The sequence below is a fragment of the Neolamprologus multifasciatus genome, chromosome 15, assembly GCF_963576455.1.
Source record: "Neolamprologus multifasciatus chromosome 15, fNeoMul1.2, whole genome shotgun sequence".
NCBI classification, from domain to species: Eukaryota; Metazoa; Chordata; class Actinopteri; order Cichliformes; family Cichlidae; genus Neolamprologus; species Neolamprologus multifasciatus.
Window position 1 is genome coordinate 27,273,622 of NC_140453.1, and position 141,819 is coordinate 27,415,440.

Genomic DNA, 141,819 nt, shown 5'->3' on the forward strand with positions numbered 1-141,819 from the left:
TGCCTTAAGCATCCACACAACTAGAAAAATTTGCATTTCCTGCGAAAATGCAGTGTGGATGCTTTAAAGCTGAAGCTGTCTGCAAAAACTAGCTGAAAAAGCTGAAAAGTTGCAGAAATTGTAAAAACTTTGCAGAAGCAAAGGAACTTTGCTAAAAAGTAATAACTTAGCAGAACTGCAATATCTTAGAGGAAACATAATACTTGGCAGAAATACAATAGCATAGCAGAACTTGGCAGAAATATTGTAACTTACCAGAAACATGATAACTTCTCAAATATACAAGAATTTAGGAGAAATAGTATAAGATAACAGAAAGAATATATTTAGCCAAAAATACTTAAACATTACAGAAACACTATGATTTAGAAAAATAGTACAACATAGCAGAAATACTGTGATTTACCAGAGACACTGTGATGAACTATGAATATTGTAATTTTAAATTAATACTATGTTTTAGCACAAATACTATAATTTGACAGAAATACTATCATTTGGCAGAAATACTATGTTTCAGCACAAATACTCTGGTTTAGCACAAATATTATAACATAGCAGAAATACAATTATATAGCAGAAATGCTATATTTAGAAAGAAAAATATAATATAGTAGAAATAATATGATTTAGCAGAAATACTGTAATCAGCACATATACTGTAACATGACAGAAATTCCTCCACTTAGTAGTAATACTATAACATAACACAAATGTTATGATTTGGCACAAAAACCATGATTTGGCAAAAATACTATGATTTAGCAGAAATACTATGATTGAGCAGAAGTACTAAGATGTAGTAAAAGTACTTTGATTTAACAGAAATACAATTATGGAGGAGTAATACTTTAAAATGGGAGAAATATTGATACACACACACATACACAGAGCCTAAAGGGAACAGTATTTGTGCCATGGAGTGTTAACAAGAATGTGAGGTCCATATTAGAAAAGCTGGTAAAATCATAAAAGTTTGCAGAATTGTAATAAATGATGAATATGAATTACTGGTCTGTGATAGTGTATTAATTTGTAGGGAAAAAAACATGTTGACCAATGTGGAATCGAACCAACGACCTTTGGCTTGCAGACCCGTGTCATTACCAACTGCGCCACTGGGAAAGAGAGCTGGCGCCTGGAAAACAGGGTGATGAGCAGTCAGAATTAGATCGCGGTGAGAGGCGAAAAACGCCGTTTTTTGGAGTTACAAAACGTCGTGTAACTCAAAAACTAGGTGGACTAGAAACATAATTCTTGTACTGGGTAAATCAGCGGACGTTGGTGTACTTTGACTGCGATTTTCATTGCTCTTTGTACATCCATCGCTGAGATATGACGAGAGGTGAAACGGCAGACCTCAGATATGATTGGCTGGCTTACAAGCCGTGAAGGCCCCAATATGCAAATTTGAATGCCTGAGCCCTCAGATATGATTGGCTGGCTTACAAGCCGTGAAGGCCCCAATATGCAAATTTGAATGCCTGAGCCCTCAGATATGATTGGCTGGCTGGGAAGCCGTGAAGGCTCTGATTTGTAAATTTGAATGTCTGTCCTCAGAGAGGATTTGCTGCCTTGGTACCTGGCAGTAATATATAGAAATAGTATGATTAAGCATAAATACTACATTTAGTAGAAATACTATGTTTTAGCACAAATACTATAAAAAGCAGAAATACTATAATTTAGCAGAAATACTATATTAAGCAGAAATACTATAATTTAGCAGAAATACTATAAAAAGCAGAAATACTATAATTAAGCAGAAATACTATATTAAACACAAATACTATATTAAGCATAAATACTATAAAAAGCAGAAATACTGTACTATGATTTGGTAGAAAAACTATAATTAATCAGAAATAGTATATTTTGCAGAAATACTATATTAAGCACAAATCTTATAAAAAGCAGAAAGCTCAAATATTATAAAAAGCAGAAATACTATAAAAAGCAGAAATGCTAGAATTGAGCACAAATCCTATAAAAAGCAGAAATACTATAAAAAGCAGAAATACTATATTAAGCACAAATCCTATAAAAAGCAGAAATACTATAATTTAGCAGAAATACTATAAAAAGCAGAAATACTATAATTTAGAAATACTATAACACAACACAGAAAGAGAGAGAAGCAAGTTTTTAGGTCAGTCAAGCAGCCTGGGTGCTGCTAAATTTGAATCCACCAATCAGAGAGGCTGTCTACTTTTTCCCGCCAAAACAGGTGCAGCCGTTTTTACACATGCAGCAGAGAGACAGGATTTTTGCAGGCCCCAATATGCAAATTTGAATGCCTGAGCCCTCAGATATGATTGGCTGGCTTACAAGCCGTGAAGGCCCCAATATGCAAATTTGAATGCCTGAGCCCTCAGATATGATTGGCTGGCTTACAAGCCGTGAAGGCCCCAATATGCAAATTTGAATGCCTGAGCCCTCAGATATGATTGGCTGGCTGGGAAGCCGTGAAGGCTCTGATTTGTAAATTTGAATGTCTGTCCTCAGAGAGGATTTGCTGCCTTGGTACCTGGCAGTAATATATAGAAATAGTATGATTAAGCATAAATACTACATTTAGTAGAAATACTATGTTTTAGCACAAATACTGTAAAAAGCAGAAATACTATAATTTAGCAGAAATACTATATTAAGCAGAAATACTATAATTTAGCAGAAATACTATAATTTAGCAGAAATACTATAAAAAGCAGAAATACTATAATTAAGCAGAAATACTATATTAAGCACAAATATTATATTAAGCACAAATCCTATAAAAAGCAGAAACACTATAATTTAGCAGAAATACTATATTAAGCACAAATACTATAAAAAGCAGAAGTACTATATTAAGCATAAATACTATAAAAAGCAGAAATACTGTACTATGATTTGGTAGAAAAACTATAATTAATCAGAAATAGTATATTTTGCAGAAATACTATATTAAGCACAAATCTTATAAAAAGCAGAAAGCTCAAATATTATAAAAAGCAGAAATACTATAAAAAGCAGAAATGCTAGAATTGAGCACAAATCCTATAAAAAGCAGAAATACTATAAAAAGCAGAAATACTATATTAAGCACAAATCCTATAAAAAGCAGAAATACTATAATTTAGCAGAAATACTATAATTTAGCAGAAATATTATAAAAAGCAGAAATACTATAATTTAGAAATACTATAACACAACACAGAAAGAGAGAGAAGCAAGTTTTTAGGTCAGTCAAGCAGCCTGGGAGCTGCTAAATTTGAATCCACCAATCAGAGAGGCTGTGTACTTTTCCCCGCCAAAACAGGTGCAGCCGTTTTTACACATGCAGCAGAGAGACAGGATTTTTGCAGGCCCCAATATGCAAATTTGAATGCCTGAGCCCTCAGATATGATTGGCTGGCTGGGAAGCCATGCAGGCTCTGATTTGTGAATTTGAATGTCTCAGTCCTCACAGAGGATTGGCTGCCTGGGGACCTGGCAGTAATATATAGAAATAGTATGATTAAGCATAAATACTACATTTAGTAGAAATACTATGTTTTAGCACAAATACTATATAAAGCAGAAATACTATATTTTAGCAGAAATACTATATTAAGCACAAATCCTATAAAAAGCAGAAATATTATAATTTAGCAGAAATATTATAAAAAGCAGAAATACTATAATTTAGAAATACTATAACACACACAGAAAGAGAGAGAAGCAAGTTTTTAGGCCAGTCAAGCAGCCTGGGAGCTGCTAAATTTGAATCCACCAATCAGAGAGGCTGTGTACTTTTCCCCGCCAAAACAGGTGCAGCCGTTTTTACACATGCAGCAGAGAGACAGGATTTTTGCAGGCCCCAATATGCAAATTTGAATGCCTGAGCCCTCAGATATGATTGGCTGGCTGGGAAGCCATGCAGGCTCTGATTTGTGAATTTGAATGTCTCAGTCCTCACAGAGGATTGGCTGCCTGGGGACCTGGCAGTAATATATAGAAATAGTATGATTAAGCATAAATACTACATTTAGTAGAAATACTATGTTTTAGCACAAATACTATATAAAGCAGAAATACTATATTTTAGCAGAAATACTATATTAAGCACAAATCCTATAAAAAGCAGAAATATTATAATTTAGCAGAAATATTATAAAAAGCAGAAATACTATAATTTAGAAATACTATAACACACACAGAAAGAGAGAGAAGCAAGTTTTTAGGCCAGTCAAGCAGCCTGGGAGCTGCTAAATTTGAATCCACCAATCAGAGAGGCTGTCTACTTTTTCCCGCCTAAACAGGTGCAGCCGTTTTTACACATGCAGCAGAGAGACAGGATTTTTGCAGTCTATTTCTCATAGTGAGGACTAAACTCAAACAAATGGCCATAATTTCCTAACCGTAGGGGCTAGAACGGTCATTCTTACACCGTTTTGTTCAGAAGAGATGGGGGAATCTTAAAGTGTTGACAATTTATCATTAAAAATATGAATTATTAAAGCTATTTGACTTGTAATGCACCATAACTGAGTAGAGGCGAAGCGAAAACTGCCTTGACTTGCCCTCAAACAACGCTTTGTAACTCTAAATCTATTTGGAGTATCGATATCATTCTTTCACCGTAAGAGACAGCAGGCTTTAGTGAACAGTCATGGAAATTTTCAGGTCTCTATGGAAATCCATCAAAAAGATATGACGAGAGAAAAAATTGCCTCATTTCCAGAGTTTGAAATCTGAAGAAATCTGAGCGAAGGACGAATTTCCTACCCTCAAACAAGTCTAACTCATCTCAGAACGGTAATAGGTGAGAAAATAATTCTTGAATTGTGAGTGTCAGGAGTATCTGAAGATATACTGGGACAAGCCTCATGTTTTAACTTCGCTTCGTTGGGGAGATATGACGATTCGAAAATGCCTCTCATTACAGAAATCAAGCGGTGATTTTGAAGAAACTCTCCATTGACTTTCTATGGAGAGTTTTGAGACTTTGTGTTGGTCTGAGGAGATTTGCCAAAATTCTATAAATCCCACAACAATGATAGTGACATTTTCTGAAAGCCAGCAAAAATACCTACGTTTTGATGTATAATTTGTGGAAGTTGAGTGAAAATTGAGCAAGTAGCAAGAAGTTGTTTGGACATGAAGAGAAGACTGCGAAACCTTCAGTGTCTCACTTAGAACCAAGTGCATAGCAACCATAACAACGCATGTATTTTGTGAAAAATCACAATTTTGCAACTCAAAACTTTAAGAGGGATAAAAATAAAAGGATAAAAGATTTGAAAAAGCTGATTTATACCTGAATAGCCCAATAATTTGAGAACATTTTAAAGTTTAAATGGTTGTTCTAAGTGAAAATATGAGGAAGTAGTTAAGTTTCAAAAACAAGCAAGTTTTAGCAGAATTGCGGAAGATTCCCATTCATTTCAATGGGACAAATTAAAGGAAAAAAGCTCAATATTTTAAAAAGTATAATAGTATAAAATACCAAAAGATATAGCCGGAAAGAGCAAAAATAGCAGAATAGTTGAAAATTTGAATGGTGAAAATAGCACAAAAATTGTGGAAGTAGTTAAGTGCCAAAAAGTGTACGGAAGCAACTAGAATAAAGTATAAAGAATAAAGAGAAACAGGAAAACAATAGTGTGGATGCCTTAAAGCATCCACACAATAAAGAGAAACAGGAAAACAATAGTGTGGATGCCTTAAAGCATCCACACAACTAGAAAAATTTGCATTTCCTGCGAAAATGCAGTGTGGATGCTTTAAAGCTGAAGCTGTCTGCAAAAAGTAGCTGAAAAAGCTGAAAAGTTGCAGAAATTGTAAAAACTTTGCAGAAGCAAAGGAACTTTGCTAAAAAGTAATAACTTAGCAGAACTGCAATATCTTAGAGGAAACATAATACTTGGCAGAAATACAATAGCATAGCAGAACTTGGCAGAAATATTGTAACTTACCAGAAACATGATAACTTCTCAAAAATACAAGAAATTAGGAGAAATAGTATAAGATAACAGAAAGAATATATTTAGCCAAAAATACTTAAACATTACAGAAACACTATGACTTAGAAAAATAGTACAACATAGCAGAAATACTGTGTTTTACCAGAGACACTGTGATGAACTATGAATATTGTAATTTTAAATGAATACTATGTTTTAGCACAAATACTATAATTTGACAGAAATACTATCATTTGGCAGAAATAGTATGTTTTAGCACAAATACTCTGGTTTAACACAAATATTATAACATAGCAGAAATACAATTATATAGCAGAAATGCTATATTTAGAAAGAGAAATATAATATAGTAGAAATAATATGATTTAGCAGAAATACTGTAATCAGCACATATACTGTAACATGACAGAAATTCCTCCACTTAGTAGTAATACTATAACATAACACAAATTATATGATTTGGCAAAAAAAACACGATTTGGCAAAAATACTATGATTTAGCAGAAATACTATGATTGAGCAGAAGTACTAAGATGTAGTAAAAGTACTTTGATTTAACAGAAATACAATTATGGAGGAGTAATACTTTAAAATGGGAGAAATATTGATACACACACACATACACAGAGCCTAAAGGGAACAGTATTTGTGCCATGGAGTGTTAACAAGAATGTGAGGTCCATATTAGAAAAGCTGGTAAAATGATAAAAGTTTGCAGAATTGTAATAAATGATGAATATAAATTACTGGTCTGTGATAGTGTATTAATTTGTAGGGAAAAAAAACATGTTGACCAAGGTAGGATTGAACCCACGACCTTTGGCTTGCAGACCCATGTCATTACCAACTGCGCCACTGGGAAAGAGAGCGGGCGCCTGGAAAACAGGATGATGAGCAGTCAGAATTAGATCGCAGTGCAAGGCGAAAAACGCCGCTTTTTGGAGTTACAAAACGTCTTGTAATTCAAAAACTAGGTGGACTAGAAGCATAATTCTTGTACTGGGTGAATCAGCGGACTTTGGTGTACTTTGACTGCGATTTTCATTGCTCTTTGTACATCCGTCGCTGAGATATGACGAGAGAAGAAACGGCACACCTCAGATCCCAGCCAACATTTATATGTGGGGCCCATATGGTTTGGAAATGGGCTGAAAAATGGGCCCCATATAGGATTGTCCGCGGTTTCCGTAATGGCCCCATGTTAAATGCCCATATAGGTGTTATATTGGTAAAATCTAGGAACTAAATGGGCCCCAACTGGGCAACATACACAGAAACCCACCCGGGCCCCATCTCTCAAGTTTTTTGTGGGTACCATGTGGGCACCACATGGGCTAAAAAGTGGGTTTTAAGTGGGATTGTCCGCGGGTTCCATAATGGCCCCATTTTATAAGCCCATCTTGGTGTTATATTGGTAAAATCTAGGACCTAAATGGGCCCCAACTGGGCGACATACACAAAAACCCACCCGGGCCCCACCTTTCAAGTTTTTTGTGGGTACCATGTGGGCACCACATGGGCTAAAAAGTGGGTTTTAAGTGGGATTGTCCGCGGGTTCCATAATGGCCCCATTTTATAAGCCCATCTTGGTGTTATATTGGCAAAACCTAGGAACTAAATGGCCCCCAACTGGGCAAAGTACACAAAAACCCACCCGGGCCCCACCTTTCAAGTTTTTTGTGGGTACCATGTGGGTTCCACATAGGCTAAAAAGTGGGTTTTAAGTGGGATTGTCCGCGGGTTCCATAATGGCCCCATTTTATAACCCCATCTTGGTGTTATATTGGTAAAATCTGGGAACTAAATGGACCCAAACTGGGCAAAGTACACAGAAACCCACCCAGGCCCCATTTTTCTAGTTCTTAGTGTGTACAACATGAGGAAAACATGAGCTAAAAAGTTGGAATGGCATTATCAGTGGGTTCTGTAGTTGCATCTTACTTCTTGTTTGAACTGGCTAATTTCTGGCACTGGGCGGGTCCCATGTAGAAAAACAGCCACAAAATCAATTTAACAGACGGCCAATACGGCTTCTGTGACACAAAGACACTAAAAATATTAAAGCTGACTGCAAACAGAAACATCAAGAGGGGACACAAAACACATTTTGTTCACATTTATTTTGTCCCACAACTGTGGGTTTAAGTAACTGTATTCCAAGGAGTGTGAACTTAAAAAACTAGAAATGTCAAACTACATTCAAATTGCTTAGAGTTGGAACTGTAGCAACATGGGAAAAAATAAGGGAAACCCAGAACCTTGTCTTGAATCAGCAGGGGTGTCTGTTATGTTTTTTTACAGAGCCGTTAGTCTATTTTGTCCCCTAGCAGCCCTCAGTCCTCCTCTGTCTCTAGCGCCAGTGAACCATTTAGAGAGAGCTTTCTCTGCTTCTTGCAGGTTGACTTTTGCAGTCAAAGAATTCTTCTTCAGTGCCTCTGCAAATGAAGAAGAAAAATGGGTAAGCCAAAGTAAAGGTAACCGTAGCTTACTTCCTTTGGTGATGATTTACAAAGAACAATGTTTATTTCACTTTCTTGCCTCAAATATATAAGATGGCACAATAACCAATCTCACTTACACTTTCAAACACTTTATTTAAAAAAAGTGTCTCAAGTGAAACTAACTTACCATACACAACATTAAAGAGGCGCAAATCTCGGAACTTTTTCTTCCCATGTCGGCCAAGCAAGTTGTACTCCACGGCAAGCTCGGGTGATATGAGGAATTTCATCATTCTCCTTGTAGCATCATCTACACTTGTTCCCCCTATATCTGCTACCATGGCAACCTGAGGGGAACATACAAAAAGGACAGATTAGATACTGGCATCTGGGTAGGATGCCTCCCTGGGGAGGTGTTTTGGGCACATCCAACCAGGAAGAGACCCAGAGGAACACCCAGGACATGCTAGAGGGACTATGTTTCTCAGCTGGCCTGGAAATGCCTTGGGATTCCGCTGGAGGAGTAGGGCCAAGTGACTGGAGAGAGCAAAGTCTGGGCCTCTCTACTTAGTACCGGATTGGGTCGCAGGGGGGAGCAGCCTAAGCTTAAGATAATGGACCAGGAATGGAGGATAAATGGACGCTTTACATATTACTTAATGTTAATTGTGTGGAGATAAAATATATATATATATAAAAAAATATGGTAGTAACACAAGCTAAACTGTTAAACATTTAATTGAAGTTCCTTAATAGGGCTGGGTTCTAGATTTCTAGAGTCGATTTGATTCAGATTCACAAGGTCCCAAATCGATTCGATTCGGAGAACTTTTGTCTCAGACAGTCATAAATACTATCACCTGATCACGTATCAGTACATTTCCATATTTTTATATCTATAAAAGAAAGCTGACATTTGTGAGACTTTATCAAAAGTGTAAGCATCACAGCAGATGCCTTTGTATCAAAGTAACTGAGGATAAAACACAGTAAAACATGAAGCCGATTTTCTGGCCTGGGATTTTATAGCAGATGACCTTACAAATATTCTGCAGTAGATCAAAAACGAAAGAAAATAATTAATCAACATCTGAACATTACCTGATGCTGCTGAAGTGAAGCAGAGCAAAGTTAAAGGTTTTATTAGAGACATTTTGCAATTTTGCATAATTTTAAAAAGTTTAAATTTGTTCAGCAGCCTATTTAAAGGCAGAAAGGCTCTCTCTTCGTAAGTGAAAGGGAAAAAAATAAGCGACAGCACTGTAAATGCAGAAAACAGATTTTTAGATGGGAAACGGTTCTTGAAGTACACTGAGAGAGAGTGAGAGAGAGACAGCGAGCTCTGCGTGAAGTGTGATTTTACCGTGGTGGAAAACCACCATGGTTGGAAACCAAAACCAAGCAAAAGTAAGAGGGAATTCATGACGATGTTTACGTGAAGCGGAATTTTCAGTGTAGTTTGGATCTTCTTTTGCTGTTGGTTCAGTCAATATTGTTTGGAGAAAGATAAAACCTGCAGCTTCAGAATCTAACACAAAAAACACAAAGTGCCGTCGGCTGAGAAAGGCCACATCTCACTGATTCTGATCCGTCGGCGGGTCCGCGCTTTGTGTTTACATCTTTGTGCAGAATGCGTGTGCCTGCTCTCATTTACTTTCTCCAAACTAAAATGGGTTTTATTTGATAAGTCTATAATCAAAACCCACCCCTATTCCTTACCCCTTTATCATTTATCCATAATGTTAAGCAGGACACCTGTGAATATTTTGTTGATTTAGCTGTAAAAGTGTCATAAAATCAGCTGTGAGAGTGTGTGCTTTTATCCCTTTTTTCAGGATTACTTCTACTTTCCACATCTGGTAGTTTTTTTTCTCTACAGTAAAATTCCGGCAAAAAACAAACTTGAAATTTTACAGTTTTTTTTAACTGAAAAAGGCACTCATAATGTACATGAATAAAAGATTTAGAATAGGCAATTTGAATTATTAATTGTAAAACAGAACGAAAACAATTTTGTGACCTTTGGCCCTGTGGTTTGTTTTTGGGCATCTCTTTTCTTCTAAATAAGTCCAGCCGTGTTGGGCCCCTGGTAGAGCTCTGGTTGGAAGAGACAGGTTGGAAAAACCTGTCATCGGCGACGGGTTGGGGGCTAAAGGGTTAAAATAAATAGGAACTGGCCAGAATTTGCATAAACTATCATAGCAGAACAAAAATAAGAAATCTATCCGTTATCAAAGTCAGAACCAAATGCTTCATTAGAATAAAAAAAATGTAACTTTCTGGAAGGTAAACATGTGGTATAAAAGTAACATCTCAGAAAAAAAAAAATCATAGCAACAGAAAGACATGGTAGCAGATGTGATGGTCTCTGGCCTGCTTTGCTGCCTCAGGACCAGTAAGACTTGCTGTGTTAAATGAAACCAATTGTGCTGTATACAAAAAAAATCATGAAGGAGAATGTGTTTCAGAAAATATATCAAAGAATGTTTTCTGACTACTGTATAAAGAACAGTGGCAAGCAGAATGGGGAGGAAAAAAAAAAACTTACTACAGCAGACATGAGACTGGAGTCCTCCAGTTTTCCATTAAGAGCCTCAACATCGTCTTGGGTTTTAAGAGGTAAAACAACCCCTTCAGGGACCTCCGTAACTGAACCATTTTTCTGCTTCAGCAAGGCATTTAACATCTTGCTATGAACCAGTTGAGTCTCCTTCACTTCCTCTAAAATGGCAAGTACTTTCGAGAACATGGCTTCACAAGTGGGGCTGGCGGCACTCCGGGCAGCGGGGCTGGCGGCACTCCGGGCAGCGGGGCTGGCGGCACTCCGGGTAGCGGGGCTGGCGGCACTCTGGGCAGCGGGGCTGGCGGCACTCCGGGCAGCGGGGCTGGAGACACTCCGGGCAGCGGGGCTGGAGACACTCCGGGCAGCGGGGCTGGCGACTATACTATTGTTTTTTCCAGAGGGTCGCTTAAGGAGTTGTTCTGGAGGCGTGGGTGGAAGTTCTTCATCTGAATCAGAAGGCTCACTTGATTCAGTGTGGCTGCTCAGTTGATTCTTCATCAGTTTAACACTTGGCCTAGAAAGGTTAAGCACAGAACATTTATGACACTGTTTCAGAAGGAAATAAACTTCATCTTGTTTGTATGCTAGTACCACTTACTTTCTTTTTCTTATGCCATTCTCATTGTCCGTCAAGTCTGATGAATACTCTGCTTGATGCAACTTTGCCCTGGCATTTGCATAAGTTGCTATAACATAAATTGTACAGAATACAACATGTAAGATAAAATGTAAAGAAGAAATAAATCTACAAAAACAATGACAATGAAAAAACGGTTTCCAGTAGAATAGAACAGAATAATCCTTTAATTGTCCCACAAGGGGAAATTTGGTTGTAACAGCAGCCAGAAAACACATATACAAACAAACAGTACACAGGACACAGAACAGAAACATACAATAATACAGGGCCTTACATTTTCAAAAGCCTCCAAGTAAAATAAAATGTTCATGTATAAACTTTTAAAGAAAAGGAAATACAGATGTAGTGTACAAATAAAGTCAAACTTACCTGCATTTCCCATGACACGGACATTGCAGAGTATCCAGTTGCTGGTTGGTGGTGTTCCTTCCTTTACAGCCTTTGTCACATTCACTAATGAGGCAGGAGGCCACCAGCATAATTTTCTCTCTGCGTCATGGAACCACTCTGATGGAATGATGTCTACCTTCTTGCAGCCATCAGAGTCAACTTCATCCACAAACTCGACCACACTGAATGAAGACATCCTGTAAACGCCATTAAGTTACATGCTGTGTAGCTGAGGCAAAGCTACAAATGCATTACGAAAAGGTAACAAAATAATTGGTTTTGTAAATTTAGTTACAGGAGCACTAGCAAGATGACCTGACAGTTTTGACAACAAATGTACACCCAGAGATGTTGAATCAATAGGGTAGTTAAAAAACGCTGTTCCAGTCTCAAACAGTTCATACAAAACATGTATTTCTCCGATGAACAGCACAATGTTCTGCACAACTGCAACTTTGCCTTCAAGATCAAAACAATTTGTTCCATTGGAGGTGGAGATTATTTGATTTCCATGTCTGTACATCTTGTACTGAAAAGAATGATGGACCAAAAATTCAGTCATCATAGGTCCAGATGTATGTGGTTGCGTGAGTACACCCTCTGGCATTTTGCAAGACCTGTGAGCATACAATTGCTTTTCACAAACTCGTCTGACAATTTGCTGTACAGGATCCTGTGGTCTTCTCACCATCTTTTTTAACTGTCCCAAATAATTCTCAAATGGAAAACATGAAACCAAATCCAGAGGGCCATACTTTTTAGCATCATCTGCTAGGTGCAAAAGACTGTGTGTATTGTTAACTAAGAATTTAGTCCCATAAATCTTAGCAAAGTTGGCAACAAAGCATCTTAATAAATTTTTTGCATAATAACAGTACTCTTTACACAAAGGAGACAAAAGTATCCTCATAGCAGATGACAAAACCAGGAAGTTCTTGTACTGTGGATTGCACAGTTTCTGGAAAAGCACAACTGGTCCAGTATACAACAAAAATTGTCTTAATTCTGTAGCTTTCCATTGTCTGTACTCCATTAGGGACCGTGGCTTTCTGGAAAACGTGCGTGGCAGACTTTGCCTACACTGTTTTAAGTGATCAGAAATGGCAGACAGAGTAGAAGAAGGAACCCGACACTGCAATGGTCCCTTAATCCACAGGGCAAGTAATTTACGTACAATACCCAAGCAAATTAAATGCATATAGTCTAAGGGAAAGGCTGAAACCATGCCAATGCCTAGCTCTTGAAGAGGTTTATTTGGAGTTGTGGTGATCTTCATCTAACATTTCTTCAAACTGAGAATCTGATCTGAGACTTGAATCCATATCTGGAAAAATAACTTTCCCATCAACATAAACACCATACTGTGTACAGCGCTCACAAGAACTGTAGCCACCATGACCTTTGATGCATTTTAAATAAGCTCTAGCTGGGGTGTCACAGATAAAAGCATCTGGAAGGGGTACATTGAAGTGTTTTCCATTAAAAACAATACCAGTTTTTGTGACCTTTTTTACATCTTCTATAAATTCATGCATGTAGTCGTTCACCGACTCAGGTTTGCAGGGACCAGCATATATACCTATCATGAAAACATTTGCTTGTGGCAGTTCAACTATCTTACCTAAAATAGGCCACAGTTGCATATTAGAGCTCTTATAGAGAGGCAAACCATCAACATTAACACGAATGGTTAATGTATCAGTTTTCAGTTCATGTTGATTTATCATTTTCAGTTCTGACAATACTGCACTTTCAAGACCAAAATGGTAGTAACTTCCCCTGCCAATCTGTTTCACTTCACAGTCTTTTAATGTACTGAGCAAAGTTCTGGGATCCTTTGGCAAATCTAGACCAAGCTCCAAAAGTATGGTTAAGAGCTCTGACAACACAGAATGAGACACATTTCGGTTTGCTGCCCATTCAGCAAGTTTCCTCTTAGCATCAGAGTTTGACTCCCCATCAGGAAAGTCACAGTTTTGTTCGTCATCCGCTTCACTATCCATGTAAAAGTCATTACTATTAAAATCCAGAGGTAAATCTTCATCCAAGCTGTTACTCGAATATTCCTCTACATTGTCCTCTGCCTTGTTTATAGTCTCATCTTTATTTTCTATATCTTCAATATTTTCCACTGCTTCATCCACAGTCGAATGTTTGTTCGCCACATCTTCAGTGTATTGCAAAGCCTGGTCCACGGCCTTCTCTGCAAGTTCCACAGCATCTAAAGCAAGGCTCTGTAAATGCTGCTGAACTCTAACTTTAATTCTCCTTCTCCTCGTCCGTGATTTGGCAAGAAGGTAATCCATTTCACTAAAATACACAGAAGATTGTGTGCAGAATAGAAGTGTGAGCCATTTTCACACATACGGCAATCCAAAAAATTGCAGAAGATATTCTGAAGAGGAATACAGTGGCTTGCAAAAGTATTCGCCCCCCTTGAACTTTTCCACATTTTGTCACATTACAGCCACAAGCAGGAATCAATTTTATTGGAATTCCATGTGAAAGACCAATACAAAGTGGTGTACACGTGAGAAGTGGAACAAAAATCATACATGATTCCAAACATTTTTTACAAATAGATAACTGCAAAGTGGGGTGTGCGTAATTATTAAGACCCCTTTGGTCTGAGTGCAGTCAGTTGCCCATAGACATTGCCTGATGAGTGCTAATGACTAAATAGAGTGCACCTGTGATCTAATGTCAGTACAGCTGCTCTGTGACGGCCTCAGAGATTGTCTAAGAGAATATTGGGAGCAACAACACCATGAAGTCCAAAGAACACACCAGACAGGTCAGGGATAAAGTTATTGAGAAATTCAAAGCAGGCTTAGGCTACAAAAAGATTTCCCAAGCCTTGAACATCCCACGGAGCACTGTTCAAGCCATCATTCAGAAATGGAAGGAGTATGGCACAACTGTAAACCTACCAAGACAAGGCCGTCCACCTAAACTCACAGGCCGAACAAGGAGGGCGCTGCAGAGAAAGAGAGAAATGCAGCCAAGAGGCCCATGGTGACTCTGGATGAGCTGCAGAGATCTATAGCTCAGGTGGGGGAATCTGTCCATAGGACAACTATTAGTCGTGCACTGCACAAAGTTGGCCTTCATGGAAGAGTGGCAAGAAGAAATCCATTGTTAACAGAAAACCATAAGAAGTCCCGTTTGCAGTTTGCCACAAGCCATGTGGGGGACACAGCAAACATGTGGAAGAAGATGCCCTGGTCAGATGAGACCAAAAATTGAACTTTTTGGCCAAAATGCAAAACGCTATGTGTGGCAGAAAACTAACACTGCACACACTCTGAACACACCATCCCCACTATTGGTCTTTCACGTGGGATTCCAATAAACTTGATTCATGTTTGTGGCTGTAATGTGACAAAATGTGGAAAAGTTCAAGGGGGCTGAATACTTTTGCAAGCCACTGTATGTGGAAACATTGTTTGTAAAAAACATTTCAGCCAGAGTGGAGATTTTCCATCAATCTACACTGTAAAATGTATAAATCAGCAAGTGATAAATTATCACTGTTGCTGGTATTTTCTCAAAGAGTTGTATGTGATAGAAATTGCTGTTTATAGTCCTCCTGTACATCTGCATGTTGCTTCCCAATTAAAATCTATAATTGTGGGGATTCATATTCATGTGATACTTATAACAGTTATCAAGTATACCAATTTAACTTTGCTGATGTGCTTGAAGGAAAATGGTTATTTCCATGTATTTCCCTATTCTGCCTTTAATTTTGAGGAGTTCCTTCTAGCTGTTACAGTGCTATGGGCTCAAAATGTGGTCATAAATATGTTGTACTTGTAAATCAGTTTTGTACTTGTAAATCAGGATTTGTATGTGTAAAAAAGATTTGTGTGTGTGCGTAAAAAAGATTTGTGTGTGGACTTAGCCAAAAAGAACCCTGCAAGTTACAAGTATGAATTTTGACCCTATTTTTCTTCCTTTCATCTGATTAGTCAATGTCATGTCAATCACAAATGTGACAATCCAATCAGAGAACAGATGGGTTTGGCTGTTGGAGGGGCGCTTTTTTGAACTGCAGGTCTTTGAAGGGAATAAATGCCCTTTTACATGCCAACCCAGCGTTTTCCTTCATCACCAGGAGGGAAAACAGTCTGTGGTCATCCGACTTTGGTGATTTTTGTGTCACAGGTCTACGTGCTTAATACAGGGACTTCCACAGCCTTTTCAACAGCGCTGTGGGGGGGAGGGGGGAAGGCAGAGTTTTGGAAATTACAGTCTTCATTACAAAGCTTTCTCCGTTATGAATTAGCATACATGTTTTTATTGAACATTTGAAGAACTAGCCAAAAAAAAAAAAAACTCTTGTAGAGAACATAAAGTCAGAGATAGAAACGACAAGGAGCAGGTGCATCTAGTGCAGGTAGAGCTGCTTCAAAAACCCACAGAGTTCAGCAGCCAGCGCAAGAAATTCTGGATCCTTAGCTTTTAGTTAGCATTAGCAGCACATCCTGCGTCCGATGTGAAAGGACTTTCATGCTGCGCACTGTGACTCACAGCAATGGTCCCAGGTCAGCCCTGACTTTGTGTTAAACTAATCCTAAAGTAATAATGGTATTTCTAACCACTGATATACCACAACTTTATCCTTTCAACAGCTGCTGAAAGTTAGGGGACCTAGCTTCTATCAGATATTTATATAGAGATCCTCCTGCTTCAAACTGTGTTACCCTTCAAGGACCTGCAGTTCAAAAAAGCTCCCCTCCGACAGCCAAACCCATCTGTTTTCTGATTGGATTGTTACATTTGTGATTGATATGACATTGAGCAATCAGATGAAAGGAAGAAAAATAGGGTCAAAATTCGTACTTGTAACGTGCAGGGGGTTTTTGGCCACACACAAATCTTTTTTACACTCATACAAATCTTTTTTACACACACACAAATTCTTTTTACACATACAAATCCTGATTTACAAGTACAAAATATTTATGACCACATTTTGAGCCCATACAGTGCACCTAAAACAAAAAATCTGCAGTGATTTACATTTGCTGAATGATCAATTTTGTAAAATAACAGTCTATTTGTGTGTGCACAGCTTACAAAACTGGCATGCTCTGATTGCATGCTAAAATGTTGTTGCTTAAAAATAAAATCTGTAATACATGATAATTAAGAACATCAACAGAAACACTTATTAAAAAGTAGATACACAATTTCTATAGAATGGAAAACAACTCAGTTAATTTTTTTCCTATGAATACCAGCATCTTAAACAACTCCAACAACTATGACGAAAAACGCTTTCCTGCTCCCCTCACCATCAGCTGATTAACACTGAGCTGCTGCTGTCAACACCATCAAACTTATTTAATGTTTAATGTTATGTTATTTTTAAATCTTTACCAAAACTTAACGACTGTGGATGCTCACACCTGCTGTTAAAAAAAACTGTTAGAGATTACAGGAGTAATTTCTTTCTCTTTTTTTTTTTAAATCGGCAAGCCTGCATTTTTGTTGGTTACCATGTTTATTACCACTTTTATCAGTAAAAACCTTCCTATAAAGTATAGATTTCAATTCAATTCACCTTAATGTGCTGCACTACTTACAGTCCTGTGAGCTCTGGTTACTGACAGCAGGTGTGAATGTTTGGAGTCCTAAACTCAGATAGAGATTAGAATAACAAGGGAATGTAAAATGTTTTGATGCACCTGACAGCAGCAGCTCAGAGAGAACTCCAATTGTGAGGGGAAGAGCAAAAGTTGTGGGACATGTGAAGAGAGCACTGTTGGCATTATGTTAGCACAAAACATTGAAATTTCAATAGATGTCTAATTATGAAATTGGTTATTGACTCCTGCAGCTAAATAAACATTTATACCGATTACCAGAAGAAGAAAAAAAATAGTAATGCAGTCCTTTCACAGATGTCCCATTAACCATCACTTTTCAAAATAATCCGTGCAAGCTATTGAATATGGCTAATAAGTAATACAAATAATATGAAAATGACTTACATGTCAAAGATAGTGTTTGAGATCCCAAAGAATCTAAATGTCATAAGGAAATAAAAGAAAGTACATGAGAAAGAAAAAGTTGCAAACATTTCCATTTTTTCCAGGATAATTTGATATAAGAGATTTACTTACTAATGCACAAAATGAACAGTGTAATTAGTAGTTTGAAATGCACTGCAAGTGTTTATATGGTAAACTGATCAACTCCAACAGCAAACACTGGCAGTGCAAAAATGTACCCAACTAGCTGACAGGCTTTAAAGTCACAGGAAGATATATATAAATGGTGACATATCCCAGAACAAATCTGAACATAAAAATATTATTAATTGTCTATCTTCAGCAACTGTGTGCTGTACAAGCACTATAAAATTTTAACATGTTTCATTTGCAGTTGAATGACACAAAATCACTTAGGGGGGCACATATGACCTGCAGGCTGCACTTTGGACATCCTGCAGTAGACTGCTACATAGACTACTTAACTATGCATAGGGGGATATTCAGTGAAAGACTTAATTTATTAAATAGTTAATTAAGCCATCAACGGGAGTTAGATTTAATACTAGTGTTTTACACAGCATTCAGCTATAGTAACATGTTCTGTATATTCCTACATCACCATCTGATCTGAACAGCTGCACTTACTTATTAAATTAATAACTGCCTTGGCCAAACATTTTTCAGTAACCAATAACTAGATGGAACAGCACAGTATCTAAGGCTACGTCCACACATACACGGGTATTTTTGAAAACGCAGATTTTTCTGTGCGTTTTCACCTTTCGTCCACACGTAAACGGCATTTTCGGTTACTGAAAGCTGATACTTTTTTTAAACTCATGCCAGGGTGGAGATTTTCGAAAACTCCGTTTTTGCCTTTAGGTGTGGATGTAGGGAAACTGAGGAAACTCTGCATCAAAGGTCTGTGCCTTTTTTGACGTCACACCTTGCGCCAGGTTATTGCTTCGGTGAAATGAATTTCTACAATGGCGGACTTAGACAAAAAACCATTACTGTTAATTTTACTCTATGCAGTGTTTCAATGCTTACATATACACAGTTACTGTCCCTCCACACATAGGACTCCATCTTTGTTTACTCTTTCCCACCGAGGCTTCATGACTTCTGATTGGCCAACATTTCCACACGTTAGGAATATATCGCCACCTGCTGTTTTGGCATGTTCCTAGCAGCGTTTTCCTTCGTTTTTGGCTTTTACACGTTTACACATTTTTTTAAACAAAAACAGAAAATGTCCGTTTTCAAAATTACTCATGTACGTGTGGACGTAGCCTAAGAGAGTGATCCAGGCTGTGTTTAAGCTGAAAAAGCTGTGTTTCTCTCCCCCCCCTTCTTTTTGCACACCATAAATGCATATCTGGTAACATTACCATAGACGTGACCGGTAGGTTCACGTTCAGATAATGAAACATTTAAGCTGCAGGCATCTACTGCAGTAATTTAAACAATCATCTCATATCATACACCCCTATAAAGTGAGCTTTATATTTTACTTTATATTTTATTTTTACATGAGCACATGTATGTCATGTGGTACTGTATGACTAACTGCCATTTTGTTTACTGAGTAGTGCATAATGGCCGCATTACCTGAGCGGGAATCCACTAAAGCACAGTACTAAAAAATAAAAAAATCATTACTTTTTGAATTAATTAAAAATACCTGGTTGCAGATGCACAAAGGGAGAAAAAAACCGCGGTGTACATTATATTATGTAAATTCACAAACTGTATAGATATTGGTGCTATGGAAACAGAATAAGATAAGATAAAATGTACTTTACTAAGTAGAATATAGGCAGTAGGAGTTTTGTGAGTAACTTTTAATTATGTTTGCCAAAGACAATGACAGTAAATTAACCCAGTTTCACCTGCTAGCTAAGGATGTTATATGCCTCTCACCCTTATACAGTTTAGGACAAGTATAGAAAGCAAATAAAATAACCATTGATGATAACTTATCAAACCTTCAGTATTTACCTTAGTGTTAGTTTTAAATTCCTTTAAATAATCGATGTCCTCCACGTACTCCAGGCACCAGCGAGTGAAAAATCTGCTCACAACAGACCACACTAGTCCAAAGGCGGCGCAATCTGCTCCTCCCTTATTTAAACAAAAAAGACCGCGAACACCGGTTGCAATAGGAACCGCTCACTTTAAAAAACAACTTTATTTAAAAAGTTGTTTTTTTCATAGGCGGCGCAATCCCCTCCTCCCTCATTTAAACAAAAAAGACCGCGAACACTGGTTGCAATAGGAACCGCTCGCTTTAAAAAACAACTTTATTTAAAAAGTTGTTTTTTTCATAGGCGGCGCAATCCGCTCCTCCCTCATTTAAACAAAAAAGACCGCGAACACTGGTTGCAATAGGAACCGCTCACTTTAAAAAATAACTTTATTTAAAAAGTCATTTTACGCCTGATACAAACATTTTAAAAGGCAAACCATGCACAAGCTAAAAAGATAAATTTTAGTTTTGCTTAGTTTTTTAAGTATAGGAATGGTTAATATGTTTTAAAAAATCATATGTAATTATTGTCAAATAACATAAAAATCAAACAACATAATAATAAAAGTATAATTGACAGAATATATCATAATGATAACAATAGCAACACCTCACTTAAAAGCTCTTCTAAATAAACAATAGAAAAGTTTTTGAAAAGTTATTTTGAAAAGTTTCAAGTGTCAATACACCATACACCATACAGTTGAGGCGTGACTGCTGGAAAGGCCGCATTCCCTTTGCATCAGTTCAAAGAAAATATAAATTATTTCTGGTTATATAATTTAGGGACTCAAGTTGAAGAGTAAGCTTTATACTGAGGAGCTTTTACCTGATCAACCAAAACTTTCAACTTCCACAGTCTTTTTTAGTTTTTCATGTGAGTTATGCTTCCACATATGTAATATAGCTAATGGTCTTTTCTCTAATGCAGTATAGTGTGTCTGATTTACTGGAAATCGTCAACTGCATGTTTGCTAATGTGAACAGTCCTAATTGAACAACTGGAAATCCTGAATTTGCACAAAATGCCAAATCTGTATTTTTCTCTGTATAATTCACTTATATCTTAGGTTTTTTATTTGTATTTATTTATTTATTTTTTTGCTTTTGTTGATATTGCATGCTATAATGTTTTTTTTCTATTCTTATGTCCGTTTTCATCACATTTTATTGCTGCTGTGACAAGTGAATATCCCCAAGAGGAATCAATTAAGTTCTTATTTTATCTTATCTGAGCCTGGCCATGCAGAGCACTGAAAGTTCAAATACTAAGGCTAAAAACTGAGAGGGTCAAAAATGAAAAGTAAAGAATATTTGACTGTGCCTAAGGATAGCAGAAGTGATAGACTGAGGTTGTGCCAAATATTTTAAAGTTAGGGTGATTTGTTAGAGAATGGTACCCATGGGTGCTGTCTGCAGGTTATAAAAGAGAGTTATGTTCTTACTTCCTTTTGAGATTCTTTTTAAAATTTGACTTTCACAACTCCCTGGATTGTGTGCAATCTGTGATGGGCTTCTTTGGAATAAGTCCTCCTTTATTCAAATAACACTTTCTCAGGTTCTTCACAGAAGAAGAATCGTAAATGAGAACGCTACGTGATAGAGCCTCCATAAAAGGCTCTATCAATTTTAAAAGTAACCTTTCCAACACTGACTAGGACCTACATTGGATGCCCACCCATATGGATTTAATGTTAGAAACCCAAGTGGGTCCCATATATACTAAACAATCTTGAGCCCATGCCCATATTAAATTAACATAACACATATGGGGCCCACATAGACATGTTTTCAGGGTCTGACTTGCATTTGCTCATGTGTGATCCATATAGTTTGACCAGGTAAGCCCCACCTGTGTCATCAGTGCTAAAGAAATATATTGATTACCTCACTTTGCCCCATATGGGGCCCACATAGGCATGTTTTTAGGTTCTGACTTGCATTTGCCCATGTGTAACCCATATCGTTTGACCAGGTGGGCCCCACCTGTGTCATCGATACTAAAACATATATTGATTACCTCACTTTGCCCCACCTGGGGCACACAACAACAGCCTATCCTTAAATGACTGTGTTAGCCCATGTCTATCTTAGGTGGAAAACCCAAGTGGGCCCTACGTGTGTTTCCCATTTTGGACCAAGTTAAGTCTTTCCCATGTTTGACCCAGCAAGGACCTGCTATATGTTTCCACTTGGTTTTGCCCATATGGTTTTGATGTGAGAAACCCAAGTGGGTCCCATATATACTAAACAATCCTGAACCCACATAAAATATAAGCCCATATTAACTTAACATAACCCATATTGGGCCCACATAGACATGTTTTCAGGGTCTGACTGGCATTTGCCCATGTGGGACCCATACAGTTTGACCAGGTGGGCCCAACCTGTGTCATCAGTGCTAAAAATATATATTGATTACCTCACTTTGCCCCATATGGGGCCCACATAGGCATGTTTTTAGGTTCTGACTTGCATTTGCCCATGTGTAACCCATATTGTTTGACCAGGTGGGCCCCACCTGTGTCATCGATACTAAAACATATATTGATTACCTCACTTTGCCCCACCTGGGGCACACAACAACAGCCTATCCTTAAATGTCTGTGTTAGCCCATGTCTATCCTAGGTGGAAAACCCAAGTGGGTCCTACGTGTGTTTCCCATTTTGGACCAAGTTAAGTGTTTCCCATGTTTGACCCAGCTAGGACCTACTAAAAGCGCCCACTTGGGATTCCCCATATGGGTTTAATGTGAAAAACCCAAGTAGGCCCCATACAAAAAGCCCAGTTTGAGCCCATGCCCACATGATACCCATCCAGCCCGCGCAAAAACCAGGTGGGGCCCATATATACATGTTGGCTGGGATATGATTGGCTGGCTTACAAGCCGTGAAGGCCCCAATATGCAAATTTGAATGCCTGAGCCCTCAGATATGATTGGCTGGCTGGGAAGCCGTGCAGGCTCTGATTTGTAAATTTGAATGAGTCAGTCCTCACAGAGGATTGGCTGCCTGGGGACCTGGCAGTAATATATAGAAATAGTATGATTAAGCATAAATACTACATTTAGTAGAAATACTATGTTTTAGCACAAATACTATAAAAAAAATAAATACTATAATTTAGCAGAAATACTATAAAAAGCAGAAATACTATAATTTAGCAGAAATACTATAATTTAGCAGAAATACTATAATTTAGCAGAAATACTATAAAAAGCAGAAATACTATAATTAAGCACAAATACTATATTAAGCACAAATACTATATTAAGAACAAATCCTATAAAAAGCAGAAATACTATAATTTAGCAGAAATACTATATTAAGCAGAAATACTATGATTTAGCAGAAATACTATGATTTAGCAGAAATACTATATTAAGCAGAAATACTATATTAAGCAAAAATACTATAAAAAGCAGAAATACTATAAAAAGCAGAAATACTATAATTTAGCAGAAATACTATATTAAGCAGAAATACTGTATTTAGCACAAGTACCGAAAAGTAGCAGAAATACTATGATTGAACAGAAGTGCTAAGATGTAGTAAAAGTACTTTGATTTAACAGAAATACAATTATGGAGGAGTAATACTTTAAAATGGGAGAAATATTGATACACACACACATACACAGAGCCTAAAGGGAACAGTATTTGTGCCATGGAGTGTTAACAAGAATGTGAGGTCCATATTAGAAAAGCTGGTAAAATGATAAAAGTTTGTAGAATTGTAATAAATGATGAATATGAATTACTGGTCTGTGATAGTGAATTAATTTGTAGGGAAAAAAACATGTTGATCAAGGTTGAATCGAACCAACGACCTTTGGGTTGCAGACCCGTGTCATTACCAACTGCGCCACTGGCAAAGAGAGTGGGTGCCTGGAAAACAGGGTGATGAGCAGTCAGAATTAGATCGGTGAGAGGCGAAAAACGCCGTCTTTTGGAGTTACAAAACGTCGTGTAACTCAAAAACTAGGTGGACTAGAAGCATAATTCTTGTACTGGGTGAATCAGCGGACTTTGGTGTACTTTGACTGCGATTTTCATTGCTCTTTGTACATCCGTCGCTGAGATATGACGAGAGAAGAAACAGCAGACCTCAGATATGATTGCTGGCTTACAAGCCGTGAAGGCCCCAATATGCAAATTTGAATGCCTGAGCCCTCAGATATGATTGGCTGGCTTACAAGCCGTGAAGGCCCCAATATGCAAATTTGAATGCCTGAGCCCTCAGATACGATTGGCTGGCTGGGAAGCCGTGAAGGCTCTGATTTGTAAATTTGAATGTCTGTCCTCAGAGAGGATTGGCTGCCTGGGGACCTGGCAGTAATATATAGAAATAGTATAATTAAGCATAAATACTACATTTAGTAGAAATACTATGTTTTAGCACAAATACTATAAAAAGCAGAAATACTATAATTTAGCAGAAATACTATATTAAGCAGAAATACTATAATTTAGCAGAAATACTATAATTTAGCAGAAATACTATAAAAAGCAGAAATACTATAATTAAGCAGAAATACTATATTAAGCACAAATACTATATTAAGCACAAATACTATAAAAAGCAGAAACACTATAATTTAGCAGAAATACTATATTAAGCACAAATACTGTAAAAAGCAGAAATACTATATTAAGCACAAATCATATAAAAAGCAGAAATCCTATAAAAAGCAGAAATACTATAATTTAGCAGAAATACTATAATTTAGCAGAAATACTATAAAAAGCAGAAATACTATAATTTAGAAATACTATAACACAACACAGAAAGAGAGAGAAGCAAGCTTTTAGGTCAGTCAAGCAGCCTGGGAGCTGCTAAATTTGAATCCACCAATCAGAGAGGCTGTGTACTTTTCCCCGCCAAAACAGGTGCAGCCGTTTTTACACATGCAGCAGAGAGACAGGATTTTTGCAGGCCCCAATATGCAAATTTGAATGCCTGAGCCCTCAGATATGATTGGCTGGCTGGGAAGCCATGCAGGCTCTGATTTGTGAATTTGAATGTCTCAGTCCTCACAGAGGATTGGCTGCCTGGGGACCTGGCAGTAATATATAGAAATAGTATGATTAAGAATAAATACTACATTTAGTAGAAATACTATGTTTTAGCACAAATACTATAAAAAGCAGAAATATTATATTAAGCAGAAATACTATATTTTAGCAGAAATACTATATTAAGCACAAATACTATAATTTAGCAGAAATACTATAATTTAGCAGAAATACTATAATTTAGCAGAAATACTATAAAAAAATCAGAAATACTATAATAAGCAGAAATACTATAATTTAGCAGAAATACTATATTAAGCACAAATCCTATTAAAAGCAGAAATACTATATTAAGCTCAAATACTATAAAAAGCAGAAATATTATAAAAAGCAGAAATACTATAATTTAGCAGAAATATTATAAAAAGCAGAAATACTATAATTTAGAAATACTATAACACACACAGAAAGAGAGAGAAGCAAGTTTTTAGGCCAGTCAAGCAGCCTGGGAGCTGCTAAATTTGAATCCACCAATCAGAGAGGCTGTCTACTTTTTCCCGCCAAAACAGGTGGAGCCGTTTTTACACATGCAGCAGAGAGACAGGATTTTTGCAGTCTATTTCTCATAGTGAGGACTAAACTCAAACAAATGGCCATAATTTCCTAACCGTAGGGGCTAGAACGGTCATTCTTACACCGTTTTGTTCAGAAGAGATGGGGGAATCTTAAAGTGTTGACAATTTATCATTAAAAATATGAATTATTAAAGCTATTTGACTTCTAATGCACCATAACTGAGTAGAGGCTAAGCGAAAACTGCCTTGACTTGCCCTCAAACAACGCTTTGTAACTCTAAATCTATTTGGAGTATCGATATCATTCTTTCACCGTAAGAGACAGCGGACTTTAGTGAACAGTCATGGAAATTTTTAGGTCTCTATGGAAATCCATCAAAAAGATATGACAAGAGAAAAAAGTGGTTCATTTCCAGAGTTTGAAATCTGAAGAAATCTGAGCGAAGATCGAATTTCCTACCCTCAAACAAACGTAATTCATGGCCAAATGGTAATAGGTGAGAAAAAACTTTTTAAATTGTGAGCGTCAGGAGTGTCTGAAGATATATTGGCACAAGCCTCATGTCTTGACTTCGCTTCGTTAAGGAGATATGGCGATTCGAATATGACTCTCATTACAGAAATCAAGCGGTGATTTTGAACAAACTCTCTATTGACTTTCTATGGAGAGTTTTCAGACTTTGTCTTGGTCTGAGGAGATTTGCCAAAATTCTATAAATCCCACAACAATGATAGTGACAATTTCTGAAAGCCAGCAAAAATACCTACGTTTTGATGTATAATTTGTGGAAGTTGAGTAAAAATTGAGCAAGTAGCAAGAAGTTGTTCGGACATGAAGAGAAGACTGCGAAACTTACAGTACCACACTGAAAGCCAAGTGCATAGCAACCATAACAACGCATGTATTTTGTGAAAAATCACAATTTTGCAACTCTAAACTTAAAGAGGGATAAGATGAAAACGGTAACAGATATGAAAAAGTTGAAATATACATGAATAGCCCAATGATTTGTGAACATTTTAAAATTTGAATGGTTGTTGTACGTGAAAGTATGAGGAAGTAGTTAAGTTTCAAAAACAAGCAAAATTTAGCAGAATTTTGGAAGTTTTACATTAATTTCAATGGGACAAAAAATTGCATAAAAAGCTTAATATTTTAAAAAGTATAATAGCAAAAAATACCAAAAGATATTGCGCAAATTAGCAGAAATAGCAGAATAGTTTAAAATTTGAATGGTGAAAATAGCATAAAAATTGTGGAAGTAGTTCTACGGCGAAAAAGAGAAACAGGAACTCAATAGTGTGGATGCCTTAAAGCATCCACACAATAATAATAAAGAATAAAGAGAAACAGGAACTCAATAGTGTGGATGCCTTAAAGCATCCACACAATAAAGAATAAAGAGAAACAGGAAAACAATAGTGTGGATGCCTTAAAGCATCCACACAATAAAGAATAAAGAGAAACAGGAAAACAATAGTGTGGATGCCTTAAAGCATCCACACAATAATAATAATAAAGAATAAAGAGAAACAGGAACTCTATAGTGTGAATGCCTACAGCATTCACACAATAAAGAGAAACAGGAACTCAATAGTGTGGATGCCTTTGAGGGCATCCACACAATAAAGAGAAACAGGAAAACAATAGTGTGGATGCCTTAAAGCATCCACACAATAAAGAGAAACAGGAAAACAATAGTGTGGATGCCTTAAAGCATCCACACAATAATAAAGAATAAAGAGAAACAGGAAAACAATAGTGTGGATGCCTTAAAGCATCCACACAACTAGAAAAATTTGCATTTCCTGCGAAAATGCAGTGTGGATGCTTTAAAGCTGAAGCTGTCTGCAAAAACTAGCTGAAAAAGCTGAAAAGTTGCAGAAATTGTAAAAACTTTGGAGAAGCAAAGGAACTTTGCTAAAAAGTAATAACTTAGCAGAACTGCAATATCTTAGAGGAAACATAATACTTGGCAGATATACAATAGCATAGCAGAACTTGGCAGAAATATTGTAACTTACCAGAAACATGATAACTTCTCAAATATACAAGAATTTAGGAGAAATAGTATAAGATAACAGAAAGAATATATTTAGCCAAAAATACTTAAACATTACAGAAACACTATGATTTAGAAAAATAGAACAACATAGCAGAAATACTGTGATTTACCAGAGACACTGTGATCAACTATGAATATTATAATTTTAAATTAATACTATGTTTTAGCACAAATACTATAATTTGACAGAAATACTATCATTTGGCAGAAATACTGTTTCAGCACAAATACTCTGGTTTAGCACAAATATTATAACATAGCAGAAATACAATTATATAGCAGAAATGCTATATTTAGAAAGAAAAATATAATATAGTAGAAATAGTATGATTTAGCAGAAATACTGTAATCAGCACATATACTGTAACATGACAGAGCAACTTGAAGAATAATAATAATAAAGAATAAAGAGAAACAGGAACTCTATAGTGTGAATGCCTACAGCATTCATACAATAAAGAATAAAGAGAAACAGGAAAACAATAGTGTGGATGCCAAGGCATCACAAGGCATCCACACAATAAAGAGAAACAGGAAAACAATAGTGTGGATGCCTTAAAGCATCCACACAATAAAGAGAAACAGGAACTTAGAGTGTGGATGCCATTTGAGGGCATCCACACAATAAATACTTTAACAATTCATTCTGTTTTGCAGTGTGAGTCAGTAAGTGACAGGTGACTGGCTGCTCCAGCCAATGATGCGATTCACATTCGTATATACGCAGCTAATCAACGTCGTTGACAGGCTACGTTGACAGCGTCCTTATGTGCTGACACCGGTATTTTAGCTAGTAAAGCGGCATGGCTGATGTGGAGTGAAGCCATGTTAATGACGTGTACAACCATTGGAGATGTGAGCAGGACAGACAGAACACTTGACGGAAAACATGTGGACTTTATACCAGTTTTTAAATTGTGTTGATAGGCCACGTAAAACCAGAGTTATGATAAAAAATATATGCAATGTTTGTTTTTTCCCCCAAATACTATCGTTGTTTATATTTACTGCAGGAAGAAACGGTAAAAATGTAGTTTTATAAGGAAAGCGCTCGAAAGCACTCTCCACCTGTGAGCACAAAAAAAACCCCTCCCTTTCCTATTGGTGGAAAAATGTGCCATGTTGACCAATCAAAAAATGATATGGCAACTTGGCATTTAGTTGTTTAGGAAGGGGGGAAGTTTTAGGAGTGATGGCGGTGTTTTGAGATGTGAGAGATTTGTGACGTTTAGCGTGTTTGGAGTCTAAAGTGAGTGTGCGTTCTTGTGTAGTTAGTGTGTAGTGTAGTCAATAGTTTTGTTGTGTGTGTCAGAACAATGAGGCGACTGCTGAATGTTACAGGTGTTAACAGGAGTGATAAATCTCCTGTTGTCAGGCCTCCAGGTATCATGCTTGTGATGTTCTCTTTTATCTCATAGTGGACAGAAAAATTTTTTTGGAGAGGCACAAATAATTTGTGTGGCATCAGATTTGATGTAGAACACTTGATTGTCCTATAAATAGTCTCCCGTGTTTATTTTAAAAAAATGCCTTGGCTGCATTTTTAGGTAAACAGCTGCAAAAAACTTTGTTTGCAAAACTCTACTTTTTTGAAGAAGTAACTATATTATTAATTACCCAACATTGGTCATTTTATACTGTATTTTGCAGACAGACAGTTACAGAACTCTCTCCCAGACCACAGACTCATAATACAAGTCAGAGCTTTATATAAAAAAAAGAAAGTTGTGTTTTCAAAATTGGAGTTCAAGTTATTTTTACTTCCAATAGTGTTAACATACTACACAGGTCATGAACAAGATTTTTTTTTTAAATTTTCATTGTAAGTGGGCTAAAGCACTTAATTAAAAGTGCTCTAACATTAATGTAAATGCTGTCATTTGATTATTTTAATAAACCATGTAACTTGGATGGATGTGATGCTGGCATGACCACAGTGCACATGACTGATGTTGCTCACAGTAAGGAAGTTTGTGTGTTTGCTCAGACACATGAAAAATTAGGGGGAACATTTCTGTGGAGTCTAAGGGGAAAATGGGCTTCTCCACTCCGTACGGTTTGTACCAATTTGTTACATCTTATAAAAAAAATTCCTCTACTACATGCTGGACGCTCCCGTAACGCATTTACTGTTTTGCTTTATACCAGTTTTTTGTGTTTTACCTGTGTCATAGAAAACAGATTATGTTGATCAGGACTGCGAGAGATGCTTAAAACAAACAGAGAGAACGCTGCTGGATGCAGCGATGGAGCTCCTACAAATGGTAGGATTTTTTCTCCAATATTGTGAGAATAGACACTACAGATTGACAGGGCAATGTAAAGCCCTAGGAGTGGAATTTAGGGTAACATATGTTCAGTTTCTGTGGTTATTAGTTCTAACTATGTTCAGAGCGTCGACATAAGTGGTTGGGAATACTGGTTTGAGTAACTGTGACTTTAGAGCAGCTACATGGAATATAAATGGACTTAACAACTCTGTTAAGAGGAATAGAGTCATGTCTAAGATAAAGCAGGAAAAAATACTGATTATATTTCTCCAAGAAACTAATTTATCTCAAGCAGAGCATGAGAAATTAAAGAAATTTGGATTCACAAATACATTTTACAGCTCTTTTAAAACAGGTAATAAAAGACGACTTGCAGTATTGATACACAACTCCCTACACTTTGAACCTACCAACAAGTAAAGGATAATGAAGGCAAATATGTGTTAATTCAAGGCAAAATGGTAACTCTTCTCTCAGTCTACTTACCACCAAATTATGATTTGAAATTTCTTAAAACAATCCTTGAATTAATCTCCTTGGACTCTCAGGGTATATTAATATGTGCAGGGGACTTTAATACAATCATGCATAAGGATGTTACATCTAATAATAACAGGATAGAATAGAATAGAACAGAATAGAATAGAATAGAATAGAATAGGGTTCACAGAGTAAACTGCTAAGAAAGAGCCTGGATGACTTGGGTTTATGGGATATTTGGCGAGAAATGCATCCAAAGCGTAGAGATGTTACTTACTTTTCATCCCCCATGGAGTATATTCAAGAATAGACCTTTTCTTTGGCTTTAAAAATGATAAACATAGGGTAAAAAGTTATGACATAGGCACTAGGAATATGTCAGACCATTGACCAATTTACCTAACAATTAACCTAGAGACCAGACCGAAAAACTTTATGGAGATTTGTCAGGTCTCTTGACAGACAGGTCTATTTAACAATAAGACTATTATAAAATAGATAAAAGCCGAAATAAAACATTTTCGAGAAATAAATGATATTGGACAGATAAATCCATGGGACATTATGGGACACCTTAAAGGCAGTTGTTAGGGGCAAATTCATATCACTAAGTGCAGCTATGAAGAAAGCTAAAGAGAATCAGCTAAATGGACTTGAAAACACACTAAAAGACTTAGAAAGTAGACACAAAAAGACTCAATCTGACCAGACCTTGAAATAAATTTTTGATATATATCAGGAAGAAGAAGAGAAAAAATACAAATTTTTGAGACAATCATACTATAAAACAGGGCCAAGGGCAACAAAATTACTTGCTAGGAAAATTTGTAAAAGAAAAGGATGCAATCTCAGCTCAGCTCTTGATCCCCAAACTGGGAAATTACAAAGTTACCTGGGGGGAATTGACTTTGCATTCCAAACCTATTACAAAATGTTATACACTCAACCTGCACAAGCCTGCTGTGGCTCAGGTGGTAGAGCAGATCAGCTACTGGTTGGTGGTTCGATCCTAGGCTTCCCCAGTCTGCTTGTCAAGTGTCCTTGGGCAAGATACTAACCCCAAATTGCCCTCCAATGCGTTCATCGGAGTGTGACTGTGTGTGAATGTAGATTAGTTTGCACTTGCGTTTAGAAGTGCTTGCATGAGTGGGTGTGAATGGGTGAATGAGGCATGTTGTATACAGCGCTTTGAGTACTCTGGGAGAGTAGAAAAGCTATATAAGAATCAGACCATTTGCCAATATAGAAAATATAAAAATGTTTCTTAACTCATTTGATTTGCCATCAATTGGAAAGTGTCAGAATGAATGCATATCCAAACATATCCAGAAAAAAGAATTGGAAATGGCCTTAAAGAAACTAAAAAAATAAACTCCATTAACAGTATTAAGACATTATATTCAGTGCCTACTGCATAAGTCAAGATAAATGGATGAGTCACAGACCATAAGGTTGGAAAGATCTACTGGTCAAGGTTGCCCCCTGTTTCTGACTCTTTTTGCTCTTTACATTGAACATTTAGCACAGGCAATAAGAGAAAATAATAGTATTCATGGTCCAACGGATCAAAAATCTCACGGTTTGGACCGGATCACAGTTTTAAGTCAAGGATCGAATAAATTTTTGGATCAGCAAAAAAAGAAAAAAGACAAAAATTTAACATTTACTTATTTACTTATTGAAGTATTTTTTGCCTGTTAAAAACATTCACAGTTTTTAACACAGTCATGCAGTTATAAAAAATAAATAAATTATGGCAGTACAGGGCTTTGTGTCTACCATTCAATTCAATTCAATTTTATTTATAAAGCACCAAATCACAACAACAGTTGCCTCAAGGCGCTTTATATTGTAAGGTAGGCCCTACAATAATACATAACGCTCATTATATCGCACTCTGCTGTGATATAATGAGCTGTCACGGTCACGTAGCTTTCCGTTGCCCTGGAGGTCCACCCATTTGTAGTAGTTAGGGCAACAGAAGATGCCTGGGACAGTTCAGCCACAACTTAAATCTTTTTCTGCTCATACATGCTTGGAAGTTTTAACTAAAGACTGTTGAGTGAGATTAAAGGAAAAAATTCTGTTGATTGGTCTCAGAAAGCAATTAGACATTTAGGAGTATGGCTGACTAAATCTTTAGATGACTTGTATAAAAAAAAACCTTTGAGCCCGTGAACCAAAAGATTAAAGGGGACCTCATTCAATGTTCAACACTTATTCTTGATTTTAGTGCAAGAATGGAGGTCATTAAAATGCCAGTCCTGCCTAGACTACTCTATCTGTTTATGTCTTTTCCTATGAAAATTCCAAAATCTCAGTTCCATGACTGGGACAAACAAATATATCAATTTATTTGGAGGGGTGGAAACCTATAATTAAATATAGCACATTATTAATTCGTAAAGATAATGGCGGCTTCTCTCTCCCAAGTCTCCAAGATTACTAGTAGTCTACAAGATTACTACCTTGCTGCTCAACTAAAAATAGTTATACAATGGTGTGATGATACTTGTGAGGCCCGATGGAAAGAAATGGAGAATATGTGTGGGGTCATTGCAATACAACCCTTGATAGGAGATCAGAAACTGACAACATATGGGCTCAAAATGTGGTCATAAATATTTTGTACTTGTAAATCGGTTTTGTACTTGTAAATCAGGATTTGTATGTGTAAAAAAAATTTGTGTGTGCGTAAAAAAGATTTGTATGAGTAAAAAAAATTTGTGTGTGCGTAAAAAAGATTTGTATGTGTAAAAAAAATTTGTGTGTGCGTAAAAAAGATTTGTATGTGTAAAAAAGATTTGTGCGTGTGTAAAAAAGATTTGTGTGTGGACTTAGCCAAAAAAACCCTGCAAGTTACAAGTACAAATTTTGACCCTATTTTTCTTCCTTTCATCTGATTGGTCAATGTCATGTCAATCACAAATGTAACAATCCAACCAGAGAACAGATGGGTTTGGCTGTCGGAGGGGTGCTTTTTTGAACTGCAGGTCCTTGAAGGGTAATACAGGTTGAAGCTGGAGGATCTCTATATAAATATCCGATAGCAGCTAGGTCCCCTAACTTTCAGTTGCTGTTGAAAGGATAAAGTTGTGGTATATCAGTGGTTAGAAATACCATTATTACTTTAGGATTAGTTTAACACAAAGTCAGGGCTGACCCGGGACCATTGCTGTGAGTCACAGTGCGCAGCATAAAAGTCCTTTCACATCGGACGCAGGATGTGCTGCTAATGCTAACTGCTGACTAAAAGCAAAGGATCCAGAATTTGTTGCTGGCTGCTGAGCTCTGTGGGTTTTTGCAGCAGCTCTACCTGTACTAGATGCACCTGCTCCTTGTCTTTTCTCTCTCTGACTTTATGTCCTCTACAAGAGTTTCTGGTTTTTTTGCTAGTTCTTCAAATGTTCAATAAAAACATCTATGCTAATTCATAACGAAGAAAGCTTTGTAATGAAGACTGTCATTTCCAAAACACTGCCCGCCCCCACCCCGCGGTCCGCAGCGCTGTTGAAAAGGCTGTGGAAGTCCCTATATTAAACACGTAGACCTGTGACACAAAAATCACCAAACTCGGACGACCACAGACTGTTTTCCTTTGTGGTGATGAAGGAAAACGCTGGGTTGGCATGTAAAAGGGCATTTATTCCCTTCAAAGACCTGCAGTTCAAAAAAAGCGCCCCTCCGACAGCCAAACCCATCTGTTCTCTGATTGGATTGTTACATTTGTGATTGACATGACATTGACCAATCAGATGAAAGGAAGAAAAATAGGGTCAAAATTCGTACTTGTAACTTGCAGCGTTTTTTTTGGCTAAGTCCACACACAAATCTTTTTTACTCACGCACAAATCTTTTTTACGCACGCACAAATCTTTTTTTACACATACAAATTGAATTCAAAATCCTGCTCCTCACATACAAGGTCTTAAATAATCAGGCCCCATCTTATCTTAATGACCTTGTAGTACCATATCACCCTATTAGAGCACTTCGCTCTCGCTCTGCAGGCCTACTTGTTGTTCCTAGAGTATTTAAAAGTAGAATGGGAGGGAGAGCCTTCAGTTTTCAGGCCCCTCTTCTGTGGAACCAGCTTCCAGTTTGGATTCGGGAGACAGACACTATCTCTACTTTTAAGATTAGGCTTAAAACTTTCCTTTTTGCTAAAGCATATAGTTAGGGCTGGACCAGGTGACCCTGAATCCTCCCTTAGTTATGCTGCAATAGATGTAGGCTGCCGGGGGATTCCCATGATGCATTGAGTTTTTCCTTTCCAGTCACCTTTCTCACTCACTATGTGTTAACAGACCTCTCTGTATTGAATCGTATCTGTTATTAATCTCTGTCTCTCTTCCACAGCATGTCTTTTATCCTGTCTTCCTTCTCTCACCCCAACCGGTCGCAGCAGATGGCCGCCCCTCCCTGAGCCTGGTCCTGCCGGAAGTTTCTTCCTGTTAAAAGGGAGTTTTTCCTTCCCACTGTCGCCAAAGTGCTTGCTCATAGGGGGTCATATGATTGTTGGGCTTTTCTCTGTATCTATGAAGCGCCTTGAGGCGACATTTGTTGTGATTTGGCGCTATATAAATAAAATTGAATTGAATTGAATTGAAATCTTTTTTACACACACAAATCTTTTTTTACGCACACACAACTTTTTTTTACACATACAAATCTTTTTTACACACACACAAATTTTTTTTACACATACAAATCCTGATTTACAAGTACAAAACCGATTTACAAGTACAAAATATTTATGACCACATTTTGAGCCCATAACAACAGCTTGTCAGAAAGAACTGAACCCCTTGGCATCTTTTACATTGCTTATTTGGTTCAAGTTAGTAAAAGAACTAAACCTAAGTAAGTGGGTGGCTTATGATTCTGAGTTTAAACCATACCAAATGGATTTTAAATTTTTTTTTTAAATTTGTTTATCAAGAGATTATACAAACTTATATACATTGTATGCATCTTACATGACATATTTTCTCAAACATTTATTTCCCAAACATTTTAACTTTTCTTGTTAAACAAAAGACAAATTAAAATACAAAAAACATTATACCAACACAAGAACAAAACAAACAGAACAGAAAAAAAATTGAAAAAAAGTGAGTAAATTAGAAAAAAAATATTAAATAAATAAAATAAAATAAAGTAAAATAAAAATTTAAAAAAACCCAAAAATTTAAATTAAACAATAAATAAATAAAAAATAGAAGGGGAGGGGGGGTGCTTAAATCCCATGTTTTAAAAAAGAGTGAATTTCAATTTTTTTTTCAATCTAGTATAGGGTGGGTAAATTGCATTATTCTGCAGAAATTTTGCAGAACTACCTTTCACTGTGAGTCCGATCTTCTCCACCCTCAAGAATGTCCGGACAGTATTAAGCCATTGCGATGCAGATGGAGGCGTGGGAATATGGCAATTAGAGCATCTTCTCGGATCTGAATTCCAAAACCCCCTGAAAGAAATGAAATCACTCCATAATTTTTTCAAACTTGGACAGAAGAAAAACATATGGCTTAGATTGCAAGGGGAGGTGTGACATCTGTCACATTGGTCTATAATTAAAGGAAAATTTTTTAGATAAACGGGATTTTGAGAAATGGACTCTGTTTATTACTTTAAACTGTATAAGCTGTAACCTAGCACATGGTGTACTTGAACGTATGATGAGATTCACCTTATCCCACCATGATTCAAACAGTTCAACACTGAATGGATTTAAAATTTAAAAACTGGTCACATAAAGGGATTAATGTATATTGTTCAAAGTTCAAAGTTTTTAAATATTACAAAAAAAATATGATCTAGGAAAAAATGACTTTTTCAGATACCTACAATTACGGCAATATTTGTCCTCAAAAGTGACTAAAGAAATTAATACACAACCTAATGATATAATTAATCTGGTTTCACAAACATATTTTAAGTGATGTAAGTCAATTATCTCTAAACTCTATCAGGGTATATTAAAAAGTAGTGGAACTTCAACAGATTATATGAAAACAAGATGGGGGAGAGAGTTGTCCATTGTTATATCTTCTGAGCAATGGGACAATATGTGTGAGATTGCCACTTCAACCTCGTCTTCTGCCTACTGGCGAGAATTTAGTTGGAAAACCTAAGTAGATTTATTATAGCACAAAAACAACAAATATGGGGAAATTCTTCATGCTGGAGGAGCTGTGGGGAAATAGTCGCAAACCATACCCACATCTTCTGGTCTTACCAAGATCAAGAAATATTGAACAAAATACGCAAAACAAAACTAGAATTAAATGAAATTATTAATAAAAAGACTCAGTTCTTAATAAAAAGACTTTGCCTCCAAAATTTTGAACACGGTAACAAATCCGGACAATTTCTAGCAAACCAGTTAAAAAATCAATAAAGAAAAAACAACCATATGTACTGTTAAAGATTTATCTGGGAATACAATATATGACCTTAAAAAAATAAACAAAATCTTTAGGGATTTCTATGAAACTTTATATACACCACAAATAAACCCATCTAAAAACGAAATTGATCAATTTCTCGACAACGTAACTCTTCCAAAATTATTAGATACCCAAGCAATGGCACTGGATTCGCCACTGATGCCAGGTGAACTCCAGGAAGCCCTAATAAGTATGCCCAATAATAAGGCTCCAGGTCCAGATGGCTTTCCAGCAGAATTTTACAAAGAATTCTGGACAATTCTAGCACCAATTTTTCACAGAATGTTGCAGGAAATCAAAGAAAATGGGAGACTACCACCAAATATGAACTCTGCAAATATTAGTGTCATACTAAAACCAGGGAAAGACCCTGTATTTCCTTCAGGCTATCGTCCAATATCCCTTATTAATGTAGACCTTAAAATAATCTGCAAAACTCTCTCAAAGAGATTAGAGAAAATACCCCCCCCCCCCCCTTTTAATTCATCCTGACCAAACTGGTTTCATAAAAGGCAGGCACTCATCAACAAATACACGTAGACTACTTAATTTAATAGACTACTCATGCAGTAAAAATATTGAAACCATAATATTGTCTCTTGATGCAGAAAAGGCGTTTGACAGAGTTAACTGGAAATTTCTATTTGCAATTTACACAAATTTGGTTTTGGAAAGTCTTTCGTAAGTTGGTTGAAAATATTATATAACTCCCCAACAGCTTGTGTCAGAACAAATGACCAAACATCCTCCAGCTTCTGTCTCCTAAGGTGCACCAGGCAGGGATGCCCACTCTCCCCTTCACTGTTTGCAATTTTTATTGAGCCACTAGCAGAAGCAATTAGACAGGCTACAACAATTAAGGGCATAAAATATAAGAATGTAGAACTTAAAATCAGCCTTTATGCGGTTGATGTGTTACTTTTTCTCGAAAACTCACAAACCAATCTTTCTGGGGTAATTGCATTGATAAATTCTTTCTCAAGAGTCTCAGATTATTCAATTAACTGGTCAAAATCTACAGTTCTTCCGATTAATTGCTCCTTCCATAATTCTTCATCTACCCGACTGCAATCTGGAAATATTAAATATTTAGGTATCAATATCTCTCCTAAGCTTGGAGAATTAACAAAATTAAACCATGTCCCACTTTTAAAGACAGTAGAAGGCGATCTGGCTAGATGGAAATCTCTACCCATATCACTTATGGGAAGGGTCGCAGCTATAAAAATGATGGTCTTGCCAAAAATAAACTATTTATTTTCAATGATCCCAAGTAAGCCATCACAAGATTGGTTCAGATCTCTAGACTTGTATATTTCTAAATTCCTTTGGGAAGATAAACCCCCGCGTATCAGCTTAAAAACATTACAAAGGACTAGAGATGGACCGATCCGATATTACGTATCGGTATCGGTCCGATACTGACATAAATTACTGGATCGGATATCGGAGAGAAATAAAAAAATGTAAACCGATCCATTAAATATCAAAAAAGCACCTCACAAAACTTGCAACACGGCATAACTCGGCTCATAACTGTAGCACGTCGGAGCAGTGTGCGTCAAGTGATAGAGCAGCTGTGTGTATTTGTAGCCTCGCTACCAATCCAGCATTTCATCTCTGAGGAAGTTATCCCAGAGAGAAGTAAAGCAAGTGTGTAAGTTAATTTCTGAATGTATGTAAAGCATTCCCACGTTAAGCTTAACAACCGATATATGGAGCAACTGCCTCTTCTCTCCGTCCTTCTCCTGCTGCTAGACATTAAAAAGTCCATAGGAGAGATGGTAGCTGATTAAACAAGTGTCATGAGATAATAACAAAATGCAAAGATTGGTGACAGCGCTTGGAACCATAAGGCAACAAAAAACTGTGAGAAATAATTTAGGCTCTGCCTGTGAATCACTCTTTGCTTCTCTTCTTCCTTCCATCCCATCATTTCATATATCACTCTCCACTTGCTGTCTATCTGAGAACAAGGCACAACTTGCTATTGCAATAAACTATAATCTAATTATCCACACCTAACAACTCTTGCACTTAATCTATAATAAAATGATGACAGAAAAATGTTATAGCACTGCCTTTAGTAACCTCACACAGCTCTACTGTTTCCTCCTCATGTCCTTACCAGGCATGTCTGGACAATGTTATATCATGAGTATTTTTTAAAAAAAAATCCATCTAAATAAAACACACACATGCACGCACACAGTGACATTTTAGACCTTCTTCAGAATACTGTATATACAATGGGCATCACGGTGCTGATCCAGAATCCTTACATTATTATTTATTACTAGAGCTACAATAATAAAGCAATGAGGAGGGGGAAGTATTAAATATGAAATAATGTATTTATGATGATTCCATTTGTTTCACTATCCACTCTGTGCAGGCAGAAAGCTTATTACATTTTTAAACTGTAGAGATACAATCATTTTACTGCTGTAAAATCCAAATTTTGTCTTATTTAAAATATAAATCTAATATAATCTGCTTCTTAATGTATGTTCTTTAAAATACAGCGTGTTTTTTAAAATATTATAATAATGCATAATTATGTGGACATGCACATTAGATCGTTTTTTAGTGAAATATAATCCCTCCAGAAAGGCAGGAAAAGCCCGGAAACTTACTTTAAAACTAAATATGTTCCCTAAAACGGTGACAGAGCTACAGACCCATGACAGCCTTACACAGGTAGCCAGCAGCTATGACCAGCACTACTTGTGCAGTTAATAAAAGGACAGGTAATGTTTGTCGCACTGTTGCACACACAGCACGCTCGTTTGTTTCAACATACCAACGTGTACGTAATAAGCTAATACTCCTGTGTGCTATACACTACACTGTACGCTGTACACCTACTTACTGGTTTTGTCGCATCAGTCTGTGTCTCTGAGTTAATTTGTGTTTCTCCTACAGCTCCGGACCGCAAAAAATGCACATGCTCTTTGTGAGCTCGTTCCCGGCTCGATCCCAGCGCGTTCTGCCGTCAAGGGCGATCACTGGTTAAATGTGATCATGTGACTGATGCAAGCCAGATCCTTTTATGTAGCAAAACTGTGATTAATAGTTAAATATTATTGTTGAGGAGCACAGACAGGACTTAAAAAAAATAATTAATAATATTTTTTTAAAAAGTTGCCTCAACAAAAGGGCACTTTGGGCACTCATCAGGAAAGGGGCGGGTGCTCAAGCCCCCCTAGCCCCCCCCCCCGCACGTGCCTGAACAGCAGCACGTTTAAGCTTAATAAGCTGTTGTTAGAATTTATTTAATATTACTTTATACACCAGGATCCTTTTCTACTTAGCTGACGGCTGGTAACTGTGCAGGGACGGATCTAGCAAAGTTTTGCCAGGGGGGCAGATAGGGCATTAACAGAGAAAAGGGGGCACAAAAACATGCTTTTCTTTCTTATTCTCATTTAAAATGTTTAGCTTTCAATAAAAAATTATCCGAATCTTACACCCAAAGTTTTAATCTGATGTAAAATGTATAGAGTCCATTACTGTATATAGTAACTACTAAGTCTAATGTAAGCTATAGTACTTTGGGAAGATACCATCAGTGCAGTCTGCAATTCTGTTGAAGAAAGATGTTGAATCTATTTAATTATTCTTGAAAGATAATTGATTTCTGTGCATTTTTTTTCACACTGCATCAAATTAAAGTAAAACGTCGATTAAGCATCATGAGGTGGAGGGTGGGGGGTTACCTTTTTTTTTTTTTTTTGCTGGGAGTTTTATAACCCTATTGGTTAGGTTGCTTCTCTTTAAAATACAAGAATAGGGAGGATGGAGTAGGTTTAAGTTTTTTAGATTGATCAGTATTGCTGAACTATGAAATTGTCAGGGTTCTGGGTCTGAGCGACCCAGGATCCCTGGGCAGTCATGGACCGGTTATATTATATGTATTTTTGGTGTTTTGCTGGCCCCTTTTCTCCGTCCTTGTAGATATGAATGTGTGTGTGTATGGGTGCAGGTGTATCTGAACCCTTGTTTACAGGCGCCTTCAGGCCTGGTGGGTGTGGCCCCGCTAGGGGACTGGCCACACCCGAAGCCACGCACCTGCTGCTGATGAGGCCTCATCGGGGGAGCTACTTAAGAGAGTCTTGGAGCTCCCACCGACGCGGGATCATTCCATGAGACTCCACGTTAGTCATCCTGTTGAGCTGAGTTAGTGTGTGTATGCCCACGGTTATATGTGCCCTGACGGCTGCGTTTATTGTGTCCCCAGGAGAAGTGTGGAGCGCCAGACAGCAGGAGCGGAGAGCACTGAGACACGGACTGTTCACGGAGAGACACGACACGGGAGTCAGGGAAAGCACGGGGATTTATTGTTGTTTTGTACCATACACTGTAAATAAAGAGCACTGTTTGCATCGCAGAGTACCGCGACTGGGTCCTCCTTTCCCCACATCCCCATGGTCTGCCAACACAGACCGTGACAGAAATATTTTGGGTGCAGTGTATTTTTTGCATACAGGTATAACAGAATACCTTTAGTGTTTTGTTTTTTTTTAACATACAAAAAGCAGCAAGATATTTAAAAAAACAGTTTTATTGATTAAAAAACACACTATATCGGATTCATATCGGTATCGGAAGATATCCAAATTTATGATATCGGTATCGGACATAAACAAGTGGTATCGTGCCATCTCTACAAAGGACCAAGGATAAAGAAGGACTAGATCTGCCTAACTTTAATCACAACTTTTTAGCCAACAGGCTTCAGTTAATCTCTAGATGGTCAAAACACAACTTCTTAGATGAACCCTGGATAGATATAGAACAGGCACTATGTAATAATCTAGAAATTTCAGACCTACCATTTATCAGCTCAAACATCAAACGACATGAATGCTTTAAAAGCATCAACATCAGCTCTTCTCTAACAGCATGGTGGGAGTTTCTAAAAATAACAGAGTCTTCATTAATCCCATGCAAACGTACACCTATCTGGAATAGAACAATAGTTTGACAGACTAGTTATACAATATGGGATCTACAAGAAAAGATTTTTGGAATATCAACAAATTAAATCCATTGTAAAAAAGAAATGTAATCCCGGTGAAACTGAATTACAACACCACCAAGTGTGGTACAATTTTTTAATCTAAAACCCCCAAATTATTGTCTAAAATATACAGAACACTTTCTAAAATAGATGAATCAATATCCCTTCCTATTGCAAAATGGAAAGTGGATTTATCGATCATCTTAGATATGCTTAAAAACCTTTCAATGGATCAGAAATCCCAGTTTCCCATTAATACAATACAAAATATTACATAGAGTGCACTATACTGGTCATAGGATGTTCAAGATGGGCTATACGTCTTCTAACAACTGCTCACACTATCAAGCAAATACACAGGACAATTATATCCACGCTCTTTGGTTCTGTCCACCAGTTCAGAAGTTTTGGCGCGAGATATGTGAATGTCACGGTTTGGCATGGCAAACCGTGGGGGGTGTGGGGAAGGAGGACCCAGGCGCGGTGCTCTATGTACAAGCAGTGCGTTTATTTACAGTGATGGAACGGATACACAACAATAAGACATCCCCGTGTGCTCCCGACTTCCACTCCGTGTCTTCTCCCAGTGTTTGTGCTCATGTGTCTGCTCCCTCGTGCCAGTGCACTCCGTGTCTGCTGTCCAGAAATCCTTCCTGGGAAAATAGAGGCAGTAGTTAGCACCCATCAGTTCACTTGGTAAGCTCACACTCACAAACAGACCAGCTGGAGAACTGACAGGAAGTCTCACGAAATGATCCCACGCTGGTGGGAGCTCCAAGACTCCTATGTAGCTTCCCCGACGAGCCCTGATCAGCAGCAGGTGTATGTGGCAGGAGCTTCGGGTGTGGCCAGTCCCCTAGCAGGGCCACACCCACCAGGCCTGCAGGTGCTTGACATCCAAACACATATATATACACACACACACACACACACACACCTACAGAAATGTGGACACAGAACAGCAGCACAGTATCACCTATAACATATAATAATACAATACATAACTGCTCAGGGACCCTGGGTTGCTCCGACCCAGGACCCTGACAGTGAAGACTTATCAAAGTGTCTGAAATGTAACATTCTAGCCTCCCCTTTAGTGTGCTTGCTGGGCAACTTGGATGAGGTCACTACAGAAAGAAACAGCCCACGTTGTCTATGCATTACCAAGAAAACGGTCCTCATTAACTGGAAAAATAAAAATAATTTCAATTCTAAAAACCTTCTGATAGATCACATTAGTCTTGATACAACCTCTGCCATCACATTTGATCAATCCCTCTGGGCTCCTTTGATTAGCTTCATCACCTAGTGGGGGTGGGGGGTCATGGTTTGGTCCTGCGTTCACTATTGTGGTTGATATGGGGGTAGGGATTTAAGTTATAAAGTTATTTTGTTATTTACAAATGGCCTAATAATTATCCTTATTGCTGTTTTAGAGAGAAGCGGTGCTTCAAAGGATAGTTGCAGATTTCTGTCAGAATTGGCAGATAATACAGTACAAATAAAATGTTCATGTTTCTCCAACGTTGTCTTCCCAACAGTTTCACTAACATCTACACTGGATGGCCAGGAAGCGTTCGCGATGTCTTATCGGGCGCTTCTCTGGCGCTGATAATTGGCATCTGACTTGTGTCAGTGACGTAAAAGACGGATTTAATGCGGCATGACCACTCAAACAGCAGTCGCTTTCAGATATGTATCGGATTCAGTACCACAACGAAAGTGACCCAGGTCGGATTTGAAAATATCGGATTTGTGCTCACACTGTCATACCATGATCGGATATGGGTCGCATAGGGTCAAAAAAGTCGGATTTGATGCGCTTTCGCGTGCAGCGTGAACGTAGCCTTAGATGGTGTTTTTCTTGTGGCTGCGTACAGCGAAGATGGGGGAGGGTCTGTGCTGGCGGACGTTGGTTACTGGCCTGGTAGCCTGGCTGCCCCTGGGTGGGTCCGGGACGGGCTTGGAGGCTTGTGGTCCTGGTTTTTGTGTCGCCGGGGTGGTGGGCGGGTGCATCAGCCCAACTGCAGGGCTCTCTAACTGGTGGGGAGGCTGTTACATCTTTGCAGGAGGTCTCCTCTCTACAGGAGCTCACTCTGCAGGTGGGGGAGAGATATTGGAGACGTGGAGAATGACTCAACCTGGGTGTCTATTGTCTTGTGTAGTCTGGGAGAAGATTGGATGATGGGGTGGGTGCAGTTTTCTCTGCAGTGGGGTCGGGTGGGCTGCCCCGGACTCTGGGGGGCTGGGTGGTGATACTGCTCTGGGTCCCGGTCCGGATGGGCCTGGGCCCCCTTGCCCTGGTGGGCTCCAGAGTGTTGTGGTGCCTACTGGGATTAGTGGGGGAGCTGGCCCCAGCCCCTCCCTTTCTTCCCTCCCCATCCTCAGCTGCCTCCCTCTTCCCACTCCACCACACCCACACACACGCAGGACTTGGGGTGCAGGTGTGTCACCAGGGTGCAGGGGAGGCACTCCCCCTCTGTCCCCTTTTGGCCGCCTGTGCCTCAATTTTAATCCACAACCTAGACAAGCATATTACTCATACTCTCATAACACATACATATAGGGCATGTTATACAGCATCCAGAGGATGGTTTGTGTATTCAAACCCACCTCTGGTGCTGGTGCCCTACCCTCAATTTTAAATGCATATAGACACTGAGGGTTTTCGGGAGGAGCCGTGCTGCTCTCTGGCAGGAAGCACCAAGCCCTCCTGTGTCTTAAATGCACTTTAGAACAGCACGCAGCAACACTACATATGAGCGGGCGAGGGGAGGTTTGGGGTCTTCACTCACTCCCCGTTCTTTTAACGTCGGGGCTGGGGGGCTGGGAGGAGGTGCTGGCCGTCGGATTGGGGTCTGGGATGCGGGGCCTCCCTGCTACTGTAGATAAGGAGGTGGTCTGCCTTCCTCCAACACAGTGAGAAGGGTTACATCTCCTGGGTCCAGGTATGGTTTGCCCCTCTGGGGGCGGGGGTACCCGGACCTGGGATATAGAGTATGTTTGGGGAGTGTGAATGTGTGTACAGTGCCTATTTGTGTCTGTCTCCACGTCGGGTGAGTCCCGAGTATTTGTTTGTGTATATGGGGGTGGGAATGCATGTTTGTGTCTGCGTACGCCTCTTTGTCTGTGTCTATATGTCAGCTGGGACCTAGACTCCACCTCTCTGGGAACATCTCAGGCTCTCCGAGGTATGGAGGCCTATCTCCCCTCACCACACTCCCTGCTAGTGGCTGATGCCCTCAGACGTTGGTGTGTTGGTGGTTCTTGGTGTCTGGGGCTGGGCGCTCATGTATGTACCAACTCACTCCTGGTGGCTGATTGGCAGGACCTGGTGCCTGTGGCCCGGATGGGCCCCGTCCGGGGGGTGGGGTACCCTCAGGCCTCTGGGCCTGAGGCCCGGTCCTCTCTGGCACAGCTGGCTGCCTGCAGAGCCCGCGGACACGTCACTGCAACCCCCTCTGGCCTCTGCTCCGTGGCTGCTGGGTGACCTCTCGTTTGGGGCTCTCCTCAGCTCTTCCCAGGAGGGTGGCCAGTTGCCCACCTGGTGGTCCTCCTTGGGTCCTCGTATTCTGGGGTCTCTGGATGTCTGGGGCCTTGATCTTCTCCATATCTGCTTCATGCCCTGGGGGACGGGGCTATGGCTCCCCACACTCCCTAGCAGATCGTTACATGGAGAAACCTTTGGAATACAAGCATGCTGATCCACACAGGTGTACACACGGGTGTTCACAGACGTGGACTACACTTTTCTTGGCTGCTACCTCAAGGCACATTGTGCGCTGTCGGTCTTGCGTACTGCACAATAACATGTCAAATTTAGTATCTACTGTTATCTGCTGTTAGCTACTTTATTGTGATTGTGTTGTATTTATAATGTTGCTCTTTTTTGTTTTGTTTACTCTTTGTTTTTTCTTATCCCCATACAGGTGATCCAGGTGGGTTTTTTTCTTCCCCCCTTTCTCACCATCTCTTCTCCCCTCTATTTTTCTCTCTCCCTCTCTTTCTTTCATTCTTCCTCCCTGTCCTATCCCCCAGTCATGTCTGTCCTGTCTGTAACAACCGAAAATCAAATCAAATAAATCCATAAAACTGGACAGTCAGAACCAAGATCGTCTGGTTCTGAGACCAGAAAAACTCATCACCATTGTCAATTTCTTTATTGTGAAGGAATGTTTGTCTTATTGTTTGTTTGTTTGTATTGAAATACAGGATCAACAAACACACACAATTACATACACACACAGCTGGTTTTAACGTCAATACAAAAGCGTCTAAAAACCTCAGTAGGAGGATCAATAAAAATGATCACGGATCAATTAAAGCGCAAATAAAAACCGATCAGTAACTCATTCCCTTGACACTGGTTATTGATCTGTGAGATATGGATCAGCTGCCTTGGCTCTGGAGCCTGGATGGAGTTTCTTCAGTGGGGTCAAAGGTCAACAGGCGGAGTTAAAAGATCTCCTCCTCATCTGCATCACAACCGTAATCTGAATGACACAAATCAATAAATCAATGAAATCAATCAATGTTACTGTAATGATTCTGAGAATAAAAGTCTGGACTAACCTCCCACCAGCTGCAGAGCGCTAACACACTCCTCCTCTGCCTCCTCCTCCTCTTCCTCTTCCTCCTCCATGGGGGATGGAGCAGTTGGGAGGGTGGGGCTTGTTTCTGCTGCAGAGTCAGGGGGTGGGTTGGACTCAGTCTCTGCTGGTGTTTCTGTTTCTGTAACCACTGAGACTGTTCTCTCTACCTGAAAGATTAACATCAGGTAGACCAGGTAAGAGGGAGTAACAGGTACGAGGTGAGAAAGGACACACAGGTGAGACACGCAAGGAGGATGCGCACCTGATGAGCTGTTTTCTTCTTTGGTGTGGAGGAAATGAGGTGGCGGAACCTGAAACAGCAGGAGAGAGAACATCAGGATAACGTGGAGGACAGGTTGAAGAATATTCATTACTGATGACAGGTTATTGAGAGATTAGATCAGTTGAGATACCTCTTGCCCATAATACTAGTGTTGGCTGCAAGGTCTTGGTTACTGTCACTGGTCTTCCTGCGCCGGCGGCGGTTGAGTCGTTTTCGTGCTACGGTGGTATCGGGGGTGTGGTCGGGGGACCTGGTCGGACTTCCTGTTCCTCGGTTAAGATCTCTAAGGACGTCGTAGTTGATCTTACTGGAGATCTTCTTCTTCTCTAACATTCTCTCAATTGCCTCGCCCGCTGTCAATGCCTCAATCTGGTCTTGCTTCTTAGACTTCTTCTTCTTCTGACAAAATATTCACCACATGGGGTCACAGATTGGGTGGGTGGAGCTTCAGGTGAGGCTCTTGAGTGGATGCTGGTTTCACTCACCTTCTCCTTGTAGGTGCCCTCCTCCTTCTCTTTGTTTATCCGCTCCTGTTTCTCTGGAAACACAAAAACAAATCAATCAGAATCAGTAATCAATAACACCCATCAACGATTGCTGATGAGCACCTTTCTGCTCCTTCAGGTATTCGGCGTTCTGCTTCATCCACAGCTCCGTCTTCACCTGAACCTCCTTCTCATTTAGGATGTACTGTATCACACAGAACAGGCCAATCAGAAAAGAGCACGTGCAGTTGGGTCCTTTCACAGTATAAGTTGCTCAGGTATCTTTGTACCTGTAGAACTGTGAACTGACCTTATCGATCTCTTGATCATCAATACCTTCTAGGTCCAGCTCCTCGCTCTGTGGGTGGTCACCTGAAGGTAAACGCAGAGCTTGATTTCTAACTGCCCTATGATCTAATGGTGATGTCACCATTCTGTTACAGTTGTTATCCTCACCAAGATCTTTCTCGCCACTCTCTGATGTATCCAAGGTCTGGAAAGTCTGCTGGAGGCTCAGGCTGGCGGCGCTCGGCAGTTTTCCCAGAATGGAGGTCAGAGAGGCAGCCTGACGGTGTGGTCCCATCGACTCCTTCTCTGGCTCTGCCTCCCGATCTCCCTTCATGCCATGTCCCTCCTCCTCCTGGATCACCTGACACAGGAAGTCCTCAGTCAGGTGGTGGGTGGCCGCTTGTAATTCCACGTCTTCACTCTCAACCTCTTCGGGCTCGGATGGCATTGACAAAACCTCGCCGTTGTCCTCGGGGTCTGAAAACAGAAAAGGTGGGAGCAGCTGAGTGACTGTGTGGGCATGGTGAGACAGTCAGGTAACCCAAAGAACTGACCAACTTCTTTGGTGTAAGCGGCGTAGATTCCTCTGAGTTTGGGCCGACTCTTCTCCAGCTCGGTTTCAATCTCGTCTTTGTAGCAACTGATCTCTCCTGATGATGACAGGAAACGCACTGTGATTCAAAGATTCAATACGTCACCCCCTCTCACCTGATGCAGCCCACCCAGGTAAAAAGGACAAACTGACCTTCGACCTCATCCAGTTTCTTAGCCAGCTCCTGCTCTAACTGCAAGAAACCAGGAAGCACAGACTGGTTAGCTAATTGGACACCTAGCTGCTGCAGCCAATTAGAGACAAAGATGTACCTGCTGCATTTTGGCTTTGTGCTGTGCAGCAGTGAATGAGGGGGGGTCGCACTCCTGCTCCAGATCTACTCTCATGAACTCATCAATGGTCAGCTGACTGGTGGGCGTGTCCTCAAACTCAGTTAACCTGCAGGGAGGAAAAGGCGCTGAGATCTGCTTCCTGTTTTGGTGGGGGTCAGGTGTACTCAGGTGTTTGTGGGGCTCACCTCTTCCTCAGCGTGGTCTGGCAGACCTTCACCACGCCAATCACGTCCTTCACTGAACGCCGAAACTTATGCATCCGAGCTGCTACCAGGAGTGCTGAGGAGGAGGAAGAGAAGGAGTGTTAATGTCTGCTTCATGCACATTGCCACTGACGTTTGTTGCTATAGTGACAAATTCCAGGTTGCACCTGCTCCACAGAGTCCAGAGGGTCGGCGTCCTGTGTGCATCCAGTCCCTCTTCATCCTCTGTACAAGACGAAGAGCCGTCATGGAAACCTCATGAGTCTTCGCCCCAAACTCCAACATGTGCGCAAAGCGAGGAATGTACAGACAGGGGTCTGAGGAGGGGAAGGAGTGCTTCAATGTTAATAAACGTGGCCACACAGGGTCAAAGTTCATCAGCAGGCAAAAGATCCCTTTTTTGTTGTGGCATCAGCAGAGATCTATAAACACTAATCAATCAGTAATTCAAACACCTCTTCAACTTAAGTTAAAGGCCTTGTGTCCAGCTCCGCCCACTACATTTACTGTGGACTGTTAAGTCCAGAACTGAATCAGCTTTCTGGGATTTCTTTACCTGAATGATTGAATCCGCATCAGGGCTCTGTAAGTTAGCTATGAGTTACACTGATCACACATCATATCAGAGACTGCAGACACTATGTGGGAGATTCCCCTCATGACTGCAAACCCTCAATAATCACCAAGGTTACTGAAATTACACCGCACGTGAGTTGTGTTCACACTATCCCAGCGTTCAGCGTCCACTGAGCCGCTTCTGCACTCAGAAGCTGCATTTCCGTGTGTGTGTGTGTGTGAGTGAGAGAGACTGCTTGTTAACACGCATAGTATTTTTTTTTTCTTTATAACAGTGGCTTGGACACAGACATCACCATGGAAACAAACACACTGTACGTAGCAAACATAAACATACGGACACACTTCCGTGTTTGGTGTCCATGGAAACGTTTGCGGTTGCTCAATGGCTACGTTCTTTTCCCGCGCTCTGCTGCCCTCTTGCAGTGCGGAGCGGTGGTGAAGGCGGTACTACAGTCTAAGATGGCGGCCGGAGGCAGGCTGCAGCGATCTGCTCGTTTTTAACGTTTACGACGGAAGGACGCGGGGACGGCAGACGTCACACAGGTAACCCGCATACCAAAGCTCCATGACACGCGCCACAGGTCCAACGCTGAGAATCTGGGACGTGATCGGGACTCAGAGCTGTGATTAGTGATGATCGATTGTTACCGGACAGAGACCCGATCTCCTGTTCGCTCGCTATACTGAAGATAAACAGATGTGGTGGGCGTGGCCTTCTGGGCCACACTGATGTTAATAATAACAGCGGTCTGCTGTATCCAGACCTCTGCGGGTTAGATACTGTTTATTAGCTGGATCCATGTTAGTGATCAGAGCTCAATGACCGCAGCGCAGACAGGTGAAGCATTACAGACCGCCTAGGTAAACACACCTGGACACCCTCAGATAAATGATGTCAGTAATCAGATAATCCAGATTATGATGAGCCTGCAGCTGCTGTCAGGTGTCTGTGCTTTAGGACAAAGGAGACGCTCAACTGTCAGATAATCTGGATTATAATCTCTGTGGATCATAACATCCCGCTCTCTCTGACCCACAGCAGGCTGCGATGCTGTGACTGCTGACTCTGCCCGCTTTCTGAGGAGGACATGGCAGCCGAGCTGTTCTCCACCAGTCTCCCTCAAGGCGAGGAGGTGGAGGTTCTGGAGGTGAAGAAGAGCTTCATTCAGGTGAGCGACCTGCAGCTGACTGCCGAAGACATCTGTGGAGACAGCGGCATTGCCGCCTCACAGCCAAATAACCATGACGGGAACCCGGAGGAAACAGACAGATGGCAAGCTTCCCACCCCACCCTCAGAGAAAGGTAAAAAAAAAACCCCACCACCAACAACAACAAGCAGTAAGAGAGATAAACAGCAACAATAAGAGGACAACAAATTGACTATGCAGACATTGCTTCTTTTTCATCTAAAGGACATTAAAATGTTTGTTGCTAACACAGCCCCAACACAAAGCCCCATCCAATTCAATTCAATGTTAATTTTACAGCCCTAAATTACAACAACTGTTGCCTTAAGGTGCTTTATATTGTTTAAGTAAAGTGACTAGATGTTACAATCCCTGATATGGGATTGCAACACCTAGTTGCACAAAAAAGAAAGAGAAAACCCCATTAATCATATGACCCCCTATGAGTAAGTGCTTTGGTGACAGTGGGAAGAAAAAAATCCCTTTTAACAGGAACAAACCTCTAGCAAAACCAGGCTCACAGAGGGGTGACCATCTGCTGTGAACGGCTGGGGATGAGTGGAGGTCAATGTTATCCAGTTTCATGGATAGATAAAGCTGTGTCATCTGCATAGCAGTGAAAATGTATGCTATGTCTCTTGATGATAACAGAATCCTCATCAATTGTAACCTTCACTAAAGCTGTTTCTGTGGTGCAATGAGCTCTGAAAACTGACTGAAACTCTTCAAATAAGCCATTTCTCTGCAGTTGATGTGTTAGTTGTTTGACAACTACTCTTTCAAGAATTTTTAATATGAAAGGAAGATTGGGGATTGGCCTATAATTAGCTAACACCGGTGGGTCTAGAAATGGCATTTTAGGCAACGGTTTAACTACTACCAGCTTGAAGGCTTGTGGTACATAGCTGATTAATAGAGATAGGTTGACCATATTTAAGATTGAAGCATTAATTAATGGCAGGACTTCTGAGCAGTCCTGCCATTCCAGCATGTCCTCATGTGTTGAAGTTCAGGCTCTGGATGCTGGGCTGGGGTCTGCATACATTCAGCTTTATCATCATTCTGCATTTTTGGCTAAGTTAGCGCTAGCAACACAATTACTGTGCTACTAAGAAATGTGATGTGCTAACCCGAGTCTGTTGTTGTCCTTGTTCTTTGCTGTTGTCTGTTGATTATGTTGTGTGGCTGCAGGAACGCTCTGATGTTCAACAATGAGCAGATGGCTGATGTCCACTTCATTGTCGGTTCTTCAGGAGAGACTCAGACAGTGCCTGCTCATAAGGTACAGAACCTGTTCCCACTGACACTTTGATCCAGAGCATACGGTTTGATGCTGTGGTCCAGATTCTAATGGATTCCTTTGTGTTGCAGTACGTCCTGGCGGTGGGCAGCTCGGTCTTTGGAGCCATGTTTTATGGAGATCTGGCAGAGGGACAGTCTGTGATCCAGATCCCTGATGTTGAGCCGGCTGCTTTTCTCATCCTCTTAAAGTGAGTCAGAAGTCAAGACCAGGCCCACTGTTAGTGAATTAGCAGCAAGCAGAGTCCTGAAAGTAGTCTCCTTCACTCGGATGACCCCCAGCTTTGCATTCTGCCTCATGTGGAGCTACAGCTGCCTTTCTAGTGTGCCTCATTGGGCTAGGATAGAAGGATAAAGGCTAGGATAGCAATGGAATCAGGGAGGCACAGGCTTCACAGAACTACAATCTGAGAAAAAGTTGTCTGACAGAAAAATAATGATTACAAAACATAAAAAGTTTTATTTGTTAGTATCCTGAACACTTACAATAAAAACATGAAATAATGTAACAGAACATCAGGAAACCAGAGTTAATATGGTGACCATGAAATCTTTTTCAGTGCAGATCTGAGTACCGCCATTAGTGTTTCGACCAAATTGAAAAGTGCTCTGTGGCAGGATCTGAGGTAGGGTGGAAGTTTGTGGTGGGAGGTGCTTGAAGACTGTAGACACCGTGGGCTGGGCAGAAGAAGTTCAGCTCCAGTGATTTCGTTTCTTGAAGCAGGATTTGGTTGAAGGGACAGGAGAGTAAGGCAGGCGTTGTAGTTTATGGTGTAGCTCGAGAAAAGGGACCACAGACCAGATTTCACGATCCATCATGTTGATAACATTGAGGTAACTTCTGTTTCTGCTCCACTGTGGTGGTACACAAACCCACTACAGTCAGCTATGGATGCTGCGTGTTGTACAATTTTTGTCGAAACATGACCTCATCCTACCATTTTCTCTATCTCAGGTACATGTACAGCGATGAGATTGAGTTGGAGGCTGATACCGTGCTCGCCACGCTATATGCTGCTAAGAAGTATATTGTCCCTGCTCTGGCGAGGGCCTGCGTAGCCTTCTTGGAGACGAGCCTTGAGGCAAAGAATGCCTGTGTGCTGCTGTCTCAGAGCCGGCTGTTTGAGGAGCCGGAACTGACACAGCACTGCTGGGAGGTGATCGACGCTCAGGCCGAACTCGCTCTGCGCTCTGAAGGTTTCTGTGAGATCGACTTGCTCACACTGGAGATAATCCTGCAGAGAGAAACGCTCAACACCCGCGAGATCGTGGTGTTTCAGGCACTGCTGTGCTGGGCGGCGGCAGAGTGTCGGCGGCAGGGCTTGACAGTGAACCCCAGGAATCAACGCACAGTGCTTGGTAAGGCCCTGTACCTGGTCCGATTCCCTTCCATGACACTGCAGGAGTTTGCAGATGGGGCAGCGCAGTCGGATGTACTGACGCTCAAAGAGGCCCACGATGTCTTTCTGTGGTTCACTGCTACCAACAAACCCAGGCTGGAATTCCCCACTGTGAAGCGGGCGGGGCTACTGCCACAGAGGTGCCACCGCTTCCAATCCTCAGCCTACCGCAGCAACCAGTGGCGCTACAGGGGGCGCTGTGACAGCATCCAGTTTGCCGTGGATCGCAGGATTTTTGTAGCTGGACTTGGTCTGTACGGTTCCAGTGGTGGGAAGGCAGAGTACGTTGTGAGGATTGAATTGAAGAGGCAGGGAACCGTTCTAGCCCAGAATCTCAACAAGTTTCTGTCAGATGGGTCAAGCAGCACCTTCCCGGTGTGGTTCGAGCACCCGGTGCAGGTAGAGCAGGACACCTTCTACACGGTCAGTGCCGTCCTGGACGGAAACGAGCTGAGTTACTTTGGCCAGGAGGGGATGACTGAAGTGCAGTGTGAGAAAGTGACCTTCCAGTTTCAGTGCTCATCAGACAGTACCAATGGCACTGGGGTGCAGGGGGGGCAGATCCCAGAGCTCATCTTCTACTGTTGAACTGGAACAAAGACTCAAGCCAACAGGCAGGAAGTCGGAGCCTGGAGCTCAGATTAAATCAACGGACCTGGCAATTGGAAATTGGCAGCTGATTGAACAATGCCGTGGACCTGAGAGCTGATTGGCTGTCAGGTTTTTAGAAGTGTTTGGTGTATATTAAAGTCTCCTGAATATTTGAGAAAATGAATAAAGGAGGTTGTAGTTTTCTGCTGCTGCCACTAGATGTGGCTATGTGGTCTCACACTGAGGGGGATTTTCAGCTTTTTTTGTGCTGTGGATGATGAATTTTACTTGTGTTCAAGGTCACATGTGTAAAACGGAAATAAAAAATTTGAATGCAACAACAAATTATTTCAAGCCTGTATTCATTAGAAAAGCATTGCAGACAAAAAATATATAGTTGAAACTGATAAATGTGATTGGTGTTTTTTGTTTGTTTTTTTTAGTTACAGTTTTTTTTCTGGATGTCAGCACATGTTGCACATGTTTATCACACTTTAAATCATGTGTAAGACTGCATTCTCTGTTTTTCCAGTGTTGTGTGCTTTAAATAAATACAATGAGTAAATAGCTCACCAATGGCGGGAGCATTGATGCAGAGCTCACGAGCCAGCAGCAGGAAGGTCTTTCCCAAGATGTAGACATTTACCTGGACACACAGCATAGAGCTCACACCTGAATGACACCACAGAGTCCACTGAGAGTACCTGAGGCTCGGTCTTACCTGCAGCAGATCGCTGAGGTCCAGCAGCATGTCTGAGGCTTGTCTAAGGAAAACCAGCTGAAGGTATGGAGATGAAAGGTCAGAATGAAGCCTGTAACCTCTAACTGTGTTTTTATCAAGTTTGTGTTTGATTTAAAATTGTAAATCACTGGTTCCAGGTGTTTCTGATCACCTTAAACAGCAGAACATCTGCAGCACATTAAGGTGATGGACACCTGAATGTACCGCTGATGGATCAGTTCCTGTGACAAACCTGCATCCACCTGCAGCTGATGAAAATCCGATGTCTTTCTCCTCTCATAGTTTTAAAAGAGGAGATGAGCTGCACAGCTGAGCTACAGGTGAGGAAACCAGTTCAGTGGTTCACCTGGCTGCATGTAAACTGACTGTAGGCCATCGCGGTTTCAGAGTTCGGCTTTGTCTCGGCAATTTGCACATGCTCAGTGGGTCAGAGTGGTTGCTAGGATACGTGGCGTGCCCTCAGTGCGGCACACAAGGTAGAGGCAGGCAGCGATGACATGCTCTGTCTTGCGGCCCCGGGTCAGGTGTTTGCTGACGACTAGCTTGAAGAAGTTGAAGGCGGTGTCGAGGCAGTGCTGGTTGAGCTGCAGCTGACTGCCCAGCTGCTGGATCTGACGCTTACCTGCACACACACAGGCTCGTTACACCTGTGGCTCACCTGGACACCCTTCCCCCAAACAGTCAAAGGACTCACCATTCTGAAGTGTCTGGGCTCGCGACTCTTTACCGACGCTGGTGTGGAAACCAGAACCAAGAAGTGGCGCTTTAACGGGACCTGATGGGCAGACAGAAAGACAGCTGTTCAGAGGACTTTGACCTTTGACACTGTAGTTGCTGCAGAGGATTTTGGGTAAAGACAGGTTAGTGTTAGACACATCACAGGCATGAAGTCAGAGTTGAGTGTTCATTCTAGGGTGGAATGATTGTATAGCAAACGTGTTTACTGACTTTAAAAATTCAATTCAACTGTATTTATATAACGCAAAATCACAACAACAGTCGGCTCAAGGCACTTTATATTGTAAGGCAGACCCTACAATAATACATACAGAGAAAAAACCAACAATCATATAACCCCCTATGAGTGAGCACTTTGGTGACAGTGGGAATGAAAAACTCCCTTTCAACAGGAAGAAACCTCCGGCAGAAGCAGGCTCAGGGAGGGGTGGCCATCTGCCGTGACCACTTGGGGTCAGAGAAGGAAGACAGGATAAAAGACATGCTATGGAAGAGAGACAGAGATTAATAACAAGTATGCTTCGGTGCAGAGAGGTCTATTAACACATAGTGACTGAAGAATACTCAATGCATCATGGGGTGATGGACATCAATTAATTACCACGAGGGGAATGCTCAGGTGGACATGTTTCTGATTCTGGATGAGAAGCTTTGAGACACGGCGACTTGTTTCTCATGATGTTTTCTTCTAAAACATGGCACTAATTAAATTACCTGAACTGGTCAGAGAGACGTCCGAAGCCTGCTTGAGGTGTATCTGTGAAACCTGGATGGACTTCAGCAAACTCACATGGTCTCTGAAACTTGCTGATGCTGCGGATTGATAACCAGCCCTTCCTGTTTCACCCTAAACCACCCTAACCTGCCTCTGTTGGCGTCTCACCATCAGCAGACACAAACTGTCCCACGGCGGACGACACGCCTCCGCTTCCCTCCACAAACTGGACCTCGGACACGATGATGTTGTCCTCCAGAACCGAACCACAGCTGGTGCACACGGCGCTGCCACGAGCCTGGTCCACGTCAATGTCAGACCCCCCGCAGGTCCTGCACACCCGGGAGCTCATGGTGGAGGTCAGAGGTCAGCAGTCCCTGAGGTGGAGAGACTGGTTAAATATTAAACTTTCACATGACAAGTTCAGCACAGGAAACAAGTCACTGTCATGTGTAGGATAGCTCCACTGTACACTCACTGAAAAATGACTCATACAACATTTCAGCCAGTCATATGTCTTCATCTCCTCCTATGTCACACCAACCCTCTGCATGTCCTCCTTCACTACATGGACGACCCTCTACCACTACCTCTGCTCCTCCATGTTCACCTTCCTACTTGTCTCCCTCTCATTCACACTCATGTATTCTATCTTGCTTCTACTCTTTCATACCTCCACCTTTCCAGGCTCTCCTCCACCTGCTCCCTAATCTCACTTTAGGTCACAGTGTCATCTGCAGACATTATCATCCACAGTGACCCCAGCCTGACCTCATCTCTCAGTGTGTCCATTACTACTGCAAACAAGAAAGAGCTCAGAGCAGATCCCTGATTCACTTTCACCCCCACCTTCATCCACCTGTGACTGCAGACATTAATGATTACAGACAGCAGACAGTGTGTGTGTGTCTTAAAGATGATTCAAAACTCTGTGATTCAAACTTGGGTGACTCTTATTGGTTGCAGCTGTTACCTGTTTACATGTATGAAACAGTCTGATTGGCTCAGCTCAGAACAAATCTGATCAGCAGATCACTTTTAGTTAAAATGACAAGTTTTAAACCTTTTCCTACTTCCCTACACCACCACACATCACATCCTGTTCTCTGTGAATTTGTTGGATACTATTTAACTCCACCCCTTTGGCTTGCCTCCTTATGCAACACATGGAAGAGAACATGGAAGCTGTGAGTTAAGAAGACTCTGCTTAACTTTTGATAGATTGCCGTAAATGGAAAGGGATATTTCCTCACTTGAATGCATGGTTGTGTTACACCAGAGCCCTTTATTGTTAATTTTGAAGAAATTGAAACACTAAGATGGTAAGTTGCTGTTATCCTGATGTTAAAATCAAGATGGCTGTTCTCTCTAAGTTGCCTACTGGGCAAACGGGTCAGCCGATCCGATGCAGTCACTATGGGTCTGCACTACATACTGCATCACCTCGACCAACCTGAGACACACGCCAGATACTGTTCATGGGTTTCAGTTTGGCCTTCAACACCATCATCCCAGACATGTTCCACCAGAAGCTCACCCACCTCCACCTGCCAGTGGATCACCAGCTTCCTGATGCCCAGACCAGCACCGGCCTGTCACCATATCAGCAGCAGGTGTTTGCAAGTGAACTCAGACTCCCGCTGAGCTGCTCAATGGCGTTAGCAGGAAAATGTCGGTTTGTGATTTATGTCATAAAAACAAAGGTTCAAGTCCAGTCAGAGTTTTTTTTTCTCTAACTTTATTTTAAATATTTTTAATCAGCATCGGATGCTGCACCTGGAACATGTAAACAAATATAATCGGCTAACCTGAAACACCGGGACCGGGGAGCTCCTCTCCCAGAGATCTGGATCCACTCACCGGGAGAACTTCAGAGTCTGGTCCGTTAGAAACTGTGTTCCGTCCCAGAACACATCCGGTCACCTTATTGGCTGCTAATAACGGTTATTAATCAGTTATTGATCACTGACTGTTTTCAGATCGCAGTTTGTTTTCTTCCTGTGGCGCGCTGGAGTGACGTTACTCAATAGGCACGGGACATGAGTTGGTGACGTGGGTTTGGAAAGCAAAGCATTTGAATCCTAATAATTAAACCCTGAACGAATGTAACTGTTATCACGTCACCAATACGTTATATTATCTGGATTCGACTCAATAAAACAAATCCGGTTCGACTTCTTTTGACCCAGAAATAACCTCGCTCCTCCCCCCAGACTGTGTTGAACGGTACCACCCGGCGCCGCCTGATGACGTTTCTCGTTCGGCGGGTTATTTTCGATGCAGTGGCGCTTTTGATGTAAACAAACACACAGTCGGACGGACGGAGGTCAGCAGCGGGATGAACTGCGACCAACTACTGCTCCACCCGCGGGTCAGCGCTGCCCTAAAGAGAGGTAACAGCATCGAGCTCATCTGATGTTATTAATCTGCAGTTATTCAAACTATTCTGGATTTAACAGGGAGCCAGTGAGGGGAAGCCAATATAGGAGAAATATGGTCTCTCTGTTAGTGATGGGTCGTTCGCGAACGAAATGGCTCTTAGAGCCGGGTCCTTATCGCGAGCCGTCACGTTTTTTTTTGTTTTGTTTTTTTTTTCTTTTTTCTGCTTCACTCAGCACGAGCCTTGTGCTTTACGCTGGGCAGAGGGGGGAGGGGCGGTAGTTACACTCAGTAGCACAGGAACAGAGCCAGAGGGAGAGAAAGAAAGCCAGGGACAACAACGTCACATTAGAAAGGTATAGTAATCATCCACAACTATTTTCAGTTGCAGATGATAAAGGATTCAGAAAGTTTATTCATGCGGGCCCATATGACAGAGAATATGCATGTTATTTTTGTTTTCATATTTTAATTTATATTTAATTGTGTTGTGGTTTGCAGGGTTTTGTGTTGTTTCACTTTAAATTTGTAAAAGATATAAGCTGAAAATTTAAATAGTTAAAAGTTGAAATGTGAATAGTTGATTTTTGTATTATATGATATATTTATTACATTTTATGTGGAGTGAATAAATAAAAGTATATTTACGGTGGCCCCTAGAGACAAAGCACATACAAACTTCAAATCACGTACGAACTCTGAAGCACGTACAAACTCCAAAACACGTAAAAACACGTACAAACTCCAAAACACGTAAAAACTCCAAAACATGTAAAAACACGTACAAACTCAGAAGCACATAAAAACTCAAAACACGTACAAAAGTCAACAGAAGTGCTCCAGAATGCTAGGCGCAGTGTTGAGCTTTTGTTACCTAGTAGCTACACAAGCCAGCAAGTACCAACGACCGGATTTGGTGTGTGGTAGTAACAGGTAAATGAATATTGTTTTTAAATTATTTGAATATATATGAGTGCCTGTGTATAAATACACAAACATGCTTTCAATTGTGTAATTTAAGTGATCTAGTAGCTCTGCTTTGGAAGTTCAGTTCATGCTAGAAATGTGTTTTGGAGTTTGTACGTGTTTTGTCTCTAGGGGCCATCGCATATATTTATATATAAACATATATAAATAAAACCACTTTTTTTACGTTAGTAATTCCTTTTGTGCATAATTTAATATTATTGTTAATAATAAATTAATTAAAGCAACAAAACAACCTGAAGAGCCGGTTCGGAGCCGAAAGAGCCGGCTCTTTTTAGTGAGCCGAACCGAAAGAGCCGGGTCTCTAAAAAGAGCCGGAAATCCCATCACTACTCTCTGTATAGTTTTTTCTCTCTCTTTTTAAACTTTTATTTACAGGCAGGGCTGGACTGGGACAAAAAATCGGCTGGGCATTTTGACTAGAGACCCCCCCCCCCCCCCCCCCCCCCCAGGTATTATAGAAAAAGCCATAAAGCCTTTGAATGAAAACAGACGCTGTTGTGACAGTGATGTACACTGTCTTGTTGGTATATGTATGATTTCTATACATTTTACGTCAGATAACAACTTTGGTTGTAGGCTTCAGATAATTAATAAAAGCGAGACATTTTAAATGAGAATAAGAACGTATTTCTTTGTGCCCTGTGCCCCCCTTTCCCTGTTAATGCGCTACCTGGCCCCCTGGCAAAACTTTGCTAGACCCGCCCCTGCACAGTTACCAGCTGTCAGCGTAAAAAAGGATCCTGGTGTTATTTGTCTCTCAGAAACAGTTCATAACTTCCCTTCAACTCATTCATGTCACCTAAAAGGTAAACCTGTTTCTCAATCACCTGTTCAGCTCTGATGATTCAGTAAGGACATCTCCTGGTTTGATCTTCATGTTTCCCTCTCGCCACATATACAAACCGATATCATGACCAGCAGCTTTTACAGTTGTGGCTCCAGCAAACATCAGCTGATACTAGAAATTAATATTAAATAAATTCTAACAACAGCTGATCAAGCTTAAACGTGCAGCTGTTGTTTAACGTGACATCCACTGGTTTCTTCTTTCTGGCGCAAAGTGGGCGATAAACAAATAAGAGAGAAAAGCTGATCAGCTGATCATTGATCAGTTTCATGATTGAAGTAGCAACAGGAGAGGGAGGGGGACAGAATGAGAGGAGAGGAGAAGAGGCAGCTGTGCAGCGTAAAGACAGAATAAATCCAGCTTTGTGTCTTTTTCCATTCTATCTGAAGTACGGGACAAACTGTGTTCCTTTTCAGTTCAATACTAAACACTAGGGGTGCAACGATACTCGTATCGATATTGAACCGTTCGATACAGTGCTTTCGGTTCGGTACGCATATGTATCGAACAATAAAACATTTTTAATTTATTTTATCAACTTTCCTTCTGACGATGCTGTCTGTGTTGAGCACTCAGTGAATCTGCGCTCGACAGTGCAGCCTAGGCGGAGTAGTCGAACGCAGATTCACTGAGCGCAGGGCAAGCTAGCGCGACAGAAGTTGAGCTCTCCTTGCAACATGGAAAATTGAACCTCCCCCACCGTCATTCAGATCTGGCGTTTGGAACTATTTTTGGTTTTCATGTGACGTATGACCCTGAAGGTAAGCGTGTCATGGACTAAAGTAAAACAGTATGTTGGATGTGCCAGCAATGCTCAATTACATGGGTGGGAACTAGTGTGTTAGCGCAGTTAGCTCGTTAACATGTTGGCCGTCCAGCCCCACGCACGGGGCGATCCGCGGTAGCTAGTTAACGGAGATTTGCCGTGTTGTGGCGTTAACGTCATTTCAACGAGATTAACACTGACAGCACTAGTGGGAACACAACGAATATGACTGCACATTTACGCCGACATCATCCTAGTGCAAAGACAAGTGGAAGCAGACAAAAACAACAAGCACGCATGCTACAAACTTTACCCGAGTCATTTAGACAGCCGTTAGCACATGATTCTCCTTATGGGGACCTGATATGTTTAATATGCTGCTGAGAATATAGCCCAGAAGAAGCGTATAGTATAGCGTTTATTTCGGAAAGAGCCATTTCTCTGTAATAAACTCTCTTTTCCAAAGATGAGTGATTCCTCAATCAGATACAGGGCTCACAAAATTTTTCCAGTCGGGCTACCAAAAAATCTATCTCTGCCCTGCCCGTTGGGCTATCATAGGAAGGAAAAATATATGTCAATGTTTTTGCATTCTTTCGGAAATGTAGCTGGGTAATTATGTCATTGGCATCGGTGAGCCACTGTCAATATGTGACATATTGAAATCGCGTTTGAATTTGCGCTTGTTTTTTGCTTTCACTTTGCAATCGCGCGAACTGTGTATAGAGAGCGACAGCACTGATTGGTGAGTGACGATAATTTGCGCACCAATTCCTCTGACATCGTCTTATCAATCGTTAGCTTACTATGCAAACATGACAAGTGAAATCTCCCGCATCAAGCTTAAACATGTGAGAAGTTGATCGCAGTGGTTGCAGGAGGTGAGCTGGCTTCAAACAAATGATGAACGCACAGAGATGTGGTGCAGAATGTGCCGTGAAAATTTAATAAATGACAAATTAAAAAGGCATGAACATTTTTTTTTTGTATCAAAAAAATATCGAACTGTGACACCAAAGTATCGAACCGAACCGAACCGTGAATTTTGTGTATCGTTGCACCCCTACTAAACACGTAATATTTTTTCTCAATGCAGGACGATTCCGTCTTTTTACAGGACTGTTGGCAACTCTACTAACTAACCTTATGAATAAAATAAAGTTCACTATCAGTAACATCATAGCACCTACCCAGCTGTATAGAAACTCCGTCATGTTAGCTAGCATGCAGTACGAGTAATTGTAACTGACTGAAAAGTCAGCACAACGAAAATAAACTCTACCTAAACTTGGTTTATATCTGACCCAGATAGACTGCAAGTCATAACTTCTTACCTGAAGTTCAGTTCACCTGACACTTGGACCTGCGTCTGCCTCGGGTCTCTTCTTCTCCTGCCTCCCCTTTCTCTCATCCACCTGCTGGCCTCCACCACTTGCTAATGTTACTGAATTTGTGGAAGCTCTGCGATAGCCACCACCAAACAACTGAGTTATTTTTACACACCGGCCAGCATCTGGCCAATCCACCACCTTTCATTGTTTATACCGTTACCAAAAAATAAATAAAAAATCATCGGCCCATAAAAACGAAAAATCACATCGGCCCACCGGACAAATGCCCGGTATGCCCGGTGGCCAGTCCAGCTATGTTTAAAGGTCAGTACAAAGTAGAATTAAAACAGTATTACATTGAAGGTGTTGTACTTAAAGAAATTGTAAACCACAAACAAACAAACGACCATTTTTCAGAACCTACAATACGCATACGCTAAGGGGAGAGGTTTAACTGATTAAGCCAAAGAGTAAAGAGATTGGAGGATCTTTATTTTTTCACATACAACCATAGCCTTTATAGCTTTGGGGTTAGTAGAATTCTTAATTGAATTTAGATATTATAAAAGCTCATAGGAGTATACATAAAAGGAGGGATGTCTCCCTAAACATTTGGATTTGTGAATATGAAATTTAGCCTTTAAGATTAACAAGTTAATTATATATCTGTTATCAATGTTGAATTGTCTTTAGTTTTTGTGGAGCCCAAATAATACATATTTTCAGAACAGTGCAAATCCTTTAAATACATGTTCTGAGATAAAAACACATCTCTGCCAGAAGTCATACCAACAACAGTTTGTATTGGAGATGCCAGTGGCCTGTGGTATGAAGGGATATTAGTGTTTATTCTTATAAAGCATACAAACCACTGAAGGTATAGACCCAAATGCTTTAATATAATTGTCATGATGATGAGTCATGAGGCCATAAGAAGATCATTTGTAACCTTCACTAAAGCTGTTTCTGTGCTGTGATAAGCTCTGAAACCTGACTGAAACTCTTCAAATAAGCCATTCCTCTGCAGATGATCTGTTAGCTGTTTGACAACTACTCTTTCAAGAATGTTTAAGATGAAAGGAAGGTCAGAGGTTGGCCTGTAATTAGCTGGGACAGCTGGCTCTTTTTAAGAATCCATTCAGATTATTACAGATTAGACAGTGAACACCAAAGATTCAGAGATGTGATGAATTGCTTGGACTTCCTTTTTTGTGTGTGGTTGTTTCCATTGTTTCCGTGGTAACCACTTGTGCTTCTCCTGCTGCAGTTCAGCTAAAGTCTGTGCAGGATGTGGTCTGTGCTTCTGCTCCAGACCTGCAGAGACTCACCGGTTTGTCCAACTCTGATGTCCAGCAGCTGATCACTGCTGCCGCTGCCGTCTGCAGAAGGCACCCTCCATTCACAGGTCAGGAGAAGAGTCTTACTGGACATACTGTGTGATGTGATATCATGCATTAACCAAGTGTGTGTGTATGTGTATGTGTTCAGCACAGCAGCTGCAGCACGGCGTGTCTGGCGCCCAGCTCAGGCTCGGCTGTCCAGTTCTGGACCGCCTTTTGAGGGGCGGTTTGCCTGTGGGGGGCATCACTGAGCTGGCTGGAGAGAGTGGCACCGGCAAGACTCAGGTGGGCCTGCAGCTCAGCCTCTCGGTGCAGTACCCAGCAGAGCACGGAGGGCTGGGAGCAGGTCAGTGAACGCACCATGATTTTGCCAATCAGTAGGTTTGTGATACATTCAGTGAAAAGGTTGTGGCTAAGCAGCTTACAGCAGTTTTGGATAAACACAATATTCTTGACAAATTTCAGTCTGGCTTACGCAGAGCTCTTTCTACTGAAACAGCCCTTCTTAGAGTCTCCAGTGACATTTTGATGCAAAACGATGCAGGAAAATGTTCTGTTCTGCTGATGTTGGACCTCACCTTGGCCTTTGATGCAGCTTACCATCACGTTCTGCTTGAAAGGCTGAAATATTGGGTCGGTGTATCTGGATCTGCCAGTGGTTCTCCTCATATCTGTATGAATGATACTTTTCTGTGGCAGTTTCTAAGTACTTCCCTCACCTATGGTGTGCCACAAGATTCTGTATTGGGGCCTTTATTGTTTTTAATATATCTACTTCCTCTCCAGCATATTTTGAGCCCCTTTGAGGACATTTGCTACCACTGCTATGCAAATGACATCCAGTTATACTTTTTGTTTTTAAGCCCCAAGATATTTGAATCTGAATTCCTCGTATGTGCTCCTGACAGACATGTACCTAAGATAATGAATGCTTTTGGTCCCCTTTCGACATTTGTGAAGTCAGCTATCAGGAACCTTCATTTGCTCCCTGTTAAATCCAGAATTGAATTCAAAATCCTGTTCCTCACATACAAGGTCTTAAATAATCAGGTCCCGTCTTATCTTAATGACCTTATAGGACCATATCACCCCATTAGAGCACTTCGCTCTCGCACTGCAGGCTTACTTGTTGTTCCTAGAGTATTTAAAAGTAGAATGGGTGGGAGAGCCTTCAGTTTTCAGGCCCCTCTTCTGTGGAACCAGCTTCCAGTTTGGATTTGGGAGACAGACACTTTCTCTACTTTTAAGATTAGGCTTAAAACATTCCTGTTGGCTAACTATATGTTAGGGCTGGACCAGGTGACCCTGAATCCTCCCTTAGTTATGCTGCAATAGGCATAGGCTGCTGGGGGACTCCCATGATGCATTGAATTTTTCGTTTTCAGTCACCTTTCTCACTCACTATATGTTAATAGACCTCTCTGCATTGAATCATACTTGTTATTAATTTCTGTCTCTCTTCTACAGCATGTCTTTTATCCTGTCTTCCTTCTCTCACCCCAACCGGTCGCAGCAGATGGCCACACGTCCCTGAGCCTGGTTCTGCCGGAGGTTTCTTCCTGTTAAAAGGAAGTTTTTCCTTCCCATTGTCGCCAAAGTGCTTGCTCATAGGGGGTCATTTTATTGCTGGGTTTTTCTCTGTATGTATTATTGTAGGGTCTACCTTGCAATCAATGTTCCCTCTAATTTTCCACGTGTCTGATCGAACACACAAACTCCCTGAGCGATCCCTTGGACCACTGTGAGCGACATCACACGTGTGCACTGTGGTCACACCAGCGTTTACATTTATGTTAGACTACTTTTAATTAACTGCTTTAGCCCATTTACAATGAAAATGTAAAAAAAAAAAAATCTAGTCATTGACCTGTGTAGTATGTTAACACTATTGGAAGTAAAAAATAACTTGAACTTGAATTTCGCAAACACAGCTTTCTTTTCTTTCTTTCTTTTTTCTTTTTTATAAAGCTTTGACTTATTATGAGTCTGTGGTCTGGGAGAGAGTCCTTTAACTCTCTGTCTGCAAAATATAGTACATAATGACCAATGCTGGGCCATTAATTATATAGTTACTTCTTCAAAAAAGTAACTGAGTTAGGCAAACAACAACGTTTATTGCAGCTATTTTTTTTTTTTAAACGCAGCCAAGGCGTTTTTTAAACAAACGTTTCAAACTATTTACAGAAAAATCAGCTGTTCTGCATCAAATCTGATGCCACACAAATCATTTGTGCCACTCCAAAAAATAATTTCTGTCCACTATAAGATAAAGGAGAACAACAGCCTGATACCTGCAGGCCTGACAACAGGAGATGTATTACTCCTGTAACACCTGTAACATTCAGCAGTTGCCTCATTGTTCTGACACACACAACAAAACTATTGACTACACTACACACTAACTACACAGGATTTGCACTAAACGTCGCAAATCTCTCACATCTCAAAACACCGCCGTCACTCCTAAATCTTTCCCTCGTTTCTTAACAACTAGATGCCACGTTGCCATATGATTTTTTGATTGGTTGACACGGTACTTTTTTCGACGAATAGGAAAGGGAGAGGGGGGTAGGGTTTGTTTTTGCTCACAGGCAGAGAGTGTTTTCGAGCCTTTTTTCGTATAAAACACAGTTTTTACCGTTTCTTCCCGCAGTAAATATAAACAACGATAGTATTCAGGAAGAAAACCAAACATTGCATATATTTTTATCATAACTATGGTTTTACGTGGCCTATCAACTCAATTTAAAAACTAGTATAAAGTCCACACTTTTTCCGTCAATTGTTCCGTCTGTCCTGCTCACATCTCCAATGGTTGTACACCTTGTCATTAACGTGGCTTCACTCCACATCAGCCACGCCGCTTTGCTAGCTAAAACAGCATATAAGGACGCTGTCATAGCCTGTCAACGACGTTGATTAGCTGCGTATGTGCGAATGTGAATCGCATTATTGGCTGGACTATGAGATAAGATAGCATCGTTCTAATCCCATATGGGAGCAGCCAGTCACTTACTGACTAACACTGCAAAACATAATTGTCAAAGTATTAAGTTTAATTTCAATTCAGGTTAGATTTTTTTGTGCACAGCAGTGCGCAATTGCGCACGTGCGCAGCTTAGAGGGCACATTGTTTACAATATAAATCGCCTTGAGGCGACTGTTGTTGTGATTTGGTGCTATATAAATAAAATTGAATTGAATAATTTTTGACCTACCTCTCACTTTGGATGTTCATGTCAAATCTCTGGTTTGGTCTTGGTTTTATCACTTAAGAAACATTGCTAAATTAAGCCCTATTGTATCTCGCACTGAACTGGAGATTGTTATACATGCATTCATTTCATCATGATTAGACTACTGTAATTCACTGTTTACATGTCTAAGCAAAAACTCCTTGGAGCATCTGACGATTGTTCAAAATGCTGCAGCAAGGCTTCTGGCCAGATCATCAAAGTACTCACATGTGACACCGTTGCTAATACTGTTGCACTGCCTCCCCATTAAATTCAGAGTCCATTTTAAGATTCTGATTCTGACCTTCATGGACAAGCACCAGCTTGCATCATTGAACTTTTACAGCCCTATGTCCCTAGCAGGTCCCTGAGGTCATGTGATCAAGCCCTACTTGTTATTCAGCATACAAGGCTGAGAACTAAGGGAGACAGAGCTTTTACCACTGTGGCTCCCAGACCGTGGAACTCTCTCCTACTGAGCTTAAGATTTGTGGACTCGGTAGTCTCTTTTAAATAACAACTAAAAACACATCTTTTTAAAATTGCATTTTGTTAACTTTTGTCTGTTTTTGTTTTATACTTAATCTCTGTGTGAAGCACTTTGTAATCTTTTATCTAGAAAGGTGCTATATAAATAAAAATTTACTTACTTACTTTACCTGATCAATGACCTGCTGATTTGTAAGTTAATAAATAACCTCTGATATGTTACATTCATTATTTGTGTGTTCGTTGTTGGTTCCAGGTGCGTTGTATGTCTGCACTGAGGACTCATTTCCCATTAAGCGTCTGCACCAGCTGATTGGCGAGCAAGTCTGTCTGCGTTCTGACGTTCCTGCGGACCTTGTAAGCAGTCTTTGCTTCAGCGACCACGTTTACATTGAGCATGCCGCGGACCTGGTAAGTGTGATCATGCGACATCTGTTCAGACCCTGTTACAACCCATAACTTCTTGCTCTGTCCTCAGGATTCCCTCCTGGTGTGCCTAACACGCCGCGCCCGCCTCCTACTGACACGCGGTCTGGTGCGCCTAATCGTGGTCGACTCAGTGGCAGCGCTGTTCAGGTCCGAGTTCCAGGCCGATGATTGGCTAGAGAGGAACAGACAGCTACTCACCTTCTCCTCCATGCTGCATCACCTGAGTCAGGAGTTCAGCACACCTGTGCTCTGCATCAACCAGGTAACACCATCCAGGTAGCACACCAGAGTTCAGTCTCTTATCTCTGACCACTAATCAGTGACAGGTGTTTGTTTTCCAGGTAACAGATGTTTTCAGCCAATCACACAACAGTATGGGGTAAATCAGATATCTTCTTTATGAGCTGATCACATTTTGACCTTTGACCTCAGAACCACTTCAGCGTAAATTTCCTCCTACTCAGGCCTTCGCTGTCCACCGTGTCTCCTGCTCTTGGGTTGGCGTGGGCCAATCAGGTGATGGTTCGGCTGATGATGAGCCGTCTCCAAGGAACAGTCGTCCGTGGTGACCAGAGCAGTGCTCTCCGCAGGTTGGAGGTGGTGTTTGCGCCTCACCTGGCACGTGACGGACAAAACGCTGCCGTGTGGAGAGAGGGGCTCAGAGGAGTTGAGAGCTGGGCTTCAAATAGAAAATAAACTTTATTAAACAGCATCAGTAGCATCAGATTATTAAAGAGTGATCACACTGTTTCCTGACTGTTCTGAAGGTTGTGGACACTGATGCATTGACTGGGGGTCAGACAGGTGTGTTAGTGGCCTCATATCTCTTTGATCTGGACAGAATGAGCTGGGAGGTCCAGACTGATACATGATCCTGATTTTGCTGTGCAGGTGGACTCTGGTCTGTTCAGGAGCCTATGATTCGGTTCTGGTTGACCCGCTAAAGTGGATTCACATTATTTTAAGACTGAACCTTTTTTTTTTTTTGATCAAGGTCTTTTTATTGAACAAAAAATTGCTTCCAACAACAATTACGGCAATATTAAGAAACAGTCGTGCCCCCCCCACCCACCCACCCATCCAGAACAGTGTAACTAAAACCCAGCCAGAGAGGAAAGAAGAGATAAAATAAAATAAAATTACAGATACAAAGTAAATAATAAAATAAATGAACAACAGTAAGGGAAAAAAAACAAGCAAAAAAAACAAAAAACAACAACAAAAAAAACCCCACTCACACGCACATTAAGCAATAGTATCCAGACTTAATCTTTCAAAGTAAGTAAGAAAAGGTTGCCATGTGTCATAAAAACTCTGAACCGAACCTTTTACAGTGTAGCGGATCTTTTCCAGCTGAGTATAATACATCCTTAACCCATTGCCCATATACAGGTGGAAGTGGCTCTTTCCATTTCAATAATATCATTCTACGGGCCAAAAGAGTGCAAAAGGCCAGAAGATCAGAGTGTGATTTGGAAAGACTGGCATCACAAGGCGTCACCCCAAAAATAGCTATAAACGGGCAGGGTGCAATTGGAACACCAAATATGTTGGACATGGTTTCAAATATGCTTTTCCAAAAGCTACCCAGTTTTGGATATGCCCAGAACATGTGAAATAGGGAAGCAGGCTCTCGTTTGCACCTGTCACATGTGGGGTCAAACCCATCCTTGATTTTGCTCAGTCTAGTTTTAGACCAATGGAGACGGTGAACCACCTTGAACTGAATCACCACATGCTTAAGGCAAATAGATGACGAAGAAATTCTATTGATTATCTTATGCCAAGTCTCATCTGCAATCTGTTGGCCAAGATCACTTCCCCATCGTTCCCTAAGTGATTGCAATGTGGACAGCCTAAAATTACTTAACAGCTCATAAACATCACTTATAACCCGCTTGGCATTTGGTTTAAAATCAAAAATATCATCCAAAAGGGATGGAGGTGGACAGGACGGAAAGCAGTCAGTATTAGAAGCAACAAAATTCCTGAGTTGTAGATACCTGAAAAGGTGTGACTGAGGGATCTTGAACTTGTTCACCAGCTGTTCAAATGAGGAAAAGATATTGTCCGTGAAAAGAGCAGTCATTGATGTTATTCCAAGCTTTGTCCATATGTTAAATGCCTTGTCCGTTAAGGATGGGGGAGAACATGCAATGTCTATGCGGTGGTGCATTAAGAGAGAGTTCAGTCTGTTTAAAGTGCCTTCTGAGCTGATACCATAATTTCAGTGAGTGGACAACAAGAGGATTCGTGGTGAAGCTGGAGATCGGTCTGGCACACAGCAAAGACATCAGGGAGGATTGACTCACCGACAGCTGCTCCAGTGTTACCAGTGTTATGATGATAAATTATCATGGTCTTTTATCCAGTACAATAATGCCCTTATATTAGCTGCCCAGTAATAAAACAAAACATTTGGGAGTGCTAAGCCTCCTGCGCTCCGCGGTCTTTGTAATACACTCTGTTTCAGCCTAGGTGGTTTTTTGTTCCAAATAAAGGAGGAGATTTGACTATTTAGATTATTAAAAAATGACTTAGTTAAAAAAATTGGAAGACACTGAAAAAGATATAGAAATTTAGGAAATATAGTCATCTTAATGATATTTAATCTACCACCCAGCGAAAGAGGCAAGGACTCCCACTTTCCAAAATCCTCTTTTAGCTTAGACAATAAAGGAAGATAATTAGTTTTATACAAGTCTCTATGGTTCTGCGTAATCCAAATGCCCAAGTATTTGAACTTGTTATAGCTGAGTTTGAAAGGTGCTAAAATAGACGAAAGTTCCCCAGTTATTGTACCTAAAGGCATTGCCTCGCTTTTCCCGAAATTCACCTTATATCCGGAAATTGTCCCGAATTCCTTAAGTACATCTAAAAGTTTAGGGAGGCTATTTGAAGGGTTGGAAATAAACAAGAGCATGTCGTCGGCATAAAGAGAGACTTTATGCTCGATATCCCCACAACGTATTCCCTCAACCTCAACACAGTGTCTCAGAGCAATAGCTAGCGGTTCAATTGCAATGGCAAAAAGGAGAGGTGACAAAGGGCACCCCTGTCGTGTGCCACGCTGAAGCTGAAAAAAGGGGGACAGACTATTGTTGGTCCGAATGGCCGCTACAGGGTCACAGTACAATACTTTTATCCAGGATACAAAATTACTCCCGAGGCCAAATTTTTCAAGCGTATGGAAAAGAAAGTCCCATCTCACCCAATCAAACGCTTTCTCAGCATCAAGCGAAATAACAGTTTCCGATACATTACCTTTGACATGGCTATAGATTATATTTAATAAACGTCTAATTAAAAAAAGAGTACCTGTTTTTGATAAAGCCTGTCTGATCGGGTGAGATAATGGAGGGCAGATGTTTCTCTAAACGGCGGGCCAACACTTTAGCAAGGATTTTGGTGTCCGTGTTCAGCAAAGATATTGGACGGTATGAGCCACAATCTAAATGATCCTTATCCTTTTTTAGAATTAGGGAGATCACTGCTTGACGCACTGTTGGAGGCAAGGATTGTGAGAGGAAAGATTCTTCAAAAGTCGATTTTAACAATGGATTCAATTGGTTAGAAAACTTCTTAAAAAAATTAGAAGGATACCCGTCGGGGCCAGGTGATTTTCCAGACTGCATACTCCGTATGGCCATTTCAATTCCAGCATTGGAGATGGGCTCCTCCAAACTGGTGGCCGCATCGTCTCCTAAGGAAGGGATATCAAGTTTCTCAAAGAAATTTTCTAGTGTCAGGTCATCCTTAGCTGGGGGGGAGCTGTATAAAGTCTGATAGTATTTAAAAAAACTATTATTTATACCTTGGTTATCCGTGCACCTTATTCCCTGGTCATTCCGGATCTCAGGGATAGCTTGATTAGCTGTTCTTTGTCGTAGCTGATGAGCTAGCAGCTTGCCTGTTTTTTCTCCATGTTCATACGAGTAGCTACGCAACTTCGAAATTAGATACTCAGCCTGTTTTGTAGATATAAGATTATATTCAGTTTGTAATTTCAGCCTACGTTTATATAATACCGGATCAGGGTAATGGCTATATACAGTGTCTAGTTTAGTAATTTCGTCAGCTAATTGAGAGAGTCGCTCTGTATCCCTCTTCTTTGCACAAAATGAGATTATCTGGGCTCTCAGATATGCTTTTAGGGATTCCCAAACAGTTGATGGTGACATCTCTGGAGTTTGATTGATAGCAAGAAAGAAATCTATTTGAGACCTAATATAATTGACAAACTCTTCGTCTGCTAACAATACTGGATTGAACCTCCATGGCCGATAGAGTAGGCATTGGGAATACGCATTGAAAGAACAACAGGTGAATGATCTGAAATCACCATGGCCTTGTGATCACAGTCTGTTACTAAAGGGAGGAGTTTTTTGTCCAGAAAGAAATAATCTATACGAGTATATGTTTTATGGACATTAGAAAAAAAACAATATTGACTTGAATTTGGGTTACGAAATCTCCATACATCAGCTAACCTGTAGTTATGAAGAAAACGCTGTATAACGTGCTGATTTTGAAACAGGCGTGCTTTTGTGCGAGCTGCGGTCCATAGCAGATAATGAGCAATTTAGGTCCCCACCAAGAATAATATTATGTGTTGCCATGTTGGGAAGCCGTGCAAAGACGTTAGTGAAAAAACTATGATCGTCCCAGTTAGGGGCATAGACATTCGCTAAAATCAAGGGGAAACCATATAAATGTCCTACAACTACAACAAAACGGCCTGCAGGGTCTTCATCTACAGTTGTGGCTATAAATAGTAAAGTTTTGCTTATCAATATTGCTGTCCCCCGAGCTTTAGAATTAAATTTAGAGTGATATATCTGGCCTACCCATCCAGACTTGATTCGAAGATGATCAGAGGTACGCAGATGCATTTCCTGGAGAAATGCTATATCCGTTCTAAGTCGTTGTAAATGAGTAATAACCTTTTTCCGCTTGACTGGATGGTTAAGTGATTTTACATTCCAGCTTACAAAATTTACCACCCAATCACTAAATAATCGCGCTGTACTCATTCCTGCTCAAATAGTAAAATATGAAAGCTCCAGATGCACGACACGCATGGGGAAAGAGGAAAGAGAGGGGAAGAAAAAAAAAAGAGAAAAAAACAACAACAACACAGTGATAAGTAAAATAAACATATCTGGCTGAAGCCCAAACCAAGAACACGATGAGCAATTACTCCAGATTGAACATGGTGACTGCCAAACCCCCTGCAAACAGATCCACACATATAGCCTAGTGCTTGTTTGGGTTACTATAAGCCAGACCCTTAGGCTCCCGCTGGCCGCTTGACATAACATATCCTACAAAAATAAAAGACAATAAATAAAAAAAGAAAGAAAAAAAATACATATACATATATATATATATATATATACACACACACACACACACACATATATACGTATATATATATATATATATATATACACACATACATATATACATACATATACAGTGGGGCAAAAAAGTATTTAGTCAGCCACCGATTGTGCAAGTTCCCCCACTTAAAATGATGACAGAGGTCAGTAATTTGCACCAGAGGTACACTTCAACTGTGAGAGACAGAATGTGAAAAAAAAATCCATGAATTCACATGGTAGGATTTGTAAAGAATTTATTCATAAATCAGGGTGGAAAATAAGTATTTGGTCACCTCAAACAAGGAAAATCCCTGGCTCTCACAGACCTGTAACGTCTTCTGTAAGAAGCTTTTCTGTCCCCCACTCGTTACCTGTATGAATGGCACCTGTTTGACCTCATCATCTGTATAAAAGACACCTGTCCACAGCCTCAACCAGTCAGACTCCAAACTCCGCCATGGCTAAGACCAAAGAGCTTTCGAAGGACACCAGGAAAAGAATTGTAGACCTGCACCAGACTGGGAAGAGTGAATCTACAATAGGCAAGCAGCTTGGTGTGAAAAAATAAGCAGAGTAATAAGCAGAGTCATGTACAATAAGCAGAGTCATGTACACTCAGCCATAACTGAGACAACCAACCGTAGCACTGATCTTAGGCCCGGCGCTCCCACATAGAGCATCAGGCGCAGCCTCCTCAAACGTTGATAATATGTTCTTTAACATATTCCATTGCCTTCGCCGCATCCAGAAATTCTTTCTCCTCCCCGTTGTGCGTGATACAAAGTCGCGCTGGGAACCTGATCCCAAAACGGATACCTTCCTGCTCACTGAGAAGTTTCCGGACTTCTGTAAAAGCAGCCCGAGCTCGGGCCACCGAGGTCGTAAAATCCAGGAATATTGCAATTGGTTGTCCATTGAACCTCAGCGGAGCTTGGGTCCTGGCACGGCGTAGAATTTCCACACAGTCCTGGTAGTAATGAAGCTTGGCTATGATGGCCCGCGGGTTACCACCCGGCCTTCTTGGGGCCAGACTCCTGTGTGAGCGATCGACAATAACATCTTTATCCATACCCAGCGCTTGACGTAGTAGCGCGGATACGGCCGTGGTGGAGCTCGAATCTGGGCCCTCCGGGACCCCTATGATACGGATATTAGATCTCCGCATCCTGCCTTCCATGTCATCACATTTATCTTTCAGGTCAGATAGCTCCTTCCTCAAAGTCTTCACTGTAGATTGCAAGGTGACCACCTCATCGCTCCACATTGACAGCCCGTCCTCTGCTTCTTTCACTGTGGCCTTAACTCCATCCATTTCAGCGCGCGCTGCCGCCGTATTGTTAGCAATCTCATTTCTCACTTCTTGCACTTCAGCCCTAATGTTATCAAAATCTTCTTTCAGTGCATTCCTGAGTTCTTCTTTTAACACCACGCTGATATCGTCTTTGATGGATTGAAGAAGCTCCAATTTCAGGGCATCAGTGTCCACAAAGCGCCCATCGCTCTGCTGAGCCTGTTCCTCAGTGGTCGCTGAGCCGGGCGCCGCCCTTGGGCCACCATTGGTATTCTCGCCCGAGGATGCGCCGGGCCTAGCCGCTGTTCCTCCGGTGTACTTGTATTTCCTTAGGTTAGATGCCATTTTGTCACAAATGAAGCTTTAATATGGTATATAAAACTGTTAGCTTCCCCTGTGACATAAAATGAGACTTTGTAGGTTGAAAAAAAACTATTTCTGAAACTTGGTTAGCGGGAGCCTTCAGAAACACGTCCTACTCCATTGCTGGCTCGCTAGCACCCCCTGACTGAACCTTTTAAATGTCATTTGACATGATTTAGTGACTGAACATATTTAACAGGAAGTGTAATCAGATTACAGCAGAAATAGAAACAATGTCTGCAGCAGCCTGAAAGTTTTGTCAGCCTGATCGTTAAGCAGGCATTCACATCAGCTTCCAGCTGTGACTCGTTTATCCCATTAAATATGTTACTGCTTTGAGGATCCAGTTTTAAATCTTGTTACGTGTCTCGATGGTTTGGCGCTGCATTCCTGCGGCCTGTGAAACAGCTAATCTTGGATGTTTCTTGATCCAGGCTAAAAACAATATTCAATGTTGACTTAGTAACTTTTATGTACTTTTTCAGCTGAGGTTTTTAAATGTGCTATAGAAGTAACCTTTTGACTTGACATGAATGTCCTAAGTAAAAAAAATATGCTTTTTGTTGAGGACCAACAGTGATGCTGTGTATGAGAAACTCTACTTTCTAAAGAAGCTCGAGTCCTTTAATGTGTGCAGCAGGATGTTGGAGATGTTCTACCAGTCTGTGGCAGCAAGCGCCGTTTACTGTGCTGAAGGGCAGCATCAGTGCAGAGATGCAGCTGGATCAACAAACGAATCCACAAGACTGCAAGCATCATTGGTCAGAATTTGGAAGCGTTTGAGTCGGGGAGGGTCAGAGAGGTCACAGAACAAATTGCTCTCTATCATGGAGAGCCCATCACCCCCACAGTAGAGCTCGTCCTCCGTCAGACTGATTCAACCTCACTGTCTATGCTATCACGTGTGAACAGGTGTTTCTTAATTGATCCAAACATTTCATTCATTTTGTAGTTTGAAAACCAAAACCGTCAGACTATTGCCTCGCACGGATCTTTGTCGGAGCCTATCCTCTCGCCATCCTTTTCCTGCGCCTGCACAGTTTCACTGCCATAACAACAGGAAACCAACCCAATCTTTCAACATAAAAGAAGCAAGAGCGTATCCCGGTGTTGTGGCAAAAAGTGGATTGCCTGCCAAAAACTGATTTCCAATGTTTGCGTGTGTTTTTTTTTTTATGTGTAATATCGTTACGTTGCTAAAAAGTCTTTGGTGAACAGGTATTACAAAGTGGTTATATATAAAATTTAAAAATTACCTGTTTCTCAAGTATCTTTGTGACTGTGTTATTGCACTTACATTATAATCAATCAGCTCCCTTTTGTCCACTTACAATATATTTACAGAACTATTTTTGCATTTGTTGCAATTTCAGCTGTCCTCTTGGCCAGATTACTCTTAAAAGAGACATTTTTAATTTTAACTACATACATAAAGGATACATAAATCTCACTGCCAAAAACTGATTGCGGCTTCTACCTTGTTACAGGAATGTTGTTTGTTGCTCAAGATGACGTGATATCATTCATGAGGGATACATTTGACATATGTTTCACATATTATACACTAACAAGAAAGCAGTTTTTGGCAGACAATCACCGGTGTGGATGGTACAGCCACGTTTAGAAAAATAAAAAGCCATTGGTCATTCTAAGAAATAGCAGTGGTAATGTGCAGATTACAGCTGTTGTTTCAGGACAAACTGCCGCTGTGTTAGCGAGGACGTACTTTCCGTTATAGTAATAAGGAAGGAAACAATTTGTCTTTGGAATCATAAACACAGGGCGGAGATCAGAATGAGGACGATGAAGAGATGGTACAGCAAGCTTCGTCTGATCAGAAGGAAAAAAACAAATGTAGAAGATTGGATTTGTGCAAAACGAAATGTCTGGTAATGGACATATGCGTAGTTATCGATGTTTACACCCTCGTGCATGAACGAGGATGGATGACGTATCACTAAGGGACTGGTCGCTTTGTTGAGGGGACAGCAGCGTGTTATCGCCACATTCCATATATTGTTTTCATACCCTGTCGTATGATGGTGTTTTGTGATTCACTGAGTCAGAAAAATTCCACTCTGTCATCTTCTCCAGGTAAGGGGCACAGTCTGTTACCATGGTAACTGACGCTTTCCGGAAGAGAAAAGCTTGCGTTTCTTGAACGTGATGAACACCACAAAGCGGGGTCAGATCCTTTATGACTGATCAGCTGTTCTTATTGAGTAAAAAAAAAAAAATCGTTTGCTTTGACGTAATATAAAGTTTCGGCTTTTATTTTGAAATGGGCGTGTCGTACTCTGAGCTGTAGTTTCCGGTGAGGGTCGGAATGGGAGCTGGTCGGTGATGCACATCGCGTGAAGCTTCAGATCGAAAATCAGAGATTGAAGATCAGCTGCAGGTCAGACCCAGCGTGTTTGTTTCCTGTCGGTTGTTTGTTGTTGTTTACAGCGGTAGACTGACTCGATCATCAGTAAGATTTGTGATTGATTTTCTTCCTCCGCTGTTGTCAGCTAATCAGCGATCGATTAGTGATCGAGAATTAATTCACATTAAAAGTCTGATCAGGAAATGGAAACAAAAACAAATGACGTCACGAGATGTTAAGGGCGTGGCCCTATGGACCGATGATGTGGTTGATCACCTGTTCATGTGATTATTGTGATGTCGTGTTTACCTCACAGGTAAGGCCCAGGTAAACGGCACAGGTTCAGGCTTTGTTTATCTAACACGCAGGACGCCATGACTCACCCGGGCCCCATCTCATTGGTCAGCATTGTCCTCGTACTCCTGCTAAGCCCCGCCTCCTCAGAGACCAGTGCTCTGCAAGACCTGATCAGCAGGAACGCGGATTTTGGCGCCCGTCTGTACCGAGTACTCGCCGCCCGCACTGACGAAAACGTCCTGCTGTGTCCGTTCACTTTGTCTGCTGCTCTGACAGTGCTGCTGAGTGCCACCAACGGACAGACCCGCGAGCAGTTGCAGGCGGGACTCACGCTGACCAGGCTGGACGCTCAGACACTCCCAGGTGGGTTTAAGGTCAAGGGTCACCAGAGTCTGGTTGTGGTTCAGGTTCTAAGTGGTGCTCCTGTGTTCAGATGTGTTTCAGACTCTGAGGAGCGCCATTCCGACAGTCTCTCTGCAGCAGGGTGCAGCCATCTTCCCCTCTCAGAGTGTCCAAGTGGCCTCGTCCTACCTGAACCTGGTTCAGACCAAGCTCGGAGGCACAGTTCAGGGTGTGGACTACACAAATGCTTACGAAGCCATCAACACCATCAACCACTGGGCGCTGGAGCAGACTGTAGACCAGGTCCAGGATTTCATTTCCGAAGTAGACCATCAGACCCAGCTGCTGCTCGCCGCCGTTACAGCCTACAGAGGTATGTATCATCTGCCAGAGGGCAGGACTTAGAGTGTTGAAGCAGTCCTGCGAGGCTCCACAACTCCACCTCCTCAGTCTTTGAACTAAGGTGTGACAGCTCTTTTGATTGTCCTGTGTTCTTGATCCACGCTCTGCTGGTACACCGATAGCATGGAGTCCGCATCAACATGCTTAAAATCTCCACACCAATGAAAGTGTCAGAACGTTAATACCGTAGGTCACTAACAGTCCTGTGCATGACTGCATAAAGTTTCTGTGTGTTTCAGCAAGCTTCACTCCGCCCTTTAATGCGTCGTCCACTCAGGACGAGCGGTTCTATGTGGATAGCTATCATGTTGTCATGGTTCCGATGATGTTCAGGGCCAATAAGTACTTGCTGGCGTACGATGCTGCGGTGAAGGCTGGCGTGCTGAAGCTGCCGATGACAGACGGCGCAGCCATGTTGGCCGTGCTTCCCGATGAAGGTGTGGACGTCACCGCCGTGGAGGAGGAGGTTACGGCTGATAAGATCCAGGCCTGGATCCGCCAGCTGAAGAAGACGTGAGGCCCTCTTCTTTTCCTTTCCTTTCCTTTTTACCTTCTTTCCTCCCTCCTTCTTTTCCTTTCCTTTCCATCCTCCTTTCCTTTCCTTCCTTCCTTCCTTCCTCCCTCCTATACTGTTCTTCCTCTCACTGGCTTCTTCATTAAAACCAGGAAATAAATGTTCTTCTTTTGTAAATAGGAAATTGGAGGTACAGTTTCCTCGCTTTTCATTGGACCGGTCATACTCACTTAAGGATGCACTGCAGACTCTTGACATCACCCAGGTGTTTCAGGATGACGCTGACCTTAGCAACATGGGTGGAGCTGAAGGGTCCAAACTTAAACAGGTGAGTGTCTGCCACATTAAGAGCTGTTTGGATATGAGGCATCTCCACCTGGAAGGGGGTTGTGATGACATCAAAGGGCAGAGTTCAGAATAACGTCTCTTTATGGTTAAACCTGTAATTCCAGGTGTTGGAGCTATTTATTCTTTATTTTTATTATTTTCGAAATTTGTTAAAGCTTGTTGTTGGTTTACTTATATTTTCGGGTTATTTGCTAGTTTAATTTGTAGGTTAATACTTCTTTTTTTTTTTTGTTGTTGTTGTTTATCTTGTTAAGTCAGCTAGGAAGAACTCTAGGGCCATTTTCTGTAAGTAAAAGGACTGGTATAGGACCAGCATGCACTGGGGTGGGCCTATGGTTTTTACCAGTTTTTCCTTGCCACTGTTGCCAAAGTGGCATCATATGACTGTTGGATTTTTCTCTGTATGTATTATTGTAGGGTCTACATTACAATATAAAGCACCTTGAGGCAACCGTTGCTGAGATTTGGTGCTGTGTAAATAAAATAAAATTAAATTAAAAAAAAAAACAAGAGCCTGGAGCATCTAACATCCAGCCAAAAGGGGTAAAAAGTTGCCGGTCAATCACTTTTTATGTGATCACAAGCGTCCCCATGGTCATCCTCCTTTCTGAAACATAGGACTGAGCCCTGAACTGTGGTCAGAGGTCAGGAAGCCCTTTTCACCACCAAATTTCATAAAGGACTAGAAACCTTTTTGCCTTCAGTTATCTCCTTCAAGTTGCCATTACAGAGAATACAGGTTTAAGTCATTTCAGTGTTCGCTTCACTTTTCAGACCCAGACATTATGTCCATATTTTAGAGTGTCCATGGTCACAACAGAGATTTGATCACCTGATGATGACATCTGTGTTGATTTATTCAGGAAAGGTTTAAGGGTGTCGAACTCCAGGCCTCGAGTGCCGGTGTCCTCCAGGTTTTAGTTCGCACCCTGGGTTAACACACCTAAATCAAATGATTAGTTCATTACCAGGCTTCTGCAGAACTTCAAGAAATGCTGAGGAGTCATTTAGCCCTTTAAATCAGCTGTGTTGGATCAAGGACATATCTAAAACCTCCAGGACACCGGCACTCGAGGCCTGGAGTTGCCTACCCCTGGTGTAAATAATCGAGATTCTGCTGTGGTTTCTTCTCCACTCAGGTGTATCATACGTCCGTCATCTCCGTTGAAGAGAGCAGTGACACCAGTGCCGGAGATGCAGTGTTCTCCTCACCTCCTCCTCGACTGACATTCAACAGACCCTTCATCTTCATCATCTACCATCAAAGCACCAGTGGCCTGATGTTCATTGGCCGAGTCAACGACCCCACCTGCAAATAAATGGGCCCAAACACCAACCCAAGCCTCCATGGCGGCAAACAGTCCCCCCATCCCATCTTCTAATGATGTCCTGTGACAAATATTAGCTAGATATATAACAGAGACTTACATTATTAATTCTGTTAGCGTCCCATTAGTGGCTTGTCTGTAACATTCTCTCTGACATCTGACTGTAACATTTTTATCATTATCAATAAGAGCACAGTCACACTAGGAAAAAACAATGGTTGGAGATCACGGTGTGACCGTATGCAGTCACCTTGTGATCTTTGTGAAGCTTTGAGATGATCACTTTGAAGACAGAAAGTAGTTATTAGAAAAACCACTCCTACTCAGTTGCTGTCTTCAGGCCAACATTGGTGGATTAAGATGTGATAAAGCGGTGATCAATTAGTAAGAAAATTTTCATATTTTGGCGTTCTGTATCCACAGTAAGAAAGCTTTGCTATGAGGGCATCTCTAAAGAATTACTAGGTAAATGGTTCTGGAGCTGCTATAATGGACCCATAAAGAAGAACAGACACACTCTTGAATGAAAGAATCAACACCCGTGGTCCATGGTGCTGTGATACAGAGCTGAGTCATTTTCATATTAATCCTCAGACTCTGAAAGTCTGCCATTGATCTCAGTGAATGGAGCAAGACTCCTTCCCAAGTTCACAGTTGAGGCGCGGCAGGAATGCAGAAGAAAAATCCTTCATCAAAGCGGTCTGTTTTCTTAAGAATCTACTGAGTATAAATTTTTATCACTTCTTTCTTTAAACTGGCCACATTTTCTGTTGTTGCAGTTTGACACATACATGGCACAGCTGGATTTAGTTCTTGTGTGGTAAACATTTGTCTTGTATTTGGAGAATGCGTAAGTCTTTGCACGCATTAATTGAACCCATTTAACATATTGTGACGTTCAAACATTCTAAAACACTGACATGGCCACATTAATAGCTGCATGTTGGCAGAGATACATTTTGCATTATGGCCTATTGAGGGAAGTAAAAGAAGGAAATATGAATGTAGCTCTGTGTGTGCGCACACATTTTTGTTGTGTACTGATCTCTGTGAAGAATAAAGCCTTTTAAAGCCATTCTGCTCTAAAAGGCAATAGGACCTTGCATCCACAGTGTGTTGGGATTCTCCTTCTTCCTCTCCTTGATGGTCCATCAAGTTCAGTTTTGCTCAGTTTAAGTCAAATCCCAGTATTTGTCTTGATGCATGTTCAATCATCTAGTTAAGGAAATCCCCAAAAAGTTGATTCTGTTCGTCTGGACGTTTTCAGTGGGAGAAACGTTTCGTCATCATAAGGTGACTTCTTCAGTCTCAGCTGACTGCAGGTTTTCAACCTTATAAACAGTACATTTGCACAATAACTGAAACTAGCCCACTGAATTTCTCTCTGTGAATGGTACTCATGGCCGTTGATCAATAGTGGTTGACCAATGGTCATGACAAGTTGCATATAATTGATCAAGGAACTGACCTCGCAGCCCATTATTCAGTGGGCTAGTTTCAGTCATTGTGCAAATGTACTGTTTATAAGGTTGGAAACCTGCAGTGACTTGAGACTGAAGAAGTCACCTGATGATGACAAAACGTTTCTCACTGAAAACGTCCAGACGAACAGAATCAACTTTTTCGGAAGTCCCAGTATCACTGTGGAGCAGGGATATGTTAGGGTTAACGCTCAAAGTGAGTACTGAGTAAAGTGCGACAGGACAGAGCCAAAGTTTTAAGGCTGAGTAATTTATCCATGTTGGCAATCTGTCTGTGTTTATAAGTTATATGATTGAGTGATAGGTTGCCGGATTACTTACAATCAGCCCCAGATGTGAAAAAAATTCAGTGCAGTCATTGGCTGGTTTCTCCTGGTCACATGAAGGTTACTCCTGTTTTTTCCTCTAGTGTGACTGATGCCATAGTTTCACAGAGAATATAGATAATATTCATCAGTAATTTCAGTAAGTTAGCTCTGATATTTTATTTTTGTTTGTTTTAACTGTTGTTTTTTCTATGTAACTTCTATGTGAAACTCTGATGTAGACTTCTCCATCAGCTGCACATTGTGTTTACAGCTGATTAGCATGTTGTGTATCCTGTGCTGTTGCATTTATGAAATATTAAACCTATTTAACGTGAATCCTCCGCAGTACTGATGTGTTCATAGGTGCTCACCTGTGGAAGAAGTATTCTCAACCTCCGCTGATGTACAAATATCAAGTAAAAGTACTGCATTACATGTAGGGTTTTTCAGTCCTGGTTTGTTCACCGTGACTGATGATTGATTATGTATGACTTTGTTAGATAATCAGTAAGGAAACGTGTTAATACTGCAGGTGGAGTGGGATTGATATTCACTTTTTTCTGATCTTTGGATCATATGAACTTTTATTGAAATAACACTATGAGAGAAGCTCAGAGAAAAAAGTCACAGGACAGCAGCTGAAACCTTTTACCCAGGGGTGTCAAACTTAAATGAGCTGTGTGCCACTCCTGGCACTGTCGTCTCATTGGAGGGCCACTTTAATGTTCAAGTAGTACAAAACAAACAAACAAGAAAACACCCACAAATATTTCCTAATATGTAGTGTTTGTTTGTTTGGTTTTTTAAAAAAATTCAAATATTGTATAACAAGACAATTTTTTTTCTCTCTCTTAACTAACTGAAGCCTTTCATTGAATGACCAAATAAACATGTTGGTCCTCTCTTTCTGGCTAGACATGTGGCAGCACTTCTGCTATCATTTTGTTCATATTTAACAGAATAAAAATGCAGTGTACACATTAGTTTTTGACTCTCACTGAACTAACACAGCCAATCCCTCAGCATGTTTGTACTCTGGTCACATTGCCTTGCTGTCCATTTTTGGCTTTTTAAAGAACTTGTTTTAACATTGCACTCAACAACAAACAAATCCTCCCTAACAAAAAAAGTAACTTCACGGATCAAACTGCATTATATTTCTTCACATTAACATAGGGAGCTGCAAGTGGCCCCCGGGCCACAAGTTTGAGACCCCTGCTTTAACCAATAAGAACACAGCAACAATTTGTGGGTGGACTCTTTTACTGAATCAATCAGGTGGCAGGATGAGATCATCAGTCTACACAGTTCTCAATAGATACAGGTAGAATCAGACTCTGCTGTCTCTGATGAGGTCCTGATGTATTCTGGGTAATGTCCTGAAGCTGAATGGAAACTCTTTTCTGAATGCTGACTGGCTAATGGCCTGGTGGAGGTATGATGATGCCATCATCTTCAGTCTCGTCCTGATTGGACGCTGAAAGAGTTCGACTTCCTGTTTCTGCAAAATATGAGAAAATGAAACCAGATCAGACTTCTTAGCCCTGAGATCAGCTGATCAAAGGTCAATCAATAATCAATAACTTTATTGCTCTGCATTCATCTGTATGGGCAAAGAAAACCGCCATCATGGTGGTTAGAAAATAAAAGGTGGGGCCTCCAAAGGAGCTGAATTCTGGATCATGGTGAAGGATTTATGTTTAAACTTTAAACAGGAGTGTAATGGGAAAAGACAATAAAGTGTAGATAAAAAATAAACTGTGGATCAAACAGTTTACGATGTGGTTCTTATCTCATGGTAATTCTGTGATGTCCACAGATGGCTGTTTCTGTCCTCTAATAGATTGACTACTGAAAACTTTGGACAGTCACCGAACTTTAAAACATTGTTTAATGTTTGCAAAGATTTAAACATCAGTAGATATTTGCCCTTACATTAACTGTCCTTACATTAACTGTATGGAGGAAGAAATAAATAACAGAGCTCTCTGAAAGTTATCCTCAATTATCCTCAAAACTGTTTGGTCCCAAAGCACCTGAACTCACTTTTTCTGATTCCATGTTGTGGAACAGGACCCAGGTTTATGCTAGAACAAAGAACTTACATGGATAGCTTCCTGGACTGGCCTTCCTTCATGCCGCACCCCCGATCCATTGTTTTACTGCGCTGATCCAAGGTAGTGGTCCTGTGGTCTCTCTGCTCTAGAGTACTGGTCCTGTGGTCTCGCTGATCCAAGGCACTGGTCCTGTGGTCTCTCTGGTCCAATGTACTGGTTCTGTGGTCCATTATATTGTTCCTGTGATCCATGTTACCAGTCCTGTAGTCAAGTGTATTAGGCCTGTGGTCTCTCTGGTCCAGAGTACTGGCCCTGTCCAGGAGACTAGTAGTGTTGCTACGGATCAGGACTGGCATGGAGGAGGCAGACTGGGCTCCCATGCTGAAGTGAGCTGTCCTTAAAGAGTCATCTGTAAGAGACATGAAAACAGTAAAGACACTCATATAGAGACTGACTCTGAAGTCGATCAGGCCTGAGTGTCAGTAAGCTACCTTTACTGGTCAACATGGAGGCCTTCCCAGATGCAGATCCACTGCTCAGCTCTTTGACCTTCCTGAAACACACAATTGATAAATCAACTAGAATATAATGGACTTCTGGAACCTGACGCCAACACACACCCATTCTCAAACCGATGGATGCATCAGAGTCAGGTTGGATTTTGGTGTCTTTACAGAAGATACATAACCATTACTGTTTTGAAAATGTGAAGCTGGGTGTGCTAGCTAGCAAAGTGTGGAGTAAGGTCTTTCTCAGAGCTTGTTTAGAGTTAAAAAAAAAAGTTTCTAATTAAAAGAGCTAATTTTATACAAACCAACCTAAAAATTTTCCAACACACACAAAGACACTAACAAGATACAAGTTCATCTGTGGATTAATCAGTGCCATAGAATTATAAGTCTTTACAGTCCAAATTAATGAAAATACAGTCCAAATCAAAAGTTTAAGACCACTTAAAAATGGCATAAAATCGCATTTTACATTGTTGGATCTTAACAAGGTTCTAAGTAGAGCTTTAACATGCAACAAGAAGAAATGGGAGTGAGACAAAACATTCTTTGAACATGCAATTTATTGAAAACAACGCCTAAACTGAAACAGGCTGTTTTACAGCTGATCAAAAGTTTAAGACCACACCTGCAAAGAACCCCGTAAACCCCCCAAAACAGAAATCAAATTCCAAACATGAACTCAGTAATGAGTAGCTTCACCGTTATTGCTGATCATTTCAAATATTCGTTGCAGCATGCTTGATGCAAGAGTTTCCATGAGGTGTCTGGGACCATTCTCCAAGTGGTGAAGACGGCCACACGAAGGGCATCTACTGTCTGGAACTGTTGTCCATTTTTGTTAACTACCCTTGCCATCCATCCCAAAAGGTTCTCAATTGGATTTAGATCAGAGGAACACACATGGTAGTTCAAAAGAGTGATGTTATTTTACTGGAAGAAGTACCTTGTCCTGCGGACATTGTGTACTATAGCATTGTCTTGATGAAAAATACAGATCATTAGTACACAGACGAGTGCTCTCAGTCATGAAGGATGCTCTCTGCAACATCTGGACATAGCCAATGGCCGTTTGACACTCCTGCACCTCCTGAAGCTCCATTGTTCCACTGAAGGAAAAAGCACCCCAGACCATTATGGCGCCCCCTCCACTGTGGCATGTAGAAAACATCACAGGTGGGATCTGCTTGTCATGCCAGTAATATTACAACCATCAGGACCATGAAGGTTAAATTATTTCTCATCAGAGAATAAAACTTTCTTCCACCTTTCAGTGTCCCATGTTTGGTGCTCTCTTGCAAAGTCCAAATGGTCAGTTCTGTAGCGTTCAAGGAGACGAGGCCTTTGAAGACATTTTTTGTTTTTGAAGCCCTTCAGTCTCAGATGTCATCTGATGATTATGGGGCTGCAGTCGGCACCAGTAACGCCTTAATTTGGGTCGAGGATCTTCCAGTGTCTTGACGGACAGCCAATTGGATCCTCCAGCTCAGTGCTAGTGAAATTTATTTGGGTTTTCAACTTGACTCTTCTGCTCCATAAATCGCAGGATCATTTAAGAAATTCCAAATGACCGTCTTACTGCGTCCCACCTCAGCAGTGATGGCGAGCAGCAAGAGACCCTGCTTATGCAGTTCAACAACGTGACCACGTTCAAAAGGGGAAAGTTTTTTTTGCCTTTGCGATCAGAATTTCATGACAGTGTGACCTCCTGACAAAAAATGACAATGAATCCACATTTTTGGCCTTTTAAAGGCATGTGGTCCTAAACTTTTGATCAGCTGTAAAACAGCCTGTTTCAGTTTAAGCATTGTTCTCAATAAATTTAATGCTCAAAAAAATGTTTTGTCTCACTCCCATTTCTTCTTGTTGCATGTTGAAGTTCTACATGGAACCTTGTTAAGCTCCAGCCATACGTAATATGAGTTTTTGCCATTTTTCAAGTGGTTTTAAACGTTTGATCAGGATTGTATGAAGCAGGGACCCTGACATTACACACAGGATACTGAGATGGTGTCTACTGCTACCCCTGATAAGGTACCTGTTGAATATCATTTAGATAAGAAGGTATCGGGTCCGCGAAATCGTCAACGCACACCTCTGGAAGAGCTTCAACAGCATTCCGAGGGAGACTGGGGACTTGAATCCAAATGGACTGTGGGACTCCGGAGGCAGTCGACAGGTATCGACAGGCCAAGCGGAATGCGGCTCGGGTAGTGGCTGAAGCAAAAACTCGGGTGTGGGAGGAGTTCGGAGAGGCCATGGAAAAAGACTTTCGGACTGCCTCGAAGAGATTCTGGCAAACCGTCAGGCGTCTCAGGAGGGGAAAGCGGTGCTCTACCTGCACTGTGTATAGTGCTGGCGGAGCGCTGCTGACGTCAACTGAGAAAATTGTCAGGCGGTGGAAGGAATACTTCGAGGACCTACTTAATCCCACTGACACTTCTTCCGAGGAGGAAGCAGAGTCTGAAGATGAGGGGAATGACCCGCCAATTTCCGGGGGCGAGGTCACTGAGGCAGTTAAACAACTCCTTGGTGGCAGAGCTCCTGGTATTGATGAGGTCCGCCCCGAGTTCCTGAAGGCTCTGGACGTTGTAGGGCTGTCCTGGTTGACACGCCTCTACAATGTTGTGTGGAGATCAGGGGCAGTACCCCTGGACTGGCAGACCGGGGTGGTGGTCCCCATCTTTAAGAAGGGAGACCGGAGGGTGTGTTTCAACTACAGGGGGATCACACTCCTCAGCCTCCCTGGGAAAGTCTATGCCAGGGTGCTGGAAAGGAGAGTTTGTCCGCTAGTTCAACCTCGGATACAGGAAGAACAATGCGGTTTTCATCCTGGTTGCGGAACACTGGACCAGCTCTTTATCCTCTCAAGGATACTTGAGGGTGCATGGGAGTTTGCGCAACCAGTCTACATGTGTTTTGTGGACTTGGAGAAGGCATTCGACCGTGTCCCTCGGGGTGTCCTGTTGGAGGTGTTGCGGGAGTATGGGGTGTCTGGCCCATTGCTATGGGCCATTCGATCCCTATACAACCGTTGCAAGAGCTTGGTTCACATTGCCGGCAATAAGTCTGACTCGTTCCCGGTGGGTGATGGGCTCCGCCAGGGCTGCCCTTTGTCACTGGTTCTGTTCATAATTTTTATGGACAGGATTTCTAGGCGCAGCCAAGTGGCGGAGGGCTTTCACTTCGGTGGGCTCAGACTCTCATCTCTGCTTTTTGCGGATGATGTGGTTCTGTTGGCTTCATCGGGTGAGGGCCTCCAGCTCGCACTGGAACGGTTCGCAGCCGAGTGTGAAGCAGCGGGAATGAGGATCAGCACCTCCAAATCTGAGGCCATGGTTATCAGCTGGAAAAGGGTGGAGTGCCCACTCCGGGTCGGGGATGACTTCCTGCCCCAAGTAGAGGAGTTCAAGTATCTCTGGGTCTTGTTCGCGAGTGATGGGAGAAGGGAGCCAGAGATTGACAGATGGATTGGGGCTGTGGCTGCAGTGATGCGGACACTGCACCCATCCATCGTGGTGAAGAGCGAGCTGAGTGTAAAAGTGAAGCTCTCAATTTACCGGTCGATCTACGTCCCTACCCTCACCTATGGCCACGAGCTGTGGGTAGTGACTGAAAGAACGAGATTGCGGATACAAGCGGCAGAAATGAGCTTCCTCCGAAGGGTGGCTGGCCTCTCCCTTAGAGATAGGGTGAGAAGTTCGGCCATCCGGGAGGGGCTCAGCTGCTGCTCCACATCGAAAGGAGCCAGCTGAGGTGGTTCGGGCATTTGACAAGGATGCCTCCTGGGCGCCTCTTGGGTGAGGTGTTCCGGGCATGTCCCACCGGGAGGAGGCCCCGGGGCAGACCTAGGACATGCTGGAGAGATTATATCTCTCAGCTGCCCTGGGAACACCTGTTAGGAGTTGGTGGGGTTTCTCTGGTGTGGTGTCACGGGGTCTGCTTCTGTTTTCAGCTCAGGTAGGCGGGGTGGTGTGTCACGGGATGCTGACACACCGGCGGTGCATCAGACGTCATTTGATGGAGCGTTACTTAGGAGCAGCGCGACTGACGTCTGGTGTCGCAGTAATGCCACCTCCTCGAGTGGTAACGTGTTTAATTCTCCGCGGTGTGCATTACGGCCAACCTATGTCTTGGATTTTGTTTGCTTATCTGTTGTCTTGTATCCTCAGCCAGATCCATCACCCGCTTACCTGTCAGCTGTTTGTGAAGCCGCATGATCACTACGGAGATCATTTACAGCGTTTCTCCCACATCCCGAGAATCCCCGCCCGAGCCCGTACAGCCAGTGTGACAAGTGAGCTCTCCAACTCTCCCCATGTTTATTGCTGTTTCTTACCGGTGGTTTGGCATCTCCCTCTAAAGTTTCGTTTTTCTTTTTCTTATAGATCCACCCTGCGTGCGCGGGTACCCCCTTTCCCTCCAAATACGTGTCAGCCTCCTCCCCTGGTTTCCCTCTGTTTGTCCATCTGTATAATTTCATCCCGTGCAAATAATTTTGATACCACAAATAAAGAGCACTCCCTGCATTTTCTGCGCTTCTGTGTGTTCTGCCATAGAGTCCGTTCACTCAGCATAACAACGCCTTGGTGTTCCCCCGGATAAGCTGGAGGAGGTGGCTGGGGAGAGGGAGATCTGGGCCTCTCTGCTTAGGCTGCTGCCCCCGCGACCCGGCCTCGGATAAAGCGGATGAAGATGGATGGATGGATGATATCGGGTCTTCAAGATAAGATGGAGCATGATTATTCAAGACTTTTATGTGTTAAGTAAGGATTTTAAGCTTGATTCTGGAAGCCAGTGAAGGGAAGCCAATACAGGAGAAATATGCTCTCTCTTTCTAGTCCCTATCAGTACTCTTGCTGCAGCATTTTGGATTAACTGAAGGTTTTTCATGGAATTTTTAGGACATCCTGATAATAATGAATTACAGTAGTCCAGCCTTGAAGTAATAAATGCATAAACTAGTTTTTTAGTGTCACTCTGAGACAGGATATTTCAAATTTTAGAGATATTACACAAATGGAAGAAAGCAGTCCTAAATATTTGTTTAATATGTAAATTGAAGGACATATCCTGGTTAAAAATAACTCCAAGGTCCTCACAGTGTTACTGGAGGCCAAGGTAGTGCCATCCATTGTTTATCTCTTGCCATAAGGATAATGTTTATATAATTTTTTGTCAATGTCATAGCTGTAATTGCAAGTGGAATCTGTTACTTTTTATTTTATTTAGTTGAAATGGTGCTGATTTTATTTTGAAGGTCAAGCTTGCCTAAACAATTATTGCACTGCTCGTGTGTGAGAGTGAACATATATAATATTCACAGTTGGTCACAGATGAGATCTTTGTATAGCAGAATTCAAACCTCAGGCTAGACTCAGACTGACCTTTGTATCAGCCTTGTTAATACAGAGACACACATTTTTTCTGTGCTGCAGAAGGTTTATGTAACTAAGGGTGAGGGTGGAGGAAGTTGATGTTCTTACAGAGATCTGTCTGAGGTCACAGGTTTAGATGTCGTTGGCTGACTGGTGAGGGACCGACTCCGGGACAGCTTTGCCTTTCTCATCTCTTTACCTGCACAGAGAGGAGATCATCATCACCGTCATCACCATCATTAACATCATCATCATCGTCTCACCATAGGAGGATGAGGCGCCTGCAGATGAGGACACAGACATGGACTTGGTGGCAGATAGATTGGTCTTGCTGTCTCTTCCTGTCAAAGAAACATGGTTTACAGACTGAACTGCAGGTCTAAATTTCTGCTGAGACTCCCCCCCCCCTCCCCCCCCCCCCCCCCCCCCCCCCCAGCTTACTTTTTCTCTCTGGGTGTTTGTCAGAGTTCAGTTTTCCTTCATTCTGCTGCCTCTCCAGCTGTTCCTGACAACACAAAGACGTTTTTATAACAAAGCAAGGCAGCTCAGGCTGTAGTCTAGTAGCTGGTCTCAGACTCACCATCTCCAGCAACAGCGTCTCCTCCTTCTCCTTCTTCTGGTCCAACAAGTCCCTCTCCTGCCTCTTATGAAACTGTCCACAGACACAAGACATGAAGGAGGTTAGAGGTCAGCAGTAAACCTGTATTCTCATTTCAGCTCCATGTTAAAGCAACTTCTTACAGGTTCTGAGAGGTCTAGTTTGTCCAGTTCCAAGACTGTCTGGAAAAGACGATGGAAACATTGATCACCTTCATCAACAACACAGTCAGAATCTGAAGTCTGCAGACCTGAATATCTGGACTAGTCTGGACTCTGGTAGGCGTTACCTTGCGAATCATGGCCACTACATCTTTGTCTTTCTCTTTGCAAAGCAGCTTCTGGACGCAGAAGTCAAGTTTCTGTAGCAGCTGTTTGTCAGCTGGCAGACGAAGCGAAGAACGCAACCTGGGCAGCAACTGGCACAGCTTGTACCTGAGAGCGAGACAGGTGTGTTTAGTAGGATGTCGGACAGATTTGCCAATGTCTCATTGGACAGAATGAGTATGATGTACCTGACATTGGCAACTGGGTCATGGACTAGCTCCAGTGCTGGAATCAGGAAATGTTTGTTGAAGTATTTTCTGGAGAAAATCTCTGTGGCAGTTTCACAAACATCTAGGAACCTCAGACGATGCCAGTAGCTGCGTCCCTGAGCCAGATCTGAAATGATCAGATTGTCAACATTTACATGTTAGCTGCATTCCTATTGATGTTCTGCTGTTCAAATATCAGAGTAAAAGCGCCAGAAGAACCAGAAATGTTCTGACCTTGTATGAGTCGCCCCATCATCTCCTGACGCTGCTCCTGTTTGCGGTTGTAGCGCAGGAATGTGCAGAATGTGCGAGCTGCCGCCTTCTGTACCGGCAACACTTTCTGCAACCAAAACAGCAGTGTTATTGTCACAGGTTCACCTGTGGGATGCTATGGGATGTTGTATGTAGCATGCTGTGACGTGGTGTGGCATGTGGCAGTGCTCACATTGGTGGTGAGGATAATGAAGATGCGAGGGGAGAAGCTCTGGTGTAGCAGCTCTCCAGGTAGCAGTCTTGCCAGGCAGCTATAACGTTGCAGCAGCTTCTCGTGAAGCCGCCAACGTAAGGAACGTCCAATCTTCTGTTCAGCTAACAGTAGTCCTGCCATCAGATCTGGGAACTTGATTAAAGGAAGCAATGAGAGATAAGCTAAAGTGAAAATGAAAATTTTTATTTTCTCACCTTGTTGTCCAGCGTCTGGTTCTCTCCTCGTGACAGAACTGCCTCCAAAGTTTCTTCTACATGAGTCATCAGAGCATCCAGCACCTCAAGAGAAAATCCAACATAACACTTTATTCAAATAAAACCTGATGTATGATTTTCTAAACTGTGACATCACGGAAAGTTATTGGCATTTGGCCCTAAATCCTGATTGGTGAAACAGTGATAGTGGGCATTGCCGCTCACCTCCAGTGCATCATCCTGAAGCAGACACAGAAGTTCTTTGTGGACCAGCTGGACTTTTGAACCAAGCAACTTGACCACCTGACAGCAAGGCAGGAAAGGAAGCAGTCAATCAGAGTGAGGCAATCATTTAGCAATTTTATTTGATCATTTATGTCTTTCTTTCTCAGCCAAAAGGCCCAATCCCTGAGGATAGACCATCTGGAATCAGGCCTGGATCTCACCTGGTGGAAACTGGCTGCTGCGCTGCGCCGGACACAGACCTCTGGGTCACTACAAAGACTAGAGAAAGAAGGGTACAGCTCCGATAGGAAATGAGCTGTGTCTGCAAAAACCACCATAGCCTGGATGGAGAGAACAGGAAGTGACCCCACCACCTAAAGAGCTGACGAACTGTGAGTGTTTGTCTGTGGATTTGTGTGCACGTGTGTACCGGCAGGTTGTAGCAGCAGTTGCAGCGGATAAGTGTGGATTCGTTGTTGCTATCAGTCTGGTTTCCATCAGTCTGCAGTCCAGTGGTACACATCTCCTTAAATGTCTGCAGTAAATGACTCTTCTGCTCATCTGACAGTGAACCTGAAACACGATCATCAAACAGTATGATCCACAGAAGTGATCTAAAACAGTGTTTCAGATCACTTCTGTGGATCACAACAGACTGCTCTTTTCAAGCACTCCTTCCAGGTTCCTGTCCCTCAGCAGGCAGTGTTCAGATATTCTGCAGTGCTGGTGTTCTATAGGGGCAAGGCTTTCACACCGGGTAACTTTAGAAGTGTAGAGCTCACTGAACTCCCAGACTTGCTGCTATTTGCAACCTTTCACATTCCTGATATGTCTTAACCTCCTAAGACCCAAACTCTTCCACGGCATGCGTTTTTAATTTCTCTTTGATATTTGGGTTGATTGGGACCTGATGAATGTAAAAACAAAGAATTACCAGATTTTTTTTTTTACCTAATTTTTGTTTCTAAGAAAAATGAGAGCCACATATGAGGATATTCATTTAAAATTTCGATAGAACAGTAGCAGTATAATGTCCTCGTAAGTGGATATCAGGCCCTTGTAGAGCAAAATTGAGTATTTTGGTCTAAATAACCCAAAATGTGATGTCCATATATGTGGACACCAGGTCCTTGGAGGTTAACAAAAAATAATTTAAACAAATGACTTTTGTTTCTACTGGTCCTACCTGCCAATTCATTGCAGAGCTTCCCAAACTGGAATGACAAAGATGCCATAATTGCTTCATCCTCCTGCAGCGAGGCCTCACACACCGCCATCACCAAAGGAATGACAACGTGGAGTTGGTCATCTGAGAAGAAGAATTTTTAAACCAGCTGTTTATAAATACACACTGAATAGACTAAAATACTGGGCCACCTATGCATACTGCATGAAATCTGACTTACCGCTGTCCATCATCTCCATTAGGTTGATGATTGTGTCAAAGGCAGCAAGGCGGACACTGCTGTCCTCGTCTCCAGCAAGTTCCACTAGATCAGGAAGAAGCTCTGTCCTGGTGTCATCCACCCTGAAAGAAAAACAGCACATATGTTTGGTAGGTGTTGGGTTTTGTTTGATTTTTGGTTGCTTGGTTATTGTCTGGCTAGTGGTTGGTTAGTGGTGAGATTTCATCTGATCGGTGCAGGGCTTTTGATTGGTCAGCGTTGTGTTTTACCCAATGATTGTTTATTCAATATTTGCTTGCAATTACCCAGTGGCTCTCGCAATGCTCTCCAGCTGACGGCACATACAAGCTCGGACTTCAAATTCCGGGTCCTGACATAAAGAACGAGCCAAAGGCAGCAGCTCCTTCTTTACGCTGATGCACAGAAACAGAGTTAGTATTAGACCAAATGAGAGAACTCGTTGTATTATAATACTACAGAGTACTACATGCTGCAGCTCACATGTAGGAATCAAATTTGCAGGCAACTTTTCCTAAAATGCGACAGCTGGCCAGCCGAGCCTGAGGAGCGTGAGACAGCTGAGACTGATGTAGTAGGGGGTTCAGCACCTGTGGAGACACGCATTTCATTGACCATATAAATCTGGTAAATAATCAGTTCAAGTCAATTCTTTTGCAATTAAGCCTAATCTTAAAAGTAGAGATAGTGTCTGTCTCCCTCCTATTCTACTTTTAAATATTCTATGAACAACAAGTAAGCCTGCAGTGCGAGAGCGAAGTGCTCTAATGGGGTAATATGGTACTATAAAGTCATTAAGATAAGATGGGGCCTGATTGTTTAAGACATTGTATGTGAGGAGCAGGATTTTAATTTCTGGATTTAACAGGGAGCTAATGAAGGGAAGCCAAAATAGGAGAAATATGCTCTCTCTTTTTAGTCCTTGTCAGTACTCTTACTGCAGCATTTTGGATTAACTGATTAGCCAGCATTAACTGACCTCTTGTTTGATGGTTTCTTTGGGCAGAGCGTTGATAGCTAATAGCAGAGTTTCCAGCCAGGCGTTGCTCACCACTGTCAATGAAGATGGCAAAATCAGTAACAAACAAGGCAACTTTGATGTCAGAATGTCAGATATACAGATGTTTTATACCTGTATGTTGGCAGTGTAAAAATGATGTCATCATTTATAAGCCATGGAATATTCTTAAAATCTGGAGCAAGCAAAAGTTGCTTTTATTGAATATTGTCTTTGGGGTATGAGGTTAGAGCCTATCCCAGCTGTCATACGTACACCGTAGACTGGAAAAGTCCATCAAAGAATAACACCACAATTATAGCACTTACACAAAAATCGCAACCACACACCTTCTCATCAGGACCTACAGATCTCTACAGGGAGAAAGGACCTGGACACATTTGAAACTATTATCAATGAAAGGAGCCCAGCAAACCAGGGTTTCTTTTTTTCTTGTTGTCACGTCTGAAGTTCAGGTTTTTACCTGTGTCTCTGTGGTTCAGGTGCAACAAGACAATCTTTAGGATGGAGTAAGTGTGGGTGTGGATCAGTATGATGTCATCTTGAAGGATGGTTAAAAATGACGCCGCTGCAGCCAGCTGGATTTCAGCTCCAGCTCCGTTCAAAACCTCCTGGGTCACACAGACAGGACAGGTTACCTGTAAGACACACCTGTACATTGCACCTGTCATTTTGTGGCCATACTCTGATGTCCTTGAAGTACAGTGTGACCGAGGTAACTTACCCGAACTTTTGGTACCACTCTACGAAATGTTTCAGCTGGATTCTGTCGAACGAGACTCGGGAGGTTACTGATGACACTGACCCTCTGCACCTCCTGACCAACACTGAGGAGCCGAGGGGAGACAGCGGGGATGCAGAGTTGACATAGAAGGGGAGACGGAGGGAAGAGAAAGGGGAAGAAAGAGGGGAGATAGAATGAGTAGTCAGAATGTTTCCAGGTCAGAAAGGTGTGGACTGGTCTATGGTAGCTGCTTTGCACTGTTCAGTTTCAGCTTCTACTGCTGTTACTACTGCTGAAACACAACAAACTACTGCTCTTTATTTTAAGCAGGGAAAAGGGAAAACAACTAAGCAGCTAAAGCTGACTAGCCGCATGGAGGAAGATGTCTTACTGAGTCAATGTATGACACCATGCTAACACCATGCTCTAAAGTCTTAAACACAAAATTTGACGGGACTGCTCTGATCAGTGGTCACAACACTGTCTACCTGACTATATAATAAATGATCACAGTGGACATAGATAGCTTCTTTCACTGCTCTTTCAAACTTTGTCTTTGTTTTCCAGTTTGTGTGCCAGATGGTGGTGGGAGTCATAGTGTGGGCTTCAGGTAAACTTCAGGTAAATTTCAATGTTGAGGTTTCTATTCTCTTCAATGCACACGGCGCAGTCCAAAAACAGCAAACTATTATCCTTTGTGTCTTCCTGGTGAACCTTGTATCCACAGACTTATTGTGAGCAAAAGCACATTGTGCACTGTCGATCCTACAATAATATTCAATATTTAGTATTTACTGTTATATACACAGATTATCGCGATGATGTTGTTTATTATATTGCTCTCTTTTTTTTGCTTGTTTTCTCTTTTTTCTTTCTCAACAGGTGATCCAGGTGATTGATATATGTATTTTTTTGTCTGTTTGTTTTGTTGGTTTTTGTTTTTTTGCCCTTTATCACCGTTCCTCTTCCCTGCCGTTTTTCTTTCCCTACCTCTCTTTCTTTCTCCCTTTTCTTTCCCCTGTCCCATGTGTAGCAAGTGAAAATAGAATAAAATAAACAATTGTGGTGGACCACTGGAGGGCTCCACTCACACCCAGTTCTCAGGAAGTGTTGTTGCTGTGTTTTGGAGGGAAAAGTATTCAGTTGTGTGGTGATGAGTAATATACGAGCAGTGTCAATCGAGAGCTCTCGTGTCGTCTGTGTTTACCTCCACATTGGTGACCCCTGACTCGAACATGCTGCAGTCCGATGGTGGCACCAACTCCGCTCTGGATGCATCAGCAGCCGCCAGCCCTCTGCCTCCGGCTGCAGCTGCGTTTGCTGTGGCGCTCAAGCTGCCGGACTTTTGGCTTCACGATCCCCCGTAGTGGTTTGTGCACGTGGAGGCTCAGTTCGCCCTTCGTGGCATCTCGGCTGACGACACGAAATATCACCATGTGGTGGCCTCTCTCGACCCACTAGCCACCCGTCGTGCGTTGGCTCTCTTCTGGGACCCACCCACCTGAGGGAAGTACGCCGCCCTTAAGGAGCTGCTTCTTCGGCGCTATGCCCTCTCCGACGCAGAGCGAGCCGAGAAGCTCCTCTCCCTCTCAGGCCTGGGTGGCGGTACGGCTCTCGAACTGATGGAGCACATGCTATCCTTTCTCGGACCGGTCGACGGGGGATTCCTCTTCACCCACATCTTCCTCTGACAGCTGCCGGCGGCCGTGAGAGCCGGCCTCGCCAACTCTCCGCTTTTGGGCACAAAGGATTATCGCTCCCTGGCTGAGGACACGGATCGTATTCTCCTGGCTACCCGCACTTTCCACGATCACGACCTAGTTTCAGCCTCGCCGGCAACGCCTTCCGCTTCCCCGCTGACCTGCCCCAACGTATCCGATCCTTCGCTGATGGCAAAGATCGCGGCACAGCGACACCACGGACGGGACCTCTGTTTCTACCATCAGCATTTTGGCGCTGGAGCGTGCCGCTGCCTGCTGCCTTGTGCCTGGGACGCGGGCCCCACCAGCGCACTGTAGCGGCCGCGACCGCTGGCGACAAAGAAAAACTGCTCTTCATAGAAGACTCGCACTCTGGGAGACGTTTCCTGGTCGACTCCGGCTCCCAGAAGAGCCTCCTTCCCCCGTCTGGAGCCGACAGTTTAGCAGCGGGCTGCGGACCGCAGCTTATTGCGGCTAATGGCTCTCCCATCGCAACGTTCGGGGAAAGGTTCGTGACTGTTTGTTTTCATGGTCGGGATTTCCAATGGACCTTTGTTGTTGCCGCTAGCTCTGTACCTATTTTGGGCGCCGATTTTCTTTGTGCCCACGGACTGCTGGTCGATGTCGCTAACAGACGCTTAATCGATGCCCTGTCTTTTTCTTCAATACCCTGTTTCACTCGCGCCATCGAGCCCCTGAATCGGGCTAATTTAGTGACTTCAGGGAATGTTTTTCAGCGTTTGCTCTTGGCGTTCCCTTCACTGACTGTTCCTAATTTCTCGAACACGGTAACAAAGCACAGGGTTGAACATTAATCGTCAACCCCTCCAAGTGCCATTTCAGCTTGCCGGTTCTGGATTTCTTGGGCCACCGCATTTCCGCTGACGGTGTGGTTCCGTTGCCAGACAAGGTCCGGGCCGTTTCGGCTTTTCCGCGTCCCACGTCCGTTAAAGCGCTGCAGGAGTTCTTGGGGATGGTCAATTTCTACAACCGCTTTCTCCCCAGAGCTGCGCACCTGCTGCAGCCTCTCTATGCTCTAAACAGCTAAGGACCCGATTAATTGGCTCCCTGAACGCATCCAGGCATTTTCTGGGGCCAAGACCACGCTGGCAAACGCCACCCTGCTGGCCCACCCATTTCCATCGGTGGAGATTGCGTTGACCTCCGACGCGTCGGACGTGGCGTTGGGCGCAGTGTTAGAACAGCGGGTCTCCGGTGTCTGGCAACCGCTCGCTTTTTTTAGTCGCACGCTTAGGGACAGTGAGTGCAAATATAGCGTTTTTGACAGGGAGTTGCTGGCCCTGCACCTCGCGACGCAGCATTTTCATTTTTTTCTCGAAGGTCGGAGCTTCACCGCGTACGTCGATCATAAACCCTTGACATTCGCGATGTCCAAGGTCTCTGATCCGTGGAGCGGGCGCCAGCAGCACCAGTTGGCAGCCATTTCCGAGTTCACAACTGACATTCAGCACGTGGTTGGTAAGTCCAACTGCGTGGCTGACTGTCTATCCCGCGTGCTGGTTTCTCCCGTTTATGTGGGCATAGACTTTGAGGCTATGGCCGCTGACCAACAGGCCGACCCGGACATCCTTGCCCTTCGGTCTGCACAAACGGGCCTTGTACTGGAGGACAGACGCTTGCGGAACGGCGGGCCTAGCCTGCTTTGTGATGTTTCCACCAGCCGTCCACGCCCTGTAGTTCCCCTTTCGTGGTGTCGTTGCGTTTTCGACTCCGTACACGCCCTCTCTCATCCAGGCGTCTGGGCTCTAGGTTCGTTTGGCCGGGCCTTCGTAAATCGGTGAAAGACTGGGCAGCCGCGTGCATCCCATGCCAATGTGCTAAGATCCATAGGCACACACAGGCGCCCCTCGAATCCTTCCGCGTTCCAGGGAGGCGTTTTGATCATGTGCATGTGGATCTGGTTGGTCCTCTGCCGCAGTCACAAGGTTTCACGCACCTTTTGACTGTAGTGGACCGCACAATCCGCTGGCCCGAGGCAGTGCCTCTGGCGTCCACTACAGCAGCAGCAGTGGCCAGGGTATTTTTGTCAACGTGGGTTTCGCATTTCGGTCCCCCCGCCGACATCACCTCAGACAGGGGCCCCCAGTTTGCTTCCGAGCTTTGGTCTGCCATGGCTGACGGCCTGGGGGGTCAAGGTCCACCGAACCACTGCGTACCACCCGCAGGCCAACGGGATGTGCAAACGTTCCCACCGGTCGCTTAAGGCCGCGTTCCGTGCTTCTCTCACAGATGGAAACTGGGTTGACCGCCTTCCATGGGTTTTACTGGGGTTGCGCTGCGCGGTTAAAGAAGATCTCGGGGTTTCCCTGGCTGAACTTGTCCTCGGTCAGCCCCTCCGGGTCCCTGGGGAATTCTTGCCCGAGAGCCCACCCCCGTGCTTCGCTCCCTCTGTGCTGTCTCTCCGTCCCCCAAGAGACTCATTTTCTCTTCCTGGCCCAGTGCACCATTGTCTGCCCGACACCTTTGTTCCGAGGTCATTGGACTCTTCCCAGTTTGTTTTTGTCAGGCATGATGCTCATAGGCCTCCGCTGCGTCCACTGTATGACGGCCCCTTTAGGGTTATTCAACCGGGCCGGAAGCATTTCCTTTTGGATTTTGGGGGTCGGCAGGAGGCTGTTTCTATTGACAGACTTAAACCAGCACATGTGCTTCTGGATGATCAGGTGGTGCCAGCTCAGGCCCCCCGCCGTGGCCGCCCGCCTTCCACTGGACTGGACAACCCTGCTTCTTCCTCTGGGAGCGCCCCCCACCTGGCGGGGCCCGAGCTATCTTCAGCTTTTCCTGACCGCCCATGCCAGCCTGGCCCTCAGGCTCGTTTCCCCTCCGCCAGCTCTCCACCTCCCCGGTTCAGCCGTTCTGGATGTTTAATTAGAGCAAGGGTTCTGGACTCAATCAAATAGACCAATACGGCAAGGCCGGGATGGTCCATTTGGTAAAGTAAATCCATTGGGCATCTTTCTTTGCCTTTAGACAATAATTCTGATGGCAAAAGAACCAAACGGGACAGGCGGGGGGGGGGGGGGGGGGGGGGGGGGGTTCTGTTTCTTTACTTAATACTTTACTTAATATTTATTTGAGAATAATAAAAAATATTGTTGATTTAAAAAATAACAAGCAAACAAACGAAGACGACCTGAACAGGGCAGGTTTATGGGTTCAGATCTGCTCCAGACTCCAGTCTGAGTCCTGTAGACTCAAGTCCTGTTTATGAATGAGTTCAGTGAACAAATTTAAACCCTCTGGGATTGGACTGCTGATTACTTCCATTGTTCAATTATCTCCGCAGTTTACTGGATCACAGCAAAGGAGGACGGGTGGAGGACAACGCTTTCAGCTCCACCCAAGGCATCCAGAAATCCACATACCTACAAAAGCTTTTGTATTTGTTCTTTACTGTAAACATAGCTGAACTTATTTTAACCTTTAACTCATTGTAACCTATTTAACTTAGAGAAAAAGAAACTCTGTGGCAGGTTAAAAAGGATTATGGTAACAGTCTCAGCTTGAACTCTGCTCCAGTTTCTTCATTTCCCCACAGGAATGAACAGATCTGCACCTGGAGCTGTCTGACAAACCTGGGGCACTAGGTGGGGTTTCAGTTTGAAGTGCTGTGTTGACCTGCGCATAAACCTTTGCTGAGACTCACCTGAGGAGGTAGACAGCTCTCTCAATGTCATTTAGGTCTTCATCCACAGTCAGCTGATCAATCTCTTCTGCAGTCTGATGGGAAAAACAAAAATACAAAGTCAGCTGATCAGAGTCACCTGTTTGATATGATTGTGCTGTCCTTAGGTGAGCTTTAATGACAGTTGACCCAACACAGACCCTAATCATATATGAGACCATCAGAGGTAAATATGACATTAAAAATCTCTAAAACTGCATTCAGCTTATGAAGCGTAGTCTTCGTAAGATTACATCTTTGTGTCTGCAGTCTCTGGTGGTCTTTCCTGACAACCTCTGTGGTGGATATGCAAATGTGACTCCAGGAAAATGTTTGTCGTGAGGTTGAGCTTAATTCAATTCAATTCAATTTTTCAATTCAATTTTATTTATATAGCGCCAAATCACAACAAAAGTCGCCTCAAGGCGCTTCATAGATACAGAGAAAAACCCAACAATCATATGACCCCCTATGAGCAAGCACTTTGGCGACAGTGGGAAGGAAAAACTCCCTTTTAACAGGAAGAAACCTCCGGCAGAACCAGGCTCAGGGAGGGGCGGCCATCTGCTGCGACCGGTTGGGGTGAGAGAAGGAAGACAGGATAAAAGACATGCTGTGGAAGAGAGACAGAGGTTAATAACAGATACGATTCAACACAGAGAGGTCTGTTAATACATTGTGAGCAAGAAAGGTGACTGGAAAGGAAAAACTCAATGCATCATGGGAATCCCCCGGCAGCCTACATCTATTGCAGCATAACTAAGGGAGGATTCAGGGTCACCTGGTCCAGCCCTAACTATATGCTTTAGCAAAAAGGAACGTTTTAAGCCTAATCTTAAAAGTAGAGATAGTGTCTGTCTCCCGAATCCAAACTGGAAGCTGGTTCCACAGAAGAGGGGCCTGAAAACTGAAGGCTCTCCCTCCCATTCTACTTTTAAATACTCTAGGAACAACAAGTAGGCCTGCAGAGCGGGAGCGAAGTGCTCTAATAGGGTGATATGGTACTACAAGGTCATTAAGATAAGATGGGGCCTGATTATTTAAGACCTTGTATGTGAGGAGCAGGATTTTGAATTCAATTCTGGATTTAACAGGAAGCCAATGAAGAGAAGCCAAAACAGGAGAAATATGCTCTCTCTTTCTAGTCCCTGTCAGTACTCTTGCTGCAGCATTTTGGATTAGCTGAAGGCTTTTCAGTGAGTTTTTTGGACATCCTGATAATAATGAATTGCAGTAGTCCAGCCTGGAAGTAATAAATGCATGAACTAGTTTTTCAGCGTCACTCTAACACAGGATATTTCTAATTTTAGAGATGTTGCGCAAATGGAAGAACGCAGTCTTACATATTTGTTTAATATGTGCGTTGAAGGACATATCCTGGTCAAAAATGACTCCAAGGTTCCTCACAGTGTTACTGGAGGCCAAGGTAATGCCATCCAGAGTAAGAATCTGGTTAGATACCATATTTCTAAGCTTTTCAGCGCAGAGTACAATGACCTCAGTTTTATCTGAGTTAAGAAGCAGAAAGTTAGTGGCCATCCAAGTCTTTATGTCTTTAAGACATTCCTGCAGTTTAACTAATTGATGTGTGTTATCTGGCTTCATGGACAGATAGAGCTGGGTGTCATCTGCATAGCAGTGAAAATGTATGCTATGTCACTCCTGGTCTGATTGGGGAGGGGACCAGAGAAAACTACAGAGTCCGACATTGTTTTGGGAAAGTTGCACACCGATTCAATATTGATTTTAGTGACCTCCGATTGGCGTAACCGGGTGTCATTACTGCCGACGTGAATTATGATTTTACTGAATTTACGTTTACCCTTAGCCAGCAGTTTTAAATTTCCTTCAATGTCACCTGCTCTGGCTCCTGGAAGACAATTGACTATGGTTGCCGGTGTCTCTAGCTTCACATGTCTGAGAACAGAATCACCAATTACCAGAGTTTGACCCCCAGCGGGTGTGTCACCGAGTGGGGAAAAACGGTTAGACAAATGAACGGGTTGGTGGTGTACCTGGGGCTTCTGTTTAGGACTATGCTTCCTTCTCACCGTTACCCAGCCGCCCTCTTTCCGCAGCTGCTTGGGATCTGCCGGGGAAAAGCTAGCGGGGCCTACGCTATCTTCGGCAGCACCAGCTACAGGGGCCTGGCTAGCTAAGGGTGAGTGAAGGGTGCGAAGCCGAGTCTCCAGTTCAGTAATCCTGGCCTCCAGAGCTGCAAATATGCTACATTTGTTACAGATATCATTACTGCTAAAGGAGGCCGAGGAGTAACTAAACATCTGACACAATGAGCAAGAAAGTGCAGGAGGGACAGGTGAAGTAGCCATGGTGCTAACGAGTCGGCTACGAGCTAAGCTAGAGAAACAGTACAGAGACAGTGAGTGAATACTTTGGCTATAAATTAGGTAGTGAGTACACAGAAAGTGTGCTTCGGATGAAGCACGTGAAGATTATACTATGAAAAAAGAATGTATTTAAAAGTTGATTAAGTTAATTAAACTGCTAAGCAAATAAGCTACTCAGAAACACCACTGTGTTTGAGCAGGAACAGGAAGTGATACTATACCACAGAGCGAGCGAACACCAAGTGACAGCTTAGACTGACTGACTTCTAAATTCTTCTAAATGCTGTTCCTTGGGACTACTTGTTTTAGTTTTTGAGGCATTTGGAGTGGGGAAAACACCAAACAAGGTGATCATTATAACGATCACCTTGTTTTCATGCAGTTGCAGCACATTGGAAACAGTTGTGTTGGGACATGGATTGGGATCATTTTTTGAGAACATTGAGTGGTAGGATGTAAAAGCAAAAAAATAATGCATTATAATGAGCATGCGCAAACTTGCAGGAAACAAGCACAAGAGCAGTTTATGGGAGGAAAGAATTTGATTGGACAATTAGGGTCATAAGGTCACTGCCTCGGTGAGAGTGATTATGAGTACGAGAGGATCCCAGAATCAGGTCTGAGCAACAGTTAGGAGTTCAGAGGTCAGTTAAGGGCTATACATATGTGAGGGAGGAGGGGGTAGTATTTGTTAACAGTCTGAATGGCCCAGTGGAAGAAGCTGTTTGAGAGGTGCTTGTATGCACAATAAATTTCTGGTGCAGAGATGTGGGGGTCTGATTTATTTGACTAAACAAGGGGGCTCAAGCTCCCATAAAGTAGGGCAAAATATTTTTTCTCGGAAAAAATATGATTCATGCCATAGAGTAACTATTACTACAAAGGTCCCACAGGGTAATAATAATAAATAACGTTAACTGCATGTTAGCACAGTAAGTACTAATACAGTAAAATTACTTCTCTGTAAAGTACACATTTTGCATTAAAATGTTTGCTGTCATCATATGATAACATGACAAGATGTGAGAAGTTAATGATAAGTCTGTGATATTGCCTGCCACACAGACTAAAGCTAATCAGACCTCTGAGAGACCTTTGTCAAAGATCATAGCCACAGCCTTTTAAGGACCTGGGTATTAATACCTGTGGTAACTACAACCAAAAAAACAAAACAACACAAAAAAACCCCCACCTGTGCTTAGAGCAAGCCACAAAGAATGAGAAACAGCAACTCCAACTCTGACCCTATGATTCTCAGCTGGAAAAAACAATGGAGTGCCCACTCCGGGTCAGGGATGAGTTCAAGTATCTCGGGATCTTGTTTATGTATAACTGTATAGATTAGTGTTTCCCAACCACTGTGCTGTGGCACATAGGTGTGGCGTGAGAAATGATTAGGTGTGCCGTGGAAGATTATCTGGTTCCACCTGATTGGTACTCTGAGCAATCGGTGTAACAGGCAGAACAATTACATTCTCTTCCACTAGAGAGCAGTACAACTCCCTGCTCTAATTAAATGGGTCGCCAACTGCCAGTAAAACAGGCGAAGATGAAGAAGAAATTAACCCTTTAACTACTGCACCAAGATAAAAAGCAATGGAAAAATATTTTGTTTGTATTCCTTATTGACTTGAGTGAGTAATAACAACAATCATTTATTTTTCAATAGACCCTATAGTTTTTAAAATATTGACCTCTACTAAATGAGATGCCACTTAATGGTTTACGTATTTGTCATGCAAACACAAGTACAGTAGAATTTACAGTTGAAGAAAAATCAAATAAAGTGCCAAATTATAATTAAATTAATAACAAAAACTATCCAGGGCATTGGATACAGATTATTTCAAGTAGCATGCCAGCAAACATTGCTGGTTTTCATTCCATCAAAGGAAAGTATTATATCAAAAAACAAAATATATATATTTTTAAATCTGCAACTATGAAAAAGTGCAAAACACTCACATTCAGGCCATTTCTGATTGAATGCTACTGTGCAAAATCATTTTTGCTTTGCAAAAAAATAAAACAAAAACAGTGCAAATCTGGTTTGTTGACTTGGTTCAGACACAGCCAGGTGGAACCTTTTGAGAGCCATTGGTTTCTGGTTCTGTAGGGCACAGGAACTCTTGTAGACCAGGAATTCAAGTCAACGATGTATCCGAACAGCAGAATATGCCATCTCCTTAACTTGTAACCTTTAACTTATAACTTGTCTTATACAGGTGTAATAGCATATCAGAAAACTCAGTTCCTCCCATATGCTAATTATATGTAAGGATGAGTGATGGGCATGCAATGGTGATCTTTGCGTTGGAGTTTTTGCTCCACCTTTTGACAGATGAAAGAGGCATGAACCCACAGGCATTGTTTAGAGGGTTGACACATTTGTTGTCAAACCATTTTACTGCAATTAGACCTTCTTCAGATCTGTAACCACAGGCTCCATGGCCCTTCTTCATTAGGTTTTGGTCTGCCATCAGGGGAGCTCCATCAGTGCAGTTTGGCCATACAGTACCAATGCACCTGATAGCCAAGGAGGTGTGCAAGTTCTGGGCCAAGCTGAAACTTGTGAAGAGCTGAGGTTCTTTTTATCAGTTTGCATAGTGTTTTTTACAACTTTCACTTCTAGAGGTAGCTTCTGTTCCTCTTCACTGAGGGCAACATATGCAAAGGGGACAGAACGTGGACGGAAGAAGTGTGGGGTGACATCACTGTTCACATGAATAGCAGCTTTCCAAACATGAGAAGCTGGTGAAGTACCAAGGGTTCAGAGAAGAGCTCAAGAAGATGTGGAGGGTGAAGGTAACAGTGGTCCAAGCAGTAATCAGAGCACTAGGTGTAGTGACTCCCAAGCTAGACAAGTGGCTCCAGAGATCCCAGGAACAACATTTGAGATCTCTTTCCAGAAGAGCGCAGTGCTAGTAACAGCTAAGATACTGCACAGGAGCCTCAATCTCCCAGGCCTCTGGTAGAGGACCCGAGATTGGAGGATAGACCAACCGCAGGGGTGAGAGGGGAATTTTGGTTTTTTGGGTTTTTTTAAAGTTCCCATCTCGTCCTGTCAGCTTGAGGGTCCACCACTTCTATGTCTGGTTGGTTAGCCATCACCAACTTGTCTGTCTATCTGGAAGTCCGTCAGGATCCTAGCTCGGTCATTCTCGACCAGAGATGGGCAGTAATGCGGTACAAGTAACATGTTACTGTAATCTGATTACTTTTTCAAGTAACGAGTAATGTAAGGGATTAGTATTGCAAAAAAGTAATTAGATAACTGTTACTTTCCTGTAAGCACGCTGCGTTACTGTGTTACTAAACTGTTGTGATTTTGTTTGTGAGAGTGTCTCATGACAATGATGTAAGCACGTGCGGTGCACGTGGCAGCAACAGGCGTGTGTCGATCAACAATGGATAATATGGAGTGTAGGAGAGAGTACAACCATGCAGCGTTTAAAGGGTGGATGTACTGAAATTACTTTAAGTTTTAGTCCGTAAAAAGTGACAAAAACATTAGCGTCCGCTGTACACTCTGTGTGGGAAGAAAACTTCTTTCGACAGCGAAAAATTAAACTTCAAATCTCAAGCACCTAGCAAGCTGCCACGGGAGTGTGAAATTCACTGAGAAATCTCTAAATCCTCCCACTGACATGACACTGACAAACCTTCACCGGCCTCACTCCTGCTAAACGGGTGAAAATGCATTTAAGAGCAACAGGACTTAGTGCCACTGAATCTTTGATTTTATTTATTTTTTGCTGTGTTTTACTTGAATCTATTTGAAAGAGCAAGTGTTAACACAAAACATTATTTTATTTTATTTTATTTTATATGCTGGAATATGCAGAAAATAGGTTTAAATGTTAAAAGATTTCTTCAAGTCAAAGACAGTTGCATATAATTGAATTTTTGCTTAATGCAGTGTCCATAAATTAAAAGATTAAAACTCATAAAACAATTTAAAAAAAAGAGACTTTCCATTTGATTCAATTTTATATGACGGATTATGCATAAAATATAGATCTGGGCTGAAAGGTCTATTGCTTTATTATGTATTCAGGTTGTGTATCGTGTTTTTAAAAAGTAACTAAGTAACAAATTACTTTTGAAAATAAGTAATCAGTAAATTATTGGGATTACTTTTTTGGAGAAGTAATCAGTAATTAGTTACTAAATTACTTTTTTCAAGTAACTTGACCAACACTGTTCTCGACCACCCTAGGCGGTGTCTTCCATTTTTACCTTGGGACTTCCAGGCAATACACAGATGTTTCTGTATACTATGCTAGCCACTTGGTTATGGCGTCCCATGTATTCCCCGACTGCTAGCATCTTGCACGCTGCTGTTATGTGCTGGATTGTCTCTGGGACATCTTTACACAGCCTGCACCTGGGGTCTTGCCTGGTGTGATAGACCCCAGCCTCTATGAATTTTGTGCTTAGAGCTTGTTCCTGTGCTGCCATTAGTGATTCTGTGCTGTCATTCTGTCCAGCTTGGTACTGCCACTGGTAGGATTTCTCAGTATTAGGTAGTTCTTCTGAGTGTGGTACATGCTTGTGCAGGGTCCTGTCCTTCTGTGATGGTTGTCCTTCTTCCTCCCCTTTTTGGGTTTCTGCTGCCTGAGTTATTCACTGACCACACTATCATTCCAGACTTCTGAACCTGCAGAGCTTCTTCTCCCTCTAACTGATTCAACATCACTGCAATAAAGAACACTTCAAGAAATCAGTCCTACTGTTCTCTATAAAGCCGTATATTAATTCTTCATTCTGTGACAGGTGAACACACCTGTCAGGCATAAGATCCCAAACATTATTTTGTATTATCTTTATTGTATATCTTCACGCAGCTGTTGTTCTTAGATTTTAAGTGAGCATGTTATTGCAATTTGCACTTTTCTCTTGCACATTGTCAGTTTTAAATATATAAATTCTTGCACTCATAGTATAAAGCCCTTACCAGACAACTGTGGCACATTTATTTTCACGGTGTTGGCAAATTGTTGTTTATTGTGGACAGTACAATTTTTACTCTTTATTATGCTGATGCAGGACAAAAGTTTCCCTTGTGGGATCAATAAAGTTCTCTCTCTCTCTCAGAGCTGATACTGATTTTCCTTCAGCCTCTTCTTTTTATTTAAAAAGATAGAAACACTTGTGTGAAACCTGAGCATAAAATTGATTTTTCAGCCACTAATGTACACTGCTCTTGACAGAATGTTGATTTTTACCTGGATGCATTTTTGTTACTAAATTACAGTCCATTGTTAATAAATCATCCTACAATTACAGGGATGAGGTCCAAAGACTGCTAGGGTAATGTGCAGACAACAACTTAATCCGTAACACCCCTAGACCAAAGAACTGATCATTGATTTCATGAGGGGGAAGTCCAACCTGCAGCCCATCTACGTCAATAGAGTGGGTGGGGAGGGTTTCCAGCTTCAAGTTCCTGGATGTGTATATCAGAATCAGAATACTTTATTAATTCTGATTCTGATATGGACACAACCTCCAAATGGAGCTCAAACACCTTGGAAATTGTGAAGAAGGCCTTTGAGGGTGTGGTGATGTATTGCATCTCTGTGTAGTTCTTGAGCTGCAGCATGGCACACGAGAAGGCATTAAGGCATATTTATAATTGAGCTATTTGTAAATATTAGAGCTATTTCTTATATTATGTCAACTTTGGATTATATAGTATTATTTACTGTCTGTTACTGTTATTGTCTTGGATCAACTGTAACCCACACAATTTCCTTACGGATTATTAAAGTATTCTGATTTAAAAGCGTCGCTAACATGGCCTAGAAAATCACTGAAGGACCTCTGTAGCATCCACTGTCTCAAAAAGGCACGCAACATCTTGCAGGACTGCACAAACCCAGGACACCAGGTGTTTAAGCTTCTGCCCTCTGGCAGTTATCTTGTGTATATGGTATTTATTTATTTGCTTGTCTACATCATCACTGATCCCACCTGACCTGAAGTAAACATGACTCCTAAAGCCTGTAATACAACAAAGGACATTACTAATGATTACTAATGATCACTGATTATACAGAACCTTACACACACTTTGATCTGTTCATATAGATCAGGGGTGAGGAACTCCAGGCCTGAAAGGCCGGTGAACCTGCAGGTTTTAGATCTCACCCTGGGCCAGCACACCTGAATGAAATGATTAGCTCATTACAAGGCCTCTGGAGAACTTCGAGACATGTTGAGGGGGTTATTAGCCATTTAAATTGACTGTGTTGGATCAAGGACACATCTAAAACCTGCAGCACACCAGCCCTTGAGGCCTGGAGTTTCCCCACCCCTGGTATAGATCATAATCTTGAGCTCATACAGCGTTCTGCATTCATGCAGTAACAACTCAACAGGAAGTAGTTTTATTCCAGCTGTGTGATGTTCAGATCTCAGCTGTGAGTTTAACAGCTATAAAAACTATAAATATATCAACGGGTTATGGATGAAAGCACATCATTTCCCCAGGGATTATTAAAGTATTCTGATCCTGAAATGGAAAATGCAGTTATGATGAATGTTCTCATGATCTGCTTCACTTTGTTTAATATGTTGACTGTTTTCATGAACAATCAGATGCTATGAATTAAAATTTGGTGTTTTCTGCTCCCTTTCCTAAAGGATGCTCCAGTGTCTCCTCTGCTAAAGGAAGCAATACAGGAAACACTGAAGCTCCTTTCCTTAGTGTTTGGGAAAATGGAACAGCTCTTGTTATGGGCGCAACACAGATACTTCCGGGTCACGTCTGTCAATGAGGAACTGTCCTGAGCATTCACACGTGCAGGAAGGTCATAAGAGGACACGGAGAGGCTCACCTGAGGTCTGACTGACCACTGTCAACCATAACAACACATAGACATGCACACAGTGCAAGTGTGTTTGTCGTCATCACATCAGCTTTCTCCCGTAAGAACACCAAAGCTCCGCCTCCTCTCTCAATGTCATCATGGTGAAACCCCGCCCACACAGCTACAGGTGTAAGAATCAGGCAGCGCGTTTATCTTTTCAGTTACTGATCAGTCATGATTAGCGACTGTCTTAAATTAGATCAGAGACAGCTTCACTCTGTTTCTCATGATTACTGGTTAATCGATCAGTTATCGGCCGTTTTTCTCGATGCACCTCAGACCTGTCTGTCTCTCTGCAGACAGACAGGCGGACAAACTGCGTCATGCTGCGGGTCTCCCTTCTGCTTCCTCCACTGAAGCTGCTGATCTTCCTCCCACTAACTCACCCTCCTCCTCATTACTTTACGTTTCTCTCTCTCTCTCTCACACACACACACACACACCTTCGGACTCCTGCGGATCGGCCTCTCGATGAAGGCGAGTTCCTGCAGCTCCTCCAGCGGGCCACACAGCACGCCGGCCGGGCTCAGGGCCATCCTGCCGGGTAACATCTGGCTGTTAGAGGGGGAGCAGTCGTATCAGCTCCGACCATCCCTGTTGAGGGGGCGGGGGTTGCGGGGCTGTCACTAACCGTTTCCAAGGAGATCCCGGCTCGAGCTGAACGTCACTCCAGACTCCGTTCAAAAGTCTGACAAAGTCTCACGAACACGCTCATTTGCACACGATGCAGGCTATCAGAGATCCCAAACAAAACCCGTCCACACACTCACGGCACGATCGGCGGTTCGGCGCTCACAGAACTGCGATTCCTCCAGAAAAATCCCCCGTAACATCCCAAACTGTCACACCGTTACCGGGATGTGTCACACGTTTCCAAGCAGATCCAGTGCAGCGCAGAGAAGTGGCAGCCAGACTACGTGTAAAAAGCTCCAGTTAACTCTTTTATTCCCCGAGGACTCTTCATTCACACCACACTCAGTCCAAAAGTCCGCACACGGAATTTATTCGGAGTAAATCTAAAGACTGAATGTAGGAAACCGCACAAACCGGGCGCGGGATGAATCAGATGGACCTCCTCTCCGGTTCGGCGCACATCTCCAAATATTCTGACAAAGTCCAGATCTTCTCCACCTGCTTCAGCTCCTCAGGGCTGCGGTGGGAGCGTCACGCAGAACTGCGGCTGCGCTCCTCAGTGCTCCTTCGAGTCCGTCATCCTCGACAGTGCACAACCGAACCGAATCGCCCACTCTACGTTCAGTGCTGGTCTGTCATACGCAGACCGGTACCGGACAGCGTCAAAGTTCACAGACGGTATCAGACTGATTTTCACACCAAAGGACGAAGAGGAGGAGGCTTCATCGCCGTGAGTGACCCGTGGGCAGCAGAGCGGGCTGAGCGAACCTAAACGGAGTCATGAGGATGCAAGCCCGACCTGAACCGGGACCGAGAGATGAGCTGCAGGGCGTTAAGCTGGAGGCGCAATGCAGCAGCTGATCCGTCTCCATGGAAACGACTGTCCGTGCTCATTCATAAAGTCCAGAACGTGTCTTCGATCTAGAACCCGCTCTCATTCTGAGCTGTCCCATCACCTGTAAACGCACCTGAAAGTTCAATAATCATCAAATAAAACTACCCACGTCACGTGCTTAAGATCCGCATTCATTTGTTTTATTTTGCAGGGTCAGGTGTTTCACTTCCTGCGTTCATGGTTTTCTTCTTTTTTTCTGAAATGTTTCCTTTTTTCACGTTAACATGAAGCTCACAGCTTATGTGATGAATGCCTCACTTGTTAAGCTCTGAGATTGTTTCCTGCTCTGTGTTCAATCATCATTTTAGAGCAGGTAATCACAGGTTAGCCCTTAAGTTACACTATCATACCGAGACAGAAAAACACATAATGCAAACAGATGGGGACAGGTGAGACCAGACAGACAGGAGGAGGAGGAGGAGGAGAAGGAGAACAGGGGCTGACCTTCAGCTGCAGTCTTAGTGTCAGAGTTGGCTGACAGTCCGGCTCATGAAAGCTCAGAGTTGATCAGACCCTCGGACTCTGAACCAGAACCTTCTGCTGCACACCAGAGAGTGCTGCTTCCTGATTGGATGGTTTCACAGGTAGTACCCAGTCAACAGTTTGTTTTATTTTATTTTTATATGTTTGAATTTGTGGAACTTCAAACCACACTTGAATCCACTTGAATGTTGTTTTGTTTTTATCATCAAATTTAGATTCAAATCAAACACTCAGTTCTGTGTTTACCAATTTTTTTCTTTAATGATTCTGATTTTGAATTAATTTAGGTTACATTTGTGTGTTTGAAATCATTGAATTTAAATGTGTGAGATGGGTTAGTAGTTGAGTCTTTGAAATTTTATCAGGCTGCTGTTGACTGACCGGGTTTAAACGATTGATACACAAATCAGTTAGTAGTTTTCTGGGCTGTTGTGAGTCTGGTTATGTGCATCGATCCTGTTTCCATCTGTGTTGTTGGTGAAGGCTGTTTTTCGGGTGCAGGACAGAAGATATTGCTGACAGCAGCTCTCGCAGTGTTTGAATTTTTGGCTTCAGCTTGGAGGAAACAAACACCGCTGACCCGCAGTCTTGACATCATTCAGCAGCAGCTGAGGCCAAAACGCCATCATCTTGGATGACCCGCTGCTGTCCACACGCTGCTGGCATTAACGAGAAACACAGAGAGCAAACTGTTTCCTGTTCCTCTGTCTGACATGGCAGTCTCTGAGCAGAACCTGGATGACTACAGTATCTACAGTCACCTGGCAGACGAGGAGCTGCTGCAGATCGCTGTTGAGAGAAGCTTGTCTGATAAACAGGCTTCATCATCATCATCATCATCAGGCCCAATCCAAACAAACCCTAACCCCACACACAGAGGTCCTGACCCCCCCCAAAAGTGTGCAAACGGTTCCTGCACCTGAACCTGCCCCCCACATCCAAAATTGTATAAACCCTCCCACAGCCCTGTCACAGTTTCTCTACAAGGTCTACAAGAGGTGAGTAAGTTCGCAATGAAATAGAGCTCAGAGGATGGAAACATCCACAAACATCAGAAAGCAGCAAGAGATCAATAGACGTTTCAGAGTGAGTGTCAGACAGTCTGGAGATGGTTGCAGGGTGTGTGTGTGTTGGGTGGGTGGGGGGTGGGGTTGTTTCTGACTTGCTCTGTGCTTGTGACTCTGTCGTTCTACTCTTGTTCTGTGTTTGTTCTGACTATCTGTTGGTTCTGTTATGGTGGTTTTAACTCTGTGTTGATTCCAGTGCAGCGTCTCTGTGTTGGATCTGACTCTGGTTCCAAGTCTGTGGTTCTGAAGGTTTGTGTGTTTCCTCAGAGAGGTCAGTCCATTACAGTCCATCATCACGAATGGGGATGCAGAGGCTCTGATGGAATTGGTCCGGAGGCGGTTAAGCAGCCTTATGGAGCCAAATGATGAAGGCTGGATCGCTCTTCATGAAGCTGCTTATTATGGACAGCTGCAGTGCATTAGGATCCTGGTCAGAGGTCAGGATACCTACTGCTTTCTGCTTCTCATTAAGCCTCTAACAACACCTCTTACCTGATTCAGCTGTTAAAGGTGATGTTAATCACCAATAAAGCTTTACTTTGTGTTTTGTTTGATTTGTCATTTTTATTTCACATTTAAAAAAAAAAAACTTCTGCTTGAACAGAAGCTTGAGCTACGGTTGGGCAAACCCTCCAGTTTTATGTCTGTAACATGACATCTGACTTCAGATGTTTCTTCTTCAGATTTTCAGCTTCATTCACCTGCTTATGTTTTTATGTCCACACTGTTCATTCATGATGGAAAAATGTGCTGATATGCAACACAATGTTAGGCTTCTTTATTAATTTACTGTAAGGGTGACATGATCATAACCTTCTGGGAAATCCAGATTTTTGTTTCCTGTACATGGACCCTTTGTACAGGTCCATGTACATGTAGTTAAAATAGTTAACTTGTTACAAGGCGAGATAAACATTCCTTCATAGCTCTCCTGAAACACCAAGTGCTGGCTATGTCCTCTAGAGAGGGTAAGGGACAGCTGATGATCTTTTGTGCTGTCTTAATGACTCTCTGCAGGTTCTTCTTGTCCACTACCAAGCAATTAACATACGAAACTGTGATTAAGTAGGTGAGGACACTCTCTGTGGTGCTGTGGTAAAAAGCTGCCATTAGATTCTTATCCAGATGGTTTCTCCTCAGCATCCTAAGGAAGTGGAGTCTTTGTTGCAGTTTGTCAGCCAGGATTCCAGGAATGATTGTATTGACTGATGATGGTACTCAAGGTGGCAGAGTTCTTTTTAAAAAAATAACTCAGCCCTTATGTAAATACTAGGCCTCTTAGGTGAGTATGTTTATCCAATCAGTTTTCAGGAATCCCTACCAGCTTAACATTCTTACTTAAATATGGTCACTTTTTACTTAAAGGAAAAAAAACCCCTGCAAACCAATAAGTGAGGTCAGAGAGGATATGCCTGTTATATAGTCAATGGTTTTTCACCACATTCACCCAGTGATCAGTCAATGTGAGATCTGACCTCTAAACCACAAGACAGACTCTTCAGGAGGTCATGTGGAAGTCAGTGATGCTTCAGTTTCATGTGTGATAATAGGACAGGATGCTTACATTAAAACAGTTGACTAATAATAATAATAATAGATTGGATTTATATAGCGCTTTTCAAGGCACCCAAAGTGCTTTACAATTCCACTATTCATTCACTCTCGCACTCACACACTGGTGGAAGCAAGTTACGGTTGTAGCCACAGCTGCCCCTGGGGCAGACTGACAGAAGCAAGGCTGCCCTATCACGCTATCGGCCCCTCTGGCCAACACCAGTAGGCGGTAGGGTAAAGTGTCTTGCCCAAGGACACAACGACCAGGACAGAGAGCCCAGGGATCGAACCGGTGACAGATACGCTCCCAACCCCCTGAGCCATGGTCGCCCCATAAACTTAGACTAAACTTGCTAAGAAATTAAAGACATCTGTAGACCTTGTTACTGAGAGCAGGTCATAACCGAAGGAAGTCTTGTAGAACAGACTGCTAAAAGAAGTAATACCATTAGTTAATGATTCAGTCTTGAATATGATCAACCTCTCTCTTATAATTTCCTATGTACCACAGGCCTTCAAGCCGGTAGTAAATAAACCATTACTTTAAAAGGCATCATTTGACCCTTTAAGTAAGGCCAATCTCTAACCTTCCTTTCATTCCAAAAATTCTTGAACGAGCAGTTGTCAAACAGCTAACAGATGATGTGTAGAGGAATGGCTTATTCGAAGAGTTTCAGAGCCCATCACAGTACAGAAACAGCTTTAGTGAAGGTTCCAAATGACCTTCTTATGGCCTCTGACAGTGGACTCATCTCTGTGCTTGTCCTGCTAGACCTCAATGAAGTGTTCGATACTGTCGACCATAATATCCTTGTGATGGACCGAGCAGTGAAGGAAACTTAGGCACAGGTTAAAGTCCAAAAAAAAAGATTTTTTATTTAACCCAAAAAACATAATTAGTTAAATCATGCCAAAAGAATCAAAATCTTGGGCCCATAAAAGAGGTCAAAATAACAAAACTCTACTCAAAGTTGACAACACTACTGATAACTCAAACAAACTAACCTAACTTAACGAGACAAAGGGAAAACTTAAATAGTGTCTGATCAGCCCACAAAAACAGGAGAAGGGGTAAAACACACAAAACCTAACTAAACCAAACATAATGAACTCCAATTCCCCCCCATGGTCCCGAATTATGGCATGAACCAATTTGTAGTGTTCCTTTAAAACTCGCTCCGCCCCTTTTCCACCTCTTGGCTCCTTAATCAAGGGACTGGAACAGCTGCAACTAAGGTAACTCAGAAAACAAAAGATTAATCATACATAACAGTGTAAACTAAAATGTGCACACTTATTTTAGAATACAGTGTTATGTGGATATGTGAATTAACTCTAAACAAAAACCAGTTATTTATTGTCCTGTAAATTAATTCCTATATTTAAAGAAAGAAATGTGAATGCAATGTTACTTATAAGCCTCTACATTAACATGGTGGGTATTACCACTGTGTGGCTGTAAGTGCAGCCATCACACACTCCCCCTCTTTAGATCTCTCCCTTGGACAGCGAGAGAGACAGTCTGCAGTGCAGTTATCTTTGCCGGGGATGTGGTTGATGGTGAACCGGAATGGCTGGATTGCAAGGTACCATCGCGTGATCCTTCCATTTGTGTCCTCCATTCTCTCTATCCATTGAAGAGCCTTGTGGTCTGTGTTACGGATTCAAATATTGAGGAGGGATACAGGAGGAAAACCCAAAATAACCACACTGGTCCGGCCGGGTCAAGTCAAACGATGATTTAATGAACACACGCGTGGGAGATGGACACCATACATCAGACAGCATCAGATCTCAATACAAACTCCACACACTCATTGTTTTATAGAAATCAGGGTATTAGAACGCCCCCTCATGCGTACAGATAGTACAATACAGTCAATATTGACAACTTTAGACACATCAAGAAAAACATTCTCTTCGTCTCGAGGACAGACACTGGCTCCAGTGCCTCTCCTTGGAGCGGACTGTCCCCTACGGAGACACAACATTACAGCTGCAAGGTTTTCCAAATGATCAAGTTGACCTGTATATAATACGCTGAGTCAGGGACACAATATTAAATGCATGTTGGTTTAATGAACTACCATTACTTAAAAACTTAATAAAAAGATATAACTAAATAAAAAATCACAAAGAATCACATAATATCAGTGTTATGTAAGCGCGTGCAACCTCCTGGGCCCAAAGTCATCTCACACCATGGATCAGCCAGTCATAGCGCTGACTGAAGTTTTTGACCTTTATTAACTCGGGCACAACTCTATAATAAGCAACAAACTGCCATATGTGTAAGGTGATCATGTTTACACCTGCAAAGAGAGATCATATAATTATTCTGACACCTGTAAATAAAAGATTAACACCAGGTTATAACAATCACTGTAATTCAAAGGTTAAATGTAATGTCAATAGCTTCAATCAATGTTTAATGCAACGGTTATTAAATGATTCTGATATAATGATGATGATTCTGCTAAAAATGAAATAAAAACACCCCTTTTCACCCGACATCTGTTTCCAATATGAACTCCCGTCCGAGAAGATAATACCTAAAGGAGTCCAGGGCCCATTTGATGGCAAGTCCCTCCTTCTCGATGGTTGAGTATCGCACTTCCCTCGGAAACAGCTTGCAGCTGATGAAGGCCACTGGATGACGCTCTCCAGGCGGTCCCTGTAACAGAACAGCTCCCAATCCTCTCTCTGAGGCATCAGTATGAAGAATGAAATTTCTCTCAAAATCAGGGCTTTGCAAGACTGGGCTCTTACTCAGAGATTGTTGTAGGTTCTGAAAAGCCATCTTAGCCTCCTCTGTCCAGGTGATCTTATTGGGACTTCGGGCACCAGTCAGGTCCATCAGAAGAGCGGCCCTGGCGGAGAAATGAGGGATAAACCGATGATAGAATCCCGCCATACGCAAAAACGATCTCAGCTGTTTTCTGGTCTCTGGCAAGGGACAGGATTCTATGGCGGTGACCTTATTGACTTGAGGTTTTATTACTCCATTTCCAATCACAAACCCAAGGTACTCCGTTTCAGCCTTGGCAATGACACACTTAGCTGGATTAACAGTCAACCCTGCAGACTGAAGACGCCCCAGTACCTTCTCCAGGTGTTGCAGGTGTTCTTCCCAGGTAGAACTGAAAATCACTATGTCATCAAGGTAGGCTGCAGCAAAATCAGACATGTCAGACAGTACCTGGTCCATCAGTCTCTGGAATGTTGCCGGGGCACCATGCAGTCCAAAGGGCATGACTTTAAACTGGAACAAGCCCCACGGCGTCCGGAAAGCAGTCAGCTCTTTTGAGCGCTCAGTCAGTGGTACCTGCCAATAACCCTTGCAGAGGTCTATTGTTGTCAGGTATCTGGCCTTCCCAAGGCGCTCAACCATGTCATCAATGCGGGGAGTTGGATATGAATCAAATTGTGATATTGCATTCAGGTACCTGAAGTCTATGCAGAAACGGATACTGCCATCCTTCTTTGGCACCAGGACCACCGGATGGCACCACTCACTTTTCGAGGCTTCAATGATTCCTAGTGACAACATCAGGTCGATCTCCTCTTTCAACGGGATCAGTAGACGCTCAGGTATCCTGCAACTCATTCTCCTCACAGAAGCTCCATCTTTCAACACAATGTCATGTTCCACAATGTCCGTTCTACCAGGATTTTCACTGAACACATCTAATTTACACAGGTTTCTCACCTGAGCCTGTCTTTCCTCAGGAAGATGGTTGAGATCCAGGTCCTGAGGAGTGGGTTTTGGCAGATACTGATCATCCACTTCCTCCTCCTCTGAAACCTCCCGGATCAGAAAGACATCTGCTTTTGGTCTCTCCACCCATTCCTTAAGCAGGTTAATGTGCAGTACTCTGCTGGAGCGGGGCTGATCTGGAATAGCGACCTTATAGGTTGTTTGTCCAAATTTCTTTTGGATCTCATATGGCCCTTGCCACTTTGCTAACAGCTTACTGTCATCACTTGGAAGAAGCACCAGCACCTTCTGACCAGGACTGAAGGATCTTTGCCAAGCTGACTGGTCGTACCAGGCCTTCTGGTGCTGCTGTGCTTCTGCTTTGTGGGCTTGGGCCAGCTCTGTCATCTTCTCCAACCGTTCCCGCATCTGGACAACATAAGAGACAACATTGACAGCCTGTGATCTTTCTTGGTCACCCTCCCAAGTCTCCCTTAGAAGAGACAAGGGGCCTCGTACCTCATGGCCATACAATAGTTCGAAAGGTGAAAAACCTGTAGAGGCCTGGGGTACTTCTCTATATGCAAAGAGGAGGTAGGGCAGCCACTGATCCCAGTCTGTACCAGTTTCATTGACAAATTTGCGTAACATTTGTTTCAGAGTCTGATTGAAACGCTCTGTTAGGCCATCTGTCTGAGGGTGGTATGGCGTTGTCCTCAGGCTCTTAATCCCAAGGAGCTGGTACACCTGCTTCAACAAAGTGGACATAAAGTTAGTGCCACGGTCAGTAAGAATCTCACGAGGAAAACCAACCCTTGAGAAGAACTGTATGAGACAGAGGGCGACTGCTTTGGCTTTTATTGATCTCAAAGGAAAGACCTCTGGATACTTTGTAGCGTAATCTGTCACAACAAGCATGTAACGGTTGCCTGCCTTACTTCTTTCTAGAGGACCAACAATGTCCATTCCTAGCCGTTTAAATGGAGTGCTGATAATTGGTAGAGACTGAAGAGGAGCTCTGGAGGGGATTTTAAGAGAAGACTTCTGGCACTGAGAGCAGCTTTTACAGAACAGTGTCACATCCGAGCGCACTCCAGGCCAATGAAAATATTTTCTAATGCGGGCCATGGTTTTGTGCTTTCCCAAGTGGCCAGCCCATGGAATGGAGTGTCCCAAGGAGAGCACCACCTTCTGGACTGCTCTAGGAACCACCAACTGCAATGCTGAACCCTGCTGACGATACAGAATGCCATCACCTTTCTCGCTCACTATGTATTAACAGACCTCTCTGTATTGAATCATATCTGTTATTAACCTCTGTCTCTCTTCCACAGCATGTCTTTTATCCTGTCTTCCTTCTCTCACCCCAACCGGTCGCAGCAGATGGCCGCCCCTCCCTGAGCCTGGTTCTGCCGGAGGTTTCTTCCTGTTAAAAGGGAGTTTTTCCTTCCCACTGTCGCCAAAGTGCTTGCTCATAGGGGGTCATATGATTGTTGGGTTTTTCTCTGTATCTATGAAGCGCCTTGAGGCGACTTTTGTTGTGATTTGGCGCTATATAAATAAAATTGAATTGAATTGAATCTTTCAGCAGAAACTCCCCCTTGCTGTTCAAATCCTACTTAATTCCTTGGTTCCTCTCTGCAGCTTTCTGGAACACAGGTGTTAGAGATGGATCATCATGTTGCATGTCAATAATATTAACAGGGATTTTAAAACCCAAAGGTAACTCAGGCTCTGTGCTAGGAGCTACCCGAACAGCAGTATGTAGAAACTTCTCTTGCCTTCTCTGTCCACGTGACTTACGAGACTTCCCGGGTGCAGTCTCTATGTCCGCATCATAGAAGGGCAAGGCACGGAGTGGGTGTAGGGGCTCCTCTTTCTTCTTAGCTTGAGCTCTTGTTACTGCAACATTGCATGTATGACTAGGATTCAGCAAGTCAAACAACACAGGCAGATCTCGACCCAGCACTACTGGAAATGGCAGATTCTCTGCAACACCAATAGTTAGAATATACGTTTGTCCTTGTACCTTGATGTACAGATCTGCTGTCGGATATGACCTCTCATCTCCATGAATGCAGCGAACAGGGATTGTCTCCACATTATTAACTTTATTTGCAGGAACAAAGTCTCGGTGCACAAGAGTCTGAGTACTTCCTGAGTCAACCAGGGCCTTTAATGGTTTCCCATCAACCTCAACTAAGGTCATTTTGAAACCATTCTCAAACTCCACTTTAGGCTCCACACTTTGTCGGGGCACAAAACACATCTGAGTTATTTTTGTAGAATTCTTTGGGCACATAGGTTTTGTGTGGCCCTCCATCCCACACAAATAACAAATCACAGTCTTAGGTGGGGGTCTTGACGGTATATTGACAGACTGGCTCTTCGGAGGTTTACTCACCCCTGCTTTCTGGTAGTGAGGGACAGATTTCAGAATATCTCTCATTTTCCATGCTGTGTGGCTCCATAGCTGTCCTTTTCTCCGTGCTGCCACAAACACATCAGCCAGCTCTGCAGCCGCCACTGCAGAGTTTGGATTGCGTTCTTTAATCCATATCTGTAACTCAGGAGACAGCATTCTCAAGTATTGATCTAAAATTAATATTTCACTAACCTCATGCACCGTTTTTCCTTTTGGCTTTATCCAACTCTTTCAATCTTGCATATAGTTCTTTTGGATTCTCATCAGGTTTTACCTCCAGCGAACGGAATCTCAGTCTATATGTCTCAGGATTAATGTCATATTTTTGAAGAATAGCTGCTTTAACTCTGTCATAGTCTAGAGAGTCATCCATATCCATATGAACATACGCACCTCTTGCTTTGCCAGTGAGTAAAGGAATCAGATGAAAAACCCAGTCCATTTTTTGCCACCGGCAAACTACAGCCATGCGTTCAAATGTTGTTAAAAAATATTCAATATCATCCTCCTCTATCAATGTTTCCAGCCTGGGTTCATAAAAGCGAGACTGACCTGATTGAGGATGTATTTGCTCATTACTGGAGCCAGCACAGGGAGGATCCTCCACTTCAAAGGACTCTACCTCTGGTTGTTCAGGTTCCTCCATTTGAGGCTCAGAGACCTCCATTTGAGGCTCAGGGACCGGGGAGGTACGAGCTTGCACTTCTACCTGCAACAGCTGAAACTGATGTTGTAGTGCTCTAAAGCGGTGTTCCTGGCGGGTGAACTCCTCCCTTCTTCTTGCTTCCTGGGCCTCCTGCTGACCCATATGAGAATGAAGGATGGAAATCAGTTCTGACATTGTCGGCTCCTTACCTTGGCTCTCAGTACTATCCACCCCTCCAGAGGCTCCATTTTCCTCTTCTCCTTCTACTTGCTCTACCACTCCAACTGGCTGGTTTTGACAATCTCCTTTTGCTCCTCTGCCACTCCTTCCCATTCTGTGCATGGCTTGATAAGTGAAGAGGGGAAAAAAAGAGAAAAAAAAAATCCTGTGCCTTCAACTGCTGATCCCACTCCTGACACCACTTGTGATGGACCGAGCAGTGAAGGAAACTTAGGCACAGGTTAAAGTCCAAAAAAATGATTTTTTATTTAACCCAAAAAACATAATTAGTTAAATCATGCCAAAAGAATCAAAATCTTGGCCCATAAAAGAGGTCAAAATAACAAAACTCTACTCAAAGTTGACAACACTACTGATAACTCAAACAAACTGACCTAACTTAACGAGACAAAGGGGAAAGTTAAATAGTGGCTGATCAGCCCACAAAAACAGGAGAAGGGGTAAAACACACAAAACCTAACTAAACCAAACATAATGAACTCCAATTCCCCCCCATGGTCCCGAATTATGGCATGAACCAATTTGTAGTGTTCCTTTAAAACTCGCTCCGCCCCTTTTCCACCTCTTGGCTCCTTAATCAAGGGACTGGAACAGCTGCAACTAAGGTAACTCAGAAAACAAAAGATTAATCATACATAACAGTGTAAACTAAAATGTGCACACTTATTTTAGAATACAGTGTTATGTGGATATGTGAATTAACTCTAAACAAAAACCAGTTATTTATTGTCCTGTAAATTAATTCCTATATTTAAAGAAAGAAATGTGAATGCAATGTTACTTATAAGCCTCTACATTAACATGGTGGGTATTACCACTGTGTGGCTGTAAGTGCAGCCATCACAATCCTATTAGAGCGATTAGAGCATGGTGTAGGTATTACAGGTGCTGCAATGCAGTGATTTGTATCATATCTATCTAATAGACTCCAATCATTCATGTAAATGGAGAGTCCTCTTCCACAGAGTTCCACAGGGTGCTAGGACCAATTCTGTTTACATTATGCATGCTTCCCTTAGGCAGTATCATCAGAAAGCATAGCATACATTTTTGCTGCTATGCAGATCACACCCAACTCTACCTATCTGTGAAGCTAAAGAACACACACCTGTGAGGGACCAAGCAGCCAAAGCAAAGAGGACACAGGCAAAAAAGTGTCTTCAAAAAGGGTTTTCTTTATTTTAACCCTCAAAAAGTCCAAAATTAACAAAATTCAAAAACATACTTTGCAGGCCCATAAAAGAGGTCAACTAAATATAACTCTACAAAAAAGAATTTCCAGAAACTTAAACAAAACAAAGTGAGACACAACTTAACTCACAAACTGACCTAATTACAAAGACACATGAGGGTAGCTTTTATAATGATTTGGCCAAACCATTTACACACAACAGGGGGGAAAACAAAAACACACACAAATATTAACTAAGCACAGAATAACCTAACTAAACCTAAAACACCCCTGCTCCTGGTAAGCCCATGGTTGGTCCTGCTGAGCAGGCATTTTGTTCACAGAGTACTCAGCCACGCCTTTTGCCCAGACAGGAAACAGCCACCGCCCAAACCCAGGTAACTCAAAGAAAGAGAAACATAATTAATGTAACAAAACATTTTAGAAAAACCACACAATGTTACTATGTGCGCACCTCATAATACCAGTGTTAGGTTTAACCAAATGATTAATGAAGAAAACTGCAAAGCAAACTAATAAAGTAAAAAATGGACTGATTTACCCCTGTGTGGCTGATGCCATCACACACACCCCCTCTTCAGGACTCTCGCTGGTACAGCGAGAGAGGAAGTTGGCGGTAACGTCCCAGGAATGTGCTTGATGACAAACCAGAAAGGTTGCAGAGCAAGGTACCATCTTGTGATCCTTCCGTTCTTATCTTTCATCTTTTCCATCCACTGAAGTGCACCGTGATCTGTCTGCAGGGTGAATTCTCTTCCAAGAAGGTAGTACCTGAAGGAATCAAGGGCCCACTTGATGGCAAGGGCCTCCGTTTCCACTGTTGAATACCGAACCTCACTTGGGAACAGCTTTTGGCTGATATAAGCAACAGGATGACGTTCTCCTTCCAAACCTTGAAGTAGCACTGCTCCCAGACCCCTATGAGATGCATCAGTTTGAAGGAAAAAGGGCTCATTAAAGTCTGGACTGTACAAAACTGGTTCACTACTCAGTGATTGACTGATGTCCTTGAAAGCTGCTATAGCCTCCTCTGTCCAGTTAATCTGATTAGGACACTTGATGCCTATCAAGTCCGTTAGTAGAGCTGCCCTGGTGGAGAATCGTGGTATGAACCGACGATAAAAGCCTGCCATGCCCAAAAAGGATCTTAGTTGCTTCCTTGTCTGTGGGAGAGGACAAGACTCAATGGCTTGGATCTTACTGACCTGAGGCTTGATCACCCCATTCCCGATCACATGGCCCAGGTACGCAGTCTCAGCAGAGGCAAAAACACACTTAGAGGGGTTCACCGTCAACCCAGCAGTGCCAAGACGGTCGAAGACAGCATGCAGATGTTCCAAGTGTTCCTCCCATGTGGTGCTGTAGATGACAATATCATCAAGATATGCAGATGCAAAATCTGAGAAACCACATAGTACTTGGTCCATTAATCTCTGAAAGGTTGCTGGAGCCCCATGCAGCCCGAATGGCATCACTGTAAACTGGAAGAGACCCCAAGGTGTTCGAAAGGCAGTCATCTTCTTTGATCGCTCCGTGAGTGCCCATTCCTTCAAAAGATTTATGTGCAGAACCCTGCTGGAGCGTGGCTTTCCAGGGATCCACTGGGGGGTCCCTGGAAAGTCCAGTGGGGTCCACTACTTGGTAAGTAGTGGTAAGTACTGGTCGGAGCCACTGGTCCACTACTTGGTAAGTAGTGGACCCCAATTTCTTCTGAACCTCAAAGGGCCCTTGCCACTTAGCCAATAGCTTGTTGTTGTCAGTGGGGAGGAGCACCAACACCTTTTGTCCAGGACCAAAAGACCTCTGACGAGCTGCTCGGTCATACCAAAACTTCTGCTTCTGCTGGATTTTGGTGATATTTGACTGAGCAAGCTCACTCATTTTCTGCAGTCGCTCCCTCATCTGCACAACATAGGAAACAATGTTAACAGAGTCCATCTTTTCCTTGCCTCCCTCCCAGATGTTTCTTAACAGGGCTAGAGGTCCTTGTACCTCATACCCATACAAAAGTTCAAACGGAGAGAAACCAGTGGAGGCTTGTGGCACTTCCCTGTAGACAAAGAGAAGATAAGGAAGCCACTTATCCCAATCAGCACCATTCTTATCTACCACCTTCCGGAGCATCTGCTTCAGAGTCTGATTGAATCGTTCTGTTAGCCCATCAGTCTGAGGATGGTATGGGGTGGTCCTTAGGCTTCTAATGCCCAGCAGCTCGTACACCTGTTTTAGTAAGTTGGACATAAAGTTACTCCCCTGATCAGTCAGTATTTCCTGTGGGAACCCTACTCTTGCGAAGAGCTGTACAAGGCAGAAAGCTACTAATTTTGCCATGATGGATTTCAGTGGGAAGACCTCTGGATATTTAGTTGCATAATCAGTGATTACAAGCATATAGCGATTCCCTGACTTACTCTTCTCAACGGGTCCAACAATATCCATTTCAAGGCGCTCAAATGGGGTACCAATAATAGGCAGTGGTTGGAGTGGAGCTTTGGAAGGGACTTTGGAGGATGTCATTTGGCACTGAGGACAGCTCTTACAGAAGTAGGCTACATCTCTTTGGAGGCCAGGCCAGAAAAAATGTTGTTTAATAAGTGGTTGGAGTGGAGCTTTGGAAGGGACTTTGGAGGATGTCATTTGGCACTGAGGACGGCTCTTACAGAAGAAGGCTACATCTCTATGGAGGCCAGGCCAGAAAAAATGTTGTTTAATACGAGCTGTGGTTTTGTGCTTACCAAGGTGGCCAGCCCAGGGAATGGAGTGTCCCAGATTAAGCACTGTTTCTCTAACTTCTTGGGGGACCACTAGCTTCAGAAGTGAGCCCACCTGATGGTAAAGTATGCCATTTTGCAATACATAGTCACTTTTGTTAATGCCTGCCTCCTCTACTTGGTCCTTGTCTATCGCTCGCTGAAAACATGAAGCTAAACTAGGATCAGTTTTTTGCAACTCTAGGCAAGTCTGGGTCAGTATGCATTTCTGGGTGTACGCTGGAACTTCTCCTGTCTCCTCTGTCTGCGACTTTTCCAAGGCTTCCCAGGTGCAACTTCCCATTCCTCATTAAAAAATGGCAAGGCACTGAAAAGACACTAGATTTTTGAGCTCGGGCTCTAGTAACAGCCACATTGCATTGATGATTCTGGTCTGACTCCAACAAATGAAAAAGCACTGGAAAATCTCGTCCCAGAATAGCTGAATATGGCAAGTTATCAACCACCCCAACATTTAGAAGGTAAGTCTGCCCATTCACCTTAATGTACATGTCAGCTGTTGAGTACATCTTCTCATCTCTGTGCACACAACAAATGGGGATGGTATCACTGACACGGACAATATTGGGGGGCACAAAATTTCTGTGTATCAACGTACGAGAACTACCAGAATCAAGTAAAGCTCTTAAAGTTGTTCTATTAGCTTCAATTTTTATAATTTTAACGGTCTGGTCACACTGGAGCCCCTGTTCAGCATGTGGACGTGGCATGAAACACATTTGAACCATCTTAGCTGAGGTTTTTGGGCACATTGGCTTTGTGTGGCCCTCTAACCCACAGAGGTAACAAAAGATCTTTTTTGAATTTTTTAATGGTCTGCCAGCAAACTGGTTCTCACCCACAGGAGTTTTATCTGCTGACAATGGCCTTTGATGATACATCTGGGCTGATTTGGGGCCTTCCTTTGGCATTTTATTTGCATTACAGGTTGCCCTTTCCTCCTGGCAGCTACAAATACTTCTGCCAGCTCAGCTGCCATCACTGCAGAAGACGGATTGTGCTCTCAAATCCAAACCTGTAGCTCAGAGGACAACATTCTCAAATATTGTTCAAGGATGATTATTTCACCAATTTCTTGGTTCGTTTTACCTTTTGGCTGAATCCATTTCCCGTACAGATCTTTAAGTCGAGCACACAACTCCTTAGGGTTCTCATCAAGCCTGACTTACAGTGAACGGAAACGCTGCCTGTAGGTCTCAGGGTTAACATCATACTTGGACAAAATTGCAGCTTTAACTTTGTCATAGCTGAGAGAGTCATCAATATCCATATGAACGTATGCCCCTCTTGCCTTGCCCGTTAGCAGTGGTATTAATCAAAAAACCCAGTCTGTTTTTTCCCAACGATATGCTAAGGCAATGCGTTCAAATGTAGTCAAAAAATGCTCAATATCATCACTATCAGTCAACTTTTCCAGTCTGGGTTCATGCAATGAAAACTGACCTGGTAATGACTGACTTGATTCAGCTTGAGCTCGAGGAGAACTAGAAATGTGAGGTAGCTCCCTTGACTCTGGTGACTCTGTGGTAGGTAATGGTAGCTCTGGTACTGGTGATGTCCGGGACTGCACCTCTAACTGTAAAAGCTGAAACTGATGTTGCAATGCTTTGAATTTTTGTTCTTGTCGTGCAGTTACTTCTTCTTGCCTTGCTTCCCGAGCCTTCTGTTGACCCATATGAGCTTGCAATATTGACATCAGATCTGACAGAGATAGCTCCCTTTCTTCAACCTCAGTGCTCTCCACCATTTCAGAGACTCCAATTTCCTCCTCAGCATCAGCTTTCTTCTTCTCATTTCTTCTTTTCCACCTTTACTACTACGGTGGTGTCATTGTCGTACTTGACGATCAATCAGTTTAATGAGTTCAACTGATTGAGATCTGTCTTAAAGACTTAAAGAACTGGATGATGACTGTCCTGTTTCTCCATCCATCCATCTTCTTCCGCTTTATCCGGGGCCGGGCCGCGGGGACTGAACTTCTCACCCTATCTCTAAGGGAGAGGCCAGCCACCCTTCGGAGGAAGCTCATTTCCGCCACTTGTATCCGCGATCTCGTTCTTTCGGTCACTACCCACTGCTTGTGGCCATAGGTGAGTGTAGGGACGTAGATCGACCGGTAAATTTAGAGCTTCGCTTATACACTCAGCTCCCTCTTCACCACGACGGACCGGTGCAGCACCAATCCGTCTGTCAATCCCCGGCTCCCTTCTCCCATCACTCGCGAACAAGACCCTGAGATACTTGAACTCCTCCACTTGGGGAAGGAACTTATCCCCGACCCGGAGTGGGCACTCCACCCTTTTCTGGCTGAGAACCATGGCCTCAGATTTGGACGTGCTGATCCTCATTCCCGCTGCTTCATACTCGGCTGCGAACCATTCCAGTGTGAGCTGGAGGCCATCATCCGATGAGGCCAACAGAACCACATCATCTGCGAAAAGCAGAGATGAGATTCTGAGGCCACCGAAGTGAAAGCCCTCCGCCACTTGGCTGCACCTAGAAATCCTGTCCATAAAAATTATGAACAGAATTGGTGACAAAGGGCAGCCCTGGCGGAGCCCATCACCCACCGGAAACGAGTCCGACTTATTGCCGGCAATGCAAACCAAGCAGTTCGCACTGGATAGGGATAGGGATAGAATGGCCCGTACCAATGGGCCAGACACCCCATACTCCCCCAGCACCTCCCACAGGACACTCCGAGGGACATGGTCGAATGCCTTCTCCAAGTCCACAAAACACATGTAGACTGGTTGCGCAAACTCCCATGCACCCTCAAGTATCCTTGAGAGGATAAAGAGCTGGTCCAGTGTTCCGCGACCAGGACGAAAACCGCATTGCTCCTCCTGTATCTGAGGTTCGACTAGCGGACAAACTCTCCTTTCCAGCACCCTGGCATAGACTTTCCCAGGGAGGCTGAGGAGTGTGATCCCCCTGTAGTTGGAACACACCCTCCGGTCCCCTTTCTTAAAGATGGGGACCACCACCCCGGTCTGCCAGTCCAGGGGTACCGCCCCTGATCTCCATGCAACATTGTAGAGGTGTGTCAACCAGGACAGCCCTACAACATCCAGAGCCTTCAGGAACTCGGGGCGGACCTCATCCACACCAGGGGCTCTGCCACCAAGGAATTGTTTAACTGGCTCAGTGACCTCGCCCCCGGAAATTGGCGGGTCATCCCCCTCATCCCCAGACTCTGCTTCCTCCTCGGAAGACGTGTCAGTGGGATTAAGGAGGTCCTCAAAGTATTTCTTCCACCGCCCGACAATTTTCTCAGTCGAAGTCAGCAGCGCTCCGCCAGCACTATACACAGTGTAGGTAGAGCACCGCTTTCCCCTCCTGAGAGGCCTGACTGTTTGCCAGAATCTCTTCAAGGCAGTCCGAAATTCTTTTTCAATGGCCTCTCCGAACTCCTCCCACACCCAAGTTTTTGCTTCAGCCACTGCCCGAGCCGCATTCCGCTTGGCCTGTCGGTACCTGTCAGCTGCCTTCGAAGTCCCACAGGCTAACCAAGCCCGATAGGACTCCTTTTTCAGCCTGGTGGCTCCCTTCACCTCTGGTGTCCACCATTTGGCTCGGGGATTACCACCATGACAGGCACCAACCACCTTGCGGCCGCAGCTCAATGCAGCAGCTTCAGCAATGGAGATGCTGAACATGGTCCATTCGGACTCAATGTCCCTAGTCTCCCTCGTAAAACTGCCGGAGGTGTGTGTAGCACTTACGTGGAGTTATATAAAGTACCAATGGATAATTACCAAGGTAATAAGTAATTTGGGCCAGTATCAGAAGATTAAGAACGACTCTTAGAGCTCTGGTACATGAATGGCAGAGAAACCAGACAAACACAGTTGTGTGGTACTAAAGTACTTTAGTGATGTTAAGCCTTGTAAAATAAATTTGTAAACAACAAAGTATTTCAACAGGTTTTAACTGAATGTCAAGTATAAAAATTTCCCCCAAAGTAGCAAAAAAATAGAATAAAATAAAATTGTGCACAAGTAAAAGAATTATTGGGGCCCATGACAAATGGGTGTATGACAATAGAATTCGTCCGACAAGGAGTGTGCGTGATTGTCTGTCCTACCGTACTACTTGTATAGTAGAGAATTGTAGTCCATCAATGTGCAAATGAGTGTGCATGTATATGTATATCGTCTCCTAGGATCTTGGGTTGGCTCGCCATCCAATGAACACTGGAACACTCTGGGTTCTGGAATCGCTGACTGTTAATGATCTAACTAGCATAGCAACAGTGTGTTTCAGAGACATGCAACAACTGTACCCACACTCCGCACACCACGTGTCTGATTAGCCACATTTATCTTACCACCGTCGAGTGGATGCTCAGCGTTTACGCAAAGCCAGAGCTCAGTAAACCTTCCGGTTTCGCTCTGCCCTTGACGACAACGAATGCAAAACCATAATTTGTGAAAAAATATCAGTTTAGATGTTTGTTTGTTTTTTTAACTCGTTAGAAGTTAATTTCTCCAGCTTACCAATAACAAAGTTTTAGTCCGCCTGCTCTGTTCGGCTGTAGGAGCAAGAGACTGAAAACTTGGGAGCTGGTACTAAGGAGGGACAAGAGCTGCCTAGAGCTTCACCGATTGGCTGACATGTGAGGAGTGGAGTAAAACAATAGGCTCTCATCAGAGCTCATCAACCCTCTGAGAAAACTTAACCCTTGTTTGACCAGAGCATATCATATATAATCTGCGTCCCTTCTATGTTTAAATATATATTTTGATCTCTTTTCACCTTCATTAAACAAGGACAGTAAGAACAGAAACAATGAACATTAAATGTTTTACTTTTTCTTCTCTTTTGTTTGAGATGATTTTAGGAACTGGGTTACATGTGCGTTGAAGATCTCGCGGACTGGGGCCTCTACTAGGCGTTCCCAGCACACCCTCACTACGCGTTTAGGTGCACCGGGTCTGTCCAGCGTCCTCCCCCGCCACCTGATCCAACTCACCACCAGGTGGTGATCAGTTGACAGCTCAGCCCCTCTCTTTACCCGAGTGTCCAGAACATATGGTCGCAGGTCTGGTGATACAATTACAAAATCGATCATCGACCTGCGGCCTAGAGCGTCCTGGTGCCACGTGCACTTACGGACACTCTTATGGCCAAACTGTGATTTGCACAGAAGTCCAATAACAAAACGCAGCTCAGATTCACATCAGGGAGGCCGTTCCTCCCAATCATGCCCCTCCAGGTCTCACTGTCGTTACCCACGTGAGCATTGAAGTCTCCCAGTAGGATAACAGAGTCTCCAGGTGGAGCACCTTCCAGCACCCCACCCAGGGACTCTATGAAGGCTGGGTACTCTGAACTGCTACTCGGCGCATAAGCGCAGATGACAGTCAGGACCCGTTCCCCGACCCTAAAGCGCAGGGAACAAACCCTCTCATCCACCGGGAAGAACACCAACATACCAGCAGCAAGCCGAGGGGATATTAGAATACCCACCCCAGCCCGCCGCCTCTCACCAGGGGCAACTCCAGACCATAGGTGGGTTGAGTATCCAAAAATTGTACTCAAGTAAGAATATTATTACTTTAAAATATTATTACTCAAGTAAAAGTGAAAAGTAGTCGTCAAAAAAGTTATTCGAGTAAGAGTAAAAAAGTACTTGGTGAAAAGGCTACTCAAGTACTGAGTAAGTAGCAAGTAACTGTTTGAAATGTCTGATTTATTTTATAAATAAATGCTATCAGACAAACAAAAATAAATAAATATATAAATTTTAGTATTTTCAAAAGGAATATATGTAAAAAGATCCACAAAATAAGGCACAACAATTCTAATTTCAAGACTTCAGTTTTTCACAACGTAAATCTTTTTCAAGCAAAACCCACAGTAAATATATTTGCATTCACAGCAGCCTCAGAGAAAACATTAGAACAAGGCAACTTCAACATAACAGACTACAGCTGAAGCGCCAGAATGTCATACTAGGGGTGGTTCTTTTAAATACAAGGAGGGATTAAGTAAATCAGAAACAAATGACACAGAGATGCAACAGGTATAATCAGGAAAAGTTTATTCCCAAGGCGGACAGCAGGAATTTAAAAAACAAAACAAAACAAAAAAACACACACAACACATCTGTGCTAAAATTCCACAGGAATAGACATTCTAGCAAAACTATAAAATGTTCTTTGTATACTAAAATACCCTGAAGTATAGACAGTGGATTAACACAATGTAATATGTAAAAATGTAAAAACGACACTCACAAATAAACACTGAAATCAGAGTAAAACTAATTATAAAATACAAATACAAATTTCCACTATGTGGATGTACATATGTGTATGGCTCACTTTACCATAAATTGTTTCTTCAGTCAGTGAAATGGTGGTTCAGCTTCAGCAGCAGTTGGCTCTCAAGGTTCTTGCTGTGAAGCTGTGACCGTTTGGCAGTGAACAGGACTCCTGCATGACTAAAAAGTCTCTCACAGGCTGCAGATGCAGGAAGAGCTGTATTGACTTTGATCGACAGCTTCTTGATGTGAGGAAAGCCATGCAATAGATCCACACCTCTAGTGAATGGACATGAAAGGTACCTCTCCAGTTCCTCTGCTTCTTGCTTTCCTGACCCCATGGATCCATCATCGTCGAATAGGCCGCTGTTTGTGCTGACCTCACCCAGCTCTGTGTCTAGGTGATGTCTGATGAAGTGGAGACCAGTGGAAAGATGTATGGTTTTCAAAAGAATTAGGTCTGGTCATTATAGTGCTGTATACACTGCCAAGCTGCAGATGTTTGTTTGGAGCTAGCCTCCAAAAGCTGGCCATACACTGTATACAATACACAATTTTTTATTTTTTTTTTCAAAAACTTACTCAAGTAAATGTAACGGAGTAAATGTAGCTCGTTACTACCCACCTCTGCTCCAGACTGAGACAGAGTCCAGCCCCTCTCCAGGAGACTGGTTCCAGAGCCCAAGCCATACGTAGAGGTGAGCCCGACTATATCTAGCCGGTACCTCTCAACCTCACGCACTAACTCAGGCTCCTTCTCCACCAGGTAACCCTATTCCGGGCAGGGTAAACTATTCCCTCGATGTTTTTTTCACAAGGGTCTCCTGTTTCTAAATTCAGATAAAAGTGAGGTTATTGCACTCAGTCCTAAAAATCTTAGAAATATGGTATCTAACCAGAGTCTTAGTCTGGATGGCATTATCTTGGCCTCCAGTAACACTGTGAGGAACCTTGGAGTCATTTCTGACCAAGATATGTCCTTCAATGCACATATTAAACAAATATGTAGGACTGCTTTATTCGATATGTGCAATATCTCTAAAATTGGAAATATCCTGTCTCAGAGAAACGCTGAAAAACTAGTTCATGCATTTATTACTTCTAGGCTGGACTACTGCAATTCATTATTATCATGATGTCTTAAAAACTCCCTGAAAAGCCTTCAGTTAATCCAACATCCTGTCAGGGACTGATGAGAGAGAGCAGATTTCTCCTATATTGGCTTCCCTTCATTAGCTCCCTGTTAAATCCAGAATTTAAAATCCTCCCCCTCACACACAAGGCCATGAATAATCATGCCCCATCTAATCTTAACGACCTTGTAGTACCATTTCACCCCAATAGAGCACTTCACTTTCGCACTGCAGGCTTACTTGTTCTTCCTATAGTATTTAAAAGTAGAATGGGAGGCAGAGCCTTCAGTTTTTAGGCCCCCCTTCAGTGGAACCAGCTTCCAGTTTGGATTCAGGAGACAGACACTATCTCTATTTTTAAGATTAGGCTTCAAACTTTCCTTTTTGCTCAATGATATGGTTAGGTCTGGATCAGGTGACCCTAAATCCTCCCTTAGTTACTTTACAATAGGTATCGGTTGCTGGACGCTTCCCATGATGCATTGAGTTTTTCTTCTTCACTTACCTTTTTCCCTCCTTACTGTGTTTATACACCTCTCTGTATTTAATCATGAATTATTATTAATCTCTGGCTCTCTTCCACAGCATGTATTCTACTCTGTCTTCCTCACCTCACCCCAGTCAATCAGCAGATGGCTCCACCCCCCTGAGCCTTGTTCTGCCTTCTTCCTGTTAAAAGGAAGTTTTTTCCTTTCCACTGTTGCCAAGTGCTTGCTCATCAGGGGTCTTCTGATTGTTGGGGTTTTCTCTGTATGTATTATTGCCTTTACCTTACAATATGAAATGCCTTGAGATGACTGTTGTGATTTAGTTCAATATAAATAAAATTCAATTCAATTGAATATGAGGCACAAGACTCCCTGTACAAATGAATAGGATCTTATTTTTTATGGTTTCCACTTTCTGTAATGTGATTTCATTTGCATTTGCTGCATGTTTTCTGCATTTTAGGATGATAGGACATGTCTGTGTAACAGGTATTACAATTAAATAATATGAGATACACATTAAATTATTGTCTCGACAACTTTGGACTAGTATCAGAAAGTTCTAGGTAAGACTATGGAGCCTTGAAAGGATCAACAGAGAAGGAACCACACAATGATAGATAAGATGTGATTTGAATAGAAACTGTATTGAAAGTTGTAAAGTTTACAAACCCTGCCTGTCTAAAGCCGGCTTCCTACAGTGCACAAATGCACGTTAAAGGGCTCAAAAATAAAATCAAAACCAAACATCCTCTTTAAGGAAATTCTCCAAAGAGTTTCAATTAAAGAGCTTCCGCTCCTGTTGCTCAGTCCACTTCTCTTTGGGAAGAAATTAGAGTTCCTTTTGTGTGTGTGTGTGTGTGTGTGTGTGTGTGTGTGTGTGTGTGTGTTTCTGTCCACTGGTTCTAACACTACCCGGGTAGATTTTTAATGTGTTAGTCTTATCTGTGTCAAGGAATGTAGTTATAGTCCTGAGGCTCGCTGAAGATGGATCCCACGGCTGGCCACACCATACTCTGGCCCGTCTACAGTCACTCTCTTGGGACTGGCTCGCCACTGAACCCACAGGGTTCAGATCTCGAATGATCCAGTCCTGGTCACTCATCTTTCAGTCAAGTATTGCTCAAGTATAACAAATTATTTTAGTTATACAATGTCTCCACCATCATGAAATAACTTGAGTTACATCACACAAGGTTTTAGCGCAACAGAAAATATACCTTATATTTATCCTTTTAAGAATAAATAAACTTGTAAGATTCACTCTCCCATATTTATCCTTTTAACAGCTCGCTTTTAACTGTTCTTCTTTTTAAGATATTTCAACTTGAATTATTTCTCGGAAAAATATATCAACTTCTTAAAACATTAATACTTCAACAGAGTAATGAGATCCCTCACATTATATAATCACATTTTATGAGCTTTTTGCATCTTTATCAAATGAATTAACTTCTAAGTCAACAAAACTGAAAGGGTGCATTTAAGCACTACATGACAATATTACTGCTTCTCCAACGTTTTGGAAAGCTAACAAACTCAGATGAATCACAGTAATGTTAGAACACACAGAAATTGCTAAGCAGTAGCTTAATACTAGCGGTTAGCTGGGCACATTTTAATATATTCTTTAGCACTTAAAATTAAACATCTGCACGTCAGTGATGTTACAGTACTTTAAACATAAATATCACAATTCCGACTGGTTTTGTTTTTTAAAGCAGAAAATATATTAACAGCAGTCAACTACATGTCTCTATGGTGCTAACATTCATGTAGCATCCCTTACCGGAGCTCGTGGTGAAATAGCTCGTCCGGCTGACGCAGCTCCCCACGGCCGAAATGTCACAGATTTCAGATCCTAATAAATAGCCATCTATTAACTTCTAGTATGTGAAGATAAATTGTGAATTTAACTTTTATTTTAGCTTTTCTTACCGGGATCTTTCAGGTAATTTGGCGGTTGCCTCGTGAATAATGGCTTCCACAACAGGAAATGTTGACGGACAGAAAGTCATCTCAAGGCATACTCGCCTTCTAGTGGCGGGGAGGGAAAATTACACCTCCAACCTTATTCAGCAGCACAACCCACAAATCTGATGTGGGTTACATCTGACTTTAGGTCAGAAGGGACTTCAGCAGATGGATGAGTAAACACACTCAGTATGCTTGTTTACTCAAAGGAGGGTTTTTTTTAAAAAAAAATAAAAAATTAATGCAGAGGGGTTCTATGAAGCACAGTCTGACTTTTTACCTTTCTCTGCACTCAGCTGCACCTGACTCAGTGAACAGGGGTACCTTAAAGCATGGTACTGCTCTGATGCTGGCCAGTCAGCGAGGCAATGTTTCCAGTGTCGAGTTTCTTCTGAAGCATGGAGCTGACCTAAACATCCCCAACAAAGCCCAGGAGACACCGCTGTTTGCAGGTGAATTGTGACATCACAGTGACATAATACAGAAACTGCTTTAGTGAAGGTGTCACATGTACTACCTTCAGTGGTTTGAATCATATATATTTAAGGAGCTTGGAAAGAAAAACGACTTGGTTTCTTTATGTTTCTTTAAGACATTTCACCTCTCATCCAAGAAGCTTCTTCAGCTCTAAAACCAAATGGTGGACAATCCCAGGTATTTAAACCCTTGTGGGAGTTGTCCCTCAATTGGGTTAGAACCAATGTAACCAATTGTTCATGTAAATGGGGAGTCCTCTTTCAACACTTTCTCATCCCAAAGTGTAACATATTACGCCATGTGACAAATTGTCGGTATGTTAAATATAAGGCTATGGTAAGGAATAGGATTAAGGTTAGGGTTGGGGCTGGAATACACGGCTGGAACATGTATTACCACCGGGAGCATCATTCTATTCCCTGAAGTCACTAAATTAGCCCGATTCCATCCACAATCCGGCGCATATCATAGGTACATGCAAGGGTACCTTTCGCTTTCCTATGGGACACCTCGGGACGTGACAAATCGTGGGTATGTTATGCGTCGGGAATGAGAACGGTCTGCCTCTTCACACATTAAGGTTAATAATGGAGTTCTACAAGGTTCTGCGCTAGGTCCAATCCAACATTATACATTATTACAACATAAACCCTAAACCCATATACATTCATTGCTATGCAGATGACACCCAACTTTATCTATCCATGAAGCCAGATAACACACATAAATTGGTTAATACCATATACCGTTATTACCGGTAGTTCCCAACTTTAAGAAGGGGGACCAAAGGGTATGATCCAACTATAGGGCAATCACGCTCCTCAGCCTCCCTCGGAAAATCTATGGCAGGGTGCTGTAATGGAGACTTGGTCTGTTAGTTGAACACAGATACAGGAAAAGCAATGCAGTTTTTGTCCTGGTCATGGAACGCTGGACCAAGTCTATTCTCTGAAGAATATTTTAGGATACATGGGTGTTTGCCAAACTAGTCTAGATCTGTGTTATGGACTTATGGAAGCATTTCACTGCTTCCTTTATAGTGGAAGTGATCCAATCAAAAATGATCTCTAACCCTTTTATATATTTTAGTTAACTGAAACAACTTTAGATTTAATCTATGATAATCTTATGGTATTTAGTTTACTAAAACTGGACTAAAACTAAAAGAATTTAGGTTCCCAAATTATGACTGAAACTAAATTAGATTTTAGTCAAAAGACTATGACTAAAACTAAGTCACAATTTGCTGTCAAAGGAGGCCCTGAGGCAGACCCAGGACACGCTGGAGAGACTAGATCTCTCAGCTGGCCTGGGAATGTCTTGGTTTTCCCCTGGATGAGTTGAAGGAGGTGGCTGGGGGGAAGGCGTCTGGACATCCTTACTTAACCCTTATAAGGTTTTTGGGTTCGTGCAGGGGCGGATCTAGAGACATTTTCTTAGGGTGGCATGGAGGTGGCAAAGAAATCAAATGGAGTGGCAAAATCAAAGCCTTTTTTTCAAACACATATGCAGGTGGTTACAATATGGCTAAAATGATTCAAATGCAGTAAGTATACACATTTTTCATATAAATATAGTCTTGTGGAGGTAAACACAGACAATACGAGAGCTCTCGATTAACACTCCTCGTTTATTACTCATGACCACACAACTGAATACTTTTCCCTCCAAAACACAGCAACAACATTTCCTGAGAACTGGGTGTAAGTGGAGCCCTCTGGCGCCTATAAGCGTCATGCCTGACAAAAACAAACTGCAAAGAGTCCAACGATCTCGGAACAAAAGTATCGGGCAGATAATGGCGCACTGGGCCAGGAACAGAAAACGAGTCACTTCGGGGACGGAGAAACAGCACAGAGGGAGCGAAGCAAAGGACGGGGGTGGGCTCTCGGGCAAGTATTCCACGGAACCTGGAGGGGTTGCCCGAGGACAAATTCAGCCAGGGAAACCCCGAGGTCTTCTTTAGCTGCGCAGCGCAACCCCAGTAAAACCCACGGAAGGCGGTCAACCCAGTTGCCATCTGTGAGAGAAGCACAAGGTCAGGCCGCGGCCTTAAGCGACCGGTTGGAAAGCTCGCACATCCCACTGGTCTAGGTGTGGAATGCAGTAATTCGGTGGACCTTGACCCCGAGGCCGTCAGCCATGGCAGACCAAAGCTTCGAAATGAACTGGGGGCCCCTGTCTGAGGTGATGTCGGCGGGGGGACCGAAACACGAAACCCACGTTAACAAAATTGCCCTGGCCACCGCTGCTGCTGTAGTGGACGCCAGAGGCACTGCCTCGGGCCAGCAGGTTGTGCGGTCCACTACAGTCAAAAGGTGCGTGAAACCTTATTTTATTTTTCTTAATGTTATTTATATAATGTTTAATTTTAATTTTTAATATATATATATATTTTTTTCATTTTATTTATTTAATATTTTTTCCAATTTACTCGCTTTTTTTTCTCTCTTTTTTTTCTCCTCAATTTTCTGTTCTTGTGTTGGTATGATGTTTTTTTTGTATTTTAATTTCTCTTTTGTTTAACAAGAAAAAGTTAAAATGATTGGGAAAGAAATGTTTGAGAAAATATGTCATGTAAGATGCATACAATACAATGTATATAAGTTTGTATAATCTCTTGATAAACAAATTTAAAAAAATAATTATAGAAATAATTACTTTTTCAAACTGAGATTCGATGGCCTTGGCTCAATTTTCTGTGAGGAACATAAATCCGAAAACATTCACACTGACACCCCCCCCCCCCCCCCCCCCCGTGTCACCCCCCTTCACATTTCTATCACATACAGGGTCTTTCGGGTCCACTGGACACATGTCTAGGAACATTATGGAAATCTTAGGTCTTGTGTACCCTCATTTTCCCTTCTTCCTCCTCTCTGGGCCTGCGTGTGTGAGAGAGAGAATGAGAGAGAATGAAAAAGTAAAGCATACGAATTGACCAAGGTGTTACCCACTAGTGCTGTTCCCGCACAAGATTGTAACACTGTTGCAAAATTGGAGCACCCAACACTGTCTGCATCCACATTCCCACACATTTCACCCTCTGTCTTGAGGGAACAAATCTCGGGGACCTGACACTATAAATATCTCTGTAGTTGTGGTTCCATACCATAACTGATCAAGATGGTAAAGCGATTCTCTGTTCAGACTGCCTTATAGTTGATATTGGAAGAGACAGACGGTTTTGATGGTGATGCAAAGGAATAAGTTTCAGAATGCGAGGATCATATTTCTGAAAATTCAGAGTGTGACACTGAGTTAGAATTGGACGATGAGCACCAGCCAGCTCTGAAGTATAAAAGACTATCAGTACCAGCCCGTGAACAGCCAGCCATAGGACCAGCCTGTCAGCAAGCTTCAAAACACAAGCAAACCTCAGGACCAGCCCGCCAGGAGCCAGCCCCAAGACCAGCAGGTGAGCAGCAAGCTACAGGACCAGCCAGTGAGCACGCAGCTATAGGGCTTCAGAATCCCTGTGAGATGAAGAAACTGGCCAACGATGTTGTTTCTGGTCAATGATGTCTCTGACAACTTTCAAAATGATTTCCAAGACCATCTGTTTTGATGACCGTGATGATAGAACAGCTCGACGGCAGAGAGACAGGCTAGCTATCATCAGGACGGTGTGGAACAAATGGGTGGCCGGTCTTCCCATTTTACAACCCTGGCCTCAATGTCACCGTTGATGAGCAGCTGATGCCATTTCGGGGCCGCTGCCCATTTCGGCAGTATATACCATTTAAGCCTGCCAAGTATGGTATAAAGATTTGGGCTGCCTCTGATGCTGCTTCATCTTATGCATGAACTTCTCTACCCCGAAAAAATGACAGTGACAAACCAGCCATCATTGTGAGATTTGCAAACAGAAAACACAAAACAACACTGTTAAAACAAGGAAAGAAACTGAAAGGATCCGATGTCTTCATGAATGAACATCTGATAAAAAGAAATGCGGACATTGCCAGGAAAGCACGTTATTTGAAGAAACAGGGAAAAATTCAAAATACATGGACCACCAACTGCAAAGTATTCATTAAACTCAATGGAACACCGGAACAAGCCAAAGTGTTGGTCATCAGAAATATGGAGGAGCTGGACAAATACTGAGGTTCAACTTACTCTGGAGGTATGAATACACATGTGACGTGACACACAACACAACACATGGCACAGTCCAAAAGAACTTCATCTGCATCCGACAACAATATCAATATAACTCATTGGAATTCTCTCTATGATAATCTGGAACTGAAAACATTTCGATACACAGACCATAATGTTCTAGACTTAGAAAAGGATATAGACCCGGAAAATAATTTCTTCTACAACATCAGCAGTAACTGCTGCTACTTCACTGATGAACAGTTTAAGCACACCATCAACACGGAAAATAAATTATCAATAATCCATTTTAATAGCAGAAGTCTGTATGCCAACTTCAACAATATAAAGGAATATCTAAATGACTTGACAAATCCATTTGGAATTATTGCCATTTCTGAAACATGGATCAATGCGGAGAAAGGACTGGACTTTGGACTGGAGGGATATGAAGTGAATTTTGTAAATAGAAGGAACAAGAGTGGAGGGGGAGTAGCTGTGTATGTGGATAAAAACCTAAATTACAAGTTGGTAGAAAGTATGACTACTGTTATATACTATATGATATATACTACTATACTATATGATATATACTACTATTGATAATTTATTAGAATGTATAACAATTGAAATTTATAAGGAAAAAGAGAAAAATGTAATAATTAGCTGTATATATAGAACACCTGGCTCTAGTATTCAAGTATTTAATGACTTCATAGAGGAAATATTCTCTAAAACAAATCAAAAAGTTATGTTTATCTGTGGTGATTTTAATATTGACCTGTTGAATCCGAAAAAGCATGACCGACGAATTCCTAAACACTATGTACAGTTTGAGTTTACATCCTAAAATAACCAGGCCTAGCAGAATTACACCACATTGTGCCACCTTACTTGACAATATTTTCACTAACAATATGGAAAACAACATTGTGAGCGGAATATTAATTAATGACATCAGTGATCACCTACCAGTTTTTGCAGTTTATGACACTAATTATAAGAAAAATCAGCATGAAGAACAACTGAGATACAGACGTGTAAAGACAGAAGAAACTATGAATGCACTTAAGAATTGTCAGGGTTCTGGGTCTGAGCAACCTAGGATCCCTGAGCAGTTATGGACTTATATTATATGTATATTTGGTGTTGCTGTCCCTCTTCTTCCTGTTTGCGGATGTGTGTATGTGTTTTTGCGAGCGCCGGTTTGCGGGAGCCTTCAGGCCTGGTGGGTGTGGCCCTGCTGGTGGACTGGCCACACCCGAAGCCACACACCTGCTCCTGATCAGGCCTCGTCGGGGGAGCTACTTAAGAGAGTCTTGGAGCTCCCACCAATGCGGGATCATTTCGTGAGACTTCCCGTCAGTTTGCCAGTTGGTCTGTTTGTGAGTGTGAGCATACCAAGTGAACTGAGGGTACTAACTACTGCCTCTATTTTCCCAGGAAGCATTGCTGGACGAGAGGGCAGCAGACACAGAGTGCACTGGCACGAGGGAGCGGACACACGAGCACAAACACTGGGAGAAGACACGGAGTGGAAGTCGGGAGCACACGGGGATGTATTGTTGTGTGTACAGTTTTCACTGTAAATAAACGCACTGCTTGTACATAGAGCACCGCGCCTGGGTCCTCCTTCCCCACACCCCCCCACGGTTTGCCATGCCAAACCGTGACAAGAATGATCTATTAAATCAGGACTGGGACAATGTGTACAAAGAAACTGATATTGATATTGCATATGGCATATTTTTAAGAATATTCATGGAATTGTACGATAAAAACTGTCCAACAATAAAATACAACAGAAAGCACAAATATTCAGAAAGACCATGGATCACTAAGGGTTTACAAAATGCATGTAAAAAGAAAAATACACTCTATAGGGAATTCCTAAAACAACGAACAA

The 141,819-nt window shown here is 42.3% G+C and overlaps 6 protein-coding genes, 1 long non-coding RNA gene and 1 pseudogene across 23 annotated transcripts; 4 read left to right on the forward strand and 4 right to left on the reverse strand.

The window, feature by feature from the left end:
- Positions 1-7,046: 7,046 nt before the first annotated feature.
- Positions 7,047-12,178, reverse strand: LOC146502299 (uncharacterized). Its single transcript, XM_085133076.1, has 5 exons — positions 11,962-12,178; positions 11,551-11,638; positions 10,938-11,466; positions 8,577-8,736; positions 7,047-8,383 (listed from the first exon to the last, which is right to left on the reverse strand). The coding sequence occupies exons 1-5, from the start codon at positions 12,176-12,178 to the stop codon at positions 8,244-8,246; spliced, it is 1,134 nt and encodes a 377-aa protein (XP_084989202.1). The 3' UTR covers positions 7,047-8,243.
- Positions 12,179-12,196: 18 nt separating this feature from the next.
- LOC146502300 (uncharacterized) lies at positions 12,197-19,979 on the reverse strand (annotated as a pseudogene). The gene is made up of 2 exons (XR_014869384.1): positions 17,982-19,979; positions 12,197-14,292 (listed from the first exon to the last, which is right to left on the reverse strand). The product of XR_014869384.1 is annotated as an uncharacterized LOC146502300 (transcript).
- Positions 19,980-46,036: 26,057 nt separating this feature from the next.
- On the reverse strand, positions 46,037-58,011 carry brf1b (BRF1 general transcription factor IIIB subunit b). 7 transcript variants are annotated; one of them, XM_085133947.1, is made up of 19 exons: positions 57,688-58,011; positions 56,048-56,256; positions 55,121-55,201; positions 54,875-55,048; positions 54,406-54,437; positions 54,258-54,330; positions 48,795-48,944; positions 48,610-48,703; positions 48,404-48,530; positions 48,285-48,324; positions 48,094-48,189; positions 47,708-48,016; positions 47,562-47,623; positions 47,375-47,456; positions 47,252-47,304; positions 46,897-47,162; positions 46,746-46,794; positions 46,464-46,650; positions 46,037-46,384 (listed from the first exon to the last, which is right to left on the reverse strand). In XM_085133947.1, exons 2-19 carry the CDS (start codon positions 56,229-56,231, stop codon positions 46,347-46,349), a joined length of 2,097 nt encoding a protein of 698 aa, XP_084990073.1. In that variant the 5' UTR covers positions 56,232-56,256; positions 57,688-58,011; the 3' UTR covers positions 46,037-46,346. The 7 variants fall into 7 exon arrangements, with proteins under 7 accessions (XP_084990073.1, XP_084990070.1, XP_084990067.1 ...); XM_085133944.1 differs by having other exon boundaries at positions 46,897-47,165; XM_085133941.1 differs by having other exon boundaries at positions 46,897-47,165; positions 54,258-54,437; positions 57,740-58,011.
- Positions 49,622-55,489, forward strand: btbd6b (BTB (POZ) domain containing 6b). Of its 2 annotated transcripts, XM_085133951.1 has the most exons (5): positions 49,622-49,749; positions 50,246-50,509; positions 51,586-51,676; positions 51,766-51,884; positions 52,649-55,489. In XM_085133951.1, the coding sequence occupies exons 2-5, from the start codon at positions 50,295-50,297 to the stop codon at positions 53,679-53,681; spliced, it is 1,458 nt and encodes a 485-aa protein (XP_084990077.1). In that variant the 5' UTR covers positions 49,622-49,749; positions 50,246-50,294; the 3' UTR covers positions 53,682-55,489. The 2 variants fall into 2 exon arrangements, with proteins under 2 accessions (XP_084990077.1, XP_084990078.1); XM_085133952.1 differs by having other exon boundaries at positions 49,734-50,509.
- An 86-nt stretch (positions 58,012-58,097) lies between the features above and the next one.
- xrcc3 (X-ray repair complementing 3) lies at positions 58,098-72,821 on the forward strand. Of its 3 annotated transcripts, none has more exons than XM_085133959.1 (7): positions 58,098-58,272; positions 63,460-63,597; positions 63,681-63,878; positions 67,514-67,668; positions 67,736-67,948; positions 68,013-68,065; positions 68,151-72,821. In XM_085133959.1, exons 1-7 carry the CDS (start codon positions 58,218-58,220, stop codon positions 68,380-68,382), a joined length of 1,044 nt encoding a protein of 347 aa, XP_084990085.1. In that variant the 5' UTR covers positions 58,098-58,217; the 3' UTR covers positions 68,383-72,821. The 3 variants fall into 3 exon arrangements, with proteins under 3 accessions (XP_084990085.1, XP_084990086.1, XP_084990087.1); XM_085133960.1 differs by having other exon boundaries at positions 68,028-68,065; XM_085133961.1 differs by lacking the exon at positions 68,013-68,065 and having other exon boundaries at positions 68,151-68,374.
- Positions 72,822-77,002: 4,181 nt separating this feature from the next.
- On the forward strand, positions 77,003-82,445 carry LOC146502304 (protein Z-dependent protease inhibitor-like). Of its 2 annotated transcripts, none has more exons than XM_085133953.1 (6): positions 77,003-77,122; positions 77,458-77,749; positions 77,820-78,101; positions 78,370-78,643; positions 78,825-78,972; positions 80,132-82,445. In XM_085133953.1, the coding sequence occupies exons 2-6, from the start codon at positions 77,464-77,466 to the stop codon at positions 80,309-80,311; spliced, it is 1,170 nt and encodes a 389-aa protein (XP_084990079.1). In that variant the 5' UTR covers positions 77,003-77,122; positions 77,458-77,463; the 3' UTR covers positions 80,312-82,445. The 2 variants fall into 2 exon arrangements, with proteins under 2 accessions (XP_084990079.1, XP_084990080.1); XM_085133954.1 differs by having other exon boundaries at positions 77,017-77,122; positions 77,406-77,749.
- A 909-nt stretch (positions 82,446-83,354) lies between these two features.
- Positions 83,355-111,318, reverse strand: ppp4r4 (protein phosphatase 4, regulatory subunit 4). 6 transcript variants are annotated; one of them, XM_085133936.1, is made up of 25 exons: positions 110,310-111,318; positions 100,626-100,699; positions 95,259-95,361; positions 94,998-95,145; positions 94,496-94,569; positions 94,000-94,106; positions 93,804-93,911; positions 93,499-93,620; positions 93,279-93,401; positions 92,523-92,665; positions 92,314-92,433; positions 92,093-92,170; positions 91,868-91,951; positions 91,632-91,805; positions 91,421-91,526; positions 91,166-91,313; positions 90,941-91,085; positions 90,795-90,833; positions 90,634-90,705; positions 90,495-90,558; positions 90,317-90,394; positions 90,162-90,252; positions 84,658-84,719; positions 84,215-84,575; positions 83,355-83,610 (listed from the first exon to the last, which is right to left on the reverse strand). In XM_085133936.1, the coding sequence occupies exons 1-25, from the start codon at positions 110,415-110,417 to the stop codon at positions 83,565-83,567; spliced, it is 2,778 nt and encodes a 925-aa protein (XP_084990062.1). In that variant the 5' UTR covers positions 110,418-111,318; the 3' UTR covers positions 83,355-83,564. The 6 variants fall into 6 exon arrangements, with proteins under 6 accessions (XP_084990062.1, XP_084990061.1, XP_084990060.1 ...); XM_085133935.1 differs by having other exon boundaries at positions 90,495-90,552; positions 94,998-95,172; XM_085133934.1 differs by having other exon boundaries at positions 94,998-95,172.
- On the forward strand, positions 92,376-99,994 carry LOC146502306 (uncharacterized). The gene is made up of 2 exons (XR_014869571.1): positions 92,376-92,484; positions 93,521-99,994. It is a non-coding gene; the product is annotated as an uncharacterized LOC146502306 (long non-coding RNA).
- Positions 111,319-141,819: the final 30,501 nt, after the last annotated feature.

What these genes read in the sequence shown, in the direction of transcription:
- LOC146502299 (XM_085133076.1), bottom strand. Translation starts at nt 12,178, where the DNA reads ATGTCTTCATTCAGTGTGGTCGAGTTTGTGGATGAAGTTGACTCTGAT. An exon ending in AATGGCATAAGAAAAAGAAA is followed by an intron (nt 11,467 to 11,550) that starts GTAAGTGGTACT and finishes TAACCTTTCTAG; the next exon opens with GCCAAGTGTTAAACTGATGA. An exon ending in CCAGTCTCATGTCTGCTGTA is followed by an intron (nt 8,737 to 10,937) that starts GTAAGTTTTTTT and finishes TGTTCCCCTCAG; the next exon opens with GTTGCCATGGTAGCAGATAT.
- btbd6b (XM_085133951.1), top strand. Translation starts at nt 50,295, where the DNA reads ATGGCAGCCGAGCTGTTCTCCACCAGTCTCCCTCAAGGCGAGGAGGTG. An exon ending in CACCCCACCCTCAGAGAAAG is followed by an intron (nt 50,510 to 51,585) that starts GTAAAAAAAAAA and finishes GTGTGGCTGCAG; the next exon opens with GAACGCTCTGATGTTCAACA. An exon ending in GCTTTTCTCATCCTCTTAAA is followed by an intron (nt 51,885 to 52,648) that starts GTGAGTCAGAAG and finishes TCTCTATCTCAG; the next exon opens with GTACATGTACAGCGATGAGA.
- brf1b (XM_085133941.1), bottom strand. Translation starts at nt 56,231, where the DNA reads ATGAGCTCCCGGGTGTGCAGGACCTGCGGGGGGTCTGACATTGACGTG. An exon ending in CGCTTACACCAAAGAAGTTG is followed by an intron (nt 48,017 to 48,093) that starts GTCAGTTCTTTG and finishes TTCTGTTTTCAG; the next exon opens with ACCCCGAGGACAACGGCGAG. An exon ending in GAGTGGCGAGAAAGATCTTG is followed by an intron (nt 47,624 to 47,707) that starts GTGAGGATAACA and finishes GTTTACCTTCAG; the next exon opens with GTGACCACCCACAGAGCGAG.
- xrcc3 (XM_085133959.1), top strand. Translation starts at nt 58,218, where the DNA reads ATGAACTGCGACCAACTACTGCTCCACCCGCGGGTCAGCGCTGCCCTA. An exon ending in AAGGCACCCTCCATTCACAG is followed by an intron (nt 63,598 to 63,680) that starts GTCAGGAGAAGA and finishes GTATGTGTTCAG; the next exon opens with CACAGCAGCTGCAGCACGGC. An exon ending in TTGAGCATGCCGCGGACCTG is followed by an intron (nt 67,669 to 67,735) that starts GTAAGTGTGATC and finishes CTCTGTCCTCAG; the next exon opens with GATTCCCTCCTGGTGTGCCT.
- LOC146502304 (XM_085133953.1), top strand. Translation starts at nt 77,464, where the DNA reads ATGACTCACCCGGGCCCCATCTCATTGGTCAGCATTGTCCTCGTACTC. An exon ending in GGACGCTCAGACACTCCCAG is followed by an intron (nt 77,750 to 77,819) that starts GTGGGTTTAAGG and finishes TCCTGTGTTCAG; the next exon opens with ATGTGTTTCAGACTCTGAGG. An exon ending in ATCCGCCAGCTGAAGAAGAC is followed by an intron (nt 78,644 to 78,824) that starts GTGAGGCCCTCT and finishes TTTTGTAAATAG; the next exon opens with GAAATTGGAGGTACAGTTTC.
- ppp4r4 (XM_085133934.1), bottom strand. Translation starts at nt 110,417, where the DNA reads ATGTTACCCGGCAGGATGGCCCTGAGCCCGGCCGGCGTGCTGTGTGGC. An exon ending in GACCCAGTTGCCAATGTCAG is followed by an intron (nt 91,086 to 91,165) that starts GTACATCATACT and finishes TCTCGCTCTCAG; the next exon opens with GTACAAGCTGTGCCAGTTGC. An exon ending in AGACGCTGTTGCTGGAGATG is followed by an intron (nt 90,559 to 90,633) that starts GTGAGTCTGAGA and finishes TTGTGTTGTCAG; the next exon opens with GAACAGCTGGAGAGGCAGCA.